The sequence below is a fragment of the Onychomys torridus genome, chromosome 7 (genome assembly GCF_903995425.1).
Source record: "Onychomys torridus chromosome 7, mOncTor1.1, whole genome shotgun sequence".
Lineage (NCBI taxonomy): Eukaryota > Metazoa > Chordata > Mammalia > Rodentia > Cricetidae > Onychomys > Onychomys torridus.
The window spans coordinates 50,904,682-51,027,164 of NC_050449.1; the positions used below are offsets into that span (position 1 = coordinate 50,904,682).

The 122,483-nt window shown below is 48.3% G+C and overlaps 8 protein-coding genes and 1 long non-coding RNA gene across 18 annotated transcripts; 6 read left to right on the top strand and 3 right to left on the bottom strand.

Annotated features, from left to right (window-relative positions):
- The first annotated feature begins 3,732 nt into the window (after positions 1-3,732).
- Positions 3,733-14,959, top strand: LOC118587956 (cytochrome c oxidase subunit 5A, mitochondrial). The gene is made up of 5 exons (XM_036194163.1): positions 3,733-3,937; positions 11,702-11,818; positions 13,413-13,534; positions 14,201-14,324; positions 14,827-14,959. The coding sequence occupies exons 1-4, from the start codon at positions 3,850-3,852 to the stop codon at positions 14,312-14,314; spliced, it is 441 nt and encodes a 146-aa protein (XP_036050056.1). The 5' UTR covers positions 3,733-3,849; the 3' UTR covers positions 14,315-14,324; positions 14,827-14,959.
- Positions 14,960-21,522: 6,563 nt separating this feature from the next.
- Ssr2 (signal sequence receptor subunit 2) lies at positions 21,523-22,280 on the top strand. Its single transcript, XM_036194161.1, is given in 3 exon segments — positions 21,523-21,696; positions 21,698-22,010; positions 22,012-22,280. Coding segments are annotated over 3 exon segments (519 nt in total). The 5' UTR covers positions 21,523-21,547; the 3' UTR covers positions 22,069-22,280.
- A 4,768-nt stretch (positions 22,281-27,048) lies between these two features.
- On the top strand, positions 27,049-34,306 carry Fam219b (family with sequence similarity 219 member B). 4 transcript variants are annotated; one of them, XM_036194158.1, is made up of 6 exons: positions 27,522-27,828; positions 27,932-28,321; positions 28,512-28,599; positions 29,456-29,533; positions 29,914-29,962; positions 31,975-34,306. In XM_036194158.1, the coding sequence occupies exons 2-6, from the start codon at positions 28,117-28,119 to the stop codon at positions 32,134-32,136; spliced, it is 582 nt and encodes a 193-aa protein (XP_036050051.1). In that variant the 5' UTR covers positions 27,522-27,828; positions 27,932-28,116; the 3' UTR covers positions 32,137-34,306. The 4 variants fall into 4 exon arrangements, with proteins under 4 accessions (XP_036050052.1, XP_036050051.1, XP_036050049.1 ...); XM_036194156.1 differs by having other exon boundaries at positions 27,526-27,828; positions 31,972-34,306; XM_036194159.1 differs by lacking the exon at positions 29,914-29,962 and having other exon boundaries at positions 27,049-27,828; positions 31,972-32,033.
- A 1,355-nt stretch (positions 34,307-35,661) lies between these two features.
- On the bottom strand, positions 35,662-44,942 carry Mpi (mannose phosphate isomerase). Of its 2 annotated transcripts, none has more exons than XM_036194150.1 (8): positions 44,885-44,942; positions 44,324-44,451; positions 42,870-43,070; positions 41,089-41,230; positions 40,577-40,759; positions 38,130-38,294; positions 36,692-36,900; positions 35,662-36,433 (listed from the first exon to the last, which is right to left on the bottom strand). In XM_036194150.1, exons 1-8 carry the CDS (start codon positions 44,898-44,900, stop codon positions 36,215-36,217), a joined length of 1,263 nt encoding a protein of 420 aa, XP_036050043.1. In that variant the 5' UTR covers positions 44,901-44,942; the 3' UTR covers positions 35,662-36,214. The 2 variants fall into 2 exon arrangements, with proteins under 2 accessions (XP_036050043.1, XP_036050042.1); XM_036194149.1 differs by having other exon boundaries at positions 38,130-38,303.
- A 6,483-nt stretch (positions 44,943-51,425) lies between these two features.
- Scamp2 (secretory carrier membrane protein 2) lies at positions 51,426-79,782 on the top strand. 2 transcript variants are annotated; one of them, XM_036194152.1, is made up of 10 exons: positions 51,426-51,595; positions 67,122-67,190; positions 67,620-67,718; positions 68,244-68,372; positions 69,454-69,571; positions 71,334-71,462; positions 72,058-72,217; positions 73,622-73,723; positions 78,073-78,193; positions 78,417-79,782. In XM_036194152.1, the coding sequence occupies exons 1-10, from the start codon at positions 51,539-51,541 to the stop codon at positions 78,549-78,551; spliced, it is 1,119 nt and encodes a 372-aa protein (XP_036050045.1). In that variant the 5' UTR covers positions 51,426-51,538; the 3' UTR covers positions 78,552-79,782. The 2 variants fall into 2 exon arrangements, with proteins under 2 accessions (XP_036050045.1, XP_036050044.1); XM_036194151.1 differs by lacking the exon at positions 68,244-68,372.
- A 728-nt stretch (positions 79,783-80,510) lies between these two features.
- On the top strand, positions 80,511-87,185 carry Ulk3 (unc-51 like kinase 3). 2 transcript variants are annotated; one of them, XM_036194148.1, is made up of 16 exons: positions 80,511-80,735; positions 81,341-81,481; positions 81,565-81,685; positions 82,293-82,397; positions 83,080-83,223; positions 83,418-83,500; positions 83,930-84,085; positions 84,259-84,364; positions 84,552-84,592; positions 84,828-84,930; positions 85,063-85,127; positions 85,213-85,291; positions 85,363-85,403; positions 85,734-85,781; positions 85,901-85,967; positions 86,061-87,185. In XM_036194148.1, the coding sequence occupies exons 1-16, from the start codon at positions 80,634-80,636 to the stop codon at positions 86,075-86,077; spliced, it is 1,419 nt and encodes a 472-aa protein (XP_036050041.1). In that variant the 5' UTR covers positions 80,511-80,633; the 3' UTR covers positions 86,078-87,185. The 2 variants fall into 2 exon arrangements, with proteins under 2 accessions (XP_036050041.1, XP_036050039.1); XM_036194146.1 differs by lacking the exon at positions 81,341-81,481 and having other exon boundaries at positions 80,526-80,735.
- An 8,604-nt stretch (positions 87,186-95,789) lies between these two features.
- Positions 95,790-100,957, bottom strand: Cplx3 (complexin 3). The gene is made up of 3 exons (XM_036194162.1): positions 100,716-100,957; positions 99,466-99,553; positions 95,790-96,857 (listed from the first exon to the last, which is right to left on the bottom strand). Exons 1-3 carry the CDS (start codon positions 100,877-100,879, stop codon positions 96,633-96,635), a joined length of 477 nt encoding a protein of 158 aa, XP_036050055.1. The 5' UTR covers positions 100,880-100,957; the 3' UTR covers positions 95,790-96,632.
- A 98-nt stretch (positions 100,958-101,055) lies between these two features.
- On the top strand, positions 101,056-110,200 carry LOC118587957. 3 transcript variants are annotated; one of them, XR_004945486.1, is made up of 4 exons: positions 101,056-101,413; positions 104,710-104,796; positions 107,097-107,291; positions 110,178-110,200. It is a non-coding gene; the product is annotated as an uncharacterized LOC118587957 (long non-coding RNA). The 3 variants fall into 3 exon arrangements; XR_004945487.1 differs by lacking the exon at positions 110,178-110,200 and adding an exon at positions 107,373-108,105 and having other exon boundaries at positions 101,056-101,418; XR_004945485.1 differs by lacking the exon at positions 110,178-110,200 and adding an exon at positions 107,373-108,105.
- On the bottom strand, positions 101,302-117,186 carry Lman1l (lectin, mannose binding 1 like). 2 transcript variants are annotated; one of them, XM_036194144.1, is made up of 13 exons: positions 117,012-117,186; positions 112,900-113,054; positions 112,707-112,814; positions 112,559-112,617; positions 111,165-111,264; positions 107,735-107,855; positions 106,770-106,825; positions 105,983-106,115; positions 105,346-105,497; positions 104,326-104,393; positions 103,490-103,613; positions 103,186-103,313; positions 101,302-101,995 (listed from the first exon to the last, which is right to left on the bottom strand). In XM_036194144.1, the coding sequence occupies exons 1-13, from the start codon at positions 117,184-117,186 to the stop codon at positions 101,866-101,868; spliced, it is 1,509 nt and encodes a 502-aa protein (XP_036050037.1). In that variant the 3' UTR covers positions 101,302-101,865. The 2 variants fall into 2 exon arrangements, with proteins under 2 accessions (XP_036050037.1, XP_036050038.1); XM_036194145.1 differs by having other exon boundaries at positions 101,850-101,998.
- Positions 117,187-122,483: the final 5,297 nt, after the last annotated feature.

A 122,483-nucleotide genomic window follows, 5' to 3' on the forward strand; every position in this document is an offset into this window, starting at 1 on the left:
TTTCAGCCCTGGAGGGCGAGGTATCCCAGACACCTCAAGCTGCCCAGAACAGCTCTGCCCTGGAGGTGTCCAGGACACCTGGGGCTGTTTAGAATAGCTCTGATGGCTGGAACTGCAAAGAGCCAGCTCAGCCCTGGAAGGGAAGTTTTTCTGACTGCTCAGGAGAGTCAGGCCTGGAACTGCTTCAGCAGGGAAGGGTATCTTAAGTGTTCAGGAAAGTCAGGCCTGGAGCTGCCAAGACAGCTCTGCAGGGAAGGGTATCCTGATTGTTTGGGAGAGTCAGGCTATACCTGGTGTGATGGGGATGGTCTCCCCATAAGATATTGCAATCCTGCTCCTCTCCTGGAGAGCTGCTACAGCTGGGCTTTGCTCAGCCCCCACTTAAAGGGGCTTCATAGCAGAGTTCTGCTTTTCCGGCCTAAGAAAGTGCAGAAATGTAGCAATCTCCTCTGGCTCTGGAGAAAAGTTCAACTCTTTCGGCTCTCCACTAAGGAATGTCTTAGCAAGGATCTTCTCTACAACAGTGAATGAAGATCTTCACACCCAAAACTCTTTTGAGAAAGAGATTTATGGGGTTGAGGATTTAGCTCAGTGGTAGATTGCTTGCCTAGGAAGCACAAGGCCCTGGGTTTGGTCCTCAGCTCTGGGGGAAAAAAAGGAGAAAGAGATTTATTTGGGAAGGAGGAGTCCAGGAGGAGAGTAGCTGCCTCTACCAGGGTGGAGAGAACAGCCCACAACTGACCAGGCAAGGTGGTTTATATAGGATGTCTTGGGGGCAGAGTCAACCAGTGATTGGTTAGTTTATTTCTACCCAGGGATTGGCCAGTTTTGTAGGCTAGGAACAGAAATGGACCTGATTTCAAAACCAAACTATGTTTTTTTCACTGGCCTTTCTTGGCTTTTTGACATTAATTCTAAGGCCAGGGCACATTTCTTTCTTTCTTTCTTTCTTTCTTTCTTTCTTTTTTTTTTTTTTAAAGATTTATTTATTTATTATGTATACAATGTTCTGCTTTCGTGTATGCCTGCAGGCCAGAAGAGGGCACCAAATCTCATTATTGATGGTTGTGAGCCACCATGTGGTTGCTGGGAATTGAACTCAGGACCTCAGGAAAAACAGCCAGTGCTCTTAACCTCTGAGCCATCTCTCCAGCCCAGGGCACATTTTTTCCCCTGGCTCTAATTCTAGGGACCAAGAGTGTTTCTTAGATACTGGTTTCAGAGTCAGGGCATGTTTCCCTGGTTCATCTCTTTGGCTCAGGTCCCAAACCCAGTCTGTATTTCTTTCCCTGGTCCTGGGCCCCAGGGCCAGGATTCTACCTTCTTGCTCTGTGATTGCTTGGTTTCACAAGTCATTTGACCATGGGCAGAGATGGCTCTGATTTGAGCCAAACTATGTTTCTTTCACTGGCCTTATCTGAGTCATCTTTTCATCTTTCCCTAGTTCTAGTTCTGGGCTCCAGGGTCAGGATGGGTTTCTTTTTTTTTCTTTCTTTCTTTTTTTTTTTTTTTAGCTGAGGATTGAACCCAGGGCCTTGCGCTTGCTAGGCAAGTGCTCTACCACTGAGCTAAATCCCCAACCCAGGATGGGTTTCTTTAGCCAGCCCCTTTTTCCTACACCTTTAACCCCAGCACTCGGGAGGTGGAGGTAGGCAGATCTCTGTGAGTTGGAGGTCCACCTGGCCTAAACAGTAAGTTCCAGGACAGCCAGGATTATACAGTTAAACCCTGTCTCAAAAAACCAAAAAAATAAACAACAAAGACAATGTTCAGAGAGCTTCAAGACAGCTTAACAGGTGGGAGCTTTAGGAAAAGAACAAGGATTATGGTGTTCCCCTGAGTCTTATAAGTTTCTCTACCAAATTAATAGCATCCAAGGAAGGAATTATAGGAATGCTTATTGGAGGCTGGTTGACCAGGAGTTCCAGAGGCCTTGCCTTGAGATGCATGTCTGAAGTGGAGGATAGTCTTGGGGATTGAGTCTATATCTGGATAGATAATGTCAGAATTTAATTAAATTAGTAAAAACTGAATTAGTGTTTTTTCAGAGTTAATCAAATGTTTACTCAAGGTGGGCCTGAACTAATCAAGTGAAGACTATAGGTATATGAGTTTTTGAGACAGAGTCTTACAGTATATATAAAACCCCTACCCAGCCTAGAAGTCATTATGTAGACCAAGCTGGCCTAGCACTTATAGTGACCCTCCTTCTGTTTCCCAAGTGTTAGGATTACAGGCTCATGCACCACCATTTACTAGTTTAGAGGGGGTTCGTTTTGTTTGTTTGTTTGTTTGTTTGTTTGTTTAGATAAGGTCTCACTATGCAGTCCAGGCTGACCTCCAACTCACAGAGTTCTGCCTGTCTCTGCCTCCTGAGTGCTGGGATTAAAAGTGTACACCACCATTGCCTGGTTTAGAAGGGTCTTTAAAAGAGGGTGAATTTACCATAGACTTGATGCTGGCTTGAAGAAATAAACTAAAGTATTGTGAGTGAGTCTATGAAGGTGGGTCATGCGGTGAGGATACCAGGATGGCTTCTTGCTGCTAAGAGTATTCTTGGCTGGTAGCAAGAAACAAACTGAATTATGCCAACAACCTGAATGACCTTGGAAAAGGACTCCAAGTTTCAAATGAGACACAGACACAGCTAACACATCGATTTTCAGCCTTGTGAGAGAATCTAGGCATCCTGTGCCTACACTTTTGAGCCAGAAAACTGGAAGGTAATGATGGGATTCTTTTAAACAGCTAGTTTGTGTGATTCCCAGCCCTTCTGTAGGGAGTAAAGCAGATGTTTGACCATAAACATTCAAGTGAGTCTTCAGATCTGAGGCTGTGAAGAGGAATCTGATTGGCAGCCTACACTCTGTGTGTGTGTGTGTGTGTGTGTGTGTGTGTGTGTGTGTGTGTGACGCACGCGCACAAGAGGATACCAGAAGTTGACGTCGGGTATCTTCTGCTATCAATTTCCACCTTATTTCCCAAGAGGTATCTCACTGAACTTGGAGTTTGCTGTTTGGACTAGATTGGCTGGTCAGTGAACCTCCAGGATCCACCTGTCTCAGTACCCCAGCACTGGGATTCCAGACTGGCTTTTATGTGGATGCTGAGCTTTTGTGGGATCTGAACTCAGGTCCTCATGTTTACACCGTATCCACTGAACCATCTCCCTAGACCCTAAACAACCTAATTTCTGAGTCTGTTTCCTTATCTGTAAGACGCAATAAATGAGTTTTTTTTTTTGTAAAAAACAAACAAAAAAACCCAACAAACAAAAAACCCCAACAAACAAAACAAAACAAAAAAAACCCAAAAACCACGGGGTCATGTGACTCAGACTGTCCTTGAATCCCAGGTCCTTTTGCCCCAACCTCCAAAGGGTTGAGATTATTGGCCTGAATAGCCACGCCCAGTGAGGGGGAGAAAGAATATTCTTTAGAGACACAGGCTGCAAGGAGGGTCTGGAATTCTAATCCTTAGCCTGCAGAGCGTTGGGATCATAGCATTTGGTATCTCCTCCGTAGTCGGATTCAAAATCCACACTGTCCATTGCTCGCCCCGCCTTTCCTCCCACGCCGAGAAGTTCACTATGCGACCCAGGTCATCTGAAGAGCAACCGCAAGGCGCCGGTGTGGTTTGTCCTCTACGCGCCGCCGTAGCGGCCTCATGGTAACCCCCCCCCACACACACACACACCCGCTTCCGCAGGCGCGCGCTCCGCAGTGGGCGGGCCTTCTGCTCCGCCCCGCGTGCGTCGCTGCGTGAGTCCGGCCCCCGCGAACTGCTGAGCCGCCCGCGAGCTCACACCGGCTTCTCTTCAGCCCCAGCCAGTGCGCTGCGGTCGCCGTCATGCTCGCCGCTGCCCTTCGTCGCTGTACCGCAGCCGCGGCCGCCCGAGGCTTTCTGCACCCCGTCTCGGCCCCCAGTCCCGCCGCCGGTAAGGCCTGCGCCCTCCACTGCCCGCGCCCGCGTGTCCTTGCTGTGACCTGGGCTCCCGCCGCCACTCGAGGGTAGGCTCCCTGGCGGCCTAGCCTTTGCCCTGCGAGCCGGCAGCCGAGCCCGGTGACCGCAGTCCGTCCGCTGCCGCCCGCAGTTGTATGGGAGACTCGAGGAAGCGCCCCCCCAGGCCTCCTTCCTGCCACTTCCTGGTGCCGGATCCACGACCCGTCAGGTGTGGACCTGCCCGGGTCGCTGAGGACAGGACTCGGCGCTCCCTTTCAGTCTCTGGGCCGTGACCGTCCCCGGCGCTGACCCCGCAACCACCTGACCGGGAGTGGCCCCGCCGGCCTACGGCGTCTTGGCGAAGGTGACATTGAGCCTCCGGGCACGCCGCCCGCCCCTGCGTTTCCTAGAACACTATTTGATTTCCCAGTGGGACACAATACACTTTTAGTCTTAATCGGGCAATTCTCTGCTGGCATTTTTTGTGTCACCTTCATAACTCGGTACGGTCACGTTTCAGGACTGTTGAGCCACTTTCTAGTGATACGTTTAAAACAGATAAAACGTGTGTGGTGGTTTCTTACGGTTTGCGAGAGAGCCTGAATGTTGATAGGTATTAACCGTAAGAATGTTAACGTTTGCAGAATTGGGTACCAAAAAACCAGGAATATTGGGTGTACAAACATGGGAAAGCTTCATGGATCCCCACTCCTCCCATTTAAAATTAGGAGCCTGAATTCTGGCTATGAAGTGTTGACTCTTGTTGCTTGTTCCGCCTTATATATGATCTGGAGATTTTGTGTCCATCACTGCCCACCCCCCAGTGCCGGGGAGGGACCCAAGGCCTCCTGCATGCTAGATAATTGCTCGCCACTTAGTGCATCTTCAGCCGCCTGCACTAGCAATGTGCGTCTTTTTTTTTTTGGTTTTGTTTGGTTTTTGGTATGTCTCACTGTGTAGCCCTAGCTATGCTGGAACTCGCTGTAAACAAGGCCAGCCTCAAACTCAAAGAAATACTCGTATTTTATTTTTGAGACAGGGCCTCTGTCTAGGTCCAATACTGGCCTAGAACTCAAAAAATGTTAGGAGTTTAGTGCATTTCTCCTGCTTCTCAAAGTGCGGGGATCATCCGTGGGAGCCACCACACCCAGCTCAAGCAAAGCATTGTACTTTTAATTACAGTAGTTGTGCTTAGATCCTGGCCTGTGATGGTAGTGTGTACTACTTTGTGAAATTTAATTCTTGTGTGTTAATATAAAAGTAATTCAGCCAGGGATGGTATTCCACCTCTCATAGGAAGGCAGCAGCAGGTGAATCTCTTGTGTATCCTAGTCTAGCGCTGGCTACGTGTGAGACCCTGTCTTACACACACACAAAAGTAACTCAGACACTCCAACATTATGTTTCCTTGGTTATTTAAACCTAAAGAATATTTTTTGCTTCATTTAATTTGTCTTTTGTAATGTATTAGCAACATAAGAACCAAGTGTAGGGGGTTCGGTTTTTAAAAGACCCAGAGGTATGGGGCTCACTTGTTCTTTTAGGACCTAGGTTCTATTCCCAGCACCCACATCTAGAGGATCTGACAACCTCTTCTGACTTCCTCAGGCACCCTATGAGGTGCACATAACACACAGGCAAAACATACATAAAAAAAGAAGCCAAGGAGATGATCGTGTCTACAGAAGAAGCCTACTTTGAAAAACCTGACTTTTTTTAGTGGTGGGGCTGTTTCCTCTTTCTTAGTTAAGTTTGGACTATCCTGGTGTTTGTGTGTGTGTGTGTTTTCTTTACTTGCTAAGGCAACAAATGGCTTTGCAATTTTTTTTTTCATATACAAAAATATCGTGGAAAATTTCTTTATTGTTTTCGGCTTTTGAGTTGGGGGTCACCTCATAGAGACTTGTCCTACCTGGAATTTACTGTGTGGATCAGTCTGATCTCAGACTTGTAGCAGCCTCTCTGCCACTGCCTCTTGGATCCTGGGATTGTAGGCCCAGCACCACGCTTAACTGGGAGATTTTTTATTTTTATTTATTTTTATTTTTATTTTCTTTCTCCTCCATGGAAGACCAGAAGCTGGGAGATTTTTTTTAAAGGAAAATTTCTACTTTTTCTTCTCTCTCTTTCTTAGCAGGGAGGAGGGGCATTGAACTTCAGGAATTTGTACAACAGGGAAATTTTCTACTTTTTTTAAAGAAGGTTTGGAAAGTGTTAAAGTTATTTAGGAAAACTTTAGACTAAAGTTCTCTAGGTTTATCTCTGAGGCTTTTCATTGGTTTTCTATTCAGAAACCAAAGGCTTCATTTTAGATGGTTGTCCCTAAATACTGCCACAAGGGGCAGTATTGGTTGCACATGGTTTGCGGTCCTTTTTAGCTGTGTGACCTTGTACATACTAATTGATCTTAAGCTTTAGTTGCCTTTCTGTAGTTGAGATGTTTTGGGTGGTGAATGCCTTTAATCCCAGCACTGGAGAGGCAGAAGCATCTCTGAGTTCAAGGACAGCCTGGTCTACAGAGTTCCAGCCAGGGCTACACAGAGAAACCCTGTCTTGAAAAAAAAAAAAAAAAAAAAAAAAAAGAGAGAGAGAGAGAGAGAGAGAAGAAAGAAAAGAGAGAAAGAAGATAATGTTTTGGTATCTGTGAGGTTAAAATTAGATAATGCAACTCTTGACACCTTATCTGGCACAAAGGCTTGATATGGTCATGCCTTGCTAAATAATAAAATGAGATCTGGTAAATACCTCCTACACATTAATGGGTTTTGTCAGCAGACATCTTAGAAATGTGCAAAGCATATTTAGTTTGTTCTGAGTCTTTGACTTTCAGTTACAAAAAAACCTATGATCTCACACCAATAACAAATCTCAACCTAAAAATGAAGTGACTCAGAACAAACTAAATATGCTTTGCACATTTCTGCCAACCATGAACCAAATATAGGACAAGTGGACCATACTTCACAGCCTAGGTATATAATAGGCTCTAAGATGTCTTTTTTTTTGAGACAGGGTTTCTCTGTGTAGCCCTGGCTGTTTTGGAACTCACTCTGTAGACCAGGCTGGCCTCGAACTCAGAAACTTGGCTGCTTCTGCCTCTGCCTTTTCTGAGTGCTAGGATTAAAGGTGTGTGCCACCCTGTCTCAAAAAAAAAAGAACAACAACAACAACAACTGAGCCACGGTGGCTTAAGCTAGGGAGGCTGAGGCAGGAGGATCTCTAAGAGTTACAGATCAGTCTAAGATACAGAGCTGGGACCCTGTCTCAGTAAAGTAAAACGAAGAAGGGTATGTGGGGGCCCCCGGTTGATGTTGGGATACATCCTCTAGAGCAGTGGTTCTCAACCTTCCTAATGCTGTGACCCTTTAATACAGTTCCTCATGTTGTGGGGACCCCAACCATTAAGTTATTTGGTTTCTACTTCATAACTATAATCTTGCTAGTTATGAACTGTAATGTAAATATCTGATACCCTACATATCTGATAACTCATCCTCCAGGTTGAGAGCTGCTGCTCTATAGCTCTTCCACCTTCCTTGAACTTGCTGATAGGATTAATCTCCCTAGTCGGTTTGTTCAAGGTCCTCTACCTTCTGAGGGTGGGACTGCAGTTGACAGCACCTGTCCACCCAGCATTTCATGTGGGTTCTGAGGTCCAGCTCCACTGAGCAATCTTTCTGGCCCCTGATTTTATTTATTTGTTTGTTTGTTTAGAGGCAGGGTCTCTTGTAGCCCAGGCTGGCCTTGAATGTAAGGATAACCTTAAACTCCTGATACTCCCGCATCCACTTCCTAATCAGTATTTTAAATAAAACTCTAGTCAGCCCTTGAAATTCTGATATCCTGGCTCCTACATTCTTACCCAAAAACTTCACAGACCTGGAAGGGTGACGCTGTTTTTTCTCTTGATAAACTGCTTGACTTACCTAGCACTTTGTATTGTTTGCAGGTGTTTAACCTTAGGCCCTTGAGTTCTTAAGCTTTGCACTCAATAATCCTGCTGTTGAACTTGTAATGCACCCTGCATATCATTTGCTTCTGTCCCTCATTCCAAGAATCACCACTACACTATTCTTGGGGCCTTCTGGCCTGATTAATTTTTAAGCAGAAAATCATCTGATTTAGCCAAATTTGAACACAAAGGATTAATGAGCCCTTTATTTTATTTTATTTTTCTAAGTATAGTGTTGGCTTTTTCTAAACTTGTAGAACTGAATGCCAGCACCAGTGTTAGAAATATCTTTTTGGGTGGCTGGGTAGGAGGAGACTCCTATAGCCTGGACTGGCCTCACTGTGGAGCAGAAGATGACAGTACACTTCTGATCAGCTTCTGCTTCTCAAGTGCCGGGTTATAGGTTTGAGTTACTATGCCCCGCCTGCTCGATGTTGGAGATTGAACTGGGGACTTTCTGCATTCTAGGTAAGCATTTAACTAGCTGAGTTATAGCCTGGCCCAGAAGTAGATTATTGTTTTAAGCATTTACATTTTCAGACTTCTCTTTTTCTCCTCTGATGCCTTTAGGTTGTATCAAAGCACGGAATAATTACCTGAAATTTTTATTACCAGCCAGCATGGTAGTGCATGCATGTAATCTGGGAGGTGGAGTCAGGAAAAGCAAAAGTTCAGGGTCATTCTTGTCCACATAGCAAGTTTCAAGCCAGTTTAGGCTACATAAGACCCTGTCTCAAAATACATACGTGTGTGTGCTCACATCACATGGAACCCACTGAGGCAAAGAAAATGTGTTTAAGTAGGGTGCTAGGGGGGAGAGGTACCTGTATAATTTCTCTAAAAACAACAACAACCATTAGGTATGTGAGGGAGAAAGAGTTGTACCTGATCTAATTCCAGCTTTTGAGAGGCTGAGGCAGGGGGATGGAGCATTCAGGCCAGCCTTCAATACATAGAGAGATGCTGTCTCAAGAGAAAAATAAAACCTGTGTATCAATATATATAAATAAAACATTGCTGGGCAGTGGTGACACACACCTTTAATCCCAGCATTCAGGAGGCAGAGCTAGGCGGATCTCTGTGAGTTCAAGGCCAGCCTGGGCTACACAGCAAGATCCAGGACAGGCTCCAAAGCTACAAAGAGGAACCCTGTCTGGAAAAAACCAAATAAATAAATAAATACATTGCCTTATTTGTGGGAGGAGTGTCTAGGGACAAGTCCTTAGCTAATAGAATAGGTTCTACCCATTACTGGATTTAGAAATATAATTTAAACTTTGTGGGACATAGGATAGTCTGGTTTTGCTGTTGGAAAACAGATGTGCATACACCCAGTGTTTGTTTTTTTATTGTTGGGTCCCTCGTCATCCCTCTCCCCCCACCCCCAACACACACAGGGTTTCTCTGTGTTGTTTTGGTGCCTGTCCTGGATCTCGATGTGTAGAACTGGCTGGCCTCGAACTCACAGAGATCCTCCTGACTCTGCCTCCCAAGTGCTGGGATTAAAGGTGTGCTGCACCACCACCACCACCACCACCACCACCACCACCACCACCACCACCACCCCCCGGCTATTGTTTTTGAGACAGGGTCTTTTTTATAACCTTGGTGAGTCTGGAATTCATGGAGATCTACCTTGCCTCTGCCTCCTTAGTACTGGGGTTAAAGTGCCACTATGCTTGGCCCTAATGATTGTTTTATAAGGGTTTGTTTTGTTTTCTGAGATTGGGTTTTACTCTGTAGTGCAGGCTGGCCTCAACTTCCAAAGTGGTAGTGTTACAGACGTGAGTCACGGACCCAGCTTTTTTCCCCCTTCATGTAATAGTTTGGAATTTGGATTCTAAAAAAGGGTAATCAAAACTTTGAAGGGCATGGTCACCTTGGCTTGAATTTATAGTTGCTGGCTATCTGTTTTTATAGTTAGAAAACAAAGCTAGCACTCAAATCCACACCTAGAAATAACCAAAAGAAATTGGCTACCATGAAATACTTTTCTAGGTTGAAGGTAAACCTAACAGTTAACCCAGAGTTAAAGAACTGGTCAGGTAAGGCCCTGGGATCCAACCACTGGGGACTAGGGAAATCAAACAAAAACTTAACTCTAGGAGAATATACATACCCTTTGATTTTTCTTGAGTAAATATTTAAGCGGAAAATTACTGGATTTTTATTGTAGCTATGGGTTTTTTTTGTTGTTGTTGCTATGTTTTTATAATTTATTTATTTTTATTTTATGTGCATTGGTGCCTTGCCTGTATGTATGTCTGTGTGAGGGTGTCAGATCTTGAGTTACAGACAGTTGATAGCTGCCATATGGGTGCTGGGAATTGAACCTGGGTCCTCTGGAAGAACAGTTAGTACCCTTTGTGTTCTTATATGTCTGTGTGAGGGTGTCAGATCTTGAGTTATAGACAGTTGATAGCTGCCATATGGGTGCTGGGAATTGAACCTGGGTCCTCTGGAAGAACAGTTAGTACCCTTTGTGTTCTTTTGTTTTGTTTTGTTTTTACAAAAATTTATTACAATGGCAGTCAGTGCTCTTAACCACTGAGCCATTTCTCCAGCCCTGTAGCTGTGTTTTAACTTGATAAGAACCAACTAAGCAGTCTTTGAAAGTCGTTATACCATTTTATACTTACACTTTAAGTAAGGATAACTTTAGTTTTTGAACGTCTAGGTAACCATGAGATGGAAGGTTACTGCAGTCTGTGCTTTGTGGTGTATAAATGTGTTAGTCTTCTGAGATACTGAATATATGTGTAGTTTTGATCGAATGTTTAGAATGAGCTACATTTAGGTCTAGGGACCTTTTTCCTTGCCAAAAAGTATTAAAACATATCTATTTTCTGCCCATTCATACATGTGTTCCAGTTTGTTTGGGACCAGAGTTGGGCAGAAAATTAGTCTCTGGAAATTGGGGCTTGGGCTGTGATCTTGTGTGACTAATGGCAGGTATTTTGCTCCAGGTGCAAATGGTTATTCAAGAGAAAATCCTTTCATTTGATCTTACAGTCTTTCTCCTAAAATGGTTATACATTTTGTCGTTTTTTTTTTTTTTTTTTTTTTTCTATCAGTTATATTAAGGCTATAATGCACTGTAAGAGCTGAAGAGATGACTCTTTAGTTAAGAGCACTTACTGCTTTTCCAGAGTACTACCTGAATTCAGTTCCCAGTACTCCGATTAGAAGGCTCACAATGGCCTGTAACTCCAGCTCCATGACATCCAGTAGTTCTGGCTTCCCAGGGTTACTTGCATTTATGTGGATATACCCACTCACAGACATTCATACATACACATATTTAAAACTTACGGTTGAGTGTGTGGCTGCAGATGTGTGCATGCCACAATGTGCACATGGAGGTCAGAGGACAACTTCATTGGTTCTTACCTTTCTGTCTTTATGTGGATTTTAGGGATCACTCAGGTCTTTAGGTTTGTATGGCAATTGCTTTGATGCACTGAGCATCATCTTTACTGTGTAGCCCAGACTGAGCTCAATCCTCTTGCCTACATTTCCAGAGTGTTGAGACAGGATTTCTTTGTGTAGTTTTGGTGCCTGTCCCGGATCTTGCTCTATAGACCAGGCTGGCCTTGAACTTACAGGGATCCACCTGGCTCTGCCTTCTGAGTGCTGGGATTAAAGACATGTGCCACCACTGCCCAGCCCCAAAACATTCTTTATGTATTTTTGCCTTTTCAGTTCTCTACTCTTCCTTCTGCCAATTACTGCATTAAGGACAGGATATAGCATTTACAATTCAAAATAGTCTTTCACTATTGAAGTCATTGCTCTTCTCCTTTGTAGCTGTCCAGTCTATTCGCTGCTATTCTCATGGATCTCATGAGACAGATGAGGAGTTTGATGCTCGCTGGGTGACATATTTCAACAAGCCAGACATCGATGCCTGGGAATTGCGTAAAGGTAATTGGAACGTGGACATATCTATCTGTTTGGGTGTGTAAATAAGAACTATTTCTACTACTTTATTGAAAGCAACTAGTTTGAAACAAACTGTGAGCTGGTGATTGTCACACAGCTTGTAGTTAGGAAAGTCTACAACTTCTGTAATGTTTTCTACAAAGTGTGAGTTTTAAACCAAACAGCAGGGCTGTCTGTGATAGAGCCCTTGCCTAGCATGCATGGTTCTGGGTTTGGTCCCCAGCACTGGGAAGAAGGAGAAAAAGGGAACACATGAACTATTGACATTTGAGCCAGAAACTTCTTTGTTGTGAGGGTCTGTTCTCTGCACTGGAGGGTGTTTAATAGCATCCTTGGCCTCTACCCATTAATAAATACACCACACTTATGAAAACCAAAAACAGACCTGCAGTTACTAGTTTTGTGCCTTCAGATAATTTACATGAGCAGTCATTTGATCCCCACCCTCTGCTTGAGGTTCTTGTTAGTTTTAAGTTATGAGTTGTAGATTTCTTTCTTTAAAGCAGGAATAAATAGCATTATGTTAACCAGCCATTAATTGTACCTGTCCTAACTATATAAGTCATCTCAGACCACGAGTCTGTAGCTGCAGGCATGGTTGTGGTTTTTGTTCAGATATTTTACAGTAACAAAAGCAAGAAACCAAGTGCTTTTAACTTCTCTTTAATCCCAGCACTTGGGAGGCAGAGGCAGGTGGATCTCTGTGAGTTCGAGGCCAGCCTGGTCTCCAAAGCAAGTTCCAGGAAAGGCACAATGGTACACAGAGAAACCCTGTCTTGGAAAAAGAAAAAAAAAATGTAATGGCCCTATCTTGCTGCAGCTGGGGAAGTTCTTTTTTATTTGTTTTTGTTTTTCTAGACAGAGTTTCTCTGTGTAACAGTCCTGGCTGTCCTGGAATTTGCTTCATAGACCAGGCTGGCCTCGAACTCACAGAGATCCACCTGCCTCTGCCTCCCGAGTGCTGCGATTACAGGCGTGCGCCACCACCGCCTGGCCCGCCCAGCAACTTTAATCTTAACTTTTTCATAATTCTACTAATTCATTGTGGAAGAGTCATCCTGTCCTTACTAGTTTGTTACAGGTAGATTCTCATAAATAAGAGAACAGTGGCCCAAACAGATAAGGTCATATGTTCATGATTCAGTAAGAATATAGAGAGCGCCAGGCAGTGGTGGTGCACACCATTAATCCCTGCGCTCTGGAGACAGTGTCAGGCAGATCTCTATGAGTTCGAGGCCTGCCTGGTCTACAGAGAGAGATCCAGAACAGGCACCAAAACTACACAGAGAAACTGTCTTGAAAAACAAAGAAAAAAACAAACAAACAAAAAGAATATAGAGAGCTAAGCTGTGGGAAGTAGATAACTGAATTTTAGTGTTAAGAAGGAAGGATATTTTGCTGGGCAGTGGTGGTGCATGCCTGTAATCCCAGCACTTGGGAGGCAGAGGCAGGCGAATCTCTGTGAGTTCGAAGCCAGTCTGGTCTACAGAGCGAGTTCCAGGAAAGGCACAAAGGTACACAGAGAAACCCTGTCTGGTTAATGTGACTCTTTTTTTTTTTTTTTTAAACTTGACAGGGATGAACACACTTGTTGGCTATGATCTGGTTCCTGAGCCCAAAATCATTGATGCTGCTTTGCGTGCATGTAGACGGTTAAATGATTTTGCTAGTGCTGTTCGCATCTTGGAGGTTGTTAAGGTCAGTAAAATAATGACACTAAGGTTGTGCCAGAAGTAGGTGGGCCATATCACCTATCACATCATATCCTCTGAGTACAATTATCCATGAAAAGACATGTTCTGTAAGAAAGTTTCAGGAGCCAGGTGTGGTAGTGCATGCCTTTAATTCCAGCACTATGTGAGTCCAAGACCAGCCTGGTATGCAGAGCTAGTTCCAGGACAGCCAGGACTTCACAAAGAAACCTTTTAGGAGGGAAGTGGGGTGGTGTTAAAGTTTGTAAGGGGGAAGGTGACAATACCTTATCTATAATTAAGGGTTCTGTAAGCTGTCAGTCCATTCAGCACTGGTAGTTAATTCAGTTAGGCCTTTAAATTGAAAGCAAATTTTAAAACTCTTCTTGTGTTAATTTAATTTTTCTGATGCCTGATGGGCATGTTTAATTACCTTTTCCTCTGTCATCCCCACATTGAAACTTCTGATCCTCCTGCCTCTAATTCTGAAGCGCTAGGATAGCAGGAGTAAGCACCTGGTTTTGTGGTTCTGAGGACCAAACTGGAAGCCTTCAGCAGAATGCTTAGTGGCCATTCTACCAACTGAGTATAACCCTAGCCTTGCAAGTGTGATTAAATGTGATTAAATGCTCTCTAGTTTCATTTGTTAATAGATTATTCTTATTGCCAACAGGACAAAGCAGGACCTCATAAAGAAATCTACCCCTATGTCATCCAGGAACTTAGACCAACTTTAAATGAACTGGGAATTTCCACTCCAGAGGAACTGGGCCTCGACAAAGTATAAACTCCCCTCTGTAAGTAGCGCGTCCCTGACCAAGGCAGGAGAAGAGGCAGCTCAGAGAAAGCGGTGGGTTGATGACTGCATATGTGGGGGGTTGGCGCTTGTGTCACAGCAACTGTGGAGTTCAGAGGACAGTCAGTTTTAGCCTACCAGGTGGGTCCTGGAGATTCATCTCAAGTTGTGAGGCTCAGCAGCAAGTGCCTTTACCTGCCGAGCCATCTCCATCAGCCCCTAAATTACTATGCTGTTGTTTACATTGATCTGAGTGCTAGGATTACCTGGTTTTAAATGCTTTTCTAGTCCAAAAAGAAGGCTAAGTACCAGTAGTAAAATTATGAAGAGGCCCTAAAGCTCATCCCTGTAAGTTGACTGGGGCTGGATTAAAAGCAGAAAGTGCTCCAGAGTGGTGGTGATGGGCTCCTGGGACTGCAGTACCAAAGGTGGTTTTAAGTAGGAGACCTTCCTCTTAGCACTTTGTTTACTAATTCTTTGCTCTCCCCCCAACCCCCCTGCAGATGGGCTTCCCAAGGACTCACTGCTGTTGCTACAGTCGCCTGGAAATGTTTTATTTGAACAAATTTTCCTTTGAGAATCAAACTATGTACTAGTAACTTGGACTTTAATAAAGGGAAATGAGTTGAACTGAAATTAGGTATTGTGCCATTTTTTACATGGAGAAGCAAGCAGGGGATAAACTGGGCCTGGTGGCACATGCATTTAATCCCAGTACTCAGGAGGCAGAGGCAGGCGGATCTCTGAGTTCAAGGCCAGCCTGGGCTACCAAGTGAGTTCCAGGAAAGTGGCAAAGCTACACAGAGAAACCCTGTCTTGAACAACAAAACAAAAAAACACTTCTTTGGGGTTGGGGATTTAGCTCAGTGGTAGAGCGCTTGCCTAGCAAGTGCAAGGCCCTGGGTTCAGTCCTCAGCTCTGGAAAAAAACAAAGAAAACAAAAAACAGTCATCAAGGCAGTCTGGAGGATGTGTTGTGTAGCAGCCAGCCCTTCTCAGTGCCTGTGCCTTCTCTGATTGCTCCAGCAGCTCCATGTTAGCTCAGACATCATCAGTATTTGTTTGCTGTGGTTGGTTTGGAGGCCTTGTGAATAAAGATTAGATAGAGAAATGGGTTTTCCCCTTGAGAGCTAAGGAAGCACCCGTTTTACTTCAGAGGCCCCATAATACTGGAAAGTATTTCTGCTTTTCTGCCTACAGGTCTGGGTGATAGTGGCACAGCCAGTCAGATTACTGTAACGGAAACAGTAGTAAGAAGTTGAAATCTAGATGCCTTGTGTTCTAAAGCCATGCCAGCTGTTAGTAAAACTAGTTTTACTAAGTTTATTTTTTGTTGTTTTTTAAGATGTGCATTAAACCCGTGCATGTGTTCAATCACTAAACCCACTTTGGAAGGTTTTAATCTCACATTTGATCCCTTACCTGAAAACCTCTCATCCCCTCAAGAAGCAGAATTGTAAAATAAACCAAAGCAGGGGTGTGCATTTATTTGGTAGCCAGCCAGTGGCCCTTTTTCTCAAAACTGCTTCCTGTGAGAACCAGCTCTTTCCACAGCTCCAGTCTCCTCCAGAAACTATTCATGCAATCCCCCCATGCTTTCCTCCAGATACTATTTACCTGACTCCTCCCAGGCACTCACGCTAATGTCCTGTCCTTCAAGGATCCTATGGATGTGACAAGAGACGGATTAGAATAGCTCCCTAATATAGCAAATGTAAAAGTTCTGTGAACATACAATTCAGGTACTATGACAGAAAGTGACATTTAATTAAAGCCTCGAGAACTGGGATAGGGTGTTGTTAATCCTAGACCCCAAAGGTAATTTTACTTAACTGTCTTATGTTTGACCTTTTCACCACTGGAGTGTGAAGAAAGGATTTTTTTCCTCAAAGTTGTGCTCCTCCTGCCTCTACTTCCCAAATAATAAAATCACAGGTGTGCACCACCACACCATCCAGGCTCTTAATAAATAATAAAATCACAGGTGTGCATCACCACACCATCCAGGCTCTTAATAGAGAAGAATGCAGAATTATTAAAATGGTCTGTTTCCTCATGGCCATGGAAGGGAGCCAAGGAAGGAGCAAAGTTCACAACTGTCAACCAGGCTGTACAGTATACTTGTTGCTTTTTTTTTTCCCAGAGCTGAGGACCCAACCCAGGAAGCGCTCTACCACTGAGCTAAATCCCCATCCCCCTTTTTGTTTGTTTGTTTTTGAGACAGGATTTCTCTGTGTAGCTTTGAGCCTTTCCTGAATCTGACTCTAGCCCAGGCTGGCCTTGAACTCAGAGATCCGCCTGCCTCTGCCTCCCAGTGCTGGGATTATAGGCGTGCACCACCACCGTCTGAATATATTTGTTTCTAAGGTAGTGCTGTAACCATCTTTATGCTGCAAACATTGAGTGCCTACTGAACCTAACTGTAACAGCACCTATAACATGACCAGCAGCGAGGAGAAGCTGGGGAGAAGGAAGGAGGCAGCCAAGAGGCTGAGACTGCACAGTAACATGAGGGTGCTGGGTCAGGGTGACAGCAGTCCAGAAGGACAGCATTGTTAAGTCATCGGCTACAGTAATTAGAGGGAGAGTGGATTCTGGGAAAACATGGAGGGAAATATGGTGCTGTTGGGAAAAGAGGAGCTTGATGTGAAGTCGAGAAAGTGCTATGTGGGCAGGAGTCATGCTCTGACGAGTGAAACCAATGAGAAGGATTTAAAGTTTGAAGCTGCAGAGGGATTTCCATGGGGAGTTCTTGGAGTATAAATTAGGCTGAAAGTTGACTTGGTGTGAAAGGAAGAGGGTGTCTTTTATACTACAGAGCAGGGTTCTCAACCTTCCTAACGCTGTCACCCCCAATACAATTCCTCATGTTGTGGTGACTCAACCATAAAATTACTTTTGTTGCTACTTTGTAACTAAATATGCTATGGTTGTGAATTGTAATGTAAATATCTAAGTTTTCTGATCGTCTTAGGGGACCCCTGTGAAAGGGGGCTGTTCAACAATTCAGAGGTCACAACCCATAGGTCGAGAATCAGCTTTGAAAAATGTGCTTTCAGGCCAGCAAGGTGACTGGGCAAGGGTACTTGCTGTGAAGCGTGGATGATCTGAGTTTGGTCCCCACAGCCCACATAATGGAAGGAGAGCACAGACCCCAAAAGTTACTCTCTGACTTCCACGTAGTACATACACACACACACACACACACACACACACACACACACATACAAATATATTTCTCTTAAAAGTTTTTTAGTATATGACTTTTCTAGCATACTTCAGTTCAATCCTTAGTATCTACCCCCCCAAAAAAGCATAAAATACAGTTCATATTTTTGCAGAATCCAGTCCATTGTAGAATATCCCATAATCTGCCTGACAGTTCACTCATTAAAATCTAGCTAGACATTTTTGGCAAAAAATGCTATGCTATTTTGGACATGATGTTACATTTTTAGTCCCACACTGGAGAGGCAGAGAGACGTGAATCACTGAGTTCAAAGTCAGTGTTGTTTTATAGTGAGTTCCAGGCCAGACACAGCTACAAAAAAAACTCTGGCCGGGCGGTGGTGGCGCACGCCTTTAATCCCAGCACTTGGGAGGCAGAGGCAGGCGGATCTCTGTGAGGTCGAGGCCAGCCTGGTCTACAGTGTGAGTTCCAGGAAAGGCGCAAAGCTACACAGAGAAACCCAATCTTGAGGGGAAAAAAAAAAAAAAAAAAACAAAAAAACAACTGTGCTATGTGAAATATTAGATGTGTCCCTCTCAGGAGGGACATGGAGCCTCTGTGTGTGACATGTCATTTTATCCTAGCTTTTTGTTTTTCAAGACAGTTTTTCTGTGCGGTCCTGGCTATGTACAGAACTTACTTTGTAGACCAGGCTGTCCTCAAATTCAGATAATTGCCTACCTCTGCCTCCTGAGTGCTGGAATTGTTTGCCAAGCTGAGCTTGGTGGTGTACGCTTTTAATGCCAGCATTTGGGAGGCAGAGGCAAGTAGATCTCTGAGTTCGAGGCTAGTCTGGTCTACAGAGCAAGTTCCAGGACAGCCAGGGCTACACAGAGGAACCTTGTGTGTGTGTGTGTGTGTGTGTGTGTGTGTGTGTGTGTGTGTGTGTGTGTGTGGTGGTGGTGGTTGGGGGGGTTGTAACCACACCAGACTTAGCTTTTTTTGTCTTGTTTTGTTTTCCTTTTGTGTCTAAGTAGAGTTCAGGGACAACTTGCAGGATTCAGTTCTCTTCAGTGTGTGGATCAAACAGGTTTGTCAGACATAGTGGCTAATGCCTTTACTGGCTAAACCATCTTGTTCTAGCTTTTTAAATCTTCCTGCCAGATTATGGTAAGCAGCAGAATTTAGCAATAAAGTGGAGTATAGATTTAGATTCAGACCTGGGTTCAAACTCAAATGCCAAATAGCACTTTCTCAGAAAAAAATTATAACTTTTGAGGGGATTGCCTCCACAGCAAGTGCTTTTACTGCTCAAGTACATCCTCAGTTCCTCCACCCACCTAAATTAGGCAACTTTGTTTTCACTGTTCCCAGTGGCCCAAGGGATTAGAAACAAATGAAAGAATGGATTGGGCATTTAAAGTGCTTTCCGTACAAGCCTAGGACAGAGACAAAGGAAACAAAACTAGCCAATACAAAGTAACTTCAGGTCTTTTTTTTTTTTCTGTGAAAGAATTGGGGTATAAAGCTGGGCAGTGGTGCCACATGCCTTTAATCCCAGCAATCAGGAGTAGAGGCAGGTGGATCTCAGTGAGTTCAAGACCAGCCTGGTCTACAAAGCAAGTTCCAGGACAGCCAGGGCTGTTAAAGAGAAACCCTGTCTCCATGCGGGGATTGGGGTGGGGGGCATAGAATACTTAGCTATCATACCAATGAAACTGGTTTAGAGAATTTGGTTATTTCTCTAATCTTGATTGCTTGGGTCAGTTTCAGTCTGGTGACTTGAATTTTATGGATTAGCCTGATCTTGTGAGTACTGGACTTATTCCAGCAAAATTGTCTAGTGTATTCTCAGGACTGGGGATGGACTCATGACCTCATGTGTTAGGTGACATTCAACAACTGATCTGTATTCCCCTCTCCAGGATCTGTAACAGAACCTATATAACTGGATAGTTATCTTTCTTGTGCTGTGCTTTTTTCTCAAGATGGGAAGTACCTCACAGGCCTGCAATGTGAATGGAAGATTAGTGAGCTTATATCTCATTACAGTCACTTATGTGGCAGGTATGTTGGGAATATGCCTTACACCTAGACATTCTCCCCTAAGTTTCATAAGCTAACACTTCAAACTTTCCTAATCAATTGTATACCAGGGGACTTGTCCTTGGTACAGGGCCTTCTATTTTGCAGAAGCACTGTTCAATTAGCCATTTTCTTACATTGACTAAGTTTGGTTCAATAGCAAAAGTGAGACAATTCTGTGCTGTGCTTGGCTTACCAAAACTGGACCTGCTTCTGCATGTGATTAGTTTTGTCCCAACATCTGAAATATATATGTATGCAGCTATACATGTGAATGACAGAGTCACATCTAATTAGACTGGCATCTAACTTGCTGTGTAGCTGAAGATGACCTTGACCTTGAACTCTTGATTCTCATGCCTCTAACTCCCCAATGCTGGGATTGGCAGGCCTGTCCCACCAAACCTGACTCTAAAAACATCTTAATTAGAGCAAATATTGCCTTTTGGAAGTAGATTCTGTACATTTCCTTGTGAACACATGGGAGATACTAAAAACACAACTGGCTGGTATAAAAAAGACAACAGGGCTTAAAAAGCCAGGATGGAAGTCTTTGATCCTAACAGATAAGACTGTCAGGACCCTCCCCATTCCCACCAGCAAAGAAAAGAAAATGGAATGGTGACCAAGTGTCTTGCGGTCTGCAGTGCCTGCTGTAACACCCTCCACACCACAGGGATTGAAGAGCTGTTGCTGAATGGAAGAGCCAAGGGGAACCAGTACAGTCCCTGTGACTTGGGTCTGAGTAGCCTGGGTGAGGCAGAAGGGCTTTGTGACCTGTGTCTTGTGGCAGTTCTTGCCTGGAGTCTCCTAAGTTTTACTGCTTCTTTGAGGAGAGGGAGGTAAATTTCTTTTCTTAGATTGCTAATTATGTAAAAAAGAAACAGAGCTCTCACGTGAAAGGGAAGTAAAGGTAGTTTGTTTGGGAACCAAATAGTGACCATGACCCAGGAACACAGATTTAGGTCACTCACTCCAAATCCCATGTTCAAATGTGGTAACAGGCATTTTTCTAAAAACAGAACAAAGATGTAAATCAACACAGTTTCCTGTTAGATTAGTTATAGCAATGTCATTTGTATAAAAGAAGCAACCATTGCTTCTTTTCAACATGAAAACTGAACATTAAAACCAAGTCGTGTTTCTGGAAAGAAACTATTCCAACAGCCAGGAATGGTGGTGCAAACTTGTAATTCCAGTACCTGGGAAACCAAGGATGGAGGATTGTGAGTGCAAGGTCAGTCAGTCTTGGCTACATATTGAGTCTCTGCCTAAAAAGAGAACAAGTCCAACAAAGAGTGTAGGGGTGGAATTCACCAAAGCAACAGACTCCACTGGGTTTCATTTTCTTTTTTTCAAAAACTCTAGCCCCAAATTCTTCATTTCCTCCTTCCCAGCATTTTTTGCTTATTTATTTGTCCCTGGTGATCTAGGCTGCACAATATTGACCTACTCTGTGACAATGTTAGCTGTGGAACAGCCGGATATTTGGCAGTTTCTACAAGGGTTTGGAGCTTATTTCCAGCCAGACACAAGCACATCCCTTGGGGGCTAGAAAAGTCAAGTTTTGACACAGCCTTGTTCCTGCCACACACAGACTCGTGTGCACTTTCACCCTGCTTTCTAGCATCTAATTCATTTTTGTTACCTTCATTCTTGTTAGAAGACAAGGACTTACAGGACAGACTTGTCTAGAACTCTGGCCTCCACTTCCCAAGTCCTGGGCTTGTAGGTGTGTACCATCATGTAGAGCTTCCCATTTTATCTTTTGTTGTTAAGAGATCAGCACCCCTCCCTCCCAAAATAAAAGCCTCAAGCATTCCAGGCAAGGACTTTACCACCCACTGTACTTCCGGCCCCAAGGTTGTATTGAAGTGTGGTAATATGCCTGAAGAGCAAAGGCCAGCAAAGTGTTATAAAAATGGTGGACTGGTGGGCCTGTGGCCCAGAGAGGCGTTTGGGGTACTCACAATGAGGCCACTGGCATTCGTGGTGTTGCCTCTGTTAGCTGTCAGTCAAGCAGAAGGAGCCAGGCTTTTGGCCTCCAGATCAATGCTAAACAGATATGATGTGGAAGGGCGGGACCTGACCCTGCAGTATGACATCTACAATGTCGGCTCCAGATGCAGAATTACCTGACGATTCCTTCCCTCCAGAAGACTTCGGCATTGTCTCTGGTATGCTCAACGTCAAGTGGGACCGGATTGGCCCTGCTAGCAATGTCTCCCACACGGTGGTCCTGCGTCCTCTCAAAGCTGGGTACTTCTTCATCTCCGCCCAGGAGGATGGGCCTATTGTGATAGGCTTCGCCAGTGCACCTGGACAGGAAGGAATCCTCCCCCAGCGAGAGATTGACAGGAGATTCTCTCCCCATTTTCTGGACTGGGCAGCCTTTGGAGTCATGACCTTGCCATCCATAGGCATCCCTGTTCTGCTTCCTGTGGTATTCCAGCAAGAGGAAATACGATACTCCCAAACCCAAGAAGAACTGAATGCAGTTCCTCGGCCCTCTCTCCCAAGAAACCAGGTGTTTTCCAGACTCCATAGGGTATTAAATGTGTTCTCTTGGCCCTTGGTCCATGGCCATCTTGTCCTGGATCCTACCCTGAACTCAACCAGAATGCAAAGAGCAGGCCTGGGAGTTTGTACAAGCCTCCCTGTCCTCGCTGAAGCCATACAAACAGGACTGCCTTTAGCCACAGCTTTGGGGGTCTAGGAGGGGCCCTTTGGACTCTGTCTGACACCCCCGTCCCCTGGCAGCTCCTCTCAAGAGGGTGGAAGATTAAATGGAAGCTGTGGGGCCTCAACAGGCTCTGCCTGCATTAGGGGCACCTACCAAATGGATTTTCTAATAAAAACAAATGCCACACCAGAGGTGGGGGGGGGGGAGTGGACTTTAGGTGGGATGCCATGGTAGATCCTTGTTTTACCATTGGTACAGCAGCTACACCTGAATCTATTGCTGTTTCAGCTACTGACTGTGGCTCAGGCCAAGGCCCAGCAGGACTTCTGTGTCCCGCCAGAACCACCTCTACCACGGCAGCCAAATATAGTTTTTTGGTTTGTTTGTTTGTAGACAGTGTTTCTCTGTTTAGCTTTGGGCCTTTCCTGGATCTTGCTCTGTAGACCAGGCTGGCCCCAAACTCATAGAGATCCGCCTGCCTCTGCCTCCCAAGTGCTGGGATTAAAGGTGTGTGCCACTACCGCCCAGCGCCAAATGTAGTTTTAACTAAGTCTCTATTGTTCTACCTTACCAATAAAGACTTGGGAGTCAGATGCTGAGGTGAAAACCTGCTAGCTCAGAGAGGCTGAGGAGCAACCAGCTGACCTTCCTTCTTAGCCAGTGACCAACCATGAAGGACTCTTTTTCAACCATCCCAATCCAAAAATGATTACCACACTCAAAGTCATTCCCTACTACTTCCAGTGTTTCTCCATTCATTTTCCTGACTCCCTCTGTCTATGACTACTTCCTGTCAACTAGTTGCTGGCTCTACCTCTTGACCCAAGGTTTTATTTAATTAATGCAAACTCAGGGTTCACAGTGTGATCAGATATCCCACATTTCCCCTTTTTTTGTCTAAAGAAAAAAAGAAAGGTTTTAACTTTAATACAGTAAAACTATATACAATAAGAACAATTATCAGGTAAGAATTATATTCACAATGACCAGTCCTTTTGTATTTGGCAACTTTAGAGAAAGTTCTTTATTATTTATCATATCTTGGTGAGTCCAATGCGATTACCTTAATCATTTTCTATCATAACTTGAATTACCAGTTAAAAATATCCTTTTAGACCTTAAAACATTTTCTTAGATAAACAACTTAAGCTTTTATGTCTCTCAACCTTTATAAACTACATCTCTTTTTTGAGTTTCTTTTTTTAAATTGGTAACAAGGAAAACTGTGAAACTGTAACTATCTAGTCTTCAACTCCATCAGAGACTTCAGAAGGATAAAACATTACCTGAGCAAACAGGAAGTGCAGAGCAAGCAACTTCCAAAATTATACAAATGATAGAGATAGCTGGCTGCCTGGACAGTCATCCAAGGTTCCTCTGCACCGTTGGGGCATCATCTTTGGCCTACAGGCCTAGAATATCTGACAGACTTTACTGTGAAGCAGGAATTTTGAAGACTGGCCTACCTTGTCTTGGCAAAGTTCGGCAGTTAGCTTCCTTTCTGTCCTGCTTATTCAATTTGGACAGCATACTGTCAGCAGTTGAGGCAAGGGCAGTTTCTTGCTGGTGGCTAGGTTGCCACATTATGCAAACTCCATATGGAGGTTCTTCAATGCCCATCATCTTCTTTGAAGTAGACTAGTGCTGCCAGGAGCAGACATATCTCACCATCACGGAAAGTCTTAAGTTAAGAAAACATCTTTGAATGCCATATTCTGCAGATCTCTGAAGTGTTTGAAGACCACCTATCCATCTAAAATGTATCTGTTTGACCTTGAAAACATACCTAACACGACCACAAGTTTGTTATAGGTGACTAACTGCTAATCTGCATTTTTCTTTTTTCTTTTATGACAGGGTTTCTCTGTGTAAGAGCCCCAGCTATCCTGGAACTCACTCTGTAAACCAGGGTGGCCTTGAACTCAAGAGATCCACCTGCCTCTGCCTCTGCCTCCCCAGTGCTGGGATTAAAGACATGTGTCACCACCACCCGGCATACCCTGCATTTCTTAATTATCCTAAACAGTTTGTAATAGTAGCTTTCAAAGACTAGAACTTTACATTTTTAAATGAGTTGCATAGGTACAATACCTTAAACAAGAGTAGAAACATATATACAGTATGTTGTAACAAAAATAACCTTACATTTTTATCAATATACAATTCATACCAATGTGAAATATTTGAGACTAGTAGTTGCTTTTTAGTTTAAAAGTAGATTCAATAATCTACCATTTTATCCTATAGTTGCTATATCCCCCCCCCTCTTTTTCTTTTCATCCCTTACCCCCACCCCCTTTTCAACACTAGATAGGAGAGAAAGAAGGAAAGAGGAAAGAAAAAGAAAGAAATCCCTGAACCTAACCTCCTTTGCTTAGTTTCCTCCCTGACCATGACCAATAACAACTTGCAACCAACCCCCCAAATGATGACAAACATCCATAATCCATCGACGAAACAAAACCACCCACCCCACCTCTCGAGAATGTGGTTGTCTTGTTCTTAAAATTGCTTCTTGCTGTCTGTGGGCAATGGCATCTTTAGGGGACCCTGACAGAACTGAGATAATGGTCAAGCCCTGGGAGAGCCAGCTGCATCATTTATTGTCCAGTCTCTGTGCGATGGGAAGGTGCAGGCCTAACTGAAGTCCTGGCTGGAGTAGTCTGTGAGGCTGGACCATCTCAGCTAGAGCTCTGAAGTTGTCCTGGATGAAGATTTTTGAGGATACAGCAATGGAGGCGTTCTGAGAGGCTGGACCACTGGGGTTACTACTTGTCCTCTCTTCATTGGTGTCTGGTCCTTGTGTTCTGAAAACACAAACTTTTAAAGGTAACATTCATATTTGCATTAACACAAGTACGGAATGCGGGGTATGCACAAATCAGCTAAATATGATTCCCTTCTCTAAGTTTGAGCAGGTAAAAGGCATCTATCAATTTTACTAAGTCCATTTGGACTATATAATCAAACTATAAATCTCCATCCATGCCATATGACAGGATGGCATGTAATAATAAGTCATGAGGACTCTGTAGCCCTCATCCAATCTCAAAGCTGTCCCCATGTCAAGAGATCAGTACATATGTCACCTGTTTTATAATTTTTCTTGGTTTCTTCATGTCTGCAGCCAAGATTTTCAGAAGCTCTCTTCCAGTCAAATATGATCTTTATTAATTTTGAAGAAATCTATAGCTTTTCGTTTCCTGTGGAAACAAAGACATAACCTCTCCCCCAATGCAACACATTTTCTGACTTCCATTGTGAGGTTAGGACATCATTAAAATATATGCTGGTTCAATTCAGCAGTTTTTTTCCACAACCCATTATCTCTCAGCAGCTGTTTTTTGCTCACTAGCATTTAAAAAATTTAAAGTTAACAAAATACTATGTAATATATCTCTGGGGCTCTCTGTTAGTCCTTTCTGTTTAGTTAGCATATATTTTAAAGTATGATTGGATTTTTCTATAACTTTATTCTGTAGGATTGTGTGTTATACCTACAATATGCTTTATGTTGTAATATGCAAAAAACTGATTGATTTTCCCTTGTTCATCTGCATTCATTAGTCTAATGTTAACCTTTGCCATACCTTCTGCATACGCCAGAGGGCAGGGATCTTCTTTTTGAATTATCTCTAGAAAAAAACATTGTTTCTAGTAACACTTTGCCTACAATCCCTCTTGAAATGACCTTGCTTGCCACAGCCAAGACATTTGGTGGTTTGTCTTTTCTTAAAACCTTTAGTGATAACTTCTCCTACTAAAGTTTCATCATAAGTATGAGATGCAATATCAACCGTATTTCTAATCCATTCTTCTATTGGTGCTGATCTTGCCTTTAGAGGCCTGATCACCCTTTTGCAATCAGAATTAGCATTTTCAAAAGCCAAAGATTCTATTAATAGTTGTTGGATTTCTGGATCTGATGCTATTCTATTTACAGCTGGGGTCAATCTTTGTAAAAAATCAGTGAAGGCTTCTTTGGGGCCTTGTATAATTGTAGTTAATGACTCAGAACTCTTTTCTGGTTCTTTAACTTTGTCCCAAGCATTTAAGGCAGCTAACTGACATAGCACCAAGATGTGGTCATCAAATTCAAGTTGTCTTTGCAAGTCAGCATACTGGCCTTCACCTAGCAACTGATCTTGGGAAATATTAATACCTCTAGCCCTATTTTGTTGTTCTATGGCCCTAGCTTCCTCTTTCCAACACATTTGCCATTGTAACTGCGGACCAGCTTCCAATGTCGCTGATGCCAAATCTTTCCATTCTTGGGGGATAATTCTGTTCTGAGTTGCCCATGAGTTTAATATCCACTTCACAAAGGGTGAATGCATACCATATGAAACAACATCTTCCTTGAATCTCCTCAAATCTAATACTTCCATAGGATTACATTGAACTTCTCCATAACATAAGGTTGGTTTTCTAATAACCTTGGGCTGCTGTTCCTCTGTCTGTATCTGAGTAGCTTGCTTATTTTCATTAATAAGTCTTTCTAAGGTTTGTATCTTATCTGTCAACTTTTTGTTATTTTCACTAGTAAGTCTTTCTAAGGTTTGTATCTTATTAATCAACTCTTCATATTTGGCACGATTATCAAACCACCTTTTATATTTGGCACAAAAATACACTGTAGCTATTAAGGATAAAATACGAATTACCAGACTCATGGTATTTACAGTCGGCATTATGTCAAGCCCTGCTAAGTCGTTTAATGCCTCATTTACTGCTTCCATTTTCAAGTCATCCTTAGTAGCATTATACAGGGTCTTAACTCCCTGCATTGTGATATTTCCCATCCTTAACGTGGGAAAGATTGTTCTTTTTAATATTATTCAACTCTCTCCTTAAGGACTTCTCAGGGGTCTTACCAGATCTGGTGACTTCTCAGTTTGTCCACAGCTGGTGTGATTTCTCTGTTGTGTGGTTGTGCCACGTGTTGGAGCACCAAATGTTGTTTTATTGTCAGTACAGCGGCTGCACCTGATTCTACTGCTGTTTCAGCTACTGACTGGCTCCACAGTCACTGCCCGGCGGCTCAGGCTGAGGCCCAACGGGACTTCTGCGTCCCGCCAGACCCACCTCTGCCACTACAGCCCAATGTAGTTTTTAACTAAGCCTCTATCGTTCTATTTTACCAGTAAAGACTCGGAAGTCAGATGCTGGGGTGAAAACCTGCTAGCAGACCTTCCTACTTAGCTGGCGACCAACAAAAAGAACTCCCTTCCACCGTCTCAAACTAAAAAAGACCGTCAGACTCAAAGGCCCTCCCTCCTACTTCCTGTGTGTTTCTCTATTCCTTTTCCTGACTCCCTCTCTCTATGACCACTTCCTGTCAGCTAGTTGCTAACTCCACCTCTTGACCCAAGGTTTCATTTAATTAGTGCAAACTCGGGATTCACAATGTGGTCAGATAACTTTCAACAGATCCTGATCCTCCCGGACCTGTTCCCTTTTCTAGAGAAAGGTGACATCGCCCCTTCATTTCAGCCTGACTCCTGTATTAAACCCCTAAAGAAGCTCCGGCTGAGGCGAAAGAGACACTCAAGGCACACAGAGTCCTTGGGTAGGCACACTCCCGCCACCCTACATAAATGTCGTTTTACTTAAACTATAGACTGAACTGGTATCTTCCACATCATCAGGCTTAAATAGACTTCACGTTTCAGAGTATCTGGAAGGCAGGACCTGGGCTGCCCGGCTCCTGACAGTCCGGGCGGAACCTTGATGCTCGCCCCACTGCAGGCCGCGGAGGGAAGCCGAAGCCCTGCGCCACTGTCTTACTAAAGGAGTGTAAGCCCCGCGGTTCGTTCTTCCCCACGCCGGGCTGGCTGCGGGCGGGGCGGGGCGGGGCATGGCCACCGCGGAGCTCCAGGGACACGCGGTGCAGATGTCCACCCAGCCTGGCGCGGCCCCCGATGGCACGGCAGAAGCTGCGGGACTGCCTTCCGGGCGGGGCGGCGGCGCGGCCCTTGGTCTCGGGGAACGCCCGCCCGCTGCTGTGGAGAAGCGGGGACCATACATGGTGACCCGCGCACCTTCTATTCAGGCTAAGCTTCGTGAGTGCGGCGGGATGCGTGCGGGTCTCTGCTGGAGCGGGCTGCTGTGGCTAGGGTTTGGGCCCCGGAGTCCCATGATCTTGTCCCCAGAGGGGAAGGGGTTTTAGGTGCAGCCATCTCCAGCCGCTGAGAGCCTGGGAAGCAGCGGGATGGGGAAGACCTGGCTGACTCAGGACCTTTTGACTTCCAGAGAAGCATCGGGACCTGGCCAAAGCCGTTCTACGGAGAAAGGGCATGCTGGGGGCCTTGCCGAACCGCCCCGATTCTTCAGGGAAAAGGTCTCAATGAGCTTCACCTCCTCTGTGTCAGCAGCTTCCAAGGAAGGCCTGTAGCCCCCTGCCTGGGAAACAGGGCGCTGAAGTTTAAGGTTGAGCTAGCTAGCTAGTCTATTGACAGGTTCACCTTAAGAATGGGTACTGGGCCAGGCAGTGGTGGCGCACGCCTTTAATCCCAGCACTTGGGAGGCAGAGCCCGGTAGATCTTTGTGAGTTCGAGGCCAGCCTGGTCTACAGAGTGAGATCCAGGAAAGGTGCAAAGCTACATAGAGAAACCCTGTCTAGAATGGGAACTGGAACTACCTCTACTCTTCCTTTGAGGCTGTGCTAGTATCACGAAATAGGCTTTGGAATAGGGGAGTTCCATCAGTGTATAGACAAGATAATTCATTAAGGGAAGACATGGTGGCCAAAGTCCCAGGAGTCAAGATGGAGAGCCCCATGAGAATGACCGGGCAGTATTTTGAGCTTTTCTCTTTCTTTTTTTTTAAACAGAATGGGAAACTCTCAGAGCCGAATAAGACCTCACATAGTATGGCTGTTTACAGCTGAATGTTGAAACTCAAATGTGAAGGGATTTGCCTGAGATCCTCTGGTTAAATAAGGTGGAGAGAAGCTGTTTTACCCGGTTCAAAAGAGGGAGATGTATTTTTCCTAGGAGCTATCACATGGAGTAGAGTGGGCTAGAACATAATTTGAGGAGCCAGAGACAACTGTATAGAGCATTAGGTTGTGATGGCTATGACAAGGTAGAAGGGAAGTCTGGAACGGTCCAATTAGTTCTTTCTGCATAGGGACCAGCACTCTGCTCTTCCATGTGAAATGCCTGTGCTTTCTTGCCCTCCCCATCTCTCCTCAGGTCAGTGAAGTTTAACAAGGGCTATACTGCTCTTAGCCAGAGTCCAGATGAAAACCTGGTGTCCCTTGACTCTGACAGGTGAGTCTTCCCTTGGAAACAGTCGGGGACTGACTTGGCTAGCACTGCAGATTGCTTGGTTCCCCTGCCTGTTGCCTATCTTCTCCAAGGCCCTTCATGCACATTCCAGGGCTGTTCTCTTCTGAGTGCTGTCCCTTCCAGGGATGGCGTGGCTAAGTCATCCTGTCCTATTGTGCCTGCACCTTTAGTGAGAATGTCTGTTTCTGCTGAAGTCAATGGAGGGAGCCACTGGTACTCACTGGAGACTCTGGGCTTGAGCTCTGTGGTGTGTGGTCTTTGCTGCACAAGTCCTTGAGACCCTCTTGCATGTCCTCCTCCTTGCCATTTGCAGCTGTGCTCCATAGATGGCCCCCAAACTGATTGTCTTCCTCTTCTCCTAGTGATGGGGAGCTGGAATCCAGATACTCCTCCGGGTATTCCTCTGCAGAGGCAAGTCCAGAGCGCCTGTGTGTGCAGTGCCAGGCTTCAGGCAGCATCGCCACCACTGCCAAATGCTTGTTTGGTGCCTGCTGTGAGCACAGCACCGTGCCAGGTTCTAGTCTGTTCCCTAGTCCTCCACTAGGCCCTCTTCCCTTAGCAGAGATAGCAGGTGTCTTAGGAAGGCTGTTGAAAATTCAGGAGACTATATATCCTCAGGGCCAGAAATGATCTCAAAAGCCTATAATTCGGGCGTCCTCTTGTTAAATTCCAGCCAAGTGTCTACTAGCCTTTACGTGCTGGGATGCTTCCTGCGACTGGGCATTCACTACATCCAAGAAGCATTGCTTGCTGCCCTCCCCCAGCAAACATACAGCTCCTTCTTAGGGTAGTTTGCAGGTCTTCCTGTTTCTTGCAACAGGTCATAGGCCTGCCTTCCAGTGCTACAGTAACTCCACTCGCCCTTTCTCTGAGTCAGCATTTAACCCCCACCCCACCCCCATCTTCCACTGAGCTTTCCTCAGTTCCGTCTCTGGGTAGTTCTGTGTGAGTACAGCACTCCTGGGCTGGTCTTTCAGACATCTTTCCAGAACGATTGCCCAGGGAGAAACACAGGGACAGAAAAGTCTCAGCGAGGGCATAACAGCATGTGCGAGTTCAAGTGCAAAGAAGTGGGAACATGGCTGCACTAGATCTTTCTTCCTTATTCTCCAAGGAATCTTTGGCTAGATTCTCAATTTTTTTTTTACATCTTTTTATTTTTTTATTTACTATGTATGGGGGGGGGTGGGTATTTAGCTCAGTGGTAGAGTACTTGCCTAGCAAGCACAAGGCCCTGGGTTCGATCCTCAGCTCCACACACACACACAAAAATAATTCTATTATGTATACAGGAAAGGGTGCCAGATCAGATCTCATTACACACAGTTGTGAGGCACCATGTGGGTGATGGGAATTGAACTCAGGACCTCTGGAAGAGCAGCCAGTGCTCTTAACCTCTGAGCCATCTCTCCAGCCCATAGTCTCTCAATTTTTGCAAAGGAGAAAACAGCTTGCATGGGGCACCCTTCTTATATGTCTAAGACACTAAAATTGTCAAAACTAAGAAAACTTGCCGAGAGGTGGTGGCGAATGCCTTTAATCCCAGCACTCGGGAGGCGGAGGCAGGTGGATCTCTGTGAGTTCAAGGCCAGCCTGGTCTATAGAGTGAGTTCCATTCAGGAGAGCCAGAGCTACACAGACAAACCTTGTCTCAAAAAAAAGGGGGGGGGGGGGGGTGCAGACCTAAGAAAACTGCCAAGAATTTCAAGTTTTAAATTTTCCTAGTCCTATTGACTTTCCGCCTGTCGGTACCCTGGTGAAATCAGGCTGTTGGACTTTGCAGGAGCCGAGCCCTGCCAGCAAAGAAGGTAACAGGAACTGGCAGTGCAGACAAAGCTGCTCCCTACCCCTCTCCGCTGTGCCGAATGTACCTTTAATAGTCAAGCCCATTTTTCTGTTGTTACCCTGTGTTTATTTTTCCTTTCTTTTTTTTATTTTTAGTTATTTATTTTTTGAGACCATTTCCTCTATATTGCCATGGCTGTCCTGGAATTCACTGTGTAGATCAGGCTGGCCTTGAACTCTTTAATCTTGACAGGGATATCTGGGTTTCCAGTGGGAAAAGTCAGTAGAGTGATTTTGGAGACAGGGTTTTTCTATGTAGCCCTGGCTGTCCTGGAACTTGTTCTGTAGACCAGGCTGACCTTGAATTCACAGCAATCCACCTGCCTCTGCCTCCTTTGCTGGGATTAAAAGCGTGAAGCCTAGATAGTTTTTAATAGCCTCTGTGGAGTTCCTCACTGCTGGAAAGGCACAGCTGGGAAATGGTGATGCTTCCTTCTGTAATCCAGGATGTGGAGTTGACCTGGGGCTAGGTAGAGCAGGGAAAGGAAGCTCAGGTATAGTGACAGGGACCTGCCTTTGGGCAGCAGCTCTGCATGCTTTGCATCCTGGTTTATAGTTCTCTCCTCTTCCTTTAGCAGGTGAACCAGGATGTGAGTCGGCAGCTGCTGCAAGATGGCTATCACCTAGATGAGATTCCAGATGATGAGGACCTGGACCTCATCCCCCCTAAGCCTGTTGCCTCTTCCGCATGCTCTTGCTGCTGGTGCTGTCTTGGGGATTCTTCCTGTACCGTCCAGTAGCCATGACCCTCCAGGATGGGCCCTGCTCATTGTGAGCCCTGATGGCTCTTCACAGCTCAGCGCACTGGGCACTCTTGCCAGCCTAGAATCACTGGAACACTGACCTTCTGGGCAGGCCACTGACCTCCAGGCAGCTGTCACCTGGTGCTTCTCCTATCAGAAGCCCCTGTCTGGGTCACAGGCCATAGGTCAAAGTCTGCACTTCTCTGTTGGGGCAGTTTCAAGAAGCCAATCTAATAAGGGTAGGAGAAGAGACTTTCTGCGGTTCTTATGCTACTGACAAAGATTGCTAAGAAAACCATTTGCAGACATTCTGACTGGTGTTTGTTGGGGTGTTCTGGGGAAAGGGAAAGAAAGAGCTCCTCTGCCCAGGCTGTGCTGGATGGTGTGATGGGAGGCAGAAAGCAGCACTTTACACCTGAAAGACTGTAACTGAGACCAATTCAAAAAATTCTGTGTTTTTCTTGCTCCAGCTCTAAGGTCAGTTAACAGGTTTGACCTTCAAGAAAGCACAAAGTGGGTTGCTACTTCAGGTTACATATGTCTAGTTATGGCAAGGAATAGAACTTGATGATGATGTAGGATTGTGGCTTTCTGAACCTCTAGACTTGGGGCATTCACTCTACTAGTCCTGCTGTCTGGATGGGTCTAGTAACTGGTCAGCCCTTCCCTAGTTAAAAGGAAACTGTTCTGTCATGTATATGTTCATTTTTCTGCATTTCCTTGGCCTTTGCTAGTTTTTCCACCTGTTTGGTTTTTTGTTTTGTTTGAGCTAATAGTTGGATTGGCTCCTGAGGCTGGCACCAGAAACCTGCAGTTTTTGTGATTACCAGCAGAGGGAGCTGCTGGGCAGTCAGTGCCTTCCTGTTTAGCTTTTAAAACATTGAGTGAATAGATGTCCTGGTGTAGCTGTGTGGCTTTGGCCTACATGGGAATGTTCAGCCAGGATGGGGAAGAGACCTAAGCCAGCTTCTGGACCCCACTTGAGATAGATCAATTCACAGTGCAAGGGGATTTCCCTCTTCTAACAAGATTATTCCTATGGCACATTCCTCTGCCCCAGCACAGGGCTCACAGGCTGGTTGTCTAGGTCTAGTAGACCAATTGCCTACCATGTGCAATGCTCTGGGTTCGAGTCCCACACTGGGAGACTTTGTTCCCACACTTGAACAAAGCAAAGCCTTTCTCAACCCCAAGCCTGAACACAGCAAACACAGGGATAATTTCTCTTGCAATACTAAGCCTCTTTCTGGAATTTAGTTTTCCAGGACCCTCTCTCCCACCTTTTCTTTATCTTACCCAGGTGTGTGGTGAGACTTGGAGTGGACAGGGTTCCCAGCATAAAAGGCACAACAGAAGTAGGGGTTGGGCACCACTTGTGACTGTCACGTGCAGTGACTCCTAGAGGCTTAGGAATGATGTGCCCCCTATGGTCATGCTTGGTTCTTGGGACTGAGTTATAGATGCTAACTGTGCTCTGCAGTGGGACTCTGCAGCTGTGCAGGTCTCTCACATTCTCAGCACCTGTGTAAAGCCTGCAGGGAAGGAGCACAGACCACAGCTAGGCCTTCTAGAATTCTGCAGAGGCGAAGCCCATGTGGAAAGGGATGTATGTAGTACAGTGTTGAGGAAGACTTGATGGTGTGGCTCGTGAGGGCCAGAGTGGTTGTGGAACTTCAACGTGGAGCCCTATTTCTGCTGGGCTTTGGTTAAAACAGAGTAGTTTGTGCGTTCGGCAGCTGGGGGCAAGGGTGCAGTAACCCCCAAACCACATCCTCTGGGGGGGGGGGTTGTTGCTGTAATCAACAGAGGTACTTAGCTGGAACAGTCCCTGGAAGAGCTGTGTGGCCTTCTGTGGGAAAGCATTGCTTTGGAGAAAGCTCAGGGATGTAGAGCAGGTGATAATGTCCAGTTAGGAGGTACCGGTAGAAATGGGCAGTTGTTAGGGGCTAGAAGAAAATAACACCAATAAAGGCACAATGGTGCCCAGATTCTAACTGCCTCAATTCAATGCTGGGTGTTCTGCAGGAGGCAGTCCCTGGGAAGGAGTACATCTGAGCTTCCTCAAGAGTGGTTCCACTGGATGTTTACAGACCACTGTTCTACAGACCTCTTGGCTTGTACTTCCACGGTCTCTTATAATAAATGCAATCATGGTAGTTGATCTGTATTGCATTGCATTGCACTGTTTTTTGGTTTTCTGGTTTTTCTTTTTAGTGGGGGAGCTTTTTGAGATAGGGTTTTTCTGTGTAGCCTTGGCTGTCTTGGAACTCACTCTGTAAACCAGGCTGGCCATGAACTCACAGAACTCCACCTGCCTCTGCCTCCCAAGTGCTGGGATTAACAATGAGTGCCACCATACCCAACTTGCTTTGGGAGTTTTAAGAAAGGCCTGAGCATCCTCAAGAAATAGCTTAGTCCAACTATGGCAATGCCTCCTGAAAACCTTTTCTGCTGTTCTCCAAGGATATTATTTTGGAGGCTGTGAGTGGAATGGACCTTTGGCTTTAGAATAGGTAAAGCCTTTGGCAGACCCTCTTCAGACTTACTGTTTTGTGTGTGTATACACACATGTGGGTGTACGGTGGCAAATGTGTAGAGATCAGGGAACAACTTTCAGGAGTGGGTTCTCCTTCCACCATGTGGATCCCAGGGGTTGAAGTTAGGTCATAGGGCTTGGTGGCAAGCTCCATTTTACTCCTTTTCTATGGCCTCAGCTCTTTTTTAAGCCAAAGAGATTCTGTAATAAATGCTGGGATGGAGTTGCATCCCTATAATCCTAGTACCTGGGAGGTGGAGGCAGGGGAATTAGGAGTTCAGGTCAACCCCCAGTACATAGGGATTTCTTGGTTTGGTTTTTAATTTTTATCTTGTGTGTGTGCACTTAAGTGTCTGTCTGTCTGTTGTGAGCCACCACATGGGAGCTGGGAACCAAACCTGGGTTCTCTGTAAGTTCTTTTAACTGCTGAGTCATCTCTCTTGCCCCAATACAGAACACCAGCCTGAGCTATGAGAACCTCAAAAGTACCTAAGAGGGCCTGGGGGATGGCTCAGTTGGTAAAAAGATCACTGAGTTCGGATCCCTCACCCCTCTACCCCAAATAAGAAGCTAAAGGTAGTGGCACACACCTGTAATCCCAGTTCTGGGGGGGCCGGGCCAGGAGGCTCAGTGAGGCTTTCTAGCCAGTCAGCCTAGCTGAATTGGTGAGTTCCAATGAAAGACTCTTGTCTCAAGGGGGAAAAAAAGGTGGATGGCTCTTGAGGAACAACACCGGGGAACATGTGCATCATGTGCACACACGTAAACCTGTGCACACACCGCAAGTCACAATAAAGCGAAGACAGAAGCATAATTCCAAAGCCAACCGCTACAGGAGGCCGCGGCCTGCCTGCAAGCTGTGCAGCTGAGGCTGAGGCTGGCTTCCTCTCCCACCCCTTCCTATACAAGCCTTCTGGAATCCAGCCTGCCCACGCCCGGGAAGCTGTATGAAGCAGAGTCAAAACCAAAACTGGACATCAGAGAGCTCTTTCTGCCCACATCAGGGGCAGGAATACCAAAGTCTGACTGCTCTTTAATCTGTACCCTCAATACAAATCATCTTTAATTACTTTGACAGAGCTATAGGGAGTAAGCTTCGTTAGCCCACTGGCCTGCCCTGCCCTGCCCTTCCCTTCCCTTCCCTTCTCTGCAGCTGAGTGAGCAGGCAGTCCCAGGGCAAGAACCCTGCTCTTAGACATCACTGGGCCTGTCACTCATGCTGACCTGATGCTGGGTCGTGCATGTTTTGTCAGCCTGATGCCTTGGCTGGGGCAGTTGTTGCCTCCTTGAATGGACACAGAGGTAGCACGGAGTGTTGAGAGAGTACAGTGGAGTGTCAGGCCTCCGTCTTCACACACACCCCTCATCCTGAAGATGCTCCAACCTAGGCATGCTCTGGAGTCAGTAATGCCAAGCTCACTACTCTACTATCCCAGCATGCACCAAAGTGTGCACAACAGGGACAGGGATTGGGCTGGACCTGAAAGGTGGAGCTGGCCAGGATATAGGCGACAGGCAGAGAGGGCAGAAGACTGATCTCTACAGCACACAACAGGCCCGGAACATCAGCAGATCCTTGGGTACAGTAAGCTTCAGTGAGACACTCTCATTAGCCCCAATGAAGAGCACTCCACCACGCTGCAAAGGGATTTCTGCTTGAACTGTGGGTGTGGTAGCTGTCACTGTCCCTTGGACCATCAGAAGAATGCTGGCAGAGTCTAGTGCCAAGACCTTGTATTCAGTGACAGAGCCAGGGACCTGGTAGAAAGAAGTGATAGAATAGTAAAGTTTACACTCTGCTCCTGGGTTCTAGAACATCTCAAGGTCCCTGTGGCCTCCTTCCCCACTGTTCAGGCTCTTGGCACCATGGAGACCCACATCTGGTCCCTGGCAGAGAAGTAGATGGGCTTTGTGGCTATCCATACTAGGTGGGCTTGATGGGAAATCCAGCCCCAGGTATACCCCTGTAGGTTTGACATGCTACACAAAGGATACCCACCTGGCCCATGTACTTACCTCCATCTTCATAACAGTGAAGTCTGGTACAGGAGGGTCATAGATAGAGAGATAGGGGTCATCTTGACTCCGTGTTGGGGTAAACAGCCTGTCCTTGCTTGGGCTAGGTGTGTAGTTGAGCATTTCACACAGAGTTGGCACATCAATGAATTTGGGTGTCAGGCCAGCACGCACAGTATTGTCTGAACATGCCATGCATTCCACACAGTCTGAGGACAGATAAATGTCATGGGCTAAGATGGTAAAGTAAGCCATGGGGTTTGGCTCTCTAGGCCTGGGCATCCTAATGTAGGCCATATGCATGCCCTATAAAGTAGGTAAAAATGTGTGAACAGAATTGTGGGAGAATATGATGAGGATACTAGGCATCAAAATTATATTAACTGCTATGCTAACATGACTCCTCTTACACTTCTGCAATAGAGTCCTGTGAGTGGATAAGCTGTCAACAGTCACAGGGGACACCAGTCTGCCTATAATCACAGCACTCACAAGGCTGAGGTAGGAGAGCTGCCATGAGTTTGAGGCCAGCCTGGGCTACAGAGTGAGATCCTGTCTCAAAACAAGAACAGCAACAAAGAGGCCATCAAAGTGGGTAAAACCACTTGCCATGCAAACATGAGGGCCTGAGTTCAAATGCCAAAAACACATACTAAAACCGCAGTGCAGTACATATAACTGTCATCCCAGCATTCCTATGGGGAGACAGAAGAATCCCTGGAAGTTCACAAACCAGCTAGATTTGAGTATATGGCATTAAAGAGAGACAGAGACAGACAGAGAGAGAGAGAGAGAGAGAGAGAGACCCTCAAACAAAATAGAATGAGGATCAACCCCTAGCCCCAGGTTGTCCTCTGAACTCTCCATGTGTCCTATGGCACATGTGCACCTGCATTCACAGACAAGTGACAGCCTTCTGTCCCATCACCCATACGTAGCGTGAAAATCTCCAGACAGGCCGGCGGTGGTGGTGCACACCTTTAATCCCATCACTTGGGAGGCAGAGCCCGGTGGATCTTTGTGAGTTCGAGGCCAGCCTGGGCTACAGAGTGAGATCCAGGACAGGCACCAAAACTACACAGAGAAACCCTGTCTCGAAAAAACAAACAAACAAACAAAACATCTCCAGGCAGGTAGAGTTGGTGTGCAAACACAAGTGAGGGGACTGAACAGCAACTCTGTGCAGTGTGGCTTGACTGATTACCACACTCATCAAAGGGCTTACCATCAGAACTTGTGGCTGATAGCAGATTTTAAGCTACATCTACCACCCAGCTGGCAGCGACTGTCCATTCTGGTGGCTCAATCACCCTCCGAGGTCAAAAGCTGAACTGTGCTTACAGAGGCCTCATCAACCATCTTCCCTCTCTTTCATCCACACAAGGAAACGAGGTCCACAGGGGATGGCAGTGGAGCATACTACTGAAATGGAGCTCACCTCCCTTCAGGTAGGCATGGGGCACGTTGGCCTCCAGAAACATGGCTTCCCCCGGCTTTAAGGTGAGCAGGTTCAGGAAGTAAATGGCGAAGCATCCAATATCACCTGGGTACTGTTGGTGTAGCTGGAGCAAGAGCTTCCCACAAATGTCGTCCATGCTGTTTCCTGCAGATACTGAGGGTCACAGAGCATCCCAAGGCCGCTAAGACACGTGTGGTGTTCACAGCTTCACCCTGACGAGGGGGTCTTAGGGAACAGTCCCTGCCCCTATGAATGCAGTTGCTATACTGGGCCTCTCTTAAACATGCCTCATCTTTGATGGTCAGTCACCCTTGGTCTTTCTCTCTCAATAATGCCACCTCTCACCTTAACCATCTGCATGCCTGTCCTGGCTCTAGCAGCTGGGCATTGTGGTGCACAGCTAGCATCCTAGCACCAAAGCAGAAGAATCGCCATGAGTTCTAATATAGCCTGGACTGCAGAGTAGGACCCTGTCTCAAATGATACAGGCTAGGGATGCAGCTCAGTTGGTAGAGTGCTTGCCCAGCATGCATGAAACCCTAGGTTTGGTCCTAGGTCCACAAAAACACAGGCATGGTGACACATGCCTTGTAACCCCAGTGCCTGGGAAGCAGAGGCAGGAGTGTCAGAATTTAGTCATCTAATGAGTTTGAGGCCACCCCTGGTTATAAGAAACCTTGTCTCAAAGGGAAGTGAAAGACAAAATTGTATGAGAAATCTCTAAAACACAGATACCACTAGCATCGCCAGTTCGGATTTTGACAAAAACATGTCTAGACAACTGCCCCCCAAAAAAGTCTCCTGGTTAGGGATCACTCAGTGCTCTTGAGCTCAAAAATCTATTGTGGACAGGTAGAAAACCTGAACCCTTCATGAAGAGTGCCAAATTCCCTATTAGCCAAGGACTTCCCCTTCGTTAGCACTGAACTCCCATGTCTCAGGAGGTCAGTCCATCTTTGGCAACCTGGGATGGTTGTCTACCCCAGAGAGCACAAGGCATAATGTGCTGTGGGCCAAAATGTACCCTGGAGACTGACCAAGAGAAGATGAGCTCAGCCTGGGCTGGAGACGGGTGCAGGGACAGGGTGAACTGAGCTTCCTGGAGCATGCACAGGAGGGAGGAGTGTATTCCGAATATATAGGAACCACAATAAAGAAAGCAGTGATCCGGGGCTGGAGAGATGGCTCAGTGGTTAAGAACACCAGCTGCTCTTCTAAAGGTTGTGAGTTCAATTCCCGGCAACCACATGGTGGCTCACCACAACCACTTGTAATGAGATCTGGTGCCCTCTTCTGGCCTGCAGGGAAACATGCAGGCAGAATACTGTATATGTAATCAATCAATCTTAAAAAAAAAAAAAAAAAAAAAAAAAAAAGGCCGGGTGGTGGTGGCGCACGCCTTTAATCCCAGCACTCAGGAGGCAGAGCCAGGCGGATCTTTGTGAGTTCGAGGCCAGCCTGGTCTACAGAGTGAGTTCCAGGACAGGCTCCAAAGCTACACAGAGAAACCCTGTCTCAAAAAACAAAAACAAAAAAAGAAGAAAGAAAGAAAGCAGTGTTCCAAGTGGGAGGGTATGGGAGGGTGGTTTGGTCTTCATGCAGACACTTGCTCAAAGGCTACTCTGCTAAACACTGGGACAAACAAGAAGGTCTCTGGCCTAGAGAATCCCAGTTTTAACATGAGCACATGACGCTGAGGTCAGGGTTCTCCAAGAGTATGCAAACATGGAAGGCACTCAAAACCACAAGAGGCTATGCTCAGGTGCAAAGGGAACGCAGCAGGGACTTGGGAAAAGCCTGAACCAGAAGAGGGTTCTGGGGCTGCCTGCAGGAGCAGCCGGCATGTCAGCAGGGGAGCCAAGACCATCCACTGCCATGGAAGCTCCTGAGTCTCTCAGCCTGGCTTCTCACTGTCTGTGTTGACTCTCAGGCCAGCAGTGACACAACCACACCCACCATAGTCATTTCCTGAACTCTGTTAGCACAGGTTAGGCACCCAGGAGGGCTCTAAGGAAGAATGAATGGTTCAGAGCACAAAGCTTGAGTCCTCTAGAGACGAGTGAGCTCTTTGGTCCTTTCCTACTTCCCAGTCCCCCAAACGCCAAGTCTGTCCCATAGGAAGCAGCTGGAGAACTGGGAAGAATCTGGAAATGCCTGGGTGGAGGGCATTGGTAGAATCCTCTAGGCCAGTCTGCTTTCAGCCACCTGGAGAACACCAGTTAGGAGGTGGTATCTACCTGGGCCTCACTCCACAAAGGCTGGGAGAGAAATGGTAGCAGCTAAGGTTGGCGTCCCTCTACGTTTGGCCCCTCTTAGGTTCCACTTGGGGAAAGGGGCTGGGAACCCTGTGTCTATGGCCTCATCTGTGCCTATGTCAGGAGTCCAGGCTAGGTCCCTGCATCCACCCAGGCCTCGGCCACACCCACCTTGCTGGGAGATCCGTTTCACCAACAGGTTAAGTTGCTCGACCACCACCTTCTTCTTACTCTTCATCAGATGGGAGAAGCAGTTCCTCAGAGCGGAGGCCACAGCCCCAGGATCCCCGCTCATGCTCTGCTTCAGCTGTGCTGTGGCATCCTCTCCAATCAGGGACTGGAACTCAGGTACCTCTGCGGGATGGCCAGGCCAAGGAGATGTAAAACAAATGGTAAGACAAAACACTGAGAAGTGAGGACCTCCCACCAGCCCTTCATCCCCAAGCCCTCAGCAACCACACCTGGGCCTGGTCTCACTATCTGGCCCACTGCCCCCCAAAACTACCTCACAATGCCAAGATCTCTTTAGTATACAGAGATGATATAATACATGTATCATATTCATATCATAGACCCTATGATATGAATAGCACAGCCTCTGCTGTCTGTTTCTCTTTTAGCCCAGGTTCCTCATGCGTCCCAGGGCCAGCACAGATGCCCTCAGCATTCCTGTCCAACCTTACTCTTCAGGAAGGTCACAATCTCCTCCACTGGCCGGAAACCACATAAGCCCTGGAAGGGAGTGAGGGCAATGGCCATTTCTGGCTTGTGGTTGGCATCAGGGTAGTGCTGTGGAGCCTGGAGGTGCAGCTTCTCTGCCAGCTCCTGTGGGTGGGCAGTGGAGGACAACAGTTGGGGTACAGCTGTCATCAGCAGGATTACTGGTCCCTGCAGTCCCTGCTGCCCCCCCAATTGTCAGATGACAGTGGCTTCTTACCTCTGACAAGGAAGCCAGTCAAGGCATCATGCAGAAACTTGGGGTTCACCCAGCCCAGAGCAGAGAAATGGGCCAAATCTAGGGGAGAGCTGGGACAGACTTAAGAGACCTGGCCTGTGGCTCAGGAACTCCAAACAACAGGCCTAAGCTGTGTGACTTAGGTAAATGATTTGGAGGAGGTAGAGTTAGGAATGTCTAGAGTGTTAGGTCATCTTCAGCTACATAATGAGCTTAAGGCCAGCTTGGGCTTTGTAAGACCTGTCTTTAAAAACCCCCAAATTGGGGTTGGGGATTTAGCTAAGTGGTAGAGTGCTTGCCTAGCAAGCGCAAGGCCTGGGGTTCGATCCTCAGCTCAAAAAAAAAAACCAAAAAAAAACAAAAAACAAAATCAAAAACAAACCAAAAAAAAACAAAACAAAACAAAAAACACCCAACAACAACAACAAATTAGGGGCTGGAGAAACGGCTCAGTAGTTAAGAGTCCTTGTTGCTCTGGCAGAGGACTCAGGTTCCTTTCCTAGCATCCATATGGTTGTTCACAACCATTTGTATCTCTAATTCCAGGGGATCTGATGCCCTCTTACTTCCAAAGGCACCAAGCATGCATGTGATGTACATACATACATGGAGGCAAAGACTCATATACATAAAACAAAATAATCTTTAAAAATTAAAAAAAAGCAGCCGGGCAGTGTTGGCACACACCTTTAATCCCAGCACTCGGGAGGCAGAGCCAGGAGGATCTTTGAGTTCAAGGCCAGCCCAGTCTACAGAGTGAATTCCAGGATAGCAAGGGCTACATAGTGAACCCCTGTCTCAAAAAACAAACAAACAAACAAAAAAAGACTTTTTTTTTAAAGGGGTTGTGCTGGAACTATAGCTCAGTGGTTAAGAGCACTGGTTGCTCTTCCAGAAGACCTGGGTTCAATTCCCAGCACCCACATGGTAGTTCATGATGGTCTATAACTCCAATCTCAGAGGACCCAATGCCCTCTTCTGGCCTCCCTGCATACTATCTATATTCATGTAATGCACAGGCCCACATACAGGCAAAACACTCATACACATCAAATAAAAATAAATAAATATTAAACATTTTTAAAAGAGGAGCTTAGATAGACTGCTTAAGCTAGGTTGGGCCTTGTTGAAGGAAATTACACAGTAGGGTGTGGCTGAAACAACAGCTGGGGTGCCTGCCCTGTCCTGGAATTTTGGTACTGAACTGTCCAGGAGAGCCAGCTAGGGAAATGGCAGATATGAATAGACCTAGGCTGGGGGAGGGGAAGCCAAGGATGAGCTTGGAGAAGCTCTCTTGGCATAGGCGAATCAGTTGTCCACTTAGACTTAGCTTCTGTGTGTGTGTGTCACCAGCATCTGCCCCTGAGCATCCAAACTGGGATAGTAAGACTTGGATTTAGCCCTGAGCTAGAGCCTCGTATGGGCAGGGTGAAGTCAGCAGTAAAATCTATTGGCAGGCCCACCAAAAACCCTTCCCTGCCCTGACCTCTGCACCCTCGGATCCTCTACCTTGTTCGGGTGTGCCTGGATAGACAGGGCTGTTTCCACCGAGAGCACTTTGAAGAGAAAGGGCAGCTTGCCGTTAAAGGTGTCTTTGACCTTTGGGCCTAAGCAGTCCTGGTTGTCAGCAATCCACTGGCCTAAGGTCTTCTGGGAAATACGGTTGTCAAGGATCCTGGCATCTCCCCGGGGGTGTGTCCCCATCCACAGCTGGAAGGACAGGAAAGTTAAGAAGGAAGCAGCTGCCATCCCTGCATGCATGAGGCATGCATCCATACACTGGTTTATGGGTACTGGGGATCGAACCCAGGGCGCACAGATGGAAAGTAAGCACTTTACCACTGTCTGTCCCATGGGGAGAATGACACTGGGGTATCTCTGAAAGCATGAGTCTCAATGACAGCTCTGTTTGAGGGGTTAACATTCATGTGTTTCCGTCTCAAAAGACAAAACTTCCTTATGCTTTGACTTTTCCCTTCTCAACAGAAGGGATGATCTGGGGTTAATAAAAATGAAAAATTAAGGAGCTGGAAAAATGGCTCAGTGGTTAAGAGCTCTGGCTGCTCTTCCAGAGCGCCCACCATCGGTTTCCAGAACCCACATCAAATAGGGCTCACACACTCCTACAACTCCAGCTCCAGGGAATCCGTTGCTTCCAGCCTTCACAGGCACCCCTGCACGCACATGCACACACCCACATGCAGCATACACACTTATACATAGCTAAAAATAATAAAAAATACTTTTTATAAAAGTAAATCTTAAAGAGAAACGTTAATCAAAATTAGACATTTAGTTTTTGGCTAGGAATGGTGTTGCATGCCTGTAATGCTAACACTTAGGACATAGAGGCAGGGAGATTGGGAGGTCGAGGTCATTCTCAACTCCACAGCAAGTTTGAGGCCAGCTTAGGCATCCTGAGACAGTCTCAAAAAAAAAAAAAAAAAAAAAAAAAAAAATTAAACAAATGAAAAGATTCAGTAAGTGCTGAGAGCTGTCCTGGAAAGAAGGATGGTACTAGGGTTCAAAAACTCCCAGTGCTGGACATGGTGGTGCACACCTTTAGTCCAAGCACTAGGGAGGCAGAGACAAACAGGCAGAGGCAGGTGATCTCTGAGTTCAAGGCCAGCTTGGTCTACAGAGCGCTTTCCAGGAAGCCAGGACTACACAGAGAAGCCCTGTCTGGGGGGGGGGGGGGGGGGGGATCCCAGACGTTTTATCTTCCTTTGTATGAGACTGCATCTTGCTTGATACAGAGACCAGGCATATCTTCCTGCCTCAGCCTCCCCCACTTCTGTGATTACAGTGCTCTGACTACAGCTCTCTTTGTGCACTGATTGGTCTGAAGACCAAGAGAATATCTACAGGCTGCAGAGATTCGTCCCAACTGTTCCATTCGGCTCCTCTCAAGTCCTTTGGTCTCACTTACGGTAAAGCGGACTGATGTGCAGCCAGAGTCTTACCTCTGCATAAGGCTTGTCCTCTGAGATCTGGGCCAGTGGGTCACTGCTAGCCAGCAAGCATGCCACCTCGCTGTTGGAGCCCATCTTCCCCCAGGCATACTGCTGCACCACACAGGAAAGTGGGAACACTGGGGACAGAGACAGAAGAAGGTCAGCTTCCACCCGACTCTTCAGACCTGGCCCTAATGCGGGGAAACCAGGAACGAGAAGGGGCAGAGACACACAAGTCGAGGAGTTGTGGAATGACACCCCTCTCTTCCGCAGTTCTCGATGTTCCCATCTGTAAGATTGGCAGATACGGGATCTTGTCTGCCATGGGGGAAGAACTGAGTTCAGGTGATGGTAAGGGAAAAGGAACTAACTACTCATGTCTCTGCACTCGGTCGGTCCCGTAGTGACCCAAGCGCACTCAGGAGCTTCGACCCCTGGTAGCAATTCCCACTCCAGATCCCCTCCTTTGCCCGGAGTCCATGGGAATGGTCGCGACCTGCCAGGTCCTGACAATATTAGTCCTCAGGACGCGACCACCACCAAGGTTACTAGAACCGGGCAACGGCTCACCTCGCTGACTCGCCATCCTAGCAGCCGGAGACCCGGCTTCAGGCACGTAAGCCCTTCCCAGCAGCCTCTGCTGCTCTGCGCGCAGAGCTTCACGGGAAATGTAGTTCACAGAGTCCACTGCCGCTTAACCTCTACAATCAGGAGCCCAGGCTGCCCAAAAGTATTCCCCCTAATTCTTGGTCTGAACACTCCGGCCTTCCAATTCCTTTTATCCATATGTAAGTACTGAGGACTCACTAAGTACCGCAGACTGTTCCAAGTATACAACAGAGAACAAGATAACATTACTTTTGTACTTTTTCAGGGTTTCTGGTCTAGAGAAGGGAAGTAATTAAATAAATTTTAACAGTGTGTCTAAAGGCAATAAACCAGACATAGTAGCACATCCCTGTGATTCCAGCACTTGGGGAGTTGAGACAGGAGGATTGTCTTGAGTTCAGGATCAGCCTGAGACACATAGTGAGATCTTGTCACAAACAGGCCATCTGGATAAGCCCCGATAAGAAGGAGAGGTTTGAGGAAGAGTGGAAAGTGTTCCCAACAGAAGAAAGAGCTGGCAAGAATCCTCTAGTGCAGGAACTTGTGCCTGTATTTTACACAATTAAATAGCAAAGAGGTCAACACTGCAGGACAAAGGACACACACACACACACACACACACACACACACACACAGAAGGGAAAAGGGTCAGTAAAATGGAAAGGCGATGAGCAGGGGTTCATATGCTATCGTGAGGATGTCAGGTTTCCCTCTGGTACCCAGTGGTCAGAAGGCTATTGGTGTGATGTAACTACAATGATGGCAGATGTCTCTTGCACCCCGTCACTCCTCTGAACTTCTGTTTCTGACTCTGTAGAATGAGGATAGTAATATAGATCTGTCAGATTTAGTGTAGGGTCTGTGGAGATTGTAAAGCAGTCCTCTGACCCTCCCATCCTAGGTGTCTCCAGAACCCAGCCATCCTTCAGTCTGAGCTGCTCACAAGCCGTGACAGGAGGGGAGTCACCAGAAACCCTGCACAGGGGAGGCTGGGGATGGACTTCTGCTGTGGAGTAATCCTGTCACATCCTCTGTAGAAAGTCTCTGACACCCGGACCTCCTTAGCAGCCTAGGAGGAGAGCAGCCAGCTGGAGACCCAGAATCACAGCTGTCAATGCTCCTGGGAACAGGAGAAAGGGGTTACAGGCCTTGAAGAACTCCCTAATAGGCCCAAGCCTTGCAAACATGGGCTGGCACGTCTTGCCCACTCCCCTTCCCTTTCCCTTGCTAAATCATTAGATTACATTCCTAAAGCTAGCCACCAAGACCCATTCCCTTATAAAGCTAGCCACCAAGGTCCACTTCCTAGCCTAACTCATTCCTGAGACTGATCACCAAGGTTCAACTATCAAAACACCAAGGTCCAATAACCAAATTTCATTATTTGGCTACACTGACTCTCATGTCAAATCAGGACTTAGCAACTTGTTCTATCACAGACTTCTCATTTTTCTCCTTAAAAACCACTCCTGCAGAAATACCTTCTGCTCTTTGCCTGATCCAGAGGCAGCCCCCACTCCCCAGTTGTCCCCTTCCGGGGTAAATAAATTTCTTTGTGTTGAGAATTTGGTGTCTAGGTGTGTTCTGTGTGAGTTCCGAGGCCTCTCAGATCTGCCTCTACCTTATAGATTCGGGGTTGGGGGTTGATTTGCACAGTCTCTACCACATATGTCCAAGGAAAGGGGAGGGGTTTCTCAAACTTTCTTTCCCAAGTGTGGCTGCCAACCCCTCCTGGAATCCTCATGTTTATATAACTCAACCTGCATTTCAAAGGAAGCTTTCTCATACACTAATAAAATGGAAAACGTAAAAAATCATGTGGCTGGGCAGCAGTGGTGCACGCCTTTAATCCCAGCACTCGGCCAGGCAGATCTCTGTGAGTTCGAGGCCAGCCTGGTCTACAGAGTGAGATCCAGGACAGGTACCAGAACTACACAGAGAAACCCTGTCTCGAAAAACAAAACAAAACAAACAAACAAAATTTACATGCTTGGCAGCTCAAATACCTCCTACTTGGAGTCCTGTATCCTTCCCCACCTCTATTCCCCAAGCCATCATGCTAAGATAAGAATTAGACACAGGAGTCGGGCATGGTGGAAGCCAGGCAGTTAGAAGGCAAAGGCAGGCAGATCTCTATGAGTTCCGAGCTAGCTTGGGCTACATAGTGAGACTGTCTCACAAGAGCCAGAGGGAAAGAGAGCAAGAGAGAGAGAATTAGACACAGGGGTGGAGAGATGGTTCCACAATAATAACATTGCTCTTCCAGAGAACCCAGAGAAGACCGCTCAGGCAATACAAAGTCTTTATTAGCTGGCTGGTGACTACACTGAGTGTTTGGGATCCCAGTGTAGCCCCTAGCCTCTCTCAAGGTGAGCTTTAAGCACAAAAACCATGTCCTGGGTTGACACACTTCAGTTAACAAGAACAGTTACAGAAGCAGAACTACAGAAGCCAAACAGCAAGGTTAGCACATTTAGAGACTTTCCCAGAACCATGGACTTTGATGGGTTAGGTCTTTGTCTTTCTTTTGGCAGACAGCGTGTGGTGCTGTCTACATGCTGAGTTTTACAGCCAGAATGGTACTTCCATCATGGAGTCAGTTGTGTTAAGGTCTGGGGCCCTCTTACAAAAGCAATAGGATCAGGTGCTCAAGGTCATCCTTGGCCTACATACTGGAGGGTAATTGGGCCTATATGAGGCCTCATCTCTCAAAAAAAGAAAGGAAGAAAGAAGAAAAAGAAAAAAGCTAACTACTCAAGAGTTCAAGGCTAGCCTAGGCAACTTAGTAAGACTAAGTTTCAAGATAATTTTCTTTTTATCTACCCCTAACCTCTTCCTTCCTTTCTCCCTCCCTCCCTCCCTCCTTCCCTCCCTCCCTTCCTTCCTTCCTTCCTCTTTCTTTCAACAGGGTCTGACTCTATAGCTCAGGAAGGCCTGAAACTCAGGCTGGCCTTGAGCTAGCAGTAATTTGTCTGCCTCAGTTTATGAAGTGCTGGGGTTACAGGTGTAAAACACCATACCCTATGAAATCAAGGTTTTTTTGAAAATCAGTTAGCAGTATCACTCAATGGTAGAGCTCTTGTCCAATATACCCAAGAACCTGGGTTCCATCCCTACTACTGAAAAAGCATATAATTAATTTGGAAGGCATACAGCTGAGCAATGTGTTACTAGTCTCCCCCAGCTTTGCTATAAACTTCTTCCTCACCTTTGACTAAAATCCCCTAATGGGTTAAGAATGTTCTTTGGCAAAAGTTGGTTTCGGGCGGGGCGGTGGTGGCGTACGCCTTTAATCCCAGACTCAGGAGGCAGAGGCAGGTGGATCTCTGAGTTTGAGGCCAGCCTGGTCTACCAAGTAAGTTCCAGGAAAAGGCGCAAAGCTGCACAGAGAAACCCTGTGTCTGGGGGAAAAAAAAAGTTGCTTTCAGTTCTCTTTCCCCATCTTAAACTGCAAAGTTAGGTATTCCCAAGAAAAGGAACTAGGAAAAAAAAAGAAAAAAAAAAGATCCCTAAGACATCTAAGAGTTTAGTAAATCACTTGGGTGATGGTGGCACACCCCTTTAATCCCAGCACTCGGGAGGCAGAAGCAGATGGATCTCTGTGAGTTCAAGGCCAGCCTGGTCTACAGAGTGAGTTCCAGGACAGCTAGAGCTACACAGAGAAACCCTGTCTCAAACCGCCCCCACCTAAAAATAAATAAATAAATAAATAAATAAATAAATAAAAATTCAGTAAGTCTTCTTTAGATTTCTAGAACAAAGGGCCTCTGCTGGGCTTCACATAACATTAAATCACTGGCCAAAGATTTGATGATCTTGTTCTTTGATTACAAGTAGAGCCATTTGGGATGATACCTGCCTGTAATTCCAGTATTTGGGAGGTAGGAGCAGGAGCATCAGGCATTGAAGGACATCCTCAGCGTAATAGTTAGTTTGAGGCCAGCCTGGGCTATGTGAAACCCTATCTCAAAAATTTTTTAATTAAATTAAAAGTGGAATAATGTTTAACTTACAAGGAAATAGTATGTTTATCTAAGAGTCATAAGGGCTGGTACATCATTGGGAGAGGGCTTGTTCACCATGTGCAAAGCCATGGTTTTTATGTTTTATTTATCATATTTTTTTAAATTTATGTTTGCAAGCACGTTAGTTCATGCAAGTGTGGAGGGCAGAGGTTGGTGTTAAAAATAAGATGTCTTCCTCTATTATTCTCCACCTCCTTTTTCTTTTTTATAAATGGTTTTTCTTTCTTTCTTTTTTTTTTTTAAGCTTAGGATCGAACCCAGGGCCCTGCACTTGCTAGGCAAGCACTCTACCACTGAGCTAAATCCTCAACCCATCCACCTTCTTTATCAAGGCAGGGTCTCTCACTGAACCTGAAGCTTACCAAGGCTAGCTGGCCAATGAGCTCCCAGGATCTTCCTGTTTCTACTTTCCCAGTACTAGGATTACAGACAGACCTCCTTGTACAACTTCTTACATGGGTGCTGTGTCTCTGAACTCAAGTCTTCATGTTTATATAGAAAGCACTTTACCAACTGGGCCCTCTCCCCAGTCCCTTTTTCTAATAACCTATCTGTCTGTCTTTGAGACAGGTTCTTATGTAGCTCAGACTGCCCTTGGACTCCATATGTAGTTGAGGATAATCTTGAACTTCTGATCCTCCTTCCTGTGTATGGGTGGTTTGCTTGCATGTATGTACATGAACCACATGTGGGCCAAAGGAAGCCAGAAGAGGGCATTGGATCATTCCCTCTGACTGGAGTTACAGATGTTTGTGAGTTGCCATATGGGTGCTGGGAATGAAATCCAGATCTTCTAGATCAGCAGACAGTACTATTAGCAATGAAGTCATCTCTCCAGTCCCAGGAATACTGGCTTTTAATTGGTAAGCAAATGAATCTGAGTCTGACAGCAATATTGAAAAACATACATCTCTCTTTCTTGGCCCGTAGCTCCTCGGAATCTGTTAATGATAATTTTTTTAAAGCTGGATATAGTGTCAGAGATCTATAATCCCAGCACTTTGCAGGTGGGGGCAGGAGGATCGGGAGCCCAAGCCTAAGCTACATGAGACCCTCTCTAAAAACAAGCAAACAGCAGCAAATAGGGCCAATGAAATTACTCAGAAGGTAAAGGGTGCTTGCCACCAAGCCTAATGACCTGAATTCAATCCCTGAAAAACACATAGAAGTGGAAGGAGAGAACCAACTCCACCAAATTATCTTCTGACACATGTACTCACATCCATCCACACCACATGGAGATATAACGATAACCACTATTACTACTTTTTTGTTTTGTTCTCAAATAATTTATTTATTTTTATTTTATGTGTATTGGTATTTTGCCTGTATGTATGTCTGTGTGAGGGTGCTCAGTCTCCTGGAACTGGAGTTATAGACAGTTGTGACCTGCCATGTAGATGCTGGGAATTGAACCTGGGTCCTCTGGAAGAGCAGCCACCTCTCCAGCCTCCTTTTGTTTTGTTTGAGACAGGGATTCTCTGTGTAACAGCTCTGGCTGTCTTGGAACTCACTCTGTAGACCAGGCTGGGCTTAAACTCACAGATATCTGCCTGCCTCTGCCTTCTGAGTGCTGGGATCAAAGGCGTGAACCACCACTGCCTGGCCTCCTTTCCCTTTTTAAATCTCCATAATTTCCCTGTGTTTTGATACTAATACCACCTTAAGATCACAAGTTCAAATCCAACCTGCGCTATACAGTAAGTCCCTGTTTCAAACATACAAACAACAATTAACAAAACAAAACAAAAAACCAGCAACCAACCAACCAACCAAAACCTCTGGAAACCAGCAATAACCAACAAAACAGAAGCAAAAACATACCTGTTTACAACACAAAGAATAGACCAATTAGTAGTGCTATTCCATTCCAGGGTTAGAAATGGCAAGAGCTGGACTCCACAGCAGCCCAAAAGACATGGATAAATAAGTTGAGTTTGTGAGTGGATTAGCTACCTCCTCCAGGAAATCTCTGAAACCACAGAACTTGGACATGGAGGGTGGAGCCTAAAAAGATAGGGGGCTCATCTAGGGCAGGGGCTGATGCACTGTCTTCCAACTTTATCCTAGAGCACAGTTCTTCAAAGAACTCCTCTGATTGACACGTCACCTTGTCATTTTGCTCAGGGACTTGCCCGAATTTCCCAATTTTGCTCTCTAAGAATGCAAGGAGTTTGCTGCTGCTGGTCCCTCACTTGGAAACTCAGAACGAGCACAAATTGGAAGGAAGGTATCAGAAGACAGCCTGCACAGGAGGAGGAAGTGAACTGAATGGCTCTGGATGTAGCTCAGGGATACAGCGCTTGTCTATCATTCGTGAGGCCCTGGGTTCTACCTCCAGCACCTTGGCAGGAAAAAAGTACCAAGTGGAGGGAAACAGAACGCTTATCCATTGCTTTCTAGTGGGCTGGGCAGGGGGCGGAGCGGACCTCTGTGACGTCCCAGGGCCACGCCCCCACAGAGGGCCCTACGCCTGCGCCAGAACGGCTGCCTCGCTCCCGGAAGTGGAGGGTCTACACTGAGTGCTGCTGGGTCTGAGTGACCGAACGCAGTAGCGCTCGCGGAGATCGCTCGCTGGCCCCCGATCACCATGTCGGCCTTCGACACTAACCCCTTCGCGGACCCAGTGGATGTAAACCCCTTCCAGGTAGAACCCCCAACTCTCAGATCTTTCTAGGGCCAAAGGCCGCGGCCTGGGCCTCTTTCGCCAAAGCCGGGAGACGTGGCGTAGGAGGGACGGATGGCCTGTCCAATGGGAGGGTGGGATATGAAGACTGGCCTATCATAGTTTGTATGGGGGCGGGAGTTTGCAACAGGTGGAATTGCGGCAAGGGGGCGGGGCGCTGCAGCACGGGAAGAAGTGGGCTCTCAGAGCACCCCGGGATGTAGCCACTCAGACGGAAGCTGCTGTAGAAAGGGCTAGCGGGCACGTTCTTATCCATGGGGAGGTGTCCTAGAGTCAGGAAGGGAAGCAAAATGTGCCTGTGACATTCCTACTGTCTCGGGGATCCACCTGTCTTGAGTCATCCTAGGAGAAAGGGTCAGTGAAATACAATGAGGAAGTAGAAGTCTAACAGGGTGGAGACAACCCAGCACCCCATCATCAGTAGCAATAGCACCTAATGTACAGGAGAGTCCCTGGTGTTTATCGAGAAAAGGCTGGGGGTGGGGGTAGGAAGAGAACCCAAGCCAGAAAGTGGCCTGGGTCAGAATTCTGCATGCTGGCCAAGGGCTTTATTTGGAGTGAGTTTGGGCCACAAGGAGTGGGGTGTGGTAGGGTGGGGTGATGGTGAAGGAGCTTGGTGCACAAGGTACACTAGTTTGGCAAATCTGCATGGGTGGTTGCTGGCTTGACCTTTGGAACATTCAAGAATACAACAGTCTTCAGACTTAAAGCCAAAACCTTTGAGTGGAGAACGCAGGGACGCCCCCTTGTCTAAGCCGAGGGACGGGAACTCTCGTTAGCGCCAAGGCACTTTATGCTTCTTCTTTCATGTCTGCCCGAAACCAGTTTGAGGGAAGGGTGCTTGTGCTGACTGGTGATTTACGAGCCCAGCTGTCTCCGGTGTCAGTGTGTCAAGCAAGCACACGCAACTCATCCTGCTGCTGCGCGTTATTTTGGTCATCCGCAGCTTCTAAGTTTCCTGCAGACGTTGGAGAAGTCACTTGAGCTTTTCAACTGTGGATCCTTCCAAGGGCAGAGGCAAAGGCAAAGGCGCCTCGAACTAGATGGTTATGCGGTCCGGAGAGTAGAAGTTATTGTTGTTTTGAAGTTTTGCAGTGGTGGCGATTGAACCACAACTTTGCACATGCTAGGCAGATCCTCTACCACGGAACATATTGGGTAGCACTGAGCTTCGTGCCTGGCCCTTGGTCTATTTCAAACAGGTTCTCTCTCTCTTTTTTTTTTATTCCAGAGCTGAGGACTGAACCCAGGGTCTTGTGCTTGCTAGGCAAGCGCTCTACCACTGAGCTAAATCCCCAACCCTTTATGTAGCACAGACTGGCCCTGAACTCCTTATGTGTCACATGCTGTCTTGAACTTGGAGTCCTTCCTCTGCCTCCCAAGTGCCACCATAACCAGAATGAGCCACTACATCCAGCCAGGCTGAGAGCGGAAATTTTCTGCTGCTTTGTCAAGGTGACCTAGCTGATAGGAACCCTCAGGCAGATTTTGGTAGTTCATTCCTTGTTACACTGGGGGATTTAGAATAGCCCTCTTTTAGCTTAATGTTTTTTGACAGAGCCTTTGCAGAGCCTTGTCTCTTATGTAAGGCAAACAGTTGCTGCTATTAATTGAGTGAGGAAAGAATATTTGCATTTTTCCTGTTAATGTCTTGTGCAAACTCCTTTGATTTCATGATGAAGTGCTCTATAATACTGGGGTTTGGGTTCTATATAGCAAGGGTCCAATAGCCTTTTGGAGTATGTGGTATGCAATGATGTCCCTTTGTTCAGTTTTATTCTGTCAGAATAATAAATTTTCTGCTGCTATCAGGGGCAGTCAGCTATCCAACACTGCAGCAGGATCTTCTCCAGGGTCAGCAGTGGGCAGGATTCTTTTGCCCTGTATTAATAGTAGCTCCTTGAAAGTCTTTACGCTCATCTCTGGTGGAAATGACTGGGCAGAGTGTGAGAGTAATTTTAGAAGTAACAGAAGTAACTTCTGCTTTGCATTCAAGTAAGAAGACAGTTTGTCCAGGCAGCCTCAGGATATGGTGGGGCAGGAAGGGGCTATTGGCCAGCAAACATCTGAGGGGACTCCTGGGGTGAAGAAGAGAGCTTGGCTGACTGTGATATGCCCCTCCTATACTGGAATGACTTTCCATTCATGACACAGTGGTGTGAGGGAAAGCAGACTTGCATCTGATACCTGCAGCTCCTTCTGGTCAGAGCTGCCCTCTCTTCCTTTAGGATGGTGTGTGATGTATTGCCAGCGCTGGGAGGGTGTAGTCCTTGGATAGACTGGGTGTGAACTCAGTTTCATTTACTCAGGGTGTTGACTCATAGCTCAGGAGCCAGCAGGTGGAGAGGTGACAGACTCAGATTGTCACACCTAGTCAGTCTGGAGAACAGTCTTTTTTTTTTTGGTCATACCATATAATGGTGGAGTGCAAAAATACACTTACTATTTGGAGTCTGTGGCTGACAGTTAGGGGACTGTAAATGTTCTTAGAAGTCTATTCTAACATCTGCAGTTTAGCTTTACAGAAGCCAAGACTCCAATGAGGCTGGGACTTGCTAGGGCCAGCAGCCCCATGCCAGAATTAGCATCACAAGGAAATCTAGACCTAGGTCTCACTGCCCGGATGGTGCTGTTTTAGAGTTTTCGGGTTACTGTAGGTCAGCTAAGGAAAGACTCTAGTACTTCACTGTCATTCTTGTCACCTTCTGATTTTTTTTTTTTTTTTCTTTCTTTTGAGACAGGGTTTCACTGTTTAGCCCTGGCTGGCCTGGAACTTGCAGGCACAGTAATCTTCTTGCCTGTGCCTCCCAAGTATTGGGCTGGTCAGGTATGGGCCACCTTGCCAGAGTAGTCTTATCTTTCCTGAAATGGGAGTGCTGGTAGTGGTCATCAAATCAGCATTAGCTAAACTTTTGCACTTTTAAAAATGTTTTACATTGCCAGGCAGTGGTGGCTCATGCATTTAATCCTAGAACTCAGGAGGCAGAGGCAGGCAGATCTCTGTGAGTTCAGGCTAGCCTGGTGTACCGAATGAATTCCAGAAAAGGCTCCAAAGCTACACAGAGAAACTCTCTCTCGGAAAAAAAATTACATGTATTTATTTATTGTACATGTCCATGCTGTGTTGCAGGGTGGAGTTCAGAGGACAACTTTCAGGAGTTAAGTCCTTTGCTGCCACATGAGTCTCAGGAATCAAACTGAGGTAGTCAGGCTTAGTGGCAAGCATCCCCACCCACTGAACTATCTGGTCATCCCGTGGTGTGAAGGAATATGGTAGTAGGATAGATTTTTATTGAATTTTGGTTTTGTGGTTGCTGGGGATTGAACTCAGGGTCTTGAGCATGCTAAGCATGTGCTCCACCTTGGGGCAGCCCCATACAGATTTTGTGTGTGTGTGTGTGTGTGTGTGTGTGTGTGTGTGTGTGTGTGTGTGTTAGATGGTGCAGCCCAGGCTGACCTGCAACTCACTCACATGGATCTTCCTGCCTCTACCTCCCAATTGCTGGGTTAAAGGTATTCGACACCACACTTGCCCCCTTTGTTTTGAGACAGGGTTTCTCTGTGAAGCTCTGCTATCTTGGAACTAGCTCTGTAGACCAGGCTGGCCTCGAACTCACAGAGATCCACCTGCCTCTGCCTCCCTAGTGCTCAGATTAAAGGCATGTGCCACCACCACTGCCCAGCTCATACCTGACCTCTATATAGGTTTCTTTTTTATTTTGTTTTGTTTTGTTTGTTTTTTTAGTTGGTTGGTTGGTTGGTTTTTTGAGACAGGGTTTCACTGTGTAACAGCCTTGGCTCTCCTGGATCTCGCTCTGTAGACCAGGCTGGCCTCAATCTCACAGAGATCCACTTGCCTCTGCCTCCCACGTGCTGGGACTAAAGGTGTGGGCTGCCACCAACCAGCTTGTTGTTTATTTGTTTAATGTGCTTTTGTGTTTGGCCTGCGTGTATTTCTGTGTGAGGGAGTCAGATCCACTGGAACTGGATTACAGACAGCTGTGAGCTGCCATGTGGGTGCTGGGAATTGATCCTACATGGCTGGAGAGCAGCCATTGTTCTTAACTGCTGGGCCATCTCTCCAGCCTCTCCCTTTATAGGGTTTTAAAGGCGATCCTTTAAGGCCATATGTTTTGAATTTTCTCAGGTGCTCTTGTGTTCTGTGTTCAGGTAGGTTTGAGAAATCTTTTCCTATTACATTTTTCTTGAAGATTGACAAGACTTGCCAGTTTGGTTAAGGCCCTGAGAAACTGTACAATGAAGACATTTGATTCAGCCTTCTTAAAGTTACTTAACCACGGATCCTTGTTTTTGCTCACACCCAAGAAAGTTGTGAAGTTGATTTCCTTACCCAGTTTTTTGTTTTGTTTTTTTCTTCTGTGTGTATGTTCATGGTTCATGTGTATGCAGGTGTGTAGAGGTCTGAGGACTTTTTTTTTATTACCATTCCTCAGGTACTCTTCACTTTTTTCTTTGTTTTAAAAAAATTTTTTTTGGGCCGGGGTGGGGTGGGGGAGGGGTGGAGTGGGAGGGGTGGTGCATACCTTCATTCCTTTAATCCCAGCACTCAGGAGGCAGAGGCAGGTGAATCTCTGAGTTCAAGGCCATTCCGGTCTGCAGAGGTAGTTCCAGGACACAGAGAACCACCTCCCCGCCTTTTTTTTTTTTTGAGATGGTCTCTCACTGGTGTAGAACTTGACCGTCCAGGTCCAGTGAGCCCAGGAATCTGCCTGTCTTGGGAGTACCTAGTCCTGGGTTTGTGTACATGTAAGTCATATACATGCTGGTGCTCAAGGAAGGAGGGCCCAGAAGTAGGCCTCAGATCCCCTGGAGCTGGAGTTAACAGGTAGGTGTGAGCCATCTGATGGAGGGGGAGGCACAGGAAGAATAGCAAGTACTCTTAACCACTCCAGCCCCTGCTTCTGGCTTTTTGTTTGGTTTTTTAAAAATGTGAGTAATATCCAGGTGTTCTATCATGCCTTTAATCCTATAACTGTGGAGGCAGAGGCAAGCAGTTTCTGGGAGTTCAAGGCCAGCTAGGTCTACAGAGTGAGTGTCAGGCCAGCCAGGGATACTCAATGAGACCCTCTCTCAAAAAAAGTTTTAAAAAGGGAGTTCTGGGGGTTGAAGAGATGGCTCAGTAGTTAACAGCACTGGTTGTTCTTCCATAGGACCCGGGTTCAATTTCTAGCATCCACATGGCAGCTCATAACTGTTGTAACTCCAGTCCCAGGGTACCAAGCACTTTCATGCAGGCAAAACACCGATGCACATTAAAAAAAAAAAAAAAAGTGTTTTGTTCCCACTTGAAACAAAAAGGGAATTCTGGGTATCCAGCTCAGGTTTTCACACTTGCAAAGACAACCATTTACTGATAACTATCTTCCTAACCCCTTACTTGGATTTTTATGAAGCCCCTGTTTCCTCTGCCTCGAAGTGTAATCATAGGCTTCCATGAGCCCTTTCCTTGCATAAAGGTATAGTTGAAATCATTAGAAAAATGTCCCGCCAAGAAAGAGTTCTGAGTGGAAAGTGAAGTCCCCACAGTGTGGCAGAGGCTTACCAAACTCCTAGGAGGAAGCAGCAAGCTGCAAGCCAAGCCTTAGTGATTTCACAACCTCGTCGTCACACTCTGGTTCCTGTGAATTCTGGATATTTGGGTTCCTGCACTGGAAGGGTTCCAGGCTGTCTGTTCACAGATGTTTCTCACAAGTCTTGTCAAGTGATGCAGAGGGGAAAACTAAAAAGAGGCGTCATTGTACTGTCCTTTTCTCCCCTCCCCCGCCCCGCCCCAGCAGTCCACTAAAAATCAGACCACCCAAGCAAATGCCAGGGCTGCTTTCCTCTCAGGTTCTGCCAGACTGCAGCAGAGCAGGCTGGTCTCGGGAGGGGGTGTGGAAGGGGAGGTGATGCTGAACAGAGGAAGTCTTTCAGGGCTTGGCATGCCAGTTCACACAATCTCGATTTCACACATTGCCTCCTTGCAGTTTAAAGATAATCTCAGTGCCGTGGTTGCTTCCCAGGGATGCAGCACAGTTCTCTCCTGTGGGAGACGATGGCAGAAATGTGATTCGTGTGAAGTTACATGACACTAAGTCCATAGACATTAAGGCCTGTGCCACTTCCAGAGAGGGTCAGCTCCAGCTTGTCAGATTTGGGAAGTCTCAGAATTACAGATAGACCTGATAGAATTTTCTTCCTTCCTTCCTTTCTTCCTTCCTTCCTTCCTTCCTTCCTTTGTTTCTCTTTCTTTCTTTTTCTTGTTTCTTCTTCTTCTTCTTCTTCTTCTTCTTCTTCTTCTTCTTCTTCTTCTTCTTCTTCTTTTCTTCTTCCTCCTCCTCCTCCTCCTCCTCCTCCTCCTCCTCCTTCTTCTTCTCCTTCTCCTTCTTCTTCTTCTTCTTCTCCTTCTTCTTCTTTTTCTTCTTCTAGGGTGTCAAGTACCCCAGGCTGGCTTCAAACTTGCTATGGAACTGAGGCTGTCCTTGAACTCCTAATCTTCCGACCTCTATTTCCAGAGTTGGGCTTCCAGGTGTGTGCCACCACATTTAAGGACCTGGTAGAACTTACTGTAAAACAGGAGCATTGTCTTAAGAAATTTGAAAGTGGTTCTGGAGCAATGACTCAGTGGTTAAAAGCACTGGCTGCTCTTCCAGATGACCTTGATTTGATTCCCAGCATCCATATGTCAACTCACATCTGTTTGCAACTCTAATTCCAGGGAATCCAACACCTTCTTCTGACCTCCAAAGGGATCAGGTATGCACATGGGGTACAGACATACATACAGGCAAAATACCTGTACACATGAAATAAAAATAAATCTTTAAAAATTTAAAAAAAATTGAAAAATGGCAAGTGTCTCACAGCTTAATGCCAACTCCAGACAGGTTCCCAGATGGAGGCATTCCTGCCTTTATGCTTAGCACCTGGAGCCAGGCAGGGTGTTGGAACTTAGCTAGAGGCTCAGATGAACTTGGACTCTATACTTGTTAAATTTTCTTTGGAGTCACTCTGTGTAGGATTATTGTTTGTTCAGAGGATGGTAATATTTAACCAGGACAAACTCACTCAGAGAAGGGTGCTATCCACATTGCAAGGTGTGCCCGGGACCATCAAGTGCCCCCTTGAGTTGCTCACAGCTTTATGCACACCAGAAGTCCTGCTGGTGCCAGAGAGCAAAGTAAATAAGCATGTGGTCTGTGGTTGGCAGAGCTGAGAACTAGTGCTCACGGCCAAGTTCAGTACTGTATGGGACCAAAAGTCACTTCTTTAAGATGTCACCCCGTATTCCTGTATTCTGTCACCCGGGACCGCTTCAGTCTCAGATGCTGTTGTCTCTGTCTCTCTTACAATTATATTGGAGGAGTGTGAAAGAAAATAACAGGGCAAGTGAGCTGTAAACCGTGGCAGCCACCAGCAAGAGGGGCATGGAGAAGAGGAAGCTAGCCATGCCTTTTTGGCTAAACTGGTATGCTCATCAAGGGGGGTCAGCAAGCAGCCATGTGGTGAAAGTGGGTAGCTTCAAAGAAAGTCTGAGAAAGCCCAAAGTGGACTTAATGCATAAAGGCAGGACACCTCCATCTGGGCAGCTGTCTGGAGTTGGTATTTTGCTGTGAGACGACATGCTTAGGTTTGAGCCAGTATTTGAAAGAAAGAGAAAAGAAGAATTAGGGTTTTCTGCATTAGGCTCAGAAAAGTGGACAGATTGGACAGCTGCATGGCCAAGCTCCAAAGCAATTGTTCTTTGTTTTGAGACAGGATCTCACTATGTATTCCTAGCTGGCCTGGATCTCAGTGTAGACCAGGCTGCCCTAGAACTTACAGAAATCCACCTGCCTCCCAACAGCTAATGCATGTGCCACCATGCCTGGCTTTTGTTGTTGTTAGTGGTGGTGTTTTTTCCATAAGACAGTGTCTCTATTAGACCAGGCTGGCCTGGACCTCAACTTGGAGCCAAAGACGAACTTGAACTCCTGATCCTTCTGCTTCCACCTCCTGAGTGCAGGCAATACAACCACATGCCGTACCTGGCCTCTGTGAGTCTGTGCAGCCGTCTGCTGCTTGTGGGACACACACTTGCCTGCCTTGACTCTCCAGGCTCTCTCTGACTGGTAACTTTGGCTTATCTCAGGCTGTTTTCATTTCCTGTCTCCTCCATTTAGGAGTATTTCTGAGTGCTGTCGTGGGCCTGGTTCTCACTCCTCTGCCTCCGAGTCAGTAGCCTCAGAATAGCATCCTCACAAAGATACTAGCTCTGTAGCTCTAGTCCTCAGCTGACTCTTAAGCTCTGACAAACATTTCCAGCTTCCATCCACACCTTTCTAGACATGCCAGCCAGATCTACTCCACAGACACCTCCCAGTGTGGTCCAGAATCTGCAGAGGTCCGCTCCCTTCCCACACAGTCTGAGAAAAGAGTCTCCTGGCAACCTTTCCATTTTAACTACTGGATTAAATTGCTGAGCCTATGACATCTACCCCACCCCAGGTCTCTAGGGTCCCTGTCTTCTCCTTCCCAAGCTGCTGCCCCTTAATTTAACCCATTCATGCCAGCCATGATGACCTGACATTGTCCTTCCTGAACACTGCATGCCCCTCACGATGACCAGAATGGTCATGGTATATATACCCTGCTCAAACTCCTGTGGCTGTGTCCCCCTGCCACTGAGGTCAAGTCCTAACTGCTCCTTCCCCTTGTCAGGCTGGTTTCCTGACACTCCTGGCTGTTCTCTCTTTACACCTTCACCTCTAAGCCTCCATGACCTTCCAGGCTGGGGGTGGTCGCACAAGCTTATAATTCAACACTTGAGCGGTAAAGGCAGGAGAATCAGGAGACCAGAGTCATCCTCAAATTAGAAAGAAGGAAGGGGGGGGGGGGCAGAGGAGAACAAATTAATGAGTAAACAATGCAAAACTGAAAACTAAACCAGATGTCACGAAACACACCTTTAATCCCAGCAGTCAAAAGGCAGAGGCAGGCAAATCCTGTGATTTGGAGGCCAGCAGAGCTACACAGTGAGACCTTGTCTCTAAAAAAGAAAACCAACCAAACAAAATACCTAAGTCCAGCCTTATCCTTCGCGGAACCCAAGCATGTTCTTTTTCAAGCTTAGGTGGCCTGATGCCAGTTAAGGAATGCCTGTCTTGATTCCCATGAGACACTGCTGCTTTTCCTCTTACCTGGGATCAGTGTTGGCCAGGTTTGATGCTCTGTGCTGTTTCCTTCAGGGGTAAGAACAAGGCTTTTTCTTGGTGGTCCCACCTCAGCATCTCACGGACTGGTCTGTGTAGGGAATGGATAAGAAGAAGTGGGTGGAGAAGGCAGGTCGCACAACTTAAAGATAGACCATGCCCTTAGTGGTGTTTCAGGCCTAAAAGGCCCTCAGATACAGGCCGAGAAGTTCTTGTGTGCTTGGCTGAGCTACTCTGGACATCACTACCAGTGGCAGGGAAGAAGACCCAGAGTATGCCTTGCCATTCAGATAGGTTCTCAAATGCTCGCTTCTCCCCACCCCCTTCTTTGAGATAGGCTTTTGTTACCATCATGTAGCCAAAGCTGGCCTCAGATTCGAGGCAAATCCCCCTGCTTCACTCTCCCAAGTGCTGGGATTACAGGCATGTGACACCATGATGGGCCTATATGTGTGCTTACTTTTTGACACAGGGTCTCACTGTGATCTTGGCTGGCCTAGAACTCACTATATAAACCAGGCTGGCCTCAGATTCATAGAGCTCCATCTAGGATTAATGGTGTGTACCTTGAACTTCTGATCATCCTGCTTTCACTAGAGTGTGAGATTACAGATGTGGCCATCCTGCCCAGTTTATGCCGTGCTGAAGAGCAAACAGGGGCTTCGTGCTCACTAAGCAAGGCATTCTACAGATATGAGCTACAACCCTAACTTTTTTTTGTAACATGTCCCTCCTCTGGCCCTTGTGTTTTAAGGTAAAAGTGTCATTTTCACATTATATGAAATTTGGAAGACAGAAGAGAGGTCACCCACACTTCCCACAGTCTTGTGGCATTGTTCTTTTGATGTGTTTTCCTGCTGGCCTAACAAAACTAACTTGGCACTTGAACAATGAAACTTTTTTGTGTGACTTCAGGATATTTTGCTTGGTTGTTTTGAGACAGGGTCTTGCTGTGTAGCCTAGACTAGCTTAAAACTCACTATGTAGGTAGCCCAGGGTGGCTTACAGTGTTCCTTCTGCCAGCCTGGTGACCCCAGGAGTACAGGTGTACTACCATGCCAGCCCGAGGTATTTAAAGTGCCTCTGTGGAGCTTGAGGGCGGAATATGACGGGAAAGCGGAGAAGTTAGTGAGGCTCAGAGCTAATCAGGAAATATGAAACACACGAAAAGAGATTTCCCTCCAAACCAGGAAAAGGGGCCCTTGTAAGCTCCAGCCCAGCCATGCTTCTCCCAGGGCCCTCAACCCTACCTGCATGGAAATACTCATTTATCTGCCGCTGCCGCTGCCCTGGGCCTTTGCTTACCCCCTCCTTTCTTTTGGGAACCCCACTCCTCTAGTTTCATTTCTGTTGTGATAAAAATACCCTGGCAAAGAGCAGCTTAGGAGAGAATGGGTTTATTTCAACTTTTAATTCCACATTACAGTCCACCATTATGGGGAAGTTAACATAGGAACTTCAAACAGCTAGGCTTCACATCTGTAGTTAAGAGCAAAAAGCACATGATGCATATATGCTCAGCTGGATTTCGCTACTCTTACATAGTTCAGGACCCCCCTCCCTTCCCCGGCACCCTAGGGAATGGAGCCACCCACAGTTGTTTGGGGCTTCCCATATCAATTAACTTAAGATAACCTTCCCACAGACAAACCCACAAACCAACCTAGTGTGGACAATCTCTAATTGAGACTCTCTTCCCAGGGTGATTATAAGGTTGAAGCAAGTTCACAATTAAAACTAACTCTCCCACCCACCTTCCTCCCAGCCCTCTGAGGAATCTCCCTTCCTTCCTGTCAGTCACTCTGTACCTCACCCCAGCACACTCTTGGCATGTGTCTGCTTGTCTCGGTTACTAGTCCACCAGACTGTGAACTTAAAGAGGGAAGGAGCTGTGTCCTGCTTATCTTGGCATGTTCCTCACACTGTGGCTGTTGACTGAATGTAAAGAATTAACTTCAGGAGCTTTTCTCCCCTTACATATCAATTCAGTAGAAGGCATTGTTCCAGTCTGAGCAGCTGAGGGGCTTTTAGGCTACCTCTGCTTTGTAGGTGGAACTTGGACCTCACCCTCCTTTGAAATAACTGCATGATCCACTTAAAAGCTCCGTGAGTGGGAAAAGACGATGCTGGTAATAACTTCATTTCTGTGACTTGGAGTGGAAAGTCATAGTCCTCATCGGGCGTGATCCTTACATGGAAAGACTCTGCCTGTGCCTTACTAGAGGTATTTCCCAACATCCAGCCCTTTGAAGTTCAGTAGGGAAGCCCTTGCGTGTGCCTTTTGGGGATGGGGTCATTTTCTTCAGCCACATAGTAACCGATAATCTTCTAGTTGTCCTGAAGCATTGCAGTCTCGGGTTTACTGTCCTATCCTAGAGTCAGGCCTGGATTCAGAGTCTAGCTCAGACACTGCTCTGAGATTTATTTTTTTAAATGTACATGGGTATTTTGCCTGTGTGTATGCCTGTGTACCATGTGTATATGGCATCTAATCCTCTGGAACCAGAGTTACAGATGGCTGTAAGCCACCATGTGAGTGCTGGGAATCGAATGTGGGTCCTCTGCAAGAGCATCAAGTGCTCCCAACCTCTGAGCCATCTCCAGCCTGAGCTTGGGCTCTCACGTCTACATTGGGAGTGCTTGTCTCTCATATGCCTGTGGTGAAGGCTAAGGGAGGAAATTTGTGGTTGCCTTTTTTGGTTGAGCCGTAAAACACCAAATTGGACCAGAGTATCTTTCTCATATTTTATCCCTCCTTCCCTTCTTCCCTGCTCCTCTTCCTCCTCCTTCTACGTGTGTCTGCATGTGTGGGGCCAGAGGACAACTTGCAGAGTTCATTCTCTCCTTTTTTTTTTTTTTGGTTTTTTGAGACAGGGTTCCTCTGTAGCTTTGCGCCTTTCCTGGAACTCTCACTTGGTAGCCTAGGCTGGCCTCGAACTCACAGAGATTCGCTTGGAACTGCCTCCTGAGGGCTGGTACTAAAGGTGTAAGGCCGCCACCACCACCACCACCACCACCACCACCACCACCACCACCACCACCCAGCTCATTCTCTCCTTCTACCATGTAGGTTTCAAGGATCAAACTCAGGCTTGGTGACAGTCTCCTTTACCCACTGAGCCATCTTGTCAGCCCATCAGTATACAAAGGAGAGAGGCTAAGTCACTCTAGAGCTGGGTGGGGTTTCACATACCTGTAATCCCAGCTCTGGAGAGGCCATAGCAGAAGGTTTGCATTCACAGACAGTCTAGTAAATAATCCTGAGTTCCAGGACAGCCTGAGCTACACTGAGGGACTCTTGTCTCAGGGTGGGGTTGAGGGATCTGTAAATAGTGGATCTGTAAGGCAATATGGAGTATGTTTCGCAAAAATAAATAACAGAAATAAAAACAAGGTGAGAAAGGCTGATAGAACCTTCTGGTGATATGGCACAGTGACCAATTCTGGGTGAATAGAAGTCACAGTAACATCATTATGTGGTGAGCCTGGCACGTATTAGGCACTCAGAAAATGTCACCCTCCCTTGGTCCTTACTCCTTCCCTGTCCTCACCTCAGCCTCTCTTGAAGCTGCCCGCAGCTGGCAGGGAGAGCCCAGGTCTCCTTACAGGAGAAGTGCCCACGTGTCACAGTATTTTAGGCTCATCTAGTCCCTGGCAAGATGGCTCCAAGTTCTTAGGCCACTGTTAGCATGGGGCAGTGCTTTGGGGACAAAGAAGCTCTGCAGTGTGGCATTTGATACCCAACCTTTCCTGTGATGCTGCTGTGCCACGGGGCCCTCACCAGACCCCAAGGAGCCTGAAGGGTGGACCAGACCTAGATGCCCCCAGCTGCAGAGCACTGTCAGCTCACTGGTAGGGCAAGCCGGTTAGGATGAGCCTGGTTAGGGCCCCAGGGCCACACCTTGCAGACATTAGAAAAAGAAGGGTTTGGACAGGGTAGTCACACCCCTCTCATCTCCATCCTACTTCTACCTGACTGTTACAGTGATAGAAATGGAATCTTGTCTTGAGCTTCAAGCTACTTATTAAACATGCACACCTTAGCCAGGTGTGTTTGCACCAGCTCCTGAAACTGCTACCTGAGCTGCCGCTCGGTTCCTATGTCGTGTGGTGACAGACTGTAGGTGCCAGTTCCTTGGCCGGTGGGTCTGGTTTCAGTGACTCGGGCTTGCTTGTACTGGCAGGTATCTGCTGGCTTTGAAGCGGGGGCAAACCCTGAGCCAGAGCCTCCCTGCAGGCCAGCTCCTTCTGAGAGAAGACTATGGGTGGGAATAACCTCAGGACCAATTCCCATGTCGTTTGGTAACCACCAGAACCTCACTTTGTCACTTTCTCCGAGTTGCCGGAGTCAGCAAAGCAGAGGTGGGTGTCCAGCAGACAGGACACAGTCTGGTGGCGGATGTTGGAAGGAGGTGCAGGATCCCTAAGATGAGGCTGTCTAGAGACCCAGTGATTTCCAGCTGGTGCTGCTCCACTCAGGGTGTGGCACTGCGGGTGGTCAGGCACAGCTTTTACCCTAGGAGCTGGTCTCCCAGTGGGAAGATAGAACTACTGTATAGAAAAGCCAGAGAACATTTCGGTACTGATACTTAGCTCTGTTAAGTTTCAGAATAGGAAGCCAGCTCTCGACACTTCACCATGACCACTGTCTTCTTCAAATCTATGAACTGAGGGGCTTGCTCTCAGTGTCTGTGACACTGATACCGTGTTTAAGAATTGGGTCTGTAGAGCAAGAATTGGGTCTGTGGTACAATACCTGTAATCCCAGCATTTAGGAGATGGAATCATTAGATCAAGGCCATCCTGGTCTTTACAATTGGAGGCTGACCTGAGGTATATGAAACTCTTGTCTTGAAAAACAACACACAAAAAAGTGCAGGTCTGGGAATAAACTATAGACTCCAGCCAGTCACACTCTGGCCTCTCCTAACCGCCCTCCCAGAGTTCCTGCATGGCTGTGGAGCAAGACCTGACCCATCCATACCCATGACTAGGATGGGGCTGGGGATGCCTGCCTTGGAGAGGAGGATGAGCACAAACTGCCCTTGCCACCAAAGGGCCACATAAGCAAAGAGGGGGCGGGCCAAGAGGATGGACACATAGGACACACTGTGTTCTGCTGATGACTTCCATTTCTGGTTTTTTGAGACAAGATCTCATTTTCTCGTTCTATAGCCCTGCCCAGTGTAGAACTCACTATGTAAGCCCAGGCTGGCCTAGAACTCTTTGGATTCTAATCCTCCTGCCTCAGCCTCCAGAGTGCTGAGATCACAGACATACGCTACAACACTGAGCTATAAGGAATTTTGTTTTCTTTTCTCTTTTCTTCTTTCTTCTTCCTTTTTTTTCAGGGGTTGGGGGCAGGGTTTCTCTGTGTAGCCCTGGCTGTCCTGGAACTCTCTTTAGAGACCAGACTGGCCTTGAACTCACAGAGATCTGCCTGGTTCTGCCTCCCAAGTGCTGGAATTAAAGGCGTGCGCCACCATCGCCCAGCAGATTTTTTTTTTTTTTTAAAGAATGAGAAAGAAAAGACACTTTCCTGGCCTTTCATCTGAGACCTTTTCCCGCCTAGCAAGTGTGCCTGATTAATAGTCAGTGCTGGCAGCCAGTAGCATGTTTCCATCCCAGAACCTTCAGCTAGCCTCTAAAAAGCAAGAGGGATAAAATGCTTTCTGCAGACGAAGAAATACTAGGGTTGGGTATTTAGTTTGGTGGTTGACTCTTGTCTCACAAGCACAAGGCCCTGGGTTCAGCACCAGAAAAGAGAACAATAAAAAAATAAGTAAAATGGGCTGGAGAGATGCTGGCTCAGCTATTAAGAGCACTGTTTGCTCCTCCAGAGGACCTGGGTTTAATTCCCAGCACACACAGCAGCTCACAACTGTCTGAACTCCAGTTCCAGGGGATCCAACAACCTCACACCAATGCACATAAAATAAAATTAAATAAATTTAAATTAATAAATAAATAAAACAGTACAGGAAGGTCTCTAATAAATTTAAATTAATAAATAAATAAAATAGTACAGGAAGGTCTCTACCTCCTCCACACATTTTATCCCTTCCCCACCAAAGTGAAAAAACTATCAAGGTTAAGTGCTGTGACCCCCTCTGGATCTGGGCACTGAGAACGCCTATGTGGGGCCGATTGTTTCCAGAAAAGGTAAAGGGGTTCAGATGAAGAGACTTGTTGCAGAGCAGCCCAGAGCCTTGGATACTTGGGACACGGGATTGCTGGCTACCGGTCAGGGATGCTTCTGCTTGTCAATAGCTAATGCCTCTTTTTCTCCTTCCCAGGATCCCTCTGTGACCCAGCTGACCAATGCTCCTCAGGGTGGCCTGGCTGAATTCAATCCCTTCTCAGAGGTTGGTGACTCTGCCCTTTCTCTGAGCTGTGCAGTCTTCTGAGAGGTGGTGGCATGTGTGTTAGGTTAGTGGGAGGTGCCAAGGTGTCTAGGGCAAGAGACCTGCAGAGAAAGACCAGCTCTGGAGAAGTTCATGTCTCAGAGGGACAGTCTGAATGGACTTGGGTAAGGTAGGAATGGAGTCATCACCAGAAGTCACTGAAGTTCTCCTGTCGGTTCTATAACGTGGGCCTCTCTTATATGTGGCAATGCTGGAAAGCCGTATCTAGCAAGGCCAAGAGTACGGGTTAGGGAGTGTGGGTTAGAGGTCACTGTTCCCTAAGCCTAAGCCTTCTTGGCCAAAAACCTGCAGGAGAGAGCCCAGATCAGGTCCCTCACTGTGGTTTGCCACTGGTAGAAGCCACTCATTTCCCTCCTTTGCCCCACACAGACAAATGCAGCAACAACGGTTCCTGTCACACAACTTCCTGGGCCCTCCCAGCCGGCAGTTCTCCAGCCCTCCGTGGAGCCAGCACAGCCAACGCCCCAGGTACAGGTCGAGAGTTCTTTGGTCTCTCCTGTGTAAGTGGGATTACCCAGGTCCATAGTTGAACCCATAGGGTTGGGGGCAGGCAAAGGGCCTTCATCCCTGAGGCGGCTTGTGAATTTCTTTGGAGCCAACCTATGGCCTCACCTCCTCCCACTCTCCACCCCCTGAAGTGAGCATTCCTCACCAGGCTGGGGTCCTTGGTGTCTTCAGAGAGCATCTGTCCTGGTGTACCACTGCAGGTCCTCCTTAGGACCCAGGATCTGTCTCTTTATTTTTTAGTCTGTGGTAGTGGGAATCAAATCCAGGGCCTTCCAAATGCTCTGTCACCAAGCTACATCCCTGGCCCCTCTCTTTTTCAACCTCACTTATTCCTGCCTTCTGTTTGCCTTTGTTTTCCCACTGAGTCTGGTAAACCTTGTCTGCTTGTGCCTGATGCTGACCTCGGTCACCTCCCGACCCCCAACCCCACCCCAGGCTTCTCACTGCCCTGGTGAGCATGGCCCACAGTGGAGTTGTGTATTGCAGCTCCTGCTTAGGCAGGCCAGCAAGTTTCTGCCTTCCCGATTCCTGGCAGCGGGTGAGCCCTCAGAGAGGCAGATGCTACTAGGAAGAGCTAGTATTCCCAGGGACAGCTACATGCGAAAGCTTCCGAAGGTAGGCCTAGTGTAGATGAGCAAGGGGGGGGGCTGGGCACCTGGAGCCTGCAGGCTGGGTCCTAGAACCCTGTGAAGTGAGACAATCCCTGCGTGCAGGGTGATGGGATGCAGAGACCCCGCCTCTGTTGGAGTGACAGCACAGGCAGATGAGCCTAGGACCCTCAGTGTGACACTGTACGGTCAACCTAATGCAAATGTCTGAAGTCCACCTCCCAGAGACGACCTTCGCTCCCTGGAGGACTGCTCCCGTGAATGTGTGCGTACACACATGCCTAGTTGTCACACTGTGAGATGGCCAGTGTACTGCCTGCTCCCTCAAAGAGGACCACAGTCTCATTCTTCAGGAGGAAATTGGGGCCAGACAGTGGTGGCAGCCGCAGGAGCAGGACCCTGGGCCCAGTTCTCCTCAGCCGAGAGTCCCTGAGCTGCCTCATTAGAAGGCTCTGCTCTGCTTGCAGAGGTGATAAAGCTTGGCCCCTGCATGCCATGAGAGTGAGGCCAAGAAGGGCCATACATCATGGACTATCCCCAGAGCATGGCCGCCCATGCTTCAGGTGGGCCTGGGGGGCAGCTCCTTGGGCAGAGTAGGGGAGGCTGCTTTGGGGTGGGTTACTGAGGCTCTGGTGCCCGTGGCCTGCCTCACAGCCTCCCTCAGTGCTTCTGCTGGCAGCTTAGCATTGTGTCCACTTTGCACACAGCTTTGGGTTCTACCCTTCAGCTTCTGGTCTCAGTTTCTGGCTTCAGGTTGAGTTCTTGTGAGGTCTGTCCCCTTTACTGTTACCCAAAGGACAGTATAATTCAGTTTAGCCTGGACTCCATGGGGGACTAGATGAGCCATGGGTGAGGGGGAGGAAGTAGAGAGTCTTGGAGAGGACTGAGGAGTCCAAGGTGGTATATGGGTAGTGGGTCACCTAGGCACTTGCATGGTATTCCTTAGTGCCAAGACACTTTATTGGGCAGGACTGCCTCTGTAACCCCTGCTAGCTCTTCCTGCCTGGGTGGAGCGCCTCTGCTGGCCCACCTGGGCTGACACTGTTCCTTTCTCATTCCTGGCTGTTCCCTGCTCCCGTTCTCCCTAGGCTGTTGCAGCTGCAGCCCAGGCAGGCCTGCTTCGGCAGCAGGAGGAACTGGACAGGAAGGCCGCTGAGCTGGAACGCAAGGAGCGTGAGCTGCAGAACACTGCGGCTAACTTACATGGTAAAGGAGACTGTGGGGGGTCTAGCCTGCTCTACCTGGCACAAGTGGTACTCTGATCCATCTTCATGGGAGAGCTTGCAAAGCTTTTGATTTTTGGGGAGCTCAGTATAGTGGTAATAACTGTAACCCTAGCATGTGGGAGGCAGAGGCAGGAGGATCACTCCAAGTTCCAGGTCAGCCAAGGCTATAATATAGTAAGACTGCATTCAAAAAAAAAAAAAAAAGAAGGAAGGAAGGGAGGGTGTTGGTTCTGGGGCTTGAAAGCAATAAGGCAGAAGTCAGGAGAGCAGCAGAATAGGCCTGACAGATGTGAGTTCTTTTTACATTCCTTCCCAGCTATGAAATTCTTTGATTCCCTGGGCCCAGAGTTCCATGTTATTGCTAAAATCCCTTCCCAGGAGACATAAACAAGGTCCCAATGACGAAGTTCCCTCTGTGGAACCAATGAGTGTCTTGGGCTTCCTCACAGAGCATAGGGGAGGGGTTACTTGCAGGGGTGTGGATGCTCCTCCTACAGGCTGTCCCTGGAAAGGATGAAGACTTCCCTGTAGGGAGTAGCTGGAGCTCCCTTCCCTCTAGACTCTAGCCCCTCCCCAGGGCCATGTACAAATGAGGGCATACAACATATGGTAGTGTCTGGACGTCTGCTGAGGGTCTCCTGACCCACCGCTCTCCGTGAGGGGAGGAAAATGGGCAACAAGCCCAGCTGGGATAGCCCTTCTGCTGGAGGGTAAGGCTGAACGCCCCAAGATGGTGGCTGCTTGACTTGGAGGATAGTCACCCTATACATGCTTATGACGATGACCCTGGCTGCCCTGCTTAATAAATAAAATACTTAGTAAGAATAGTCTAAAAGGCATGTGCTAGCGTACCCTTCTAACCCCAGCATTCAAGAGGTAAAAGCAGGCAGATCTCTGTGAGTTTGAGACCAGCCTGGTCTACATTGAAGGTCAGCCAAGGCTACATCGCTGTCTCAAAAGAACAAACACGGGATTGGGGATTTAGCTCAGTGGTAAAGCATTCACCTAGCAAGTGCAAGGCCCTGGGTTCGATCCCCAGCTCAAAAAAAAAAAAAAAAAAAAAAAAAAAAATAACCACATCATTTAGGACAGTGGTTGTAAACCTGTGGGTCATGACCCTTTGGGTCAAAAGACTCTTTCACAGGGGTCACCTAAGACCATTGGAAAACACAGATACTTACATTATGACTCATAACAGTAGCAAAATTACAATTATAAAATAGCAACAAAAATAATTTTATAAAAACAAAAACAAACAAAAACCCTTGCTGTGCGGCAGTGACACACACCTTTAATCCCAGCATTTGGGAGACAGAGCCAGGCGGATCTCTGTGAATTTGAGGCAAACCTGATCTACAGAGCGAGATCCAGGACAGGCATCAAAACTACACAGAGAAACCCTGTCTCAAAAAACAAAACAAAACAAAAAGATAAAATAAATTTATGGTTGGGGGTCACCACAACATGAGGAATTGTATTAAAGAGTTACAGCATTAGGAAGGTTGAGAACCCCTGACTTAGGACATTAGGTCTCTCTAATGTAGTTGTGCTTCATTATCCTGGAGTGAATTTGTGGCTATCTCTCTGGGTCCCTCTTTGATCTCACTTCATGTTCCATGGAACCCCCTGACACTCCTGAACTCTGCTTGTAGGGGCACCTCTACAAGCTCTACTTTGCCTATAAACGGGCCAGTGTGTGCTCTCCTCCATGCCTCTGACGAGGCTGCATCCTTTTTACGCAGTGAGAGACAACAACTGGCCGCCCCTCCCCTCGTGGTGCCCTGTCAAACCCTGCTTCTATCAGGACTTCTCCACAGAGATCCCTGCCGACTACCAGCGGATATGCAAGATGCTTTACTATCTCTGGATGTGTGAGTTCCAGGGGGCATTGGCAACGTCTTGAGATCCCCATGTTTACTTTGGGCCTTGCTCCCAGGGTCAAGACCTCTCACAGACTGTCCTTCCCAGTATTTAGGCTGGCATGGGGAGGTTCTTTATGTCCTGTCTGGGAACTGCTCCAGAGGGCCCGCGAGACTGCTTTGAAAGGGAGAGTGGACTGGCCAGAGACTTCTGTGTTCTGTGGAGCTCCTGTACTGAAAGGCTCAACTTGGTGAAGGCCTCCCTTCCCACAGGCCTCTGGGTTCCAGCAGTGAGGAAAAAGTCTGCAGCTCCCTTGTGGGCCTTTGAGAAAGGGTTATTTCATTCTCCAAGGATCAGCCTGCACCTCACCATGCCTATCCCTGAAACCTAGGTCTCCCTGTCACCTCCTGAGGAAGCTTAGTCCCCGGTGTGAGGTCCTAGAGAACTAGGATCTGCAGCTAACCTTGCCTGGGCATAGACGAAGTCCCTACTCTTTTCTCAGCCTCCCTCACAACTGGCCTTTCCTAGGGAGTGGCTTGCTCTGTGGGCAGCCAGTCCTCCAGCCACCTTGGGTCAAGCCACCTTTCTCTCCTTGTCCCTTGCCAGTGCATTCAGTGACTCTGTTTCTGAACCTGCTTGCATGCCTGGCCTGGTTCACAAGCAATGCCGCGAATGGAACAGCCTTCGGCCTCTCCATCCTTTGGTTCGTGATCTTCACCCCCTGTGCCTTCCTTTGTTGGTACCGACCGATCTACAAGGCTTTCAGGTGAGTGGAGGAGCTAGTACAAGGGGTGAGGGGTGGCTGGCATCTCAGGAGTAGCCGATAGATCTCAGCCCTGGGCCCCATCACAGCCCTAGCTCAGAACAGAGTGTGGTGGGGGGAGGGGATTGCTCTCCTTTTCTCACTGAATCAGAGCAGACAGATTAAGGGCCGTTTGCCTCAGCCTAGTGAGGTTTGCTGGAGGCCTGTCCATGAGTGAACATAGGTGGATGAGGGGATTGGAGGCCTCCGCTGCTGCTGTACTGTTGTTCCTGGGCAGACTTGCTGGCAGGCAGGGATTTAGTTGCTGTGAAGAGGGAGCATCTTTCTGAGGCTTGAGGTGCTGCTGCCTTTCAGATGTCGGATGCTGTCGGTGGTTCATCTTTATGGTCTTAGGCATCTGTGGCCAATATGTACGCTAGCTCCCATGAGCATAAATGGATGTATCTGTAAGACCTCTGGGGATTTGGAATTATACTTCATGCTTGATGCTTTTAGGGCTGGGAGTCCTCCAGATCTCGGGAAGAAGAGCTGGGAGTATCAGCTGGGCACATCCTGCCTTTCCACAGTGTTCTGGTTCTCGAGGATGCCAAAGCCAGGGATATGGCTCAGTTGATAGAGTGCTTGCCTAGTATGTACAAAGCCTGGGTTCTACTACAACTCCACAAAAAAACTAGATTTAGTGGCACAGGCTTGTACTCCCAGCATTTGGGAGGTATAGAAAGGAGGGTCAGAAGTTCAAGGTTCCAGAAGGAATTAAGAGACCAGACCAGCCTGGGCTTCAGGAGACCCTTGTCTGTATCTAAAACAAAACATAACAGTGATGGGAGTACTTAATTCTTGAGGAGTTTTAACCAGTTTGCTACTCCACAGATAGATTTTCTTCCAACAAAGTCTACAGGGTGTGTGTGGGGAGGTGTGGGTGTGTGTGTTGGAGGTGGTTTAGGACATTGAACTCATGAACTTTAAAGATTGTATTAGTGTTTTGCCTATGTGAATGTCTGTGCACCATGTGCGTGCAGTGTCCTCAGAGGCCAGAAGAGGGTGTTAGATCCCTTGAGACTGGGGTTACAGACAGTTGTGAGCCACCCATGTGGATCCTGGGAAGCAAATCCAGGTCCTCTGGAAGAGCAACTAGTGCTCTAAACTATTGAGCCATCTCTCCAGCCCTAGGTTTGTTTGGTTGTTTGGTTTTGATTTTGGTATGTGTGTATACATTCACATATACGTACATGCCACAGTGCACGTAAGTATGTCACAGGACAGCTTGTGAGAGTTCTCTCCTTCCATCCTTTGGGCTCCAGGATTGAACTCAGAGCATCAGGCTTGGTGGTAGCAAGTACTGTTCCCCACTGAGCCATCTCACTGGCCCCAAGCCCTCTTTTGATTTACTTCTCTCTCTCTCCACAGGTCTGACAACTCTTTCAGCTTCTTCGTGTTCTTCTTTGTATTTTTTTGTCAAATAGGGATCTACTTCATCCAGTTGATTGGCTTGCCTAACCTAGGGACCAGGTAAGACCCGACGTATCTTAGAGGGTTCAACTTCCATGCCATTTCCTAGCTCCTCCTAGAGTGCCTGTTCCAACCATGGTGGAGAAAGGGTGGAGGGTACCAAAGGGTGGAGGGTACCCTAAGATCTGCCTTAGTTCTCTGTTGTGTGATGAAACATCTGGGAAGGTGTGACACACACATCTACTCACCCCAGATAGGGAACCCATGGTGGAACAAAGTACTGATACCACCAAAGCCCACCTTGGTGAACCAATACGTTTTATTAGGGTGACTTACAAGGATATAGGTGAGGGGTACTTACAGGAGCAGAAATAACTCAAAGACAGCTGTATCACCAAAGCCACCCCAGCATAGGCGACGACAGTTCATGAAGCTGGGAACCTGGAGCACCCTGCACAGCCTGCGGGCAGCTCCACGGGATGGAGAGTGTCCTTTCCAGGTGACTGTCTGAATCACTTCCAGGCATCTGGTCTGGTCTCAGAGGCTTCTTTTCAGCTCAGTGTCCTTTGGCAAAGGCTGTCTCTTGGCTTTTATTGCTTACTCTGTCGGGGAGGGGCTTAATGAAACTGGTCAGTTTCAGGGACTTCCTAAAGCTATTTTGGATTGTTTACCTTTCTGCTTGAGCTTTCTAGAGGATAGACTGTGTCGATCTCCAGGAGATTCTATACAACACCTCTTTCCTGGTAATCTTTTTTTTTTTTTTTTTTTTTTTTTGTGGTTGTAGGGGTCAGACCCAGACTCAGGAAATGCTCTGTTCCTGAGCCACACTCTAGCTTCCCATTATTTTATAGTAGCTACCTGTCTTTCCTTGTTCTCTACGTTCTATAGTGTGTAGATGGTAGATGAGTCTCACTCTGGCCTGGGACTTACTATAGCCCAGGGTTGCCTCAAATTCATGGTGATCCCCTTGCTTGCCTCCAGAGAGCTGAGATTTCAGGAGTGAGCCACCATGCCAGTTTGGTCTAAGTCTTTAGGGCTGTGTCTGGCACTGCATGGCAGCTTCTTGCTTTTCTCCTACAGCAATCCCCCAGGGGCTGATGGATGCCCTGGCCTTTGAAGCCCCTGAATTACACCTTACCTCTCTCAAACTACTATGTTAGCCCCAAATGACCTTGAACCTCTTGTCATTCTGCCTCCAGGCTGTCCATCCGTCCTTCCTTCCTTCCTTCCTTCCTTCCTCCCACCCTTCCTTCCTCCCTCCCTTCCTTCCTTTTCTCTCTTTCTTTTTTCTAATGTAGCGCTTGGAATGGAATCCAGAGCCTTATGCATGCTAGCCAAGCACTCTACCAATGGAGCTACATCCCCAGCTTGTAAGTCTCAGCTCAGAATTGATTTCCAAAAGAAAAGCCAATGGCTGACATTTTCCTGTGTACCCCAGTGCACAGGGGACACTGCAAAAAGGTCAAGCTGCCACGGGGCTGAGAGCATGGGCCTGGAAGGGTGGCACTATTTTGGTCCCCTCCCTGCAGCAGCTAGCAAGACCAGGGTGTGAGGAGAGGAGGGCTGGCTGCCCTAGCAGAACCTGAGCTCTGCCCTCCTGCCACCCTGCGTCTCATTCTGCTGTTCTGATCGGACCCTTTGATGGGTGGGCCTGCCTCGTCTTATTACTTTAGCTAAACGTTAGGAAAGCTGGATTGGCCAAGTGTGGGTGGCCCGTGTCTGTAGTCCAGCACTTGGGAGATGAGGCAGCAATATTGAAAGTTTGAGGTCAGCCTAAGCTATGTAGTGCATTCTTGGATAGCCTAGAATACATAGAGAAACCCTGACTCAAAAAACCAAATTTAATACTAGCACTCAGGAGGGTAGAGGCAGATGGACCTCTTAGTTTGAGGCCACCTTGATTTACATAACAAGGTCTAGGCCAGCCAGGGTTACATAGTGAGATGGTGTCTCAAATAAATAATAAATAAAGGGGCTGGGGGTTTAGCTCAGTGGTAGAGCACTTGCCTAGCAAGCACAAGGCCCTCCCTCCCTGGGTTCGATTCTCAGCCCCCAAAATAAACAAACAAACAAACAAATAAATAAATAAAGACAGTGGTGGGGGTGGGCATGCTATGATTAATAACTGTTTGTACTCTGGACTGGGACCCTTGGTATTAGATGTCTGGTCCTGGCCCTGCCCTCACGGCCTTGCACTCAGTGAGCTCTGCTGGCTCCTGCCTGTTCTTACCTTCCCGTAGACCTTCTGTGACCATTTTGTTTTCTCTTTGTCTGTGTGCATGTGTGCATGACTACTCATGTGGAGGTGTGTATGTACGCCTCTGTGAGGAGGACAGAGGGTCATTCTTCAAGCACTATCCACCTTGTTTCTTGTTTACTTTTTTACTTTGTGTGTGTGTGTGTGTGTGTGTGTGTGTGTGTGTGTGTGTGTGTTGCGTGCATGCATCCAAATGGAGATCAGAGAACAGCTTGCAGGAATTGGTTCTTTATCTACCACTTGAGTTCCAGGAATTGAACTCAGGTCGTCAGACTTGGTGGCAAGCACCTTTACCTGCTGGGCCATTTGGCCACCCCTCCTCTTTGTTTTTTGAGACAGGATCTCTCATTAGCCTGGAGTTTGCTGAAAAGACTAGCTAAACCAGCAGACTTCAGGGATCTGCCTGTCTCTGCCTTCCCAGTGCTGTCTGGGATTAGAAGCACAGGCTTTTTATGTGGGTTCTGGGTTCTGAATTCAAGTCCTCACGCTTATTCTGGAAGTACTTTACAAAGTTCTCTTTTTTTTTTTGGGAAACAAGGCTGCTGATCCTCCTGCCTCTTCCTCCCAATTGAAAAGATTACAGATATAAGCCGCAGCACTCAGCTTTAATACACAAAATTTTCCTTTATTTAGTGTGCATGTATATGTATGTGGGGACCCACATTTGAGAGTGAGTTCTCTCCTTCCACCATATGGGTTCTGGGGATCAAACTCAGGTTGTCAGGCTTAGTGGCTAGTCCCTTTACTGGGTGAGCCAGGTTTCTCTGGTGCTGTGATTTCCTTTTCCTGTGTGTGCTTTTGGTGTCACACTTAAACCACCAGCAAATTCAAGGTCATGAAAAGTTACTTCTGTTTTTCTCCTAAGAGTTTTTGCTATTTTGAGACAAGGTCTCTCTCTGGTTCCTTGCTGTCCTGGAGCTCACTATGTAGACCAGACAGTCGTAGGACTTACATTCTCCTGCCTCTGCCTCCTGAGTACTGGGACTAAAGGTGTGTGCCACCGTGCCCAGATTTCTAAAGAATTTTATAGCCTCAGCTCTTACAATTAAATCTTTGCCCTATTTTGAGTGAATTTTTTTTGAAAGATTTATTTATTTATTATGTATACAGTGAGTGTTCGGCCTGCAGGCCAGAAGAGAGGCACCAGATCTCATTGTAGATGGTTGCGAACCACCATGTGGTTGCTGGGAATTGAACTCAGGACCTCTGGAAGAACAGCCAGTGCTCTTAACCTCTGAGCCATCTCTCCATCTCTTGAGTGAATTTTAATATATAATTGAAGTAAGGACCAGTTGTCCCAGTACCATTTGTAAAGAGACTATCAGTTCCCCTTTGGGGTGTTAAAAATTTTTTTATTCCATTTATTTATTTATTTATTGGGTTAGGGAACACGTGTGCCAGGACATGGTATGAAAGTCCAATGATAAAAAAAGGTAGACTGGGGCTGAATGGATCAGTGGTTAAGAGCACTGGCTGCTTTTCCAGAGGAACCGGGTTCCAATTCCCAACAGCCACATAGCAGCTCACAACTGTAACTCCAATTTCAGAGAATCTGACTGCCTCACATAGACACAACAATGCACAGAAAAATAAAAAATAAACCATTAGGTGTATCTGGACTCTGAAGCCTGTGGTGTTACTCTGTCTTCAAGCTGTCCCCACACTGCTTTTGATGACTGTAGCTTTGTTGTAAGTTTGAAGATAGGTAGTGTGAGAATAATCCCTTTACAGCTAAGGACACTGAGGCTGTGGGGATGACATAACCACTAAAGGCCGAGGTCCTGATGGTGGAAGCTGAGGTGACAAGGTCCTCTCTGCAGAGCCAATGTCTTTCCTGTCCCCACCCTCAATCAGCAACATACACTGAGCCTTTGGCTGACCCTGACAAGGCAGTTGCCATATCTCCTTTCTAGACCTCACTGGGCCAGAAGATTTCCAGGTGACTCCACCTCTGAGACTTCAGGAGAGGTCATATTGGAGCAGTGTGGGCCTGTCAGTACTCACAGCCTGGTCTTTCAGAGGAAGGTCATTAAACCACAAGGCTCCCTGTGCTGCAGGGAGATGCCCAGGTGGTGGCCAGGACACAGCCATTTGGGAACAGTGCTCTTAAGGACTCTGAGTCTCCCCTCACCTCTGGTTTCTCCTTTTGCAGTGGTTGGCTTGCAGCCCTGTCTACACTGCACGATGGGCCCTTGGCTGTGTCCATCATCATGATGGTAGTGGCTGGCTTCTTTACCCTCTGTGCCGGGCTCTCACTCTTCCTCCTGCAGCGGGTAAGTAGGCTGTGAGCCAACAACTAACACAAGGAAAAGGTCCTTCTCTCCTGAGGGGACATCTAAATATTCCTTGTCCCTGAAGTCCTCAGTAGCCTAACATCTTTGGCCAAGGCTCCGGGTGAGCAGCCAGGCAGGCTTGCACTCTTGGGAGCCCTTTTGGGAGCGTAGCCTGATGGCTAGGATTGCTCTGGGCTCTTCTCACCGTGGCCTTGTTCCCTAGGTTCATGCCTTCTACCGCCGAACAGGAGCCAGCTTCCAGCAGGCTCAGGAAGAGTTTTCCCAGGGCATCTTCAGCAACAGGACCTTCCGCAGCGCTGCCTCGTCTGCGGCCCGAGGAACCTTCCAGGGGAACTAGTCTTCCCGACGCTCCTTCCCTCACCCCAGCCTCTTCTGCCACCTGCCTTCTGAGCTGCACTTTCCGTGGGTGCCTTACACAGTGGTTCTGCCCAGCACAGACGTGGCAGGGATTTTGTCTTGTCCCTGCTCCTTCCTCAGTAGTCAGCTTTCCCTTCCACGTAAGGGAAGGGAGGAAGGGACAGGGACAAGGGAAAAGGAAAAATAACAAAGCTGTCTTTTCTTTTCTGATGGTGGATTTTCTGACGGTAGGATTTTGTCTGGAAGCAGTGGGACTGATTGCCTTGAAAACAAACGCACTCAACGTGCGTGTGGATTCACGTCCCCCACTCAGGATCCTTGGCGGGCCTGGGCTCACTGGACCAGGAATTTTCCATAGGCATCCTGGACTCCACTCCTCCCTCTGCAGGCTTGACCTGTCTCGGGGCCTCCACAGTCTCACCTTTCAGGCTTAGGCTTCATAAGCCTTCCCAGGGCTCCGCTTTAGGTGAGCTGTGTTCTGGTGGGTGTGCAGATGCTCCTCACATTGCCTTTGAGTGGTCTCTAGGTGTTCCTCACAGTAGTCATGACCCTCCATGCCTGCTCTGTCCCATGGTATAATAGCACCTTGTGCCCTGTGGGGACAAGCCCTTCTCACGAGCCCTTCTCTTCAGACTTCTGAGTGGGGCTGGTTGGGACGTGGGGATTGCGAGGGACTGAAGACGGTCATTGTCCTGCCCAGCCTCTGGCAGTCTTCTGAGAGGGTAGGTGTCACTTGAGCTGTTTGTTTTGGCTTCTGTCCTGAGGGACTCTGCCCCATCTTCAGCAATACTCACCTCTTACAACTCATGGGTGGATGGAGGAAGTCAGTCCAGAACTACGTCCGTCCTGCAGGCAGGACCGCTGCGCCATCTTTCTGAGGTTTCCTCCCACACTCAAGTGGACTCCAGGCCCTTTCCACTGCCCTGGGGACTCCACAGGTGTGTCACTGCAGTGGTACTTAGGTCACTGTTGAAACCTGGCCTGTGCTGTGTCAGTGCTGCAGGAGTTCACCAAGGTGGCCAGCCTCCTGCCTCCGGGAACTGGGCCCTCCTGGGGCTACCCTCATGCTGTCAGCCCATTTATCCCTAGAGCCACTGAATGGTAATGACAGCCACCAGGGTTTTGTAAACTTTCTCATATTTTCCTCCATGTACAAATGTATATGTCATGTCTCAATTTTTGTGCTTAAATAAAAATAAGATTTTCGGACAGTGCTGGTCCTGATGTCTCTGGTGGACTTGGGAGGACTGTGGCCGACGGAAGTATGGGCTGAGGGCCTACTAAGATAGGTGAGGTGACAGTTAAGATCCTTGGCAGCTGGACTGTGACAGACTGTTAAGCCACTCAGCTCCCAGGAGGAACCTCTTCAAGAGTGAAAGGCAGAAGGGAGGACTCTGGCAGTGGTAACTTGGATCTTCCATAGGCATTTTAAAAATTATTCTTAGCCAGGCATGCTGGAGCACACCTTTAGTTCCAGCCACTCGGTGGCAGAGGCAGGCAGATCTCTGAGTTCCCGGCCCACCTGGTCTACAAAGTGAGTTCCAGGACAGCCAGGGCTACACAGAGAAACCCTGTCTCGAAAACCAGTATTTTCTTATATTCTATTGTGTGTGTGCCAGAGTGTGTGTGGTGATCAGAGAACAACTTGCTGGAGTCGGTTCTCCTTCACCCAGTGGGACCCAGGGATCTCCCCATCCTCTGTTTCTGGTCTTAGCAGAACGCCAGGCTCTTCCTCCCGCCCCCAGCGTGGGTGGTCTCTAGGATGCGGTGTGCTGAGAGAGGGTTTCCCATGTGATGGTGTCCTCAATCCTCGACCCACTTCCGCTACGCCCACTGAAGCCTCAGTGTCTGAAAACAGGCCTGGCAGTCCTTGGCAGAAGGTGTCACCAAGCCCGCGCGGGCGGGGCGGGGAGGAGGGCGGAGGGGCGGGGTCGAGCTGCGCTTCCGGTGGGCGGTGCCGGGCCGTGCGGAGTCCCGCCCCGCCGCCCCTCGAGCGCCCCCAGTTTCGCTTCTGGCCGGAACCTGCGCCCCGAACCAGGAAGCACCTGGCGGCGGGCGAGGGATGGCTGGGCCCGGCTGGGGTCTTCCTCGGCTGGACGGTTTCATCCTCACCGAGCGCCTGGGCAGTGGCACGTACGCCACGGTGTACAAGGCCTACGCCAAGGTGGGTGTGGGCGGGCCGTGCCCGAGGTCTCCTGGCGCGGGGCACCCGGCTCCTGTGCCAGCCAACCCCCAGCAAGCCCGGCTGGGTGACAGGCCGCCAGGAGCAGGAGAGAGGCGGCCGCCTGGCCCCAGGCGGGTGGAAGAGGCTGGAGCCGACTGCCCCTCTGAGGTTTAAAAACAAACACACGCCAGTTTGCTCTGGAAGGGTGGGCGAAGACGTGAGGGAACCTCGGTGTCAGTGGCTGAAAAACCGGCTCCGCACGGAAGTCGCCTTCGGGGCTTGGAGGGGTCCGAGACCAGACTCCCAGCAGGCAGGACCAGTTAGTTAGAAGGCATAGTGGCCAGTGATATTCCTTTTTCTGGCCACTCTAGAATGTACTGCTCTAGGTTAGAAACAGGGGCTTAGAAAACACTTGCTGGGCTGGGAATCCAGGATTCCAGAATCCGGATGCCTCATTGATTTGATAAGGGGAAGCTGGGAGACTTTGAGGCTTGTGAAGAGTGGATAGACCCAGGCAAGGGGAAGGTTGCAGAGGGACCCAGAGCCCCCTCTAGCCCATGGAGCAGGTCCCCTCAAGATAGAGATCCAAATGTCCTGTCCCACAGAAGGATACTCGGGAGGTGGTAGCCATAAAATGCGTGGCCAAGAAAAGTCTCAACAAGGCATCTGTGGAAAACCTCCTGACTGAGATTGAGATCCTCAAGGGCATTCGGCACCCCCATATTGTGCAGCTGAAAGACTTCCAGGTGTGAGCCTGGGGCGGGGCTCCCTCCAAAGGAGGCTGGAGAAGGGCTGCTGCCTACAGCTGCCTCTTTACTTCCAACCACAGTGGGACAATGACAATATCTACCTCATCATGGAGTTCTGCGCAGGGGGCGACCTGTCTCGCTTCATCCATACCCGCAGGATCCTGCCTGAGAAGGTGGCTCGTGTTTTCATGCAGCAGCTGGGTAAAAGCCAATGGCACACCCCATGTCCTCTTCTCCCCTATCCTGATGCTTTGCAGTTTCCCATGTTTGTGCCCCTAGCATCTGTGGGGGAGTTCGAGCTTCCACATGTGGAGCATGATGTAAGAACCTTGTAGAATCTTCCAGGGCCCAGTAGGTGGAACCCAAGTGCTTTCGTGAGGAAGAATACAAAGTCCTAAAAGGCTTGGGCTTCTATGGAGGCTCCTGGAAGGAAGAGGGGCAGGGTCTTATGAAGGGTGCAGAGAGCAGGCATTTGGGAAAACTCTTAGAAGTGGCAGACTTCCAGGTGGTGGTGGCACATGCCTTTAAAAGTGGCGGGAGTCTGGTGCTTCTGTGTATTCTGGTTTTGTTTTTTTTGTTTGTTTGTTTGTTTGTTTTTCGAGACAGGGTTCCTCTGTAGCTTTGGAGGCTTTCACAGAGATCCACCTGCCTCTGCCTCCCGAATGCTCGGATTACAGGCGTGGGCCACCACCTCCCGGCCTTCTGTGTATGCAGTAATGCAGCTGAAGGAGGGTAGATGGAAGCCTGGGGCGGGGCGAGGCAGGTAAGAACTAGGCTCTGACTCATTCTCATGGGGCGGGCTCCCCAGCTAGTGCCCTGAAGTTCCTGCATGAACAAAACATCTCTCATCTGGATCTGAAGCCACAGAACATTCTGCTGAGCTCTTTGGAGAAGCCCCATCTGAAACTGGCAGGTCTGCATCTGGAACAGCAGGGTGATGTTTTAGAATGGGTAAAGGGCTTCTTGCTGGGCTCCCTCAGCACCCTAGTTCCCAGGGGTCTCTCTGTTAAGTCATTGGTGACAGGTCAGGAGATACAGGGCTGAGCCCATCACCAAAACGTAGCACCCATTCTCAGGCTGCACACACTTAAGTCCTGTAGTGTTGCGGGTGGAGTTAGGGATCACTCTGGATCAGAATTGGGGCTCAGTCTGGAAATAAAACCAGTATGTGACCAGTATCCAGCATCTGTCTGTGAGTAGGGACTCAGCTTAATCTGTCATTAGGATTAGGGCTCAGTCTGGACAGCTGAGGAGAATATGGCAGTGGAAGGTTGTGGCCTCTGATAAGATCTGAAAAAGAATAGATTGAGTTTGGAGGCCAGAGAACATGACATAGCTAATCCTGGGGGAAGTGGCAGGGGGCTTTCAGTGCACATTGTGTTTTGAGATGGGCTTCTTAGGAGAAGGTGCTTAAGGAGCTGTGTGCCACGAGGAGAGTTTCGACCTTGGAGAATGATATAGGCCGAGTGCTGTGGGCCAGTGGCACAGGGGAGGAGGCAGGAGCAATCCAGTTGAGCCTAGGGTTGGGAGGAGCTCTGACTGGAGTCTCAGTAGCAGCTGGGATTTGAACCCTGTGCCCGGCCTCTTGCCTGCAGACTTTGGCTTTGCACAGCACATGTCTCCATGGGATGAGAAACATGTGCTTCGTGGCTCCCCACTCTACATGGCTCCTGAGATGGTGTGTCAGCGGCAGTACGATGCCCGTGTGGACCTCTGGTCTGTGGGGGTCATCCTGTATGGTAAGACCTTTGTCCCCTGCTCTCCACGCTGATTATTCTGTATTTGGGCAAGGCTTCTCTGGGCCACTCCTGGGTTCTAATGAGAATTGAGGGACCCAGGGCTCTACTCTGAGGAATTTTGGTTCCCTTCCCAAGGGCGAGCGAGGCAAGACTTAACCCTGTTTCCTTTCAAACCCCCCTCTGCCTTCTTTCAGAAGCCCTCTTCGGGAAGCCCCCTTTTGCCTCCAGATCGTTCTCAGAGCTAGAAGAAAAGATTCGCAGCAATCGAGTTATTGAGGTGCATCTTGCAAGGAGGGTCTTGGCATCCACTGGGGATTGAGGGATTCAAGGCCCTAAGGTTTTATTACACTGCTACAGACTAGTCTAGGCTCCAGACCTTTCATGGTGGTAGGGCATGCTCTGCAGTGGGGGCCTAGGCTCTGGTCCATTCCTGAGAATCCAGATCAGCCACACAGGCAATCCATGACCTATGGGGAAAAGGCCATGATGGAGCCAGGCCCAGTCTTCCCATAGCCAGGGCTGGAGGCAAATTCCGAGGATGTTTGGTTCTCTTCCTGTGCATCACCAGAACCTGACGCATTCTCCCCAGGTCTCAGATAACCCACCGACAAACGTGTACCCCTTATGGGAGTTCCTAAAGGGCCTCGGGCTTTGGACTCAGATGCTGGAGCCCAGTGTGATGTATCCCTGCTCTGTTCCTCTGCAGCTTCCCCTTCGGCCCCAGCTCTCCCTAGACTGCCGTGACCTGCTGCAGCGACTCCTAGAACGGGATCCCAGCCGTCGAATCTCCTTCCAGGACTTCTTTGCCCACCCCTGGGTGGATCTGGAGCACATGCCCAATAGGGAAAGCCTGGCAAAAGCAGTAAGCAGACCAATGGGAATGGGGTGAGCTGGGTCTCATTTGCCCACTCTGGTGGTGAACTGGTCCATGGAAGCTGAGCCAGTGGCCACGAGGCAGGTGGAGTTCTGACTGACGATGCTGGCTGGTGTGGCATTAGGAAGTTAGGTCTGACTGCTGATCCTCCTGTCCCCCAGACAGCCCTTGTGGTGGAGGCTGTGAAGAAGGACCAGGAGGGGGATGCTGCTGCAGCCCTGTCCCTCTACTGCAAGGCTCTGGACTTCTTTGTACCTGCCCTGCACTGTGAGGCCCAGACCCTTCCTCTAACCTGGTACAGAAGGGGCAGGAATGGGGTCATGATCCCCATTCAGTGCCTTAGGGGAGACAGTGCAGAAGATAAACCTGGAACTTGTGTCTGAGGATTGCAGAGGGCTGACTGTAGGGCAGGGGTTCCCATGCAGATTCCTCATGAACTCTTCACCTTCCACAGACGAAGTGGATGCCCAGCGGAAGGAGGCAATTAAGGCCAAGGTAGGGAGATCTCCCCAGGAGGAAGTGGAGGGACAGGGATGGAGAGGACCTAGAGATCACAAGTCTCTGACAGATTTCGAACCTCCCTCTCTCATAGCATAGGGCTGGGGGAAGGGTTGGGTCAGCTTGTTTAATGTCTGACCTGGTTCATGCGAGGTAGTCACTGAGGACCCGAGGCAAACTTGGAGGTGGGTGCTGGCTCGGGGGACAACCCTCACCCCTTATTCTCTTACAGGTAGGGCAGTATGTGTCCCGGGCGGAGGAGCTCAAAGCCATCGTCTCCTCCTCCAATCAGGCTCTGCTAAGGCAGGACACATCTGTCCAAGGTCTGCTGCGAGGTAGGCTGCAGTCCCTGGTCCATGTTCGAGTCCTGGCAACCCCACTTCATCTTGACAGGGGGACTCAGGTGGGCTTTCTGTGAAAAAAGCAACAGGCCACCCCCTCACTGTGAGCCTTTCCCCTCACATCAGAGATGGCCCGGGACAAGCCTCGCCTCCTTGCTGCCCTGGAAGTGGCCTCAGCTGCCATGGCCAAGGTTTGTGCTCACTGGGAGGAGCCAGGTGGGACAGGAAGGAAACCAAGGCACAAGATGGAATAATGTGTTGCCCCTCTGGCCATAGGAGGAGGAAGCTGGCAAGGAGCAGGATGCCCTGGACCTGTACCAGCACAGCCTCGGGGAGCTGCTGCTGCTGTTGGCAGGTAAGGCTGCAGCACCCCTGCTGCCCCCACTCCCGGCTGTCCTGTCCTCACCATCTCCTCTCTCTTTACAGCCGAAGCCCCAGGCCGAAGGCGGGAGCTCCTTCACACTGAGGTACTCAATGCGATGGTAGTCAGGGAGTACATTGTCCTCTCCTTTTACACAGTTCATGTCTCTGGGACCTCTTTAGATTACACATGGAGTTCCCCTGCTCTTGGGTCTCCCAAGACCAGAGGCCAGCCTCAGACTTGTGAAGTCAGTGAGCCAGGACTTGAGGTTACTGGATAAACCAAAAGCCTGCTGGACTCCTGCAGCAGGGAAGGTTTCCTGAAGGCGGGGACAAACAGAGGATCAGAGACAAGGCAGAGGGCTCTCTGAGCATCAGGGGTGAGGAGGCACTTGATTTGAAGCCCGCACACTGCTAGGCATGCCTTCTCTTGGCAGGTTCAGAACCTCATGGCTCGAGCTGAGTACCTGAAAGAGCAGATCAAGGTGGGCAGGGACGGGCCACCCTGGGCAGGGACGGGCCATCCTCCCTCTGGTTGTGGATGCACTGTGGCTTCCGAGTCTAGCTGTCTGCCTTAGCCCTTGCCCTCCTTTACATCCCACAGATAAGGGAATCTCACTGGGAAGCAGCAACTCTGGACAAAGAGGGGCTGTCGGAGTCTGTTCGGAGCTGTGAGTCCTGCCCTGGGGTCGGACAGCCCCTAACAGGGTTCTGCCTCTCTTGCTGAAGACCCAAGCCTGACTTTTCCCTTTCATCTCTCCTAGCTTGCACACTACAGTGACACCAGAAGGACTGGTGGATAGAACACAAGTCTAGAGAGAAGCTATGTACCAACCCTGGTTCACACCTGTGCATCTGGGACCTTCCTGGATGAACCCCTCAAGATGTCCACATCCGAGTTCCCAGTGTTCCTCTGAATGTTCTCCACCCCTGGAGGCTCTGGTGGTGCATGTACTGTGCCAGGAGTACTGAACTCTAGGAGAAGTACTCTACTATGACTTTGTTAGTAGGTGACTGCTGGCCTAAGCCTGTCGGCTTCAGGACATCATCACACTGTGTGTATTTTGCTCTGCAGAGAGGACACCATGCCTCTTCAGAGAACTCTTGTTCCTTCCCTGCTACCAGGCAGCTGCTGTACCTGGGCCAGCCCTTCCTGGGAGCCTTTATTCCAACCTACTCCCTTCTTGGACTGGAATGGGACACTCCAATACCCCTCAGGGACTACCTACCCTGAAGGATGCACTCAGCCCTGCAGAACTCTCTAGTCTTCCTGGGAGTGCACACCTGTCATCCTTTTCAGGACTTTAAGACAATCCTTCATGCATGAATGTCATGTCCTTTGTAGGGGTGGGGTACATGTGAGAATTCCAGGCCTGTCCTTGCCTTGGTATGGAGGAGAGGTCCTCATCTCTCCTACTTACAGCCCTCTTTTGTTGGGGGGAATATGCCACACTAGCCATATAGTGGGCCCTGTTGCTAGAGCTGGGGCTTGGCTGGGCCTGGGTCTTCCCTTTTGTCCTGTTAAGCCATGGATACCTCCACAGCTTATACTTTGTATGAGCTGGAGATGAACTTAACATATCTGGAATTATTGGAGGGTTTCTTTTTTATCCCTCCCTCCCAAAAAAATTACCTTGTTTCAAATTTTTGTGTTGAAGGCTGATTTTGAATAAGGAACAGGGGAGCTGTTCTGCATCAGATAATCTCAAACCACAAGCTTGTGTGTGTGTTTGGGTGGAGGGGCGCAGGCATTATTTCTGAAGTCAGAGAAGTTGGTGATTTCTAATCATTCTGCCTCCTTAGGACAAAGTGGAACCTTGCCAGAGGCTAGATGTATATAAAGAATGCAGTTCATTGTTCTCTATTAAATTATTTTCCATACTTATACATCTCTTCTTGCCTTGGAAAAATAGGTGAAATGGCCCTGCTCATAACCCAGGAAAAGCTGGGGAACCTGAGGAGGGTAGTCCCAGAGGGAGATGACAGATATCCAAGAGTCCAGTCCCACTGACGGCCACCATTCCTGCCCACTACCTAGTGTGTGTTGGGGAGGAGCAGGGCTGGACAGACCTGAGAGCCCAGCCAGGCTCTTGTTCTGCATACCTCAGCTTAGTGGCAAACGGCAAGCCCTCCTCTCTACACCATCCCCCACTGCACACTCCATGTCCATCCAGTGTCCCAAGCCTCTCATTCCTTATCACTCGGCCCCGTGACTGAGCAGCAAGCTGGGTTTCAGGAAAAAGAGATCTTTTAGGATTTCTTCTCCTCATACCTAGTCCCCCAAAGGTCCCTAGACTGGCATAATTTCCAGCAGTCTCTTGCCTTAATGATTCTCAGGCCTGTTACCGTGGGTCTGATACAGGAGGGGCCAAGTCAGAAAGAATGAATTTTCTGAAGCCTTTGGCCTAGCCATTGTGGGGCAGTGTGGAACAGTGTCCTGTTGGGCAGGAGGAGCTGCTGAAGCCATGGTTCTGTTCCTTGGCCCGATGCTTGGACTGCACAGTTAGTCTGTGGGTGTGATAAGGCGGTATATATAGGCCTGGTATATAGCCTGAGTACAATAACGTGTTATTTTCAAATGTAGGGAGAAAGTCATACTTCACATTTTCTCTGGAAATGGAGCAGATGAAAAGTTTCAGTAAGAAAAATTAAGGAAAAGGAGGAGGGATGGATGGAGAAGACAGACTGACAGGATGGTGAAGCTTAGGAAAGGACAAGGAAGAGGGGGCGTCATGTCTTCAGACCGTTGTTTATTATGACAGCTACACTGGCTAGCTGTCTGGAACAGGGGCCTAAAATTCTTACACAGGGTGTTTGAGGAGTAGCCCGTGTAGGACACCCAATACAGGAAGGGCATGGGAGTCTGAGGCTCTGGGAAGGGCTTCTCCCAAGCGTTGAATTGATAGCCTCCAGGAAGGTCCTGTTGCCAAGATACCTGTGAGACAGGCAGACTAGTCTAGGGGCTGGAGCAAGTGGGGAGGGGGCTCTGGAGAGCTTTTCTAGTGGCACAGGCCTAAAGAAAGCTTGAGATCAGCTTTTCAAATATTTTTTATCTGAGAGATGGAGAATTGCTGCCACTTTGTACCTCCAGGGCATTCAAAACTGTCCATCCTGGAGCTCTATGCCCTTGTGCTCCCATCTCTACTCACCCAGTGCCAGACTGAGCCAAGGACACCCCCTGGGACTGGACCTCCCATTTCCCAAGGGCCAGCCCTTAGAGGAGCATATAAGCCTCAGGAGTAGACCAAGGGATCCAGGTGTCTCTGGGCTCAGCCTGCAATATCCCCTCCCCCCTTTTATGGGCAAGGATATACAGCCTTGGTTCCTGAAGGTGATCTGGAAGGACTCTAGCTCCAGAGGCCAAGTTGCTGTCCCAGGCTTCTCTAAGAGGGCTACGGCCCCACTATGAAGCTGAGACAGGAGAGGTGAGGCACATCAATGGCCACTTTTCTCCACAGTAATTCATATCATCACGCTATCATTTGAAATACCAAACCCACAGAGACAGAAACAAAGCTATGTCTGAGCTCACGTGCAGACCTACATTCGTGTCTATAGAAATGCAGGCACAGGTCTTGCTGAGGGAGGCAGGGGCAGCCTCAGCAGCGCTTCACTCCTGGACCCGGGCCAGTGGCCTCCCCACACCTCACACAAACTCTGGGAATAGCAATGCCTTGCAGTCACGGGATTAGAGGCAGGGCTGTAGGCTCCCCAGCTCCCCAGCCCTCAACCTCAGCTCTGTGGGACAGAGGACAGAAGCTCTGCCTCCCCCCTGCTCCCACAGTGCTGAGCTGAGCGTCAGCTGGGTCAATAGGCGCTGTCAGGAGCTCAGCTGGACAAGTGAATATGCCCCAGATGTCCCCAGTGCCTGCCTAGGGCTTCCAGTGTCTGAGGAGGGACCATCTGGCTGTTGGGAGAAAGGGAGATCCTGCACATTCCAAACCCTGGCCACCCTCCCCGCCCTCGCCCTGGGAAACAGCTGGCCTTAGAAAGCCACTTGTTATTTCTGCACACTTCTTCCCACTGGGAACTGGGCCTGAGCTGCCTGGGTGGGTGGGAGGCAGGAAAAGCACACTGGAGGCTCTTGAGGTAGGGTCCAGAGGTGCCGCTAATTCCTCTGGAACCCTGTGTCTTGTAGAGCCAGAGAACTTGATGTGCATGCTGTGGGGCAGGAGGAACAGGCTGTGTATTTTGATCTCCCCTGTCCTGGGATGATCTGTAGTTAGAGTTTTCCTGCCTGGCCCAGTCAGGACAAATCTCTCTTACCCGCCAGTCCCACAGTCGCTCAGACCCAACCAAGAAAGCACACAGAGACTTACATTGTTTAGAAACTGTATGGCTGTGGCAGGCTTCTTGTTATCTGCTTCTTACATCTTAAATTAACCCATTTCTGTTAATCTATTCTTTGCCACATGGCTTGTGGCTTACCAGTGTCTTTACACGTTGCTTCTCATGGCGGTGGCTGGCGGTGTCTCCCTCCAACCTTCTACTTCCCAGAATTCTCTTCTCTCTTGTCCCGCCTATACTTCCTGCCTGGCCACTGGCCAATCAGAACTTTATTTACACAGAGGGATATCCACAGCACTTCCCCTTTTCTTTTTTTTAAGGAAGGTTTTAACTTTTACATAGTACAATTACATATAACCAAACAATTATCAAGCAAGAATTACAGTTACAATATTAAAGAAGATATACTATCTATATTTGTGAGTCTAAGGTTTTATATCTAACTTACCTTTTATCATAACTGAGGAAATTATAACTATCTAGTCTTCAACCACATCAAAGACCTCAGAAGGATATAATATTACCTGAGAAAGGGAGAAGGATGCAAGCAACTTTCGGGAGTCTTGCAGGGTAGACAGAGACAGCTGGCAGCCTGGACAGTCACCTAATGTTTCTTTGTACAGTTGGGGCATTTGTCTTTAGCCCACAGGGCTAGAGTCTCTTGGTCACTTCTCTCAGTGTCCTGTAGAATGTCTGGAAGTTTCTTCTGTGAAGCAGGAACCTGAAGGACCATTGTGTCAAGCAAAGTTCAGTGGTCACCTTTCTATGGGTCCTGCATGTCCAGTCGATCAAGCAGTCCAGGCAAGAACAGTTTCTTGCTAAAATGGCTATTTTTGACAAGGTGAAGATAAGATATGAAGTGTCTTCAATGCCCATCCTCATCTCTGAAGTAAATTGGTGTTGCCAGAAGCAGACATGTCTCACTGTCCAGAAAGTCTAAATTTTAAAAATATTTTAAATGCCATATTCTGAAGGTCTTTGAAGTATTTGAAGATTACCTATCTATCTGAAATATCTCTATGTATACCTAGAAGACTTAACTAACATGGCTGTGAGTATGATTATCACAGATGATTAATTATTAATCTATTTTTAATTATCCATTACAATTTTAAATGAGCTATACAAACACAATACCTTAAACATGAGTAGAAATATATACATAGTATAACAAAATTAACTTTAAGTTTGTATCAATAGACTAAAATCTAAACCAATGTAAAACATTTTAAACAAGTTGTTGCTCTTTAGAAGTAAGTTCCCTAATCTACCCTTTCATCCTATTATATCTATATCATATCCCCCTTTCTTCTTTAGAAAGAGATCTCATTTATAATCAACCTGCTTTAAAGAAAAATATTGGGTTTTGTTTGTTTGTTTGTTTGTTTTTTTGTCCCACACCAGTGGGCTCTTCTGATTTGGGACACAAGAATCTCTTAACCATTTCTTTTAGCAATATGTCTGGGTTTAGAGAAGGAGTGAGCCAATTCCATCTCCAAAGCCAGCTGGGAATTTTGGGAATGTGGGCGTAGTTTCTCTTACTACTTCCTGCTGGAGGGGGGTGCTGCATCTTATGGGGACACAAAGACAATTTTAGGATTATGGAGTAGTCCATTAGGGTGAACCTCTGAGCCAGTTGCCTTGAAACCATTCTGGATGTCGGATCATCTGGGCCACTGTGTCATCGGAGACCTTTCAGGTGGTCTTGGCTGATCAAACCTGATGTATCTTAATCTGGAATAAATCCACAGCCTCTGGCTTTCTGTGGAAACAAAAGCAGAGACTCCTTTCCAAAGCAACATATCCTTATATCCAAATTTTGAAGTCAAGGTACCTTTAAAATTTACATATTTGTTTAACTCAACAGCTTTTATGATCAAATCTTTTTCTGCAGTTAAAAATCCAAAAGATAACATAAAACAGATTCTCTGTGTAATATCTATCTTTGTAAGACTGAAACGCTGCTGTGGCTGTTGGCTCCGCCCACCTCTGCTTCCCAACATGGCGGCAGTTACAGTACCGCCAGCTCTGGGTCTGGAGCCATGTGTACCATCAACTATCAGAAGCAGTTCTATCGAAGTAGTGCATAGCCCAGAAACTTTCTTTTTTTTTTTTTTTCTTTTTTCTTTTTTTTTTTTTTTAACTAGTAAAGGCTAAATCCACCATGCAGCAGAGTAAAGTGCTGCTTGTAGACTCCTCATTCCAGCCACACTGCAGGTCAGACGCACACGCCAGGAACCCGCCATAGTAGCTCAAACCGGCAGGCTGCCGCTAACTTGAGAGAGACAATTAAGAAGCTGTTTTTAGCTCCATTTTAGAATCTTTTTTCTCAGGTGTTAGGTGGAAATGCTTGCCAACACGTTGGGCGCCATTTGTTGTTAGAGTTTTCCTGCCTGGCCCAGTCAGGACAAATCTCTCTTACCCGCCAGTCCCACAGTCGCTCAGACCCAACCAAGAAAGCACACAGAGACTTACATTGTTTAGAAACTGTATGGCTGTGGCAGGCTTCTTGTTATCTGCTTCTTACATCTTAAATTAACCCATTTCTGTTAATCTATACTTTGCCACATGGCTTGTGGCTTACCAGTGTCTTTACACGTTGCTTCTCATGGCGGTGGCTGGCGGTGTCTCTCTCCAACCTTCTACTTCCCAGAATTCTCTTCTCTCTTGTCCCGCCTATACTTCCTGCCTGGCCACTGGCCAATCAGAACTTTATTTACACAGAGGGATATCCACAGCAATGATCTTTCCTCAGAATCCCTCCTCAATTCTGGGAATTCTTCTCATTTTTCCTTAAATCTACACTTGCTCAGGGTGGGGTCAGGGAGTAAGAAGAATTGGGGCCAGAATAGCTCTTTTTCATCACCTTTGTGCATTTCCTATGCCCTGCAAGGGAAGGAAGGAAAGAGAGAGAAGGAGCAGAAGGATGGGAGCAGAGAAGGCCTGACGCATCACGGCCTGTTTGGAGAGGAGGTGGTTAGGCTGTTACAAGGGGAATGTTGGAGGCCAATGGCTTCCTTTGTGGTCTTTGTTTCATATCAGGTGGGTGGGCCAGTCCTGGAGCACGTGATTTATACATAATGGATATTATATATAAAATAAGAGTGGAAACGGTGGGAGAGCTGGAGCTTGGGTGCCTACCTCTGGGCCTGTGCAGAAGACAGCTCCAGCTTGGCTGGGTTAGCCGCTCCCTGTGAAGGGCATGGAACCAAGAATGAGGATGGTATTGGGGGATGCGGATGAGCATGTGGATGGACAGAAAAATCCAGTAGCACAGCTGACAGAGATGGGGGTGGGGCTCGGCCTTCCTCCCTCACCCATCTTTGCCTGAGCTTCAGACTGGTTTTTTGCCTAGAGCCCCCCATTCCAGGACACAACAGACAGACAGGTCAGGGCCTCGTGGAGTTCCTGGGATGTGAGTGGGGAATCAGTGAGGAGGCAGAGTCCCCTCCCTCTTCCTGACCTCGGGCACCAAACAGCCCTGCTTTGACAGGGTTCAGTGAGTGTCCCCAAGCACCCCTACCACCTGACCTGCCAGGCTGGCCTCCTTCTCAGGCAGCAAAGCACTGAGGGGGAAGGGGCTGTCCAATCCCATTAGGCAGAAGGCCCCTGAGGGTGGAGGGCTGACGTGGACCCTGCTGTTGATGCTGCTGAGGCAGCCCATGCTCCCCCCACCCCCAGCTTGGGGCTCCTCTGCGAAGGTCAGCGAGGGTTTTGTCCAGTGGCTGCTAAGCCCTTCCCCAGGGGGTGGAGCAGGAACATCGCAGAGGCTCAGATGCCTCCTTAGGGTGCTGAAAGGATGCCTGGTGTGTTAGCCCCAAGCAGTCCCCAGTGTTTCCCTCCCTTATCTTCGGGGCATAGATCCCTTCTGTCCTCACCTCCTTAATTCTTCCTGCCTCTTTCTTTCAGCCCTTCCACCTTAGCATCACCTACTCTTCCTTATTTTACAGGGCGGCCTAAAGGGAACTTTGCCCTTGAAAACAAACCGTCTTTCCTGCCTGTAATAGTGATGGCTTCCTCACAGGCTAGCACTTCGCTGGGGAGGCCAGGAGGCACCAGGTGCCTGGAGCGCTTTCCTTGTGCCTAGCAAGCTCCTGGGATGACCTATTGGAGCAGCTCTTTGGAACTTCCAGAACACCATCCCCACCCTGCCTGCCAGCCACCAGAGAGTGTGATGACATTTGGAGTCTCCCTTTAAGAGAAACGTTTTTCTCTTTTGAGTCTTCACTAAAGAATCTTACATAGTGTTGCTGCACATCTGCAATCCTAGCACTTGGGAGGCTAAATCAGGAGGATTAAAGTTCCAGACTAGCCTTGGCTAGATAGTGTGAGATCCCCTCTCAAATACAAAGTGGCTGGAGAGATGGCTCAGTGGTTAAGAGCACTGGTTACCCTGCCAGATACAGATTCAATTCCCAACACCCCACGGCAACTCAAAACCATCTACAGCTCCAGTTTCAGGGATATCTGATGCCCTCTTCTGGCCTCCCTGGTTACCGGGCACACCTGTGGTCCACAGACATACATTCAGACAAACACTCATACACATAAAATAATAAACTAAATTTAAAAACATGGAACACAGAAGGTGAGGATGCAGCCCAGTTGGTAAAAGTGCTTGTCTATCATGCACAAAGCCCTTGGTTAGATTCCAAGCACAGCCTAAACTGGGTGTGGTGGCCCATTTCTGTAATCAAGGTACTTGGGAAGTAGAGGCAAGATAATCAGAGGTCCAAGATCATCACTGCCTACACAGAAGTTTGAGGCCAGTCTGAACTATGTGAGACTCTGTCTGAAACAAAACAAAATAACATTAATACCAACCAATCAATAGAGAGAGGGAGGGAGAGAGGGAGGAAGAAAGGAAGGGAGAGAGAGAAAGAAGAAATCCAGCAGAAACAATAATTCACTGCCTACTCTCTTTGAGGGCACCAGCTTCCAGTCTCAGGCCACCTCCCTGCCAGGTGCCAGGGACTAACGCTGCCCTCCCTAGCAGGTCTCACTCAGTGTAGCATGGTTGTTGGTTTCTCCACCTCTGTTAAAAACTGTGTCATTGGGCTGGAAAGATGGCTCAGAGGTTAAAAGCACTGTTTGCTCTTCCAGAGGTCCTGAGTTCAATTCCCAGCAACCACAGGGTGACTCACAACCATCTGTAATGAGATCTGGTGCCCTCTTTTGGCCTATAGGGATATGTGCAGTCAGAACACTGTATACATAATAAATAAATAAATAAATCTTAAAAAATGATAATAATAAACTGTGTCACCACGACTGATAGAGAGCTTTTTTTTTTTTTGTTTGGTTTTGGTTTTCTTGAGACAAGTTTTAGTGCTTGTCCTAGATCTTGCTCTGTACACCAGGCTGGTCTCAAACTCAGAGATCTGCCTGGCTCTGCCTCCTGAGTGCTGGGATTAAAGGCATGCACCACCACTGCCCATCTTAAAGGGCATTCTTTTTGTTTGTTTGTTTTTCAAGACAGGGTTTGTCTGTGTAGCTTTGCGCCTTTCCTGGAACTCACTTGGTAGCCCAGGCTGGCCTCGAACTCACAGAGATCTGCCTGGCTGTGCCTCCCGAGTGCTGAGATTAAAGGCGTGCGCCACCACAGCCCAGCTAGAGGGCGTTCTTAAGGGCGTGGGTAGAATACAGTATGCAGTATATGAGTCCCCAGCACTACCAAGAAAAAAGTAAAAAGAAAACAAATGGCCACCTTTGAAACACATTTATTATTCTTGGGGAAGAGAACTCTTCATTTTTACTAAAGCAGCACAGGCTCAGAGGAGCAAAGGACCTACTTAAGGACACACAGCAGAGCCAGGCTGGCGCACGGTGACCCTTTTTTCTGCTTCATTCTCCATCTCTTAGGTGAGGGGACACTAAAGGACATATCAGAGACAGCCCTCTCACTAACCTCAGGAAGCACCTTCCCATGCACCTCTCCATCCAGCTGGCTGCCACACCCTCCTCTAACTCCTGGTGCTTAGACCTACTTCATCCATCCCACAGTGCATCTGCCTCAGTGAAGCCCCTACCCTCACATTCGACCCTGAGAGGGCACTCTTAAAGGGGCTGACACTAAAGAGTCCCACAGAAGCCCCCTTTTCTCATTCCTCTCCGAGGGCTCTCTGAAGCTGCAGGCGAAGAGGTAGACGAGACCCCTCCAAGGGCAGGACTGGGGCCTGTGAACTCCGTCCGAGTCGGCAGCAAGATAATCATGCCATTTGGAATTTTTATTTTCCACTGAACGAGAAGGGGAAATTCCAACTATGGAATCCAGAGAATTCTACAGGAACAGAACAAAATTTGGCTGGGCCCCGGGCCCAGAGAAGGTCTGGAGCTGCTTGAGCTCCTGTTCAGTGCCAGCTCCCTCCTTGGCACTCCGCCCCTCACATAGCATTGCTCGGTTCCCGGAGCCCACAGTGGCAGCTGTGTGGTGCTGTGGCTGCAGCTGCTGCCCTGCCCAAGGAGGGATGTGAGCTCTGCTCTGAGGGGCCAGGGATGCCAATCAGGAGAGAATTTTAGAAATCACTCAGTCCAGCCCCATTTTACAGATGACAAGATGAAAGCCAGAAGGAACAGCTTCTAGGAGGATAAAGATGGGGTAGGAACAGGCCTCCTGTGTGCCCAGAGTCCCTCTGAGCATCCAAGTGTTAGTATCTGGAGGGGCTGGGAACCCAAGGGGTATGTGTGTGTCTATGTGTGCCAGGATGCATCTGTGGCCAATGAGCCGGGGCTTCTGTGTCCTTCTGTGAGTGTTCTTGTGTGAAAGAACAGGGCTGTACCCAGAGAGGGTTGGCTAATCCTATCAACGTGGGAAACTTTCCAGGCAGAGGAGAGAGGGAAGAATGGAAACTTTTCTGGCAATAAAGAGGGAGAGTCAGAGCCTGGGCTGGACCTGGATGAGAAGGCTCTGGGGCTAGGCCGGGGGTGGGTGGGTGGGGGGGGGTGGGGAGCCCAAGATGGAGTGGAGGTATCTGGAAGTTGAGACACTCTCTTAGCCCTCATGTGGGACAGCCCTCTGGCCATCCCAGAGACAACCCCAGGGGAAGCGGTCACATGATGTGGCACTTCTCAGCTGATTGCTTGAGGTCCCCTAATGTAGTCTGGGCCTTGTCCTTGAGTGAGCTGAGGTCCAAGCCAGGGAGGCTGGCCAGCTGCCCCAGCACAGAGGCCTTATCCTCCTCTTCCTCTGTGTCCTCCTCGATCATCTTGGCTAGCTCCCGAGGCAGCTCCACGTCTCCACCTGCCAGCTGGATCTGGCTTTCATCTGTCTCGTTCTGAAGGAAAGAGAGATGAGATAAGGGTAGAGGTCTAGGAGGACCCAGCAGGCTGGGCTCTGGGGCCCTGGATTCATGGAGGCCGTAGTCCAGTGAGGTGAGCATCTGCCCCCACATGCGAGTTAAGCCTTCCATGGGTGGATGTGGAGACTTTGCACTCTCAAACCTTGCAGCTTCTGCTCTGCCTAACTCACCTGAGATACTGAAGGACTAGCAGAGAGACTAAATCAAAAGGAAAATGTCACTCTGTTATAGTAGGCTGAGTCATGGGTTGACCGTGGCTAACTACACTGAATGGCACAAGAAAGACAGTACCATTTATCAACACCTAGTCTGTGGTTGACAATGACCTAGGTGCTTTTAATGTTTCTTTCTATTTTATTATTTTGATGTGTATGTGCACATGTGTGGGGGTGCCCATGGAGGCCTGAAGAGGGCATTAGACCCCTGGATCTGGAGTTACAGGCAATTGTGAGCTTCTGATGTACATGCTGGGAACTAAACTCTAGTCTTCTGCAAGAGCAACAAGTGGTCACCTCTCTAGCGCCAAGAATGCTTTTATTTTTTGCAACTAAAAATATCTAGGAAAATGTCAGCCATGGTGGCTCACACCTTTAATCCCAGCAGGCAGAGGCAGGTGGATATCTGAGTTTGAGGCCAACCTGGTCTACAGAGCTACAAAGCAAGTTCCAGGGCATCCAGGGCTACCCAAAGAAACCCTGTCACAAACACAAAACAAACAAACAAAAAAATAAATAAATAAAACTAGGCAAAGCCAGAGTAGTGGCGCATGCCTTGGGAGACAGAGGCCAGATCTCTGTGAGTTCAAAGCCAGCCTGATCTACCACAAGTTTCAGGCCAGCCAGGGATATATAATGGAAGCTGTCTCAAAACAAACAAACAGGGTTGGGGATTTAGCTCAGTGGTAGAGCGCTTACCTAGCAAGCGCAAAGCCCTGGGTTCAATCCTTAGCTCAAAACAAACAAACGAACAAAAACTAGTTTAAAAAAAAAAAAAAAAAAAAAAAAAAGAGCTGTGATCTCAGTACTCGGGAGTAGAATCGGAAGGCTCAGGAGTTCAAAGCCATCCTCAGGAACATGGGACCTGTCATCTCTATTTCACAAATTTAAAAAAACGAAACAAAACAGGAGACTCAGAGATTCTAAACAATTTGCCTAAGATCATACAATTAGGAAGGGAACTGGTAAGCGAGCTTCAGACCTATGTCACTTATTCCAGATCTGTACTCCTTTTGCACCTACTGAGAGCCACCATACTCCCCGAGGTCTCTGGAGGCGTGTTTGGGGTCTGTCCTACACAGCTGCACCCAAGTCTTGCCCTTTTTGCTAGACTCAGAATTCCCTCATAGCAGAGGGAATTCTCACATGTGTAGTGTAAGCATTTGAGCCATGACCCCACTGCTACCTGGATTTTCAATAATGCAGACTTTCTGAATCAGGTTTGCCTTTGAGAGACTTGTGGGGAGTCAAGAGCAGCTGGGGGCTCAGTAAACACTTGTTGGATGAGTAAATGTGATACAACCTATTTCATCTCTGAACTCAAGCAGAAAATCAAGGCCGAGGCTCTGGGCATACAAAGGTGATATTCTGGGAAGTGGCTTGTCCTGGGTAGGAGTGGCACATTCCTATGCTAATCTAGTGCTGCAGCATCATGGGAAGCATGGGTAAGGGGCTTCTGAGACAAAGACAGGCTGAGGGGGTGCTTTGTTCTTTGTTGGTAGACTCCCATATCTGGAAAGTTGCCTGAGGGCTGGAGTAACCAGAAGCCCAGTGGTCACAGCTTGAACTCTCACCCACTGGCTGTCTGATCTTAGATGTCCCTTCATCTCCCTGAGCTCAGTTTTCCTTTTCTTTTCCTTTTTCTGTTCTTTTTTGTTTTGTTGTTTTGTTTTTTGTTTTTTGTTTTTTGAGACAGGGTTTCTCTTGTAGCTTTGCGCCTTTCTTGGAACTCACTCTGTAGACCAGGCTGGCCTCGAACTCACAGAGATCCGCCTGCCTTTACCTCCCGAGTGCTGGGATTACAGGCGTGCGCCACCACCGCCCGGCCCAGTTTCCCTTTTCATACATGCAGTGACAACTATCTAGTGGTTTTATTGAGAGGGTCAGGTGAGGACATGAAGGTTAAGTCCCCAGTGCACAGAAAAGAAGAGTTATGTTCTCTCTTCCTGCCAGCTTTCCACACAGCCTCACATTCATCAACAGCCTCACATTCAACAGCCTCACATTCAACAGCCTCACATTCAACAGCCTCACATTCAACAGCCTCACAAGAGCTCCCCGCCTACAAGGTCTTCTTTCTGACTCCTCTGTGACATCATGGGCCAGGCTTGACCCAGGTTGGAGAGGTGGAAGTGGAGAAAAGAAGGACTGACCCCAGAAACACAAACCTGTAAGCTTCCCAAGGCCCAGGGTCTGTCTCAGCTCTGAATATGTGAATGAGTGAATGAGTGAGTAAATGAAAAAGAAAAGGAAAAAAAATGTAATCGAGCACTTTGTGAGTCTTATGGGCTGAGAGCTGAGGGACCCTGAGGAAGTCCAGCTCTCAAGTCTAGGTCCCAGTAGCACCTCACAATTTAGACCCTGGATACCTTGGGCAGACGGTATTTGTCTCTGAAGTGACTCCGTAGTGTGGCCCGTTCTGCCTTCCTCTGCGTGAACTGTGCATCTCGCTCCATCCTGCGTGGGAAAAGGACACCAGTTGTGAAGTCACCTCAGGGGTTAAGGGAAGGTGTGGGCAGTCTGTAAAGGAAGGACTGAGATGGTCGGAAGACCTGGGAGGAGGCCGTATGGTTCTCCAATCCCCAGCTGGCCTGTGCCCAGGCACCTCAGACTGGCCGGCTCAGCTTTTGCCATCATAGACTCCTTCCTCTGTGCTCTCCACTCCTGCCAGGCCAGAGCTGTCCTTTGCAGTTGCTGACTGGGGTCTATCGTTCCTTCTCTGACAAGCTGTGTGGAGGAAGCAGTGGAAATATGTGTGCAAGGGTGCGGTGTGTGTGTGTGTGTGTGTGTGTGTGTGTGTGTGTGGTGCTCTGGACCCATGGCCCCACTGCCACTTTGGGTATGTCCTTCAGTAAAACACTCATCTTCCCCTTCTGTAAAGTGGGGATGAGACTCGGCAAGTCACAAAACAACCAGGATTAAATAAAATACCAGTAAGGACATTTCCTGAAGATTTGCCATGTGCCAGGTGCTGTACTGAAGGGTTAACAGGAGTGAAGTCATTCAGCTCTCACAGATAGATAAAGCGTATATTGTGAGCACCACTCCCATTTTCCAGAAGGGGAAAGGAGTCACAGAAATGTTAAGTGACTTTCCTTAAGTTACTCAGCTAGAAAGCAAAATGAGGCTCTGAACTGAGCAACCTCACCCCAAGTTCAGACCCTAGCTCACCCTATCTCTGCTCTGCCCTAGAACTACTGCACACAGTAGGCTCAGTATCTATGAATATTCCCATCGTGGATCCGTCCCCATGACTCTGTGCCCTGCCAGATGAAAAGCACTTTTCTTACAGCCTCATGCTCAGAGGAGCCCCAGTTGGAAGACAGGCGGTTAAGACCAGATCGGATTAAGGGATTACCTATTTCATCAGAGATGGCACGTGCACCCTTCCCCCCCCCCCCACATTCACCCTTCCCCCAACTCCCTCTGGGCCAGAGGATGAAGCTGGAACAGGGTCCTGGGTTTGAAATGGGATGGTTGTGAAAGTAGCCCAGAGGGTACCTCCCGCCCTCTTACCATGTCTAGGAGATGTAAAGGGGAGCTCTGACCCAGTGGTGGGCATAGCAGCCTTCGTGTATTTGTATGTGGGTCAGAGGAGCGAAGAAGGAATTCCACTTACTTTTCCTCCACCAGTTGCTTCTGATACTCCTCATACTCTTCCCGGCTCATGCCCTGTGCTTCGGCTGCAGACTTGTCTCCGTCCCCCTTGTCCTCGCCGCCCCCCAGGCTCCCGGTGAGGTTCTTCAGCTGGCCACCCACCATGGACTTCACCATGAACGCCATGGTCTTCTCTGGTCACCGCACCAGGCGCCTGCTTCGTCAGCGCCTACTTCAGCACTAAGTCCCGGGGACAGCTCCGGCTGCGTGCTCGCACCCCACCGCTTTGCGCACCGCCCCTACCTTCCCAAACCCCTCCTCACGGTGGGGAGGGGTGGCGGGGGGGGCATGCACGGGGCTGGGAAGCCTGGACCACGTGCCCGCTCCTCACTCCCGCCTTTCCCACGTGCCTCCTTTAGCGCCAGCCAAGCTCCGCTGGCTGGGGCTGACAGCTGCCTAGGGTTTGCGGTGGTGGGGTCGCTGCCCTGGGAGAAGGGGCTGCCCTGATGTGTTCCGTGATCCCTGCAACTGATCCTCTACTCCTGGGTCATCCAGAACCAGGACTTCAGCTTGGAGCGCCCGGTAGCATCAAAGGCAAACACCCCCCACTTTGGGTCCCATTCCATTCTACCAATCTGCTACCCCAGCAGCTACCTGAAAGCACTCAAGGCTGAGAAGTGAGGGGAACTCAAGAGCGTGAGCAGGAATCCCAGTTATAAGGTTCGGTGAGTTCCACCCAGTTCCTCTGTCACGTGTCTGCCCTGCTGTCCCTGGAGCCTCAGGGAGTAGGCAAGGGGAGAGTTGTTTGCGGGTACTGAAAAGATGAGCCAGAGGGAACCCAGGGACCTCTTTGTCCTTGGTGAGTTTAGGGACAGCATTTTGCACAGTTGCCTCCCTTTGCTTTAGTAGTCCAGAGGAAAAGGCTGAGTGGTGTCTGCCCTTGGCCTTCTTGCCTGCTTGTACTCTATTCCTGCTACCTACCCAGAAAAGGTGGAAGTGAGCAGAGACTATGTATAGAGTCCGGAAGGTAAATAAGGGAATGAGCACAGTGAGAGGGACTTTACCTTTAATATGATGAACTTGCCGAAAGCTAAGATGTGGGCACTCGGGAAGGATACTGGCCAAATCCTCCATCCCCCATTTGTCTCCCCGTAAGACATTGTTTTGATGGGTCAAGCTTGCATGCTCAGGGGGACAGGCTGTCTCCTCAGAGCCCCTAGTGTCCTAGGGATGGGCAATGCAGGTTCTAGAGGAAGGCTTCCCATGGACAGGTACTTCTGAAACCTCTTGTCCAGCTCCTGTCTGCTGCCAGAGAGGAAAGGTTACTTGAGTATCCCTTTTGAAACCAAGACTCACACTTGCCTCTCAATACTCAGTGTACCACAGCCCCCCATATTCTGGGACCTTCTATGGCTTCCTTGACATGCCAAATACATTCACATTTTACCCTGGCATTTGAAGTCTTTCTGGGTGGCTTAGTGCTAAAATTTCACTTTTTTTTTTCTTCCATTTTTCGAGACAGGGTTTCTCTGTGTCGCTTTGTGCCTTTCCTGGAACTCACTTGGTAGCCCAGGCTGGCCTCAAACTCACAGAGATCAGCCTGCCTCTGCCTCCCGAGTGCTGGGATTACAGGCATGTGCCACCACCGCCCGGCTTCAAAATTTCACTCTTATGCACACATTTTCTTCCTCTTCTTCTTCTTCTTCTTCTTCTTCTTCTTCTTCTTCTTCTTCTTCTTCTTCTTCTCCTTCTCCTCCTCCTCCTCCTCCTTCTCCTCCTCCTCCTCCTCCTCCTCCTTCTCCTTCTCCTTCTTCTTCTTCAGACGAGAGCTCACTATGCAGTCTAGGCTGATCCAGATTTTAGCACCACTCTGCCCCAGACTTCCAAGTGCTAAGATTAAAGGCATTCATTTCTAATCCAGAACACCCAGATTCCTTGCCCAATCTTATAAATTGGTCCTGCCCTTTACTTCAACAATATTAGATTGCTGCCTTTTTCTTTCCCCTAAAGATGTTTTTTTCATGCCTCCATGCTTTTTCTGATGTTGTTCCCTCTGCATCAGTGCCTTTACCTATTTTGTCAGACTGAAAAACTCTTAGTCACTTTGATGACCCAAATCAAATATTCTTTCCAGGTCAATTCCCTGATCCCCCTCCACAAACCCCTCCCCCAAAATGATTCAGCTGCTTTTCCCCAAGTCTCCAAGCTTCCAGCCATCACACACTGGCAACATAAGGTCTGGCTACCAGGTAGTTTTCAGATGTTCACTCTAGAGTGAGCTCTGTGGGGCAGGACCAGATGGGACTGAGGCCTGAGTGGGTGTCTGTGCTTGGTAAGTGAGGTGTTCTTGGTCTATATACTGCTTCCAGCCCTCTGGTGAACTGGGTAGTTCCCATCTGAGCTTTGGGGTCCCCTACTTCAAGTTCAATAGCTGTAGACTAGAACCAAGCTATACAGGTGGTATGGGAAGTCCTGCCCATGGGAAGGCCCACCTGAAGTTCATGTAGCAGAAGAAGCCTACGGTCTGGATGAGGAGGAAAAACAGGAAGATGCTGGTCCGAAGACATGCAGAAGTTCCTAAGAGCCAGCCAGACGGGCGGGGAGCCTTGGCTGTCATTTTCTGAAAGAAGAGAGTATGAGAGAGAGAGAGAGAACAAAGATGAGATCTGTGTCCCTTCATGCCTATGTGCAGGCACATATAGGGTACTGGACAGATGCCCTGTAGAAGCATTGGCAGAATGGTGGCAGAGACCAGACCTCAAGGATGAGGCCCTTGTACAATCCACTACTTCTTACCACCAGATCCCGGAGGTCCTTCTGCAGGAGGCTAAGGATCTGGTCCAGCTCAAAAAAGTGATGCTTAGTGCCCACAGGCAGGTAGACAACCTGGGCTCCTGAAGCCATTTGGGCAGCCGCTTTCCTGGTGGTGTGGTGGGGCATGGAAATCAAGAAAGATGATCCATTACCCTTTTTGGTTGTACCCAAATTACCTAATCATTTCCCATAATCCCCCAGGGCCAGCACATGGTGAAGGATAGATATCATTGATAGTTTTGTGTTTGGGGTTAGTCTTTTCATTCTAAAAACTTCTCCCTAGAGCCTGAGACAACTTTAGCAGGTACAAAGAATTCTCTAAAAGTGTTATCTATGGGCAGGCTCTCTGGGCTCTGCTTTTCATGTCTAGCCCAGGGGAACTAACTCCTGTCCGGCTCTTGCCCTCTGCCACCCCCAGACATCTAGATGGAAGGGTATATAGCCACAGAAACCATAATGTGCAAGGGATCTCTCCACCCCCAGAGCTCTATGGGCAGCTGGAGGCAAGGGTGAGCCAGAGGGAGAGTCTAGGACACTGGAGGCAAAATGAGCTCACATCACTTCCTCCAAAGGGCCTCATCTTGGCTGTGCTTCCTCCAAGAACCTCTTTCAAACTATACGCCCTCAGGGACTGAGGAGATGGTTCAGTGGGTAAGAGTGCTTGCTTTGTGAGCACAAGGTCCCGAGTTCACATTCCCAGCAGGCAGGGAAAAAGCCAGGTATGGTCATAGTGCCTATAGCCCCAGTGCTGGGGGCAGGCATCTCACAGAGGAGTCTTTCTTCCCTCTCTCACTCCCCCTCCTCACTCCATCCCTTACCTCATCTCTTGCAGGGCCTGGAGCAAAGTCCGCTGTCCATAGAGCAGGGTGCTGACCTTGGCAGTGTCCTACAGGAGGGCCAGCTCTTATGTCGTGTCCAGAGTACAGGGCCTCTCTCCTCAGAGTCCATCTTCCCCAGGGACATGTCACTCTTCTTCCAGAAGCCTTACTCAATGGCCACGGTTCTCCTCTTTTGAGGCACACCGAATCTCCCATAGAACTTACCCATCTGGGCTTCTGGAGGATCCTCCTTCTACACCAAAGATGTGATGTTTCTCCCCAAAGGGCCCTCTAGGCTTTCCACAAATCCTTCTCCTTTTCAAAAGTGTCCCTGCCCCCTCACTGAGGCAGAAAGCCAACCCAGCCCTCTCTGTCTTTCCCTAGGCTGTGATTCAAACTGAGTGACCTGGACAGACAGCTGACACTTCTGAGGATGAGTGGAATCATGCAAGTGGAGTCCAGGACCTGAAGGTAGGCTCAGAGATACCTGGAGTGTGGGCCTCTCCCTCTGTCACTCCAACAGCCTAGCCTAGACTGTTCTGGACTGAGGGCAAAAGATTAAAGCCTTGGACTGCCAGAGCCCCGCAAAGCCTGCGTGAGCGGCTGGCTCCCTCTGTCCACTAGCCAGCACTTTGGCTGGGTTTAGCTTTTCGCTCCCCAAGTCAGAGCATGTCCTAGGGGATGACACCTGGGGGAGGAGCCAGGATGGCAGCAGAGATGAAATGAGGATTCTAGTGCAACTGAGCATTTAAGCAAGTCTTATGCAAATCACACGTGAAGCCATATGCAAATTAGAGCTTAGTCTATTTCTGCCATTCTTCTATAGACATGATTCCAAATACCTGGCATCTCTTCTCTGCAGCCCAGCCCTGTGGCTTCAGGACAATTGCTATGTGTTAAGGTCCTCTCACATACCACCCTGTTGCATCCTGTGACCTGCTCTCCTTTCCCTTCAAGCTTTGACAGGCTAGCTCTCTTTCAAGCTGTGGGTGGAAACTAGTGTGCCCCAAGGTCACTCACCCAGCCTCCCTCAGGCCTGACTTGGACTGTAGACCCCAGCTGCTGTTTCCACTGCCTCTCAGCCTGGTCCAACTGCCTGGAGAGAGCCTGGAGGGCCTGCAGGATCTGGCTTTGTCTGCCCAGTGTATCCTCCAGGTCAAGGAACCTTTGCCCTGGGGATTGGGGCAGAGCTGAGATGGAAAGGCCAATGGGGTGGGGCAGTAGATCTGCTTTGGAGTGGTGCATGAGGGGGTATGGATTCTGCTTTTAAGACCCTCCCCTGGAAAATGGGTCTGGGGGCTGGCAAGCAGGCTGAGCAACAGAAAAATGTTTGCCAGGAAAACCGGACAATGTAAGTTTGATCCCCAGGTCCCCAGAACCCATGTAAAGGTGGAAGGAGAGAACAGGTTCCACAGTGGTATCCTCTGACTGCTACACAAATGCTGTGGTACACACACACACACACACACACACACACACTGGAAAAAAATGTGTCTTGGGGGCAGGACTTGTGGGGATAGGTCAGAATACTTGGTCCAGGTTAGATATAGCCTCCTTGGGCCTCCACTTCTCCGTTGGTTAATGGAGTTCGGCTTCTAAGGTTCCTTTGGCCCTCCACTGTGCTATGGCCCCACCTTCCTGCCCTCTGGGTCCATACCTTCTTCCTGGACTTCAGAGTCCAGCGGTCGAATGCTGTCCTGGCTGGTGCCCAGGGCCAGCCTGGCCTGCAACCCTTCCAGCTTCCTGGCCAAGCGGAACTGCTCCTTCTCAATGGATGTCTGGGGGGCCACCTGGAAAAGAAAGGCAAAAAGTCAACCCAAATGCATGGGAGTCCTGGGGGGGCAGGGCCCCTGGGAGCCCAGTCTTCCTCCCTAACTACATACTCACAGGACCAAGGAGGAACCCACAGCTCAACCGCCAGGCCCCCATAGAGCCCTGCAGCCATATGAGCACCATATCTACCACATCCTCACATCCTTCTCGACCCACTGTGAGCTCAGGTCTTTGGACATTTGAAGCCTTTAGGTATGGTGCTCATCGAAGCTCATCCCCTCCAGGCATCCTTCTCTCCCTTCCTTGCTGGCTCAGACCGCTCTTAGCATTCCTTCTCTTCCCTCCCAACTCCCACCCCGGGCTTTTGTGGTTTCGTTTTGTTGTTGTTGAGACAAGGTCCTAACTGTACATCCCTGGCCTGGCACTCACAGAAATCCACCCACCTCTGCCTCCTGAGTGCTGGACTAAAAGGTGAATGCCACCTAGGAAGCCCAGAGGACAAGCCCTGGCCCCTACACTACCCAGCCCAAGGCCTGACTAGCAGAGCTCAGAGAGCTGGCTGGGTTGAGAACTTGAATGGCAGGTCTAAGGATGCCCTGTTGTGAGTGGAGGCACCTGAGGAGAGCCACATCTCAGAGCGACCTCTCCCAGGCACAAATGGCTGGCATTACCTCTGGACCTGATTCCCTCAAACTGAAGGTCAAGAAGGATAGGACATCGTGGTCATCTGGAAGAGGGGCAGATGAAGGGGAGATAAGGAGCTTTTCATCCAGAAGCCCATCCATCCAGACTCTACTATCTGCCAGGAAAACAAGAGGCTTGTATGACTCTGGGCAACTCTGACCTTTGTCTCATGGGGAAGGTATGAGGTCAAATACACAAGTGTGTGGGATGTGTGGGTTATACCACACACAGCCAGAGTGGGGCCCAACAGCCATGCAGCAGACCACAGAGAGCGGCTTCCCCAGCTTATAACCATGTCACTCTTCTCTCCTGAGGAACTTTCCATGGCTCCCCAGTACCCAGGGTCGAAAGACTAACGTCCTGGCATTCGAGGCTCCCATACTCTGGCTGCAGCCTGCTTTTCAGCTGTAGGACCCTCCACAGGCTCTCCACTGCACGACATCCCGCTGTTCCAGTTCTCTACTGTAGCTGTGTTGTCCCTCTTTTTACCATCCTACAGTATCCATAAGGTGGGTTTATGAATATTGACACTAGAATACAAAATTCCTCGTGTGTTATCTCATTTGAGACTTTTTTGTTTCTCAAGACAGAGTTTCATGGAGCCCAGGTTGACTGCTGAATTTGCTATGTAGCAGAGGGTAACCTTGAACTGATCCGTCCACCTCTATCTCCCAAGTGTTGTGATTGCAGGCAAGCACTACCACACCTGGGATCTGAATGCTGCTTGAGCACTCACCAACAGAGCTACATTCCCAGTGTCCCATCTGAGACTTTCAATAGCTCTTCAAGGCTAATGTGACCTCCTGACTGAGATGCCAGGGAGGGAGTGTGACCAGCCCAGACCTCCTGATGAAGTAGTTGACCCCATACAGAAGTGTTTTAGAAGCTGCAATAAGGTCTTGTCATCATCAAACACAGCCCTCTGCTCTTACCTACCTGGTAGGGTCCTCACCTGCTAGGGTGCTGGTGGCTGCTGAGACCCCAAAGAAGCCTCCAGGGGCCAAAAGCAGGGGCTCCACACTGACACAGACCTCTTCAGGGTCATTGGGAATAAGGCCTCCACTCAAGGACACCTGAGGGGTATGGAGGGAGTGAGTGCCTGCCTCTGCCTGGTCCCAGGATGAGAGACTGAGCCCTGCTCTGGTTCACTGGCTCCCCAGACCTGTAAGATAGAAACTACATGGCCTGGGATCAGAATGACATGAAAATGGCAGGGATGCTGGTTTCATGTGACCCTTCTATGTTCTGGGTCTGATGAGATTCTTTGTATGAGGGTTAAGAGTATTGACTGCTCTTCCAAAGGACCTGGGTTCAATTCCCAGCACCCACATGGCAGCTCACAACTGTCTGTAACTCCAGTTTCAGGAGACCCAACACCCATGGCAAAACACCAATGCATATAAAATAAATTTAAAAAATAAAGATCTGTTAAGATTCTTTGTATGAAACTCAAGTCCACATGGATCAAAGACCTCAACATAAATCCAGAGAAAGGGGGATGGGTATCCTTGATGCACTGATACAGCAAACAACTTCCTGGACAGAGCACCAATAGTGCAGGCACTAAGGTAGACAATTAATAAATGCGACCTCATGAAACTGAGAAGCTTCTGTAAGGCAAAGGACACTGCCAATAAGACAAAACAGCAGCCTACAAAATGAGAAAAGATCTTCACCAACCCCATATCTGACAAAGGGCTAATTTCCAAAATATATAATGAACTCAGGAAACTAGACATAAAAACAAATAATAATCCAATCAAAAAATGGAGGTACAGATTTAGATAGAGAATTCTCAACAGAGGGATCTCAAATGGTTGAGAAACACTTACGTTCAACCTCCTTAGCCATCAGGAAAATGCAAATCAAAATTACTTTGAGATTCCATCTTATACCTGTCAGAATGGCTAAGACCAAAACCACAAGGGACAGCTCATGCTGGCAAGGATATGGAGCAAGGGGAACACTCCTCCATTGCTGGTGGGAGTGCAAACTTGCACTTTGTAAATCAATATAGCAGTTTCTCAGAAAATTGCAAATCAATCTACCTCAATACCCAGCTATACCACTCTTGGGCATATACCCAAATGATGCTCCATCCTACCACAAGGACACTTGCTCAACTATGTTCATAGCAGCTTTATTCATAATAGCCAGAAATTAGAAACAACCTAGATGTCCCTCAACTGAATGGATAAAGAAATTGTAGTATATTTACACAATCAGCTGTTAAAAACAATGATACCATGAAATTTTCAAGCAAATGGATAGAAGTAGAAACAATCACCCTGAGTGAGGTAACTCAGACCCAGAAAGACAAACATGGTGTGTACTCACTTATAAGTGGATATTAGCTATAGAGTAAAGGTTAATCATGCCAAAATCCACAGGCCCAGAAAAGCTAAGTAATGAGGAGGGCTCAAGGGGGGACTGCATGGACCTCCCCAGGAAGGGGAAATAGAAGAGACATCAAGGGTGGAGGGAGGTGGTGGTGGGTGCTGTGGGGTGTTCTGTATGTCAAATGTGTTGCTCTGATTGGTTAAAATAAATAAAGTGTTGATTGGCCAGTAGCCAGGTAAGAGGATAGGGTAGGCGGGACAAGGAGGAGGAGAATTCTGGGAAGTAAAGGCTGGGGGGAAGACACTGACAGCCACCGCCATAACAAGGAAAATGTGAGGTACAGGTAAGCCACAAGCCACATGGCAAAGTATAGACTAATAGAAATGGATTAATTTAAGATAGAAGAACTAGATAACAAAAAGCCTGCCATGGCCATATAGTTTGTAAGCAATATAAGTTTCTGTGAGTTTACTTGGTTGGGGCTGAGCATCTATGGGCCTGGCAGGTGAGAGAGATTTGCCCTGACTCTGGGCCAGGTAGGAAAACTCTAACTACAGGTGGGGGACAGGAAGAGGAGGGATCAGGTCAGCGGGAGGATGGATGGAGAGAGTACTGGGAGAGACAACTAGAATTGGGGGGCATCTTGGTGATGAGCTGGAAACCTAGTGCAATGGAAATTCCAAGGCATCTATGTGGGTGACCATAGCTAAGACTCCTAGCAACGGGGGATGCAGAGCCTAAACTGCCCATTTCCTGTAACCAGACAGGACTTCCAGTGGAGGGATTGGAACACCAATCCAGCTACATAACCGTTGATCTACAATTTGTCCTGACTACAGGAAGTGCTGGGGTAAAGGTGGCACAGAAATGGTGAGTGGCTGACCAATGACTGGTCTACTGAGACCCAGGCCACGAGAGGGAGCCCACCCCTGACACTGCCTGGCAGGACCCAGAGGCTGGATGGCCCAGAGACCTAGGATAGAACCAAACAAGACTGGAGAAGGAAAAGAAAAGTTAATGAAATGATTCCTAATGATATTCTATTGTATTCATAGATTGGTGCCTAGCCCAACTGTCATCAGAGAGAATTTACCCAGCAACTAATGGAAACAGATGCAGAGACCCACAGCCAAACATTAAGTGGAGTTCATGGAATCCTGCAGAAGAGGGGAAGGGAGGATTGTAGGGACCAGAGGAGTCAAGAACATCACAAGAAACTGCACAGAATCAACTAACCTGGGCTCACAGGGGCTCACAGAGACTGAACAGACAGAGAGCCTCCATGGGACTGACCTAGACACTCTGCATGTATGTGATAGTTGTGCAGCTTGGTCTTCCTGTGGGACTCCTAACAGTGGGGGCAGGGACTGTCTCTGACTCTTCGGCCAGCTTTTGGCACCCTTCCCTCATATTGGTTACCTCATCCAGCTTTATTATGAGGGGAGATGCCTAGTCTTACTGCAATTTGATATGCCATGTTTGGTTGATATCCATGGGAGGCCTGCCCTTCTCTGAATAGAAATGGAGCAGTGAATGGGGGGGGGGGGGGGGGGCAGGGAGACTGGGAGAATAGGAAGGAGGGGAAATTGTGGTCAGGAAAAAAGAAAAAAACACCTATCCCATCCCACCTTCCCCTACAAAAAAAGAGGAAAATCAAATAAAAACATAACATTGCTGTGGATATCGCTCTGTGTAAATAAAGTTCTGATTGGCCAGTGGCCAGGCAGGAAGTATAGGTGGGACAAGAGAGAAGAGAATTCTGGGAAGTAAAGGCTGGGGCAGAGAGATACCACCAGCTGCCCCAGGTAAGAGAGATTTGTCCTGACTGTGGGCCAGGCAGGAAAACTCTAACTACATAATATCATTAAAAAAAATTCTTTGGGTATTGGTCTGAGTGTACCAGAGCCCTCACATGGGTGTGAAGACGAGTGTGGGAGTAACACATGGGTCACAGGCATGGGGCTGTTGGAATGCTAGGCACCCCCAAACCACAGCTCTACATCCCACCAGAGGCTCCCACAGAATCAGGAAGGGTGACTCACTTGCAGCCTCTGCCTCCAGTAGGTGATCCGAGCTCGGAAGGGGTATGGCCAGTTCCTGAAGTCTCGGTGACAGGAGCCCAGCTCCCGGACACTGCCATCCCTAAGGACACTTGGAATGCAGCCAGACTACATAGGATCCATGGACTGGCCAACAGGGGACAGTCCCAGAAGCAGCTCTGCCCAAGCCTGAACTGTCACTGTCCCCATTGGGTGGCCTGGCCTGGGACAAGTCCCTGTTGTCTAGCTTGAGGTTCCCTTGCTATGGTTTGCTTTCTTGGCAGGAGGAGGAGGAGGAAGAAAGAAAGCTCTGCGTGGCAGTGTTGACTGGAACTTAAGAGTTCGCAGGAGCCAGGGACAGAGGCCAGGCTAACCATGGGATTTCTACCCCCCAGCTCACCTCCTCCTCCTGTCCCTCCTCCCTCCCCTTCCAAGGTCTGTGGCTCCAAGGCCTGTGGCTCAGACTGAGGCAGACACTAAGGGACCTGTCCTAAAGGCCAAGGACAATGTGGCTAGCTCACCTTTCCCCAAGGGAGGCTCAGCAGGCCCAGGGAATTGGGAGCAGAGAGCTGAGCCTGAGTTTCTCGGACCCATGGGTGCACACTATGGGACCTCTGCTATCACCTTCAGCCAGGAGATGGGTAACAGAGAGCAGGGAGAAGCCAGATTCAAGGCAGTGATTGCCCGGCTGTATAACCTTGGGCAAGTTCTTTCTGCCTCCCAGAGCCTATCTAGTATCATTGTCTTTAAAATGAGGATAATAATTGCGACTACCTCATAATAGTGTTATGAGGGTTCACAAGACAATGTCAAATGTCTGGGCACTGTGCCTGGTATACAGTAAGCCCAACTCCATAAATGTCAGCAATTATCCTAATTGTGATGGGCTAAGGGATGTTTGCTGAGACACACTGACAAACCAGTCCAGCCACTTAGGGCAGCCAGCAGGGGAAGGACAGGAGGCCACCTCATCTGGGAGAAAGAGACAACAGTGCAGCTAGTGCCTAGATCCTCCCTGGCCACTGCTGTGCAGCCACTCCGGTCAATTAGCCTTTCTGGGCCTAAGTGTCCTCACCTAGCCACCCACGCTTAGTAAGGATGTCTGGAGTGAGCCCCTCATGGTAGTTTCAGCCTTGGCCACTTCACCTGGGGCTCGCAAGCGGAATGACTGGAGAAAGATGGGGCTGTCGCCTAGAAGAGCAAGCACACTCTGGCCCTGGCTCCTGAGGCACAGCTCAGACCAGTGGGAAGGAGTCCCAGGAGGCAGCAGGACTCACAATGAGAGATCAGCAAAGATGGCAGTCTAGGAGGGATGGGCTCTCTAGGGGAGGAAGTACAGGTGGTTGCTAAGCCCAGGGATGGGGCGGGGGTGGGGCTCAGTTCCCTCAGGCCCTTACCCAAACTGCTCCGGGAAGCCATGTCCATCACTGGCCAGCACTCGGATGGCAGGACTCTTCTGCACGGGAGGTGACAATCAGCCTGAGCCTCAGGCACAGTCCGGAGAATGAGGGTTAGAGTTAAGACTGACAGGAGATGGCTACCCACCTGGCCATCATTGGCGGAGGAATCAAAGAAGATTCTGATGCCATCCCATGAGACCAGCCCCTCTGGGACGGAGCTGACTTGACCCCTGTCCTGGATGTACCACATGGCCTGCAAGTTCCCAGGGACAGGGACTCTGAAGGACACTGGCACCTGGGGCTTGTCACCTGCTCCTCTATGAGTAAGGACCACTCACCATACCCAGGGCTCCCCGACGCCCCGGTCCAGTCACCCTCATCTGTATCTCCACTTCCCAGGCAGGGGAGGAGACAGAGATCTTGCTCCACACAGCACCACTCCGGTTCTTCATAGATGGAGCCAGGCGCACTTCCTCTAGGCCTGGAATGGCATCTGTGGGGCAGGGCAGCTGGGGAGCACTGGACCCTCCTCTCCCACCTCTCTGTCTCATTGGTGAAAGCTGAGCCCTGGGAAAAACCTTACACCAAGACCTTGTCATTTGATATGGGGCTGGCTGGTGAGAGGCAAGAGTCCATTGGGGAAAAGGTGGGCATTACCTGGGCAAGGCAGCAAGAACTTCAGCCTCACTGGAAATCCATGCCATCTATTGTTTGTTTCGAGACAGGGTTTCTCTGTGTAGTTTTGGTGCCTGTTCTGGATCTTGCTCTGTAGACCAGGCTGGCCTCAAACTCACAAAGATCCACCTGGCTCTGCCTCCTGAGTGCTGGGATTAAAGGCGTGCGCCACTACCACCACCCATTGGCACGTAAGATTCCATTCCTTGGGGCTGGGGATGGAGCTCAGTTGGTAGAGTACTTGCCTAGTAAACACAAAGCTCTGAGTTCCATCCCCAGCACCCCCATAAAACTGGGGGTGTGGTACACACCTATAATCTCAGCATTTAGGAGGTGGAGGCAAGAAAATCAGTAATTCAAGGTCATCCTTGGCTATGTAGTCAGTTTGAGGCCAGCTTTGGCTACATCAGAGTCTGTACTGGGGCTGGGGTTAGGGGGATGGTTCAATGGGTCAAGGGCTTGCTGTGGAAGAATGAGGATCTGAGTTTTGATGCCCAACACCCCCATAAAAGCTGGGCATAAGCTGGTTGGTGGTGGCACACACCTTTGATCTCCGCATTTGGGAGGCAGAGGCAGGCAGATCTCTGTGAGTTTGAGGCCAGGTCTACAGGGTGAGTTCTAGGACAGTCAGTGCTACACAGAGAAACCCTATCTCAAAAAACAAAAACAAAAAAGGAAAAAAAATCTGGGCATGGCAACGCAAACCTGGCTTGTAACTCCAGTACTGGGGAACAGAAACAGGTGAGGGCTTGCTGGCCAGCCAGTCTAACTGAAATCATGAGCTCTGGGTTAAGTGAGAGATATTTTTTTTAAGGGGTGTGTGTGTGCTGGAAAGCTGGCTCAGTAGTTTAGAGCACTGGTTACTCTTCCAGAAGATCCAGGTTCAATTCTCAATGGCAGCTCACAACTGTCTGTAACTCCAGTTCCAGGGGATCCAACACACTCATACAGACATACATGCAGGCAAAACCCCAATGTACATTAAAAAAAAAAAAAAAAACATTAAAAATTCCCTTCTCGAAAAAACAATAAATAAATAAATAAATAAATAAATAAATAAATAAATAAAAATAACAACAGTCAGGCAGTGTTGGCACACTCCTTTAATCCCAGCCCTAAGGAGGCAGAGTCAGGAGGATCTTGAGTTCCAGGACAGCCAGGGCTACACAGAGAACCCCTATCTTGAAAAACCAAATACAACAACAGCAAAGGCAGAGAAGCAATTGAGGACTATACCCTAATGTCAACTCTGGCCTTCAAATGTGCAGGCATGGGTTAGTGCATGTGTGCATGCACACATGAACACACACACATCATCATCACCATAGATTCTGTCCCTAAGAAAGGAGATACCATTTTACAGAAGTTCAAACACATCTCTTTCCACTAAGGCTTCCAGTCCTGAGAGACAGCTATGGGAAAGCAAGGAGGACAAATGAGCTGGGAGACTCCTGGGGGAGGGGACAAGGGTGGCCTGAGAAGAGGAAGGTTTATGGCAGAGGGACTGAGGCAGGCTCTGGCCTGTAGGGTGCTGAGGAAAGGGTGAGGCTGGGAGAGCATGAGGTCATTACCCTGGCACTGTGGGCAGGTCAGAAGGAGCTCCCTGTGGTGGGAGAAGACAGTGTGAAGTCTGAGGCAGACATGACAGGAAATAGAGAGAGGGGAGAATCAGAGGCTCCATTCCAGCTGGCTCTCCGCCTTCTCATCTACCAGCCTGGAACCTGGTCCAAGGCCCTGACCCTGCCAAGACGTTCTGGAGGTTGCTAATCCAGCCTGTTTGTTCTGCAAAGGCCAGCGGCGTGTGGGGAAGCACAGAAGTTCCAGAGTCCCCAGAAGCCACTATTGTCCGAAGTGAGCTGTTGTTTTGTTTGTTTGTAAGAAATAGACCAGGCTGGCCTAGAACTCTCTGGATGGCCAAAGATGACCCCAAACTCCTGATCCTCCTGCCTCCATTTCCAGAGTTCTGGGATAACAGGTTGTTATGCTACCTGGTATTGTGTGGGACTTAGATTCGACCCAGGGCCTTGTGCATGCTAAACACTCTGCAACTGAGCAACATTGCTAGCCCAACACTGTTTGCATGCTTTAAAACCTTAGAGTGCGTGCCTGTGTGCGTGCGTGCGTGCGTGCGTGCGTGCGTGCGTGTGTGTGTGTGTGTGTGTGTGTGTGTGTGTGTGTTCCACTGCAAGCCCTGGGAATCAAATGCAGGTTGTTTGGCTTGCATGGCAAATGCTTTTACTAGCTGAACCATCTCAGCTCATGAAAAAGACAGGGTTTTGCCAAGCAGTCCAGGCTAGCCTCAAGCTCTTGAGTCTCTTGCCTCAGCCTCCTGAGTGCTGGAATTGCAGGCCTATACCACCACACCCAGTCCCAGGAGGCTTGCAGGAGGCAAGGCTTATCTGACTAAGATTACATACTCATCATTATGTGGAGAGTCTGGGACCTCATCCCAGACAGAGCCTGACTCAGTTCTGGGTAACCATGCTGGGCCCAGGGAGCACTGGGTGGGGCTCTGATCAAAGGAGAGATGAATGAATAGATAATAATCACATTGTCTTGTGATCTTGGAAGATGTACCTCTACTCCCCACACACTCTGTGACACCTTAGATGTGGCAAGGCTCTGAGCAGAGAGTAGTGTACCAGCTCTTCCGTCCTATCCTAAGGCAGCACCTGGCTGTGGTGAAAGAACCCATCCTTCATTTACCCCCTGGCCTGTGGAGGAGGACTGAAGTCCCTGCCATCTTGGAGCATCTTAGGAATCATGCCATTGTTCAGGACTTGTATCTCAGATAGAAATGCATAGCCAATCTTCTTTCTCTTTTTGCTTTGCCGGGTAGGAGGCTCTGGATGAAATTCATGGCTGGGCAAACTTCACGGAATATTTTGGAAATGAGCCATGTTCCCGGACCTCTTTCATGACCTATTCTAACTCTTCATTTTCTCTTACTCTTAATTTAAGATCCTGCATATTGTAGTTTTCAGTACATCATCACAGACCCTTTAGTGAACAAGATCAGACAAATTGTAGGTCTGGGTTTGGAAGACCCTAAGCATAGACCTGTGGTTTAAGATCCTCTCATGTCTGCGCCCACCTCCAATGCACAGGGAAGGGCCTGGTGCCCGCTGTAACAAAATGACTGGGCAACACAGTGCCTCCCTTCCAGCAGATCTCTAGTCCTGCAGGATGAGGACAGCAGAGAGGAGGCTTAGCCCTGTTCAAAGTGCCTTGCTATTGTGCATCAGGCATATCAGGTGTGTGCATTAGTGTACATGTGCACACCTGTGTGTTCACAGTCAGAAGGCAGAGGAACAGGGGTGGGGTGGGGGCTGCAAACAGAAAAGGTAAAAAGCCCTGGGGCACAGGAGCAGCTCAGAAGAAACCAAAGCTGGTAGGGAGGTGGAACTGTGGTGTACAGCCTGCTCTCTGGCCACCCACCCGGCCCCTCTCCCCCGAGTCCTGCATCCCTTCACCCTCCTCTTTAGCTGTGGCCCTCTGTGGTCCTGCATTCCCAGTAGCTCATCCTGCCAGTGCCTCTGTGTCCTCCACAAAAAATGTCCCATCAACAAAGAAAGGATGTCTTGAAGGGCAAAGCAGCTAGGCATGGCGGAACAGGAGACAGGTCTGTCTGAGAGGGACTTGGCCAGGCAGTCCCTGTCACCCCAGCGCTACCCCCTCCCTGCATACAGCCTTCCATACTCACTGTCCATCTGGCTATAGATCCTCTAGCACTCTGAAGGACCCTGGGCATGGCCAGTCCCTTTTTGTTCCTCACCTCCGTGGTGGCTCCAGAAAGGTATTCCAGCCCCGGGAACTGCCAGCCTCGGTCCCTTGAAGCTGAGCTTGTACTCAAACCTGCGTTGAGGAGGGTGGCTCTTTTCAGCACTGTACAGAGCCAGCAGCGGGAAAAGAAGGTAGAGGGAAGGTGATGGACCTCTGGTCCCCAACATTGCAAAGGAGCAGGTTTCTGGGCACCAGAACTGATCCTGACTGTGAGGCCAACAATGGGATCCAGGATGCGCAGTCAGGCAGGGAGATCCCGGGACCTTCCAGGATCTTGGTTTTTGGCTCTGTGCTCTCCATCCCCCTATACACACATCCTGTTTCTCTTGCAGGTCTGATCTCAGGCCCCACCCTCCCTCACCTCCACCTTGCAGCTTTGGCTGTCCCCTGGGCTCCTTGCCAACGTGAGCTTTGCCCCTGTTCTTTGGCTGAAGCTGTCTTCCCCTTCTCTCTCAGCTCCAGTAGCTGGTGACAGGATGATGGGGCACTCAGTGCCAGGTCCTGCTCTCCCACAGCCCTGGCCTTCCCTGCTTGCTGCCGGGCAGTCCTTTGCATCCCCTCCTTAAACAGTGCATGCACAGCCTGCTCTCTGGCCACCCACCCGGCCCCTCTCCCCCGAGTCCTGCATCCCATCACCCTTCTCTGTGGTCCTGCATGTCCAACAGCTCATTCTGCCAGTGCCCCTGGGTCCTCCACAAATAAAATTCCATGAATAAAGAATGTGTCTTAAAAGACATGCAGCTGGGCATGGTAGCATATGCCTGTAATTTCAGCACTCAGAAGGCTGAAGCAGGAGGACCACTGTGAGTTTGAGAAGACTAGCTTGGGTTACATAGCAAGTACCAGGGCAACATAGTAAAACTCTGTCTTAAAAACAAAAATGAGGGGCTGGAGAAATGGCTCAGTGGTTAAGAGCACCGACTGCTTTTCCAGAGGTCCTGAGTTCAATTCCCAGCAACCACATGGTGGCTCACAATTACTTGTCATGAGATCTGGTGCCCTCTTCTGACACACAGGGACACATGCAGGCAGAACACTGTGTACACAATAAATAAATAAATCTTAAAAAAAAAAAAAATGAAGCTGGGTGTGGTGGCACCTGTAATTTTAGCCCTCAGAAAGCAGAAGCAGGTGGGTCTCTATTAGTTCAAGACTAGCCTAATTTTATACTGTGAGTTTAAGGCCAGCCACATAGTGAGACCCCCACCTTTGGAGAAAAGAAAAAGAAAAAGAAGAGAGAAAGCAAATAAATGCAAAGTAGAACTGGGTGTGTTGGCTCATGCTAGTGATCTCAGTACCGTGGAAAAATGATACAACAGTTGGGGAAATTGGAACAATGGGTATTTAATGATATTAAAGAATTGCAGGGGCTGGAGAGATGGCTCAGAGGTTAAGAGCACTGACTGCTCTTCCAGAGGTCCCGAGTTCAATTCCCAGTAACCACACAGTGGCTCACAACCATCTGCAATGAGATCTGGCTCCCTCTTCTGTATATGTAATAAAAAAAAAAAAGAATTGCAGTTAAATTTTTGGGTGTAATATGGTATTGAGGTTATGGTTTTTCAATACCTAGGAGAAATATACTAAAGCTTTATGGATGAACTTACATGTCTGGGATTTGCTCTCAAATATCCCAGAGCCTGGGACAACCAGGGGTATGGACAATGCAAGGTAGACCTGGGATGGTAGGAATTTGAGGGTTCATTATATTCTTGGTGTTTTGTTTGAGATGGGGTCTGATGTCACTGAAGGTGACCTGGGACTTGCTATGTAGATGAAGATGACCTTCAATGCCCTTCAGTGCTTACCTTCCTGCTTGCACTCCCCAAGTGCAAAGGTTACAGCATTTGTCATCACAGTTGGGGGTTTTGGTGTTTAGTTTTTTCACTTGTTTATTTTTGTTTTACAAAACAAGTGTGTGTGTGTGTGTGTGTGTGTGTGTGTGTGTGTGTGTGTGTAACCTTGGCTGTCCTGGAACTCACTCTATAGACCAGGCTGGCCTAGAACTCAAGAGATCCACCTGCCTCTGTTTCCTGAATGCTGGGATTAAAGGCGTGTGACACCACCTCTTGGCTTAATTTTTATATTTAAGACAGCATTTATTTATTTATTTATTTATCTATCTATCTATCTATCTATCTATCTATTTATTTATTTATTTATTTATTTGTAGCTCTGGCTATCCTGGAACTCACTCTATAGACCAGGCTAGCTTTATATTCAGGGATCCACCTGCCTCTATCTCCTGAGTGCTGGAATTAAAGCTATGCCCATCTTACAATTGGTTTTTGTCTGTTGTTCTGAGACAAGATCTCACTTTGCAGCCCTGGCTAGCCTAGAATGTGCTATCTAGACCAGGCTGGTCTCAAACTCACAGAACTCACCTATGTCTTCCTTCTGTCTCTCTCGCCTGGTTCTTCATCAGTTTTATGTGGTGTGGGGAATCAAATGTAGGACTTCATTCCAAGCAAGCACGCCACCAACTGAGCTATATCCTCAGGCCTGTCTTCTACTTTCTATTCTTCCTTTCTTTTCTTCCATGCTGGAAATCCAACCCAGGGAGTTCTACCACTGAGCTACACTTCAGCCTACTATATTGAAAATATTCTTGAAAGGTAAGAAATGCTATTTTCCAAATCTTTCCATCCAGATAAAGGTTGGCTTTCCAGAGCAGCCATCTAAGAATTCTGATTGCTGCAGTGTCTGGGCTGTGTTAAGTTGATGGGGCCCAGGCTCTGAATACACACATTTAGAACACACTAAAGGAAGTCACTGCACCATGTTCAACCACCTCCACCTTTCCAGCCAAGTCCAGGGGAAAATGGACGCTCCTACACCCCTGCTTCCTGGCTTTCACCTCTACTCAAAACAAGGTTTTGTGTAGCCATTTCCTTGGAGGCTTATTTATTTATTTATTGTTTTCGAGACAGGGTTTCTCGGTAGCTTTGGAGCCTGTCCTGGACTATCTCTGTAGACCAGGCTGGCCTCGAAATCACATAGATCCACCTGCCTCTGTCTCCCAAGTGCTGGGATTACTGGGATTACAGGTGTGCGCCACCACTGCCTGGCCCTTGGAGGTTTATTAACAAACCACCCTGATGGAAGTTCATTGAAATCTAGTAAATTCTAAAGACTCAGAAAATTCTGAGGGAAGGTTCCTTTAGACTCCAGAAGATCTAAAGGGAGGCTCATTAAGACGCAAGAAATACACAATTCAGAACTCTCAGGAAGTCCCTGAAACTGACCAGATGTGTATGGGTGAACTGCTGGGGGGGTTCAGATTGGTGGAGTTGCCTGGCAGACACTGTGACCTGTGGAGGTTCTTGCAAGTTGGGCAGCAAGCTCCAGAGACTCCAGTTTCATGAGCCATCATCCACGTACTGATGCAGCTGCCTTTGAGTCATTCTTCCTCCTCCTGTAAATGACCCCTCACCCCCACTCCTGCAAGGAACCCCAGCAAACTCACTGGTTCACCAAGTTGGACTATGGTAGTATCCTGACTTTGGTCTGTTTCCTACTGGGATCAACCAGGTATTTGTTCACAGCATACCAGGTCCTCTGGCCTAGGGAATACTTCATAAAACAGCCCCCCATGAAGCACTGCCCAGGATCTTGCTCCCCCTTCACTGGAATCTCCCTTTGCTGCGCTCACCTCTGTCCCCTCCCTTCTGCTCCCTACTCTGTGAGCTGTTGCCCCTTCCCAGCCTCTGAAGCTGGGGTCCTCAGGCCCCTTCCTCGCTCTCCACCCGATCCCCTAGGATCGCTCATCTCTGCTCTTAGTTTCCACCACAAGTGATCCCCAAATCCCTTCTTCCAGCCTAGCCTCTCCCAGGAGCTACAGGAAGGAATGTCTCTGTAAAGAACACCTCTAACTCCCCAAGTTCCTGACACCGTGCTCAAAAGGCATCTCTCTTCTCCAGCACATCCTCCCCAGCCTCCTTCAGGGAGCTCCTCACCCAGGGGTCAAAGGGCATCCTTGTATCCAAATACCCTGCCACCTTCACCTCAGCCATCACTAGCTTTGAAACAAGCTCTTGTCACTTTTAGCCTGTAACCTTGTGTCTCAGTCTTCCTGGGCCTTGGTTTTCTTAACTGCAATGCACTGTACTACAGACAAATACTATATACAGCCATGTGATGTATATAAAATATATAGTACATGGCTCCAAGAGGCGTCTGGAGGGATACATGACAATAGATGTAGAGTGCCTAGACCAGGGCCTGGCACACACTGAGTGTGCTCAGCCCAGCAAAACAGCAGCTGGGTTGACCTTTGGCTCTGCTTCTTCTGCTTGCCCAGCTCAAGTGTCACCTCCTGCCCTGTTGACAGCAGCTTCCCCACAGCTCCTGGTGCCCTTTCTGAACCCCAGGCCAGAACACCTTTCTAAACTTCAGATCTTCCTCTTACTCCTCTGTCCTGCACAGACCAATGGTAGCTACTAGCCACGGCTGCTTCAAGTTGGGATTCGCTTTGGGTCTGTGGAGCCATGTGAGGTCTGGGTCCTGCTTTCTCAGCTTTCCTTGTTCCCAAACTCTACTCCTCAGCTCTGAATTCGTCCTTTTTAAGACTCTCACCAGCTCTGCTGCTCCTGTGTCCTTTTAACAAGGAACACCCTCACCCCCCCCCAATACTTGCCCTTTACTGAGTACCCAGAAAGTGGCCTGCGCCTCCTGCTTCCTCTGCCTTATTGGTTGGCTACTGGCAGGTGACACCCCAAAGGGCTTCTGGTTAGCAAGCTGAGCCCTGAGAGGGTTCCCCCATCTGTCCACAATGTTAGGGGTACCCTCTAGGTTAGGAATTATGTCACGCTCATTGACAGCAATCCAACAGCCACACAGATGGCTGGGGGATAGGAGAATGCAAGCATAAGCAGAGAGTAAGAGCTGGGGCTGGGGCTCAGCTGGCGAGCGCTTGCCCAGCATGCACAAAGCCCTGGGTTTGATTCCCAGTCCTGCACAGACTGGGCCTGAGTCACAGGCTGGTTTCTCCAGCACCTGGGCAATGGAGGTAGGAGACTCAATAATGTAAGCTCACCCTCAACTACATAAACATTAGAGGCCAGTCTGGGCTCCATGAAGTCTTGTATGAAAAAGAAAAAAAGGAAAACTGGCTGGTGGGTTGCAGCTCCATCTCACCATTGCCAAAGCACAAAAATAGACGGGGAAGGGAAAGATGAAGAGACCGAGAAGCAGGGTCAGGATAAGGAGAGGAACTTAAGACCCACAGGCCTCAGGTGAACGAGACTGGAGGGTTCAGCTACCTGTGCCTGCTTTGACTCAGAGTCCTGGGAGCTGGGCCTGCTCCTCCACAAGGCTCTACTGCTGGTTTCTACACAGGAGATGGCTGGGAGACTGCAGGTAGTGGTCTGAAATTAGCCACAGTATTTATGATTTAGGTATCAGTGAATGTTATAAATCAGCTCTCACCTACTATGCTCATTTATTTCCTTTCCTTTTTTCTTTC

Coding starts and splice junctions, on each gene's coding strand:
- LOC118587956 (XM_036194163.1), top strand. CDS start 3,850: ATGCTCGCCGCTGCCCTTCGTCGCTGTACCGCAGCCGCGGCCGCCCGA. Junction 3,938..11,701: donor GGCCCCCAGTCCCGCCGCCG/GTAAGGCCTGCG, acceptor TCTCCTTTGTAG/CTGTCCAGTCTATTCGCTGC. Junction 11,819..13,412: donor TGCCTGGGAATTGCGTAAAG/GTAATTGGAACG, acceptor TAAACTTGACAG/GGATGAACACACTTGTTGGC.
- Fam219b (XM_036194157.1), top strand. CDS start 28,117: ATGGCCACCGCGGAGCTCCAGGGACACGCGGTGCAGATGTCCACCCAG. Junction 28,600..29,455: donor CCCGATTCTTCAGGGAAAAG/GTCTCAATGAGC, acceptor ATCTCTCCTCAG/GTCAGTGAAGTTTAACAAGG. Junction 29,534..29,913: donor GTGTCCCTTGACTCTGACAG/GTGAGTCTTCCC, acceptor CTCTTCTCCTAG/TGATGGGGAGCTGGAATCCA.
- Mpi (XM_036194149.1), bottom strand. Junction 43,071..44,323: donor AGGACAAGCCTTATGCAGAG/GTAAGACTCTGG, acceptor CTGTCCTTCCAG/CTGTGGATGGGGACACACCC. Junction 36,901..38,129: donor CCATGCCTACCTGAAGGGAG/GTGAGCTCCATT, acceptor ATCTGTCCTCAG/ACTGTGTGGAATGCATGGCA.
- Scamp2 (XM_036194152.1), top strand. CDS start 51,539: ATGTCGGCCTTCGACACTAACCCCTTCGCGGACCCAGTGGATGTAAAC. Junction 67,191..67,619: donor AATTCAATCCCTTCTCAGAG/GTTGGTGACTCT, acceptor TGCCCCACACAG/ACAAATGCAGCAACAACGGT. Junction 73,724..78,072: donor TTGCCTAACCTAGGGACCAG/GTAAGACCCGAC, acceptor CTCCTTTTGCAG/TGGTTGGCTTGCAGCCCTGT.
- Ulk3 (XM_036194148.1), top strand. CDS start 80,634: ATGGCTGGGCCCGGCTGGGGTCTTCCTCGGCTGGACGGTTTCATCCTC. Junction 81,686..82,292: donor TGTTTTCATGCAGCAGCTGG/GTAAAAGCCAAT, acceptor CGGGCTCCCCAG/CTAGTGCCCTGAAGTTCCTG. Junction 82,398..83,079: donor GCCCCATCTGAAACTGGCAG/GTCTGCATCTGG, acceptor TCTTGCCTGCAG/ACTTTGGCTTTGCACAGCAC.
- Cplx3 (XM_036194162.1), bottom strand. CDS start 100,879: ATGGCGTTCATGGTGAAGTCCATGGTGGGTGGCCAGCTGAAGAACCTC. Junction 99,554..100,715: donor AAGCAACTGGTGGAGGAAAA/GTAAGTGGAATT, acceptor TTTCCCACGCAG/GATGGAGCGAGATGCACAGT. Junction 96,858..99,465: donor ACAAATACCGTCTGCCCAAG/GTATCCAGGGTC, acceptor TCTTTCCTTCAG/AACGAGACAGATGAAAGCCA.
- Lman1l (XM_036194145.1), bottom strand. CDS start 117,186: ATGTTGGGGACCAGAGGTCCATCACCTTCCCTCTACCTTCTTTTCCCG. Junction 112,618..112,706: donor CCTCCGCCAATGATGGCCAG/GTGGGTAGCCAT, acceptor CCTCCCGTGCAG/AAGAGTCCTGCCATCCGAGT. Junction 104,394..105,345: donor TCAGGCCTGAGGGAGGCTGG/GTGAGTGACCTT, acceptor GCCCTCCTGTAG/GACACTGCCAAGGTCAGCAC.